Below are 144,179 nucleotides of genomic sequence, written 5' to 3'. Positions count from 1 at the left end.
ATAAGCCTTCAGGAACGTAGCGAAATAGGCACAAGGTATGGCTAACGATAACGTCCGATCTCTAGCGCGGTCCGATCAAGAAGAAGGAAGCCAGTTCCAGCGGCGGAGCCAACTGCTCCCGCCTCCAATTCAAGTTGGCAAACCTGCCTGACCAGTCTACCAACATAACGACAAAAATGCCAGCTCGTGCCTACGTTCACTCAAGATACAACTCTTGACGTTCCAAAGCCTTCTACCTGTCATCTTAGTTCAATAATACGCCAATAGATGGTGGCGTTACTCACTACGCAGCTTCATTATTTCGTTACAAGCAAATAATACGTAGCCAAACATTGCTAATCGACTTTATACGGGCGTCTAACTATGAACTGTAACGCTGCAATATGTCGTTCTGGTGTCTCGCTCCGACATATATATAAAGGGTGTTTTTTTAAAGGTATACAAAATCAAAATTAAATAAAACACGTAAAAAAAAATGTTATTATAATGGTATTGGTTTTATTTAAAAGATATTCTTATGCCATTAGTTCTTAAAAATGATTTCGGGCATATGGGCGCGGCGCCACGGCTGGCTCGAATGAAGCGTAATCGGGAAGTCCAATTTTCGACCACTTTTTCGAGCAACTGCAACTGGGGCTGTATATTGGCAATAACTCGGCGAATGTTGGCTTCCAAGTTGTCCAAAGTTATCTGCATAGACGTATGATTTCACATATCCCCAAAGAAAGTAATCCATAGGTGTGAGATCACACGATCGTGGAGGCCAGTTCACAGGTCCATTACGTGAAATTATGCGCTCATCGAATGTTTCCCGCAATAAATTGATGGTGATTTTGATTTTCAAAATAAATTTGCACAATTTGCAATCGTTGTTCTGGAGTAAGTCTATTCATTGTGAAAATGGCAAAACGTACTGACCACAAATATCCCGCCAACTGTTAAATTGACAATCACTAGAAAAAGTTATGCCAATTTAAAAACCACACCTCTAAAAAATTTGTGTATGATTATCCAATATTTTTTTAATTTACTTATTAATTTTTTGTTTAGTTTAGTCTCTGGAAGGACATTTTTTTGTCAAGGAAAGCCGAGGAAAACGACGAGGAAGTCGCGGGCATGTCTTATTGTTTTATACCACGTTAACCCTTGTAGGTTAACGTGTCTGTAGGCTAACGCGTCTGAACCGTAGCCAAAGAACGCTTTCTAATACTTATGGAGTATCAAAATTCCCGTAACTATCAATTCAAAAACCAATAGGTAAGTAGTAGGTACCAACATTCCTTTCTTCAAGAACCTCATACTTACTGCAATATCTTAAGAAAGTGGGGTGGTGTGACATTATAAATCATATCGTAACTGTCTATACGCCAATTCCATATGGTTCTAAGGGGTCCCAGGCTCCATGTTGCTATAGTTCGTTTTTTTTTAGCATTAGAAAGAACTTGAAAGAAGGTAAGCGATTTTGACATGTCTTTTAATTGAAAAACACTTTTTAATAATCAATAACTATTACTTATGAAAGCAGACGACTATAAAAGATCGTATTAGATTCATAATTGTTACATATTTACCGTAAATTATTTTTAAAATGTGTTTTTCATTTAAAAGACACATCATTGTTTACCTTATTTCTAATGCAAAAAAAAACGAAGTATAAATGTTCAAATTCCGAAGAAAGCAGGGTAGTAAGTCAAGTACTAATGTATGTATTTACATAAATTCTTTACATACATACAAAATCGTCATAACAGCCAACTAAAGTCTATTTTTTTATTCCGTAGACTGAAATGACAGTTAATTGTATGAACATGAAATGTCATTTCATACTATTAACTGTCATTTCAGTCTACCGAATAAAAAAATAGACTTTAGGTTTCTACAAAACAATGCAACCATGTAATCTTCGATTCGCATATTTCATGCTTTGCGCCAACATAATCCGAAAAAAATATGCATAGCGAAAATTCTCTTTGAATTTTATCGTCGGGCTTAAAAAGATAACTCTGTATCAACATCAACCAGTCTTTAAACGCTTTAGCAGATGTGTGCTCGCGACACCGCGTCTCGTGGGTAGACTTTCCTCTGCTATCTGTATTTATTAAAAAAGTAGTCTATCTCGTCTCGTCTATACGAGTATAGTCGAAATTCACGACTGCGAGAATTTCTGCTCCTGCTCGCATCACGACGGGCGACGACAGATGACGGGACATACCTACCTACTCTACTTTTAACTAGATACTCGTATAGTCACCATCACTATATGTATATCGGAGCAGCCACAAACACAAAAATGTCTGAAATTGTTTTAACGTCTAGAATTTACAGATATGAAAGTTGCGGAAAGTTTCCTAAAAGTTAGAAAAGTTCCTAGTAAATTCAGGAAGATTTCACAGTAAATAAAGGAAACACTCATTTTGGAAATGGGCGTTTTTTTTTGTTGTCCCCTACACTTTTTTTTCAAATTTGGGTTATTTTATGTTATTTCTACTCAGAATCACGAGCTCTTTCTATCCTAATAGGAGAAAAAAACTGTCCTAAGGTTTTTATTTCCATTACGTCACCATTTTTCATAGACTTTGTATGGCAGTCGCGGAATGGAAAGATCGAAAAATGTATGGAAATTTTGGGACACTTTTTTTCTCCTATTAGGATAGAAAGAGCTCGTGATTCTGAGTAGAAATAACATAAAAAATCCCAAATTTGAAAAAAAAAGTGTAGGGGACAACAAAAAAAAACGCCCAAATGGAGAATTCGCATTCTCATACATACCTAAATGTAAGAAGATTCCGAGTTTTTGCCATGTAGAAATTTCGCAATTTTAGAAACTTTCCGACGCCACATCAGTAGTTTTGATAATGGAGGTTTTCTTCAGGGCGGGATAAAAATAGAAAATAATCAACTATAAAGGCGAGTGGCGTTGCCTGGAGGTTAACTCTCGATGAATTTACTACTTTGATGAAGGCTAAAACTCTTCATGAATTGACTTCTCTCTATTCTCCTAAGTTATCTAAGTAATGCACCGGTGTGTTAGAGAGGCCTGCTCTCCTCTCGCGTCACGTTTCATTAGCCTGCACTGTTTAGAATATCAAATAAGCCGCACATCATGCACAGAATTTAGGTATGCTTCTAGCAGACGGTGTTTCGCTGTACAGTCGCCATCATATATATCGGAGCGCCTAAGGCGCTCACAAATATCTGAACACGCCTCTATTGTCAGGGCGTTAGAGTGCGTGTTCAGATATTGTGAATACCTTGGCCGCTCCGATATATCTGATGGCGACTGTACCTGTACCTACTTACTTATTACCATTCTAGGAAAACTAATGTAAACATTGGATTTGATTTACGATTTCAAGCTAATAAGGTCTTTTGCATTCTAAATACTATTTAAAACGGGATATTTATATATATGTATAATTGTTTAGTTTGTGTGTTTGATGGCAAGTGCAATTGTGCCTTGTAATTTGAATTTGAATAAAGGAAACAATCGACAGTATTCGTTGTTTATTTTAGCCTATTTTAATTAATTTTCACCACACCAGCTCGGAAAGGTTTACTTTGCACTTCAAAAACGGATAGCAAAGTTGAACTTTGCTATCAGTAATTCACATGTGAGGCAAAGTAATCAAATGCATATTTTGAGTTGTTTTCTTATGTTTGCTGGTAGAATTGACTTTTAAATGATGATTTTGGATGATAAATATTTAATACCATTCATTTGAATTTGATTTGGTTTGATTTTGTTTGTTATTTTACATTTAATATTATTTGCTTCGGGTTGGTGTGGTGAAAATTTTTGTGTTTCACTCGGGGGCAAATTTTGTTTAACCCTCGTGCTTTGAAACCCTCGCAAAACTCAAGATTCCATTCAATTTTGGAATCTTTCGCTTGCTCGGGTATCAATATTAGCACGAGCGGTTAAACAACAACTTTGCCCCCTTGTAAAACAAATAACTATAGCTACTGTTTAGTAATCAGTGGTCACCTCAAAACTTATAAAATGACAGATTTGTAAGTATTATTTTTAAATGTAACTGCATACATACAGCATGTGGCCTGTAAAACGGGCGAAAAATTAGAACGTAGATTTTACTCCTCAAACTAGACAATGTTTGTTCAACGACTTTTAAAAATAAGTTGTGATTTGGATTTTAAAACACTTTAAAATTTATTCGAACACGCAATGTATTACGAAATTGATTATGCCTGTACGGTGACAAGACTGACAGGCAATGTCAATTAGACGGAATTTAAAGTACTTACATTGAAAATATTATTTAGTTTGTTTGAAAAAGGAACAATCTTAATACTACAAAATTTCAAAAAGTAGTTGAACAAAAGTTTTATTGTTTGAGGAGTAGAATCTACGTTTTAATTATTCGCCCGTGTTACAGGCCACATGCTGTATATATACTTAACCCTTTACCTACGGGTGTCAACCAGAGTTGCCAGTAAGGCAAAACCGCTGCAGTACGGGTGTCAACTATAGTTGATCGAAGTAATGGTTGTGTTAAACATTTTTTTAAATCAAAACGAGACCTTGTGGCTTGGTAATAGCAGTCATATTATTATGCACTGGGATTAGTACAGATACAAAGAAAAAAATATTATAATATTTCGGTAGATGGCTCTGACATAAACATAATTTTAAAATTACCGCTTTTTTGCTGGCAACTATGACACCCGTACTGCAGAGGTGCTAAAAATTTAACTCAATATGGCGGACAATAATGTTGTTTTAAATTTCATCGACTTGTTGTCGACATGAGATTACGGCGTGGCAGTGTTTGGAGTGTTATTTTTACCGTTTTTGATTCAAATATTGGAATTTAACATGTTATGAAATCATTATTAGGTACTATTGTACCTACCTAATAATGATTTCACCAAAATCATAAGTTTTACGTTTACTAGGTTATCGATATATCGACAAATGTGACAATAGACGCACATCACTATTTTCCATAAGTGGCAAATTGTTTTTATGCAACGTTTTAAGTGATTGATATTTATTCATTATTTTCATAATTATCGTTATTTAAGTATTTATTTGTGTTAAGTATACTATAAACTAATGTTCTTAAACTTAAACTTGTGAAATCCGCGAGTAGTAACTTAAAAATCTTCAATTTTTTAGTGACTGATATATTGCTTGATAGTAGAAGAAATAGTGAATATAATTACTCCAAGTGATTATTTATTGATTAAACACATTATACTTATTATGTGTGTGAAGTTTCATGTGTGTAGCTGTAATACTTCAAAAGTTACAAGTGAAATTATGCCTAATCGCTGACTCTCGTCAAAACATGCCCGTATTGGGCGGTTACGGAGTGATTCAAGGGCCCGTAGGTAAAGGGTTAAATACTTATACAGCAGGATTTAAGAGGTTTGCAACTTTAGGTACCTATTGTTGGGTACAGTTGCAAAACCTAATTTGCTTGGAATGAATTTACGAGATTTGTGATTTTAGCCGACTTAACTTAATTACATTAGACAGACAGTCGTCAAACCTAGAGGAAAACTTTCCTACAACTACCTAGGTTTAAGTAAGTTAGGAGAAATAAAAAACCGGCCAAGTGCGAGTCGGACTCGCGCACGGAGGGTTCCGCACCATCAACAAAAAATAGAGCAAAACAAGCAAAAAAACGGTCACCCATCCAAGTACAGACCCCGCCCGACGTTGCTTAACTTCGGTCAAAAATCACGTTTGTTGTATGGGATCCCCATTTAAATCTTTATTTTATTCTGTTTTTAGTATTTGTTGTTATAGCGGCAACAGAAATACAGCATCTGTGAAAATTTCAACTGTCTAGCTATCACGATTCGTGAGATACAGCCTGGTGACAGACGGACGGACGGACGGACGGACAGCGGAGTTTTAGTAATACGGAAGGAGGGTACGGAACCCTAAAAAGGTATATAAAAATAAAGAAAGAAATTCGTATGTATGTCAATCTGTACAGTACAGCAAATATTTTTTTTAAATCTGCATCTACGAGAATTTGCGAGTTAGCATAAAAAGACGGTTCAAATGCACCTACTCGTAAATCAATTGTAAACTTTTAACAGCCGGTAATCAGATGGAATGCGGTGAGATCATTGACCTTTGGTCAATAGGCTGGACAAGGGACACGTATCGGAGCAAATAGAATTATCTATTGTAACATTAATTTATAATGAAGGTAACCACCCACTAACATTTTAGTTGTAGGTAGACGGACCTAATAAGTTGACAGTTGATTATTCGTTTTTGAGGGTGGATTGGAGATTTGACGGGCATCGGATTGAAACGAGTTCAGTCGTATGACGGTTTGGAATCCTAACGGTTGATTGTAAAGAATACTTTATTGTCAATATAATGGTGAAGTGTTGAACATCGTTTTATTGTTTTAATTCCGTTGAATACATATCAACACAAGTGCGGTATCGTTTCAACTTCAGAAGACGGGATAAAAACGCAGGCCCACGAAAAGGTAAATTACCGTTAATTCGGTTAGATTTTTTTTTCTTTTTCGCTTGGATAACGAATGGTCATAATCAAAGGTATTTATTGGTTTCACGACAATAAATACGAAAATATTAGTCCATAAAGATGATTTGACAATAATTGATAGGTACCTTTGTTCGTTCAAATGAAATGAATTTCGTAATTTATAACTACTATACAAAAACAACTTCACTGGGAGGTTGGATTCGTTAAACTTAGAGTTGCTTGTAAGGAATTGTTGTAGAGACTTATAAAGTATGGTCTATCTGTTGTGTCTAGAATAGAACGTCATTACTGCACGATTACCGACAATTTTCAAATGTTGTAGTGTGATAACCATATATTATTAAAACAAAAGTGAATATAGTTAATTGCAATTATACTGTATGCGGGGTTAATTTATATTTCATATTTGTTTGTTGACTTAGTTTTAAATTTGACTTGGTCTACTCTTATTTGAATTTAAACCTGTCAAATCATTTTGTATGGCTATAAATGGATTGGTAATAGAACAATGTCAACTTAATGCACAGCCAAATCGTAAAAATACCGAATTATGCCATCGTAGTTTATCAGTAAGGGTACATGTCACTTCCTACCTTATTTTTGAAGACGTATACTTGCATTGCAACCGAAGTATACCAAATTATAAAAAAAAAACACTCATATATTATTGTTGGAGTACCTACATAAGATTTGACACTTTATTTTGCCTAATTCTCATTGAAACGCAGTAGTATTATGCTACTTATTACAATAGTTTATAGTTTCTTAATAAAATGTTATATTCCATGGTGCCACCAGCGTTCTGTTCTTACTGTAACAAAGATGAAGGCATTGACATGGCATGATCTAAGAAATAATTTTAAATGGTTGATCTTTATCTATAGGTATACTGTGTTAAAACTAAACACAGTCATTACTTAGAATTTTCAGTTACATGTTTCTAGGTCACTGCTTCAATCTTACATCTATGGCATTTTAACCACGAAAAATGCATGGCTTCAAGCTTTAGTAAGTAAATGGTTCACAAGCGCTTTTAGCAAATATGCTACAATTGACCCTTCAGTTGACGAGACACGTACATGATTGCATTAAAATGATTGACAAAAAAAAAAAGTTGTTCGAGTTGTGCTGGTTATAATGTTGAATAATCCCAGGTTAAGCGAACATTTACATGTTTGACCGTCCAGTAATAGTAAAGATTATGCATTGTACTTTTATGAATCTATGAACATTGAGGCATTAAATTATTACTTATTTTTCTAAACTATTCTAGTTTTGTTAGTTTTAATAGGGCTATGATAACATATTATACAAGTGTGGTTATTGCAAGTTTCAGACAAAAGCAAATAATGGAGGATGATGATGACAATGGCCAGCCAGCTCCAAGCAGCCCTGTGCTACAAAGACCAAGGACTACTATTGCCGCACACCGACCGCCGAACGAGACTGCTGGTCACCGTGAAGAGAGAATCTTATCCACTCCTAGGCAGAGTCGTCACCGTAGCCGTACTGGTAGTGTTCGAACGGCTAGGAGTCGCAGTCGTACTAGAAACCCTAGTGTTGGCTCAATCGTTAGAAGGCACAGTCGGAGTCGAAGTCGTTTGATTAACGACGAACAAAATTACGATCACAATGGGAGACATGATCGCACTCGAAGTCGTACTCGTAGTCGTAGTTCTCTGCGCAACGAGAGGCTACGGGAGGAGCTGGATCTCGAAAGACAGCGCTTACGTGTTTTAGAAAGTCAATTGAGGAACGAGCGTGATCGACAGGAACTTCAGGAACGCGCACGTCATAGAGATTCGGAGCTACGCAGTTCTAGACGGAGCCCTGAAGAAGGTGAGAGGACCAGGAGGTTCACAGAGCTTGCTATTCGGAGACGAACTCCGGGCAGGGACAGCGTGGAGACCGGGAGGTCCATGGAGCTCCGAAATCGGAGACGGAGCCCTGCAAGGGACAATGAGACTACCGGGAGGTACTTGGAGCTTCGTGATCGAAGACTGAGCCCTGGAAGGGACGACGAGGTCAGGTATGATTCAACATCTCGTTTCTTTGAAGAGTTTTTAAAGGTTATGAAGAAACAGAATAATGAGCAAAATAACAGTTTTCCGGTCTTAAACAATGTTATTCCGGACTTTGACCCATTGAGTAGGGAGCAACCAATTACTGTTTGGCTAAGCAAAGTGGATGAATGTGCCGAAATGTATAAATGGAACGACAGGCAAACTATCCACTATGCTTTGCCTAAGCTTACTGGTCATGCTAAGTTATGGTACCAGGGGTTACCATCCCTGAAACGAACTTGGCCCGAATGGAAAGTTCTTCTAGCGGAATCATTCCCCGCAACCGAGAATTATGCAGATTTATTAACAGAGATGCTAGCTAAGAGGGTTCGTTTCGGCGAATCCTTAGAATTGTACTATTTCTCGAAAATAAATTTATTAAATCGCTGCAAAATTTTCGGTAGGGAAGCTATAGATTGCATTATCCATGGTGTAGACGACAGAGGGGTTAGGGTAGGCGCTCAAGCGGCACATTTTGAGAAAACAGAACAAGTTTTGCAATTCTTTAAAACCATTAAAGTTCAGAATAAAGATAATAGCACAGACTTGAAGAAAGATAGAAAAGTTTCTAATAATAATAACACGTTTAGTAAACCGAGTTACAGAACTAGCAGTAGCGACACAACCCCTCTTAAACAACGACAAAGTTCAGATAGTGTGGTGTGTTTTAATTGCAAAGAGAAGGGACACCCGTGTTCTAAATGCCCAAAACCCATTGTTAAGTGCTCGTATTGCCATTTTATAGGTCATGCTATTAGTGACTGTCCCAAAAAGGCGAATAAACCGGAAGTAAAGGATAAAAGCGTTATGAGAGTTATCCATGTGAACAAAGATGACAAGAATCTGCATGACTCATCAAATGACAATACCAGTAGTAAATACAAGATGGTAATTGAAATTAATGGCAAACCGATAGCCAGTCTTGTAGATTTGGGTTCTGAGACTACTCTTATCCGTAAGTCAGATGCGGAAACGTTAGGACTAGAGTGGACAACAGTTAATGGTACTGTTTTGAAGGGGCTAGGGTTAATACCATACGTTCCTTTGGGGCATACCCAAGCCATCATTGATGTTCAGGGCGTCACTGAAAAGGAAGTAGAGATTTATATAGTTGACGACCATCTTATTAACTGTTCATTGCTTTTAGGACACTCCTATACAGAAAGACCAAATGTTTGCATTATAAAAACATCATCGGAATTGAGATTTGTGAGAGTAGATGAAGACAATGACACGAAACTGTTACTTAAAGCGGAAAAAGACGTAACAATCGCCGAAGGCTCAATGAGTGCAGTTCGTGTCATTGCGGATAAACAATTCAGCGGAATTGTCTACGTTAGTGGCTCGGTTAGAGGGGGTGTTGGTAGTGAATACTACCTTTTGCCGGGTGAGTATGAAATCAATTTAGGGACTTGTTTGCTACTCGTACAGAATTTAGGTGCAAAGCCTTTAACCATTCTTAAGGGTTCACTCGTTACTCGCGCCAGATATTTGAATGCGGTAAAGCATGTACAGAATGTGTCAGTTACAGCTGAACAGAAGGACATTTCAGATGAATCGATTAGATGTGGGGACAATTTGCCTTCCGATGTAAAGCATAAACTGAATGGATTACTAGATAAATATGAAACCTGTTTCTCAAGTGGTTTACGTGATTTAGGGTTCACAACCGAAGCTGAAATGGTTATCCAGCTTAAAGACTCAGACCCTGTTGTTTACAGACCATATAGGATGTCACATTCAGAGCGGCGACTTGTACAGGGTATGGTAGATGACATGGTTGAGTGCGGGATAGTTCGGGAGTCTAAATCACCCTATGCCAGTCCAATTGTTTTGGTACACAAGAAATCTGGTGAAAAGAGACTCTGCGTCGACTATCGCGCACTCAACAATAAAACTAAACGCGACCACTACCCCCTGCCTCGGATTGAAGATTTGCTGGACCAGTTGTCCGGACAGACGGTGTTCACAACGCTCGATCTCGCGTCAGGGTACCACCAAATACCCATTGCAGAAGAATCCATAGAGAAGACTGCGTTTGTCACGCCGGATGGGCAGTACGAGTATACCCGGATGCCATTCGGCCTGGCAAACGCACCAGCAGTATTTCAGAGGGTAATGCATAAGGTCCTGGCCAAGATCAAATACGTCGTTATCTACATGGACGATATTTTGATCCCAGCGGCCTCATTTGAGGAGGGGTTGACTCGGCTGGAAGAAGTACTTAGTGTACTGCAACAAAGTGGTCTTACTCTTAAGAAGCAAAAATGTAACTTCTTCCAACAGAGTATTGAATTTTTGGGATTTGAAATAAGTAAAGAGGGTGTCAAGCCTGGGTTGCAAAAGGTGCAAGCTGTTTCAAAATTCTCTGTCCCGACAAACCAGCATGACGTTCGAAGGTTTCTGGGTTTGGCAAGCTTCTTTAGAAGATTCGTCAAGGATTTTGCATTAATAGCTAGGCCGTTGACGAGTCTTTTGAAGAAGGACACCCCTTGGAGATGGACTTCAGATGAGGCTAATGCATTTGAGAGCCTACAAAAACGTCTCATCGAAAGGCCTGTACTTGCTTTGTATGATCATACTGCTGAAACGCAGCTCCATACAGACGCAAGCAAAATGGGCTTAGCTGGCATCTTGCTGCAGCGTTCAGGTTCCGACCCTTGGCGCCCCGTAGCATACTATAGTCGACAAACGACTATCGACGAACAAAAGCTACATTCCTTTGAGCTTGAAACATTAGCTGTCGTAAGCTCACTTATGAAATTTAGGGTATACCTGCTCGGGGTCAAGTTCACAATCGTCACCGACTGTAATGCCCTACGGTCAACATTCACAAAGAGGGACCTTGTTCCTCGTATCTCAAGATGGTGGATACAGTTTTTAGAGTACGATTGTGAAGTTGAATATCGAGCAGGAGAGAAAATGGCGCACGTTGATGCGCTTAGCCGTAGTCCCATCAACGAAAATGAGGAACCACCACACGTACTCGATGTCCTTTCAGTGAACCTTGAAGACTGGATCACGACTGTCCAATCTAGTGATTCGGAAATAAAACATATCAAAGATATTTTACAAGACCCTTTAACTACAAAAATTGTAAATATACATAAAGAATATAAATTGAAAAATGGTCGAGTATATCGTATCATTGACGAGAACACGATGCGTTGGGTGGTTCCTAGAGGCGTCCGTTGGCAAATATTGAAAGCCAACCACGATGACGTGGGTCATTTTGGCTTCGAAAAAACCTTGCAGCGGCTAAAATCACACTATTGGTTCCCCAAAATGCGTCGGTTTACCAAAAAGTATGTGTCGGCTTGTTTAGAATGCGCCCACCACAAAATTCCGGCTGGGGCCAAGGAAGGAGAACTTCACCCGATTCCAAAAGTCGAGGTGCCATTTCACACGGTGCATGCCGATCATTTAGGACCGTTCGTACGAAGTAAGCGCAAAAATTCGTACCTACTTGTGATTGTGGACGCGTTTACCAAATACGTCAATCTAACTGCTGTCCGTAGCACTAAGTCGAAGGAAAGTATAAAGGTCTTCAAAAATTACTTTAGCTATTTCAAACCCCCTACGCGATTAGTGACTGACCGGGGTACAAGTTTTACGAGTAAAAAGTTCAAAACGTTTACCCAAAAGTTAGGAATCAAGCATATATTAAACGCAGTAGCTACGCCACGTGCAAATGGCCAGGTGGAGCGCTATAATCGCACCATCTTGTCTGCCCTTAGCACAATGTCTCACGGCCAAAGCCCTGATAAATGGGATGAATATGTCCAAGACGTTCAAATTGGAATTAATTCTACGGTGCATGAGGTAACGAAAAAGGCACCGAATGAGTTACTTTTTGGCATGAAAGCGACCAACGCTTCTCAGGGAATTTTAAACGATGTGATAGAGGAAATAGATAGAGATGTAGTAGAACCAAACTTAGAAGAAATTAGGGAACAGGCAAGAGATTCAATAGAGAAAAACCAAGAAAAGAATAAGGAAAGATTTGATAGGAGTAGGAAGAAGGGTACACAGTATAAAGAAGGAGATCTAGTTAGGGTAGTTAGAGCTATAGTTGGAGGAACAGGTCAGTCGAAGAAACTTGAGTCCAAGTGTCAAGGCCCCTATAGAATAAAAAAAGTCTTGCCCCATGACCGCTTTGTAATTGAAGACACACCCCTTACGAAGAAAGGTAGACGTTATGAAGGTATAGTCTCGCTTGATAAGATATTCCCGTGGATGAGTTATGATAATGATCCTACTAGCAAATCTTCTACTGATGATAGTTCTTCGGAAGAGTAGATTCCATACGTTAAACAGATTTAAGGTTTATTACCTTTAGGATGAGATGTTGAATCAATACCCGTAATCGTTTGGAGCATGATTAAGGTTATCATGACTGAACATGGCTCATAATGAGTTATGTCTGAATGTTAAAGACGGATCTTTGACATCTTAGCTTTAAGGCTGATTTATATTATGAATGTTAAATGTTTCCTTTTGATATTTAACTTAGATTAAAATCATGTACCTAGATTTAATGTAATATCGTAAATAAAAAAATAATATGATCTGTATTTGCTCAAATATTATCTCATGAAAAAATATATACAGTTGTATGTGAAGTTTCTAAATTATGTATAATTGAGTGATTTCTGTTTCAATGAGTTGTCTCTAAAACGAAGGGACTCGTTTTAAAATCGGATGGCCGACTGTAACATTAATTTATAATGAAGGTAACCACCCACTAACATTTTAGTTGTAGGTAGACGGACCTAATAAGTTGACAGTTGATTATTCGTTTTTGAGGGTGGATTGGAGATTTGACGGGCATCGGATTGAAACGAGTTCAGTCGTATGACGGTTTGGAATCCTAACGGTTGATTGTAAAGAATACTTTATTGTCAATATAATGGTGAAGTGTTGAACATCGTTTTATTGTTTTAATTCCGTTGAATACATATCAACACAAGTGCGGTATCGTTTCACTATGTGCATTGTGAAGCCGATGATTTGATCAAGGGGGCAATGGTCAGGAACGGACGCAACACACATTGAGTTGGGCAGTGCTATATTTTGTAGATACTCCTCACTTGTACACTTTCTATCCGAATCGGTAGTGACCCTTCCTATTACGAAGCTGGAGGTCAGTAGGGTAGTTATTAGTGTGTAATAATAATGCGCAATAATATTCTTGAGTTATTGATGTGTTATTTGTGATAAATATAACACAAGTGGGATTCCCGGTTTTAACACAAGTCTTTAGCTTTGATTACGGATAACATCAATACGCAACGTTCAGTTTTTCACTCTTGGTATGTAATATTTATTACATACCTACTGAGAAGGTAATTCAGGTTTCATTTTGTTAATCGGGGTCATTAAATGTCGACATCACGGGCTCCGTGTCGGTGGCCTTAATGGCCTTTTAAACGAACGCATTTCCCTAACGAATGGCCCGGCTGGCTGCTCCGTCGCATCTCGCGGCTAATTATTTCACGTTCTAAGTGAAATAACGGACTAAATTCTGCTGCTAATGCACTTGTAATAAGAATATTCGCTCAGTGAAGGCTAACGTCTGTTTGCTTTGGTACGACTACAAGTGTAAGTTACATGTTTTGAATGTGTGTTATTCAATCACGCAAATTATCTTATGCCTTTAAACGAGCAATTCTTCTATATATTTCGGGGATCTCGGAAACGGCTCTAACGATTTCGATGAAATTTGCTATATGGGGGTTATCAGGGGTGAAAAACAGATCTACGAGTAGCTTGGTCTTATCTCTGGGAAAATGCGCATTTTTGCGGCGCTGCTGTGCACTTTTTGTGATGGGGAAAAAATGTTAAACTCGTAACGTGTCACGTGACCGTAAGACGGTCACGTGACCTGCGGGCTCAGCACGGTTCCATTTTTATCGACTATCACTATGCCCGTCACTTTCGCACTTACATACTTGTTAGAACGTGACAGGCATGGTGATAAACGATAAAAATGCGACCGTGCTACTAGGGCTGATCGAAAAACTGTTACTTCAATGTCATTGAGTTTTTCTTTATTGATTTAAATGCCATCTAGTGAGTTTCCATCTAACTGGTATTATAACTCGAGTACTAACAGTGATGTGCTTAGGGGTTTCAAGTAATGCGACGAAATAACGCTAGATGGCGTTAACCTCAATTATACATAGTGCTGCAGACATTTTGCAATAGTGATTGAGTTTTCACTTCTGCCGGCACTCCCTGAGTGCAACCCGATGTTTTTTTTTTTTCTTAATAAACGCATTGTTACGAGTACATACCGTGCGCATCAGCAGAGCGGCATGCAGGAACAGCCAGATATCTGTACTGGACCGCCGGACACGCTGCTAGAACAGTAGGAAACGTTGCTATTCATTTTTCATACCCACTGTAATAAGTCTCAGTTAGTTTGATGCAACTGCAGTCGTAAAATGCAACGACCTCCACGTGTGCTTGTCTCTAACCAACACACCGTAGAGCAAAGCCAGTGAACAATAAAACGCTCGCTTTTTAGTTTCTGTAGATATGTACTACTAGCGAAACTTTTACAAACTTTCAATGTAGAAATATTATGCTTCCCTATATACCTATCGAATCTATACATACTATTTATGTTAGATTTTTTATGTCATCATCATCTTGTTTGCGTTTTCCCGGCTTTTTGCCACGGCTCGTGAGCGTGGGGTTCGCTTTGGCAACTAATCCCAAGAGTTGGCATAAGCACTAGTTTTGTGAAAGCAACTGCCATCTGACCTTTCAATCCAGAGGGGAACTAAGCCGTATTGGGATTAGTCCGGTTTTCTCACAATGTTTTCTTACATCCAAAAGTGATGGATAAATACGTAATGACATTTCGAACATGATTAAGTTCCGAAAAACTAATTGTGCTACCAAGATGAAAGGGTTTGAACCCGAGACCTCTGGATTGTGAAAGCTTAATTATTAGGCCCGGAGGTTAAAATGACAATTCAATTAGCATTGTAATTTCCTTACTGTTTGTCAGCAGCAAAGTATGCTTGTTCAGACTACTATTAGATATAACTGAAACTTTAATTATATCATAATACGTACATCATATTCAAATAAACAATATTCTATTAAATTTAATAAGCATGCGAAGAAATTCCAGGTTTTGAAGAATTACGTGTTCTCTTATTAGCGGTATAAATGATTATCTCTGATATTGCTAGCAATTTCTGACTCCCATCGGTCGCCATTGGTCAGCAATATCTCTTTATTATATAATAATTCTTCATGAGTTTCTTTGCTATATTCAAAGTTGGGCCCTTCTACGATTGCGTCCACCGGACAGGCCTCCTGGCAATATCCACAGAAGATGCACTTTGTCAAGTCGATGTCGTAGCGAGTAGCGCGCCGTGAGCCATCGGCGCGCTCTTCCGCGTCTATTGTGATGGCCAGCGCCGGACAAACGGCTTCACATAGCTTACACGCTATGCATCGCTCTTCCCCACTTGGATATCTACGTAAAACATGCTCACCTCTGAACCGGGGGGAGAGCGGACCCTTCTCGAAAGGGTAATTTATCGTGGCTGGCTCTTTAAATACGTGCCCCAAGGTGACAGCAAAACCTGTAAGTCGAAATTTGCTTTCAGACGACTAATGTTAAGGAACAATTTAAATTAAGTTTATAATAACATTTGTTTTTAGCGATACTACGTGCTCGTGACTTATTTAACTGGATTACTGATATAATCCGTTCTGAACTGTTGACTCATAGCAGCGTCTCGACGAGACACAAACCCTCGTTAAAACCAAAGTAATAAACCTCTCTTCGAAATAGTGTTTTCTGCAATGAGAAAACGTGATAAAATTACAAGGAAAGAATAATCTGCAATAGTGCTGCCTGGGGACTCCGCATGCCCACACTCGTTAATCGCGCGACCCATTTCAGAGAGTTTCACTTCTTTGTCGCCGAGGCCATTCGATAAATTTTGATCAAATGGTTTACCGCCCATTTCTTGGTAAAATTTGGTTCTATAAAATATTGGTACAGTTTAAAATATATAGGTAACAAGCGGGTATCTTCAGGGTAATACATCGTCACAAAACGAATTATAAGTAAGTTAAATACCTTTTCTCCAATATGCTCGGAAATGTTCACCTTATTGTAGAAAAAATAGTACGGGAAGTTCTTCGTTATTGTCAAACTCTAATTAAAAAAATCAAACTATCGCTGTCCTGTTCTAGCGGACGGGAATGAAAAAAACACTACAGTAATAACTTATTACTGTAGTGTTTTTTACTTTTTAAAAATAAATAACGCAAACATCCAATTATTATAGCCGCGAGCCGCGTCTACACGACCCGATCAGCTATCATTTCAAGCTATAGGATAGAGTGAGATAGTAAAATAAACGACCTTACTTGTCTCGTTCTTACAAGACCATTGTGCTCGTGTATGATCGTGCGAATACTGCTTAATAAAATCAAAGATTATTTTTATATTTTTTTAAGGATCTCATCCGTGTTCATAAAGCTTATATAGTTTGTCAAAGGACTTTCTCATTTCAAACATAGACAGAGAGAATCATACTATTTTTGTCTTAGTCTAGTACTAGCACCCAAAAGAAAAGGATGGGTATAGTTTTCCTGGTTCTTACTGACTGACAAATTGGTTTGACCAACTATATTGCACAATTATATTGAATGAACGAATATTGAATGGTACTGACTGGCAGAATAAGTTTGTACCCTTAACTTTTAAAAATTAATTAAAGAGGGAAATTGTTTTTGACATTTTTGATGTGAAGGTTCGATTTCAGTGATGCTTGATGCTTAAATTATTATTATTTTACCTTATTTCCTCGCATGTTTGGAGAAAAGCACTATATATATGCCTCGGCAGGAATAGCAATTCGTGGATTCGTCTTCTTTGTCGGACGACGCGAAGCGAAATCGAAACTCATCCACGAATTGCCCTTTCCCGGCCTCTGCAATAATGTACTATTACATTTTATCAAAGTTTTACATTAACTGGCAATAGTTATTTACGATACAAGTGCGGAAAAGAGGAAATTAGAAACGAGTGGCGATAAATTAAAACACGACCGAAGGGAGTGTTTTTAAATCGACACGAGTTGCGAATTACCTATTCGCACGTGTATCGTACAACGTTTTACAGTACATATGGCACTGTAAAATTTCGACACGCACGGAAAGTGCTATTTCCCACACTAGTTCGGGAAAGTAGCAGTTTGATGCATTTAAAACAGGACATTCTTTAATAAAAACGATGGCATAATTGTGACATTTATTCCAGTTACGGGCGACTGCAGAAACGGAATCCCAATTTAATGGAACGAGTGTTGCGTCTGTGTAATCTGGATCTGTTAATTTGGCGACGAACAATACCAATTCTTTGGCATTGTCCGTGGCCAAATTGAAGGCAGATTCGTGAAGCGAATGGGGCATTCGAACAACCTGCACCCAGTGAATCAACATATTCCTACCTAACTAACGGATACTGTAAGTATGTATGTATTTTATAATGATTAAGACTTTAAATATTTGAAATGTTTTACCGTGTAACAAATATAGACACGTGATGCTATATGTTACTTATACCTAACTTTAGAAAAGGCACTGACTTAAGTATATGAATTATATGATTTTTAAAAATTAGAAAACCATTTCTACTGAATATTAAAAAAGCCAAATGTCGCAAAATTGTATTGAATTGACATATATCATCGTACCCTTCCAGTTTGAAAAATATTATAGTTGTCTGTGGAAAGAAAAGTACAGTCAGTGACAAAAGCTTGTACCTATTAAAAATGATCATTTGTCAAAATAAAAATTTTCGAATCCCCGAAGTCCCTCGAGAAAGGCCTCAAGATTGCTACTTAATTAAATTTATGGCAGCCGTATTGTGATCCAAAAAAGCGCTACGTCTTAATGTAAGTACTTAGCCATACCCCGAAGTTAACGGACTTTAAAAAAAAAACACCGTGTTGTACCTACGTATGTACCTACTAAAATATAACTTTTACCTTTTAACCGCCATAGAATACGTCATCGAGCGTGCTCGTGTCGCCGGGGGGTACGAAGTTACACGAAGTTTTGTCTTATTTATCAGACAGCAGCAAAATGAGTCCTATTTTGTATGTCTTATATATCAGTCTCATCTTCCTCGCGTTGTCCCGGCATTTTGCCACGGCTCATGGGAGCCTGGGGTCCGCTTGGCAACTAATCCCAGTAATTGGCGTGGGCACTAGTTTTACGAAAGCGACTGCCATCTGACCTTCCAACCTAGAGGGTAAACTAGGCCCGTATTGGGATTAGTCCGGTTTCCTCACGATGTTTTCCTTCACCGAAAAGCGACTGGTAAATATCAAATGATATTTCGTACATAAGTTCCGAAAAACTCATTGGTACGAGCCGGGGTTCGAACCCGCGACCTCCGGATTGCAAGTCGCACGCTCTTACCGCTAGGCCACCAGCGCTTATATATCAGTCTACGGCGGTTAAAAGGTTGACACATATTTAAAACCGGGTCTATCGTTAATTTTTGTTATAAAATATATGAGTAAGTACCTAGGTAGGTACATATCGCTTACCGTCGGCGGCGGTGGGGCAGCAGCCAAAGGGTAACATTCCATTTCTAACCGCAGCTGCACTACTGGTAAATTCCATAATAAAATGAACAGTAGTGCAGCTGCGGTTGGAAATGGACTGTCACCTTAAGTAAAGCTGGAACGGAGCGAACCTCCTACAAGCTCGAGGAGCCCTTCTTGGCGTCAGCCCTATTAAACTGATTTTGACAAATGAGCTGTCGAACGATTCATCCTTATCGAACCGTTAAAATGTTAATACCGTCATTATAGCCAACTTTGCCACCAGGGGAAACTTTGCCCAAAATGACAATTTTAAACAGATTCGTTAATGTAGAAATATTTAAAATACTTATGGCCACCCTGCTATTTTTAGTAGAAAATTGATTATATTTGTGACAAATCTATATACCAAACATATGCACAACTTGACTTGAGAATTTTCAGCGAGTTGTCAAATATAGGGTATATTTCGGTGGGCCAAAAATTGTTGAAAAATTAATGCAAGTAGAAAAAAATTGAGACAAATATTTCCGGGTTTCAGTTATAAAGCGTGAAGCATAGATTATGTCTATTGAGGTTTAATCTAAAAAGGCCTAAAGACACTAAAGTTATGGCGGTGGGCAATGTAATCCGGTAATTTACAGACCTCTGGATGCCAACATTGCCCACCACCAAAAACGGCTTAGCATTGTCACTTTTGACAAATTTACCCAACTTCGCAAGTAAAAGAAGGTTATGTTTGTACACTAAAGTAAGTTTATAAATATATACTGTATTTAATTGGTCTTATTATTCTTTATTTAGATGTTTTATCTCTTTAACGCGTGAAATATACAGCAAAACTCATGTTTTTGGCCATTAAACTATTGTGACAGATTTTCTCTAAAGTGCCAACCCTAGCCTTTGTAAAATGCTTAGGTGAGTTTTGTATGGAGATGGTCAAAAACGGGTAGGCAACATTGCCCACCCAATTTATTTAAAAGTTCTTACACTTATCGCTAAGTTATTAACAGGGAATGGTAGGATTGCCCAAAACCTTTAAGTGATCCTTAGACATTATCATCATACGAGCTGTATTTGAACACCAAATTGACGTGGGCAATGTTGTCCCAAACCCCGGATATCTTTGCCCGCCCTCTAAAACGCCAAAAAAGTGGGTAAAAACACGATTTAAAAAATTTCTTCAATGAAACTGATGCGTTTGATCACTATGGTATGGACGTGCTGAGCAAAAAAAAGTTATATGATGTCATATATTTTTTGGAGAAATTTGTGGTTTTTCGAAAAAAGCGGGCAAAGTTGGCTACAATGACGTATACCTACCTTTTTCACATGTTAATCCTAAGAAACACGTCCTTTTTTTGATAAATATTGTTTATTATCGTAGGTACAAACTTATAAGACGTGAGAAGAAAATATTTTGATATAGCGCGAGGATTTTGCTAAGTCGGACACATTTTTAACAGCACGTGCCAATAAAAATGTGGCCGGCTCCGCAAAAAGTGGTATTGAATATATGTACTTACTCAGAAAAACTTATGACAATATCGAAACTTTTTATTAAAACAAGTTTTCCTATTTGGGCTTTTATTTCTTATTCCGGAATGTTTTGTTCGAAACAAAGTGAGTTTTATTATTATTTGGCGTAATATATTTACATATACAAAGGAGTCTGCCTTAACGGACGTCTTCCACAGGAACTCATTCAAAATTCACTAGAGACATGATAGCTTGACGGTTACATTTCCGTGCAACGATTTCTATTATTATATTCAGCCAAAATGAGAATGGGATTCGGAAGTATCGTAGCCACAAAATTTTGTATGACATTTTCATCAATAAAATATATCCATTTCAGTAATAAATCCGTGATATCTTGCCAAATATGAATGTATACTCGTATTTAATATTATATTTTCACCTCAGCAGCTCGAACAAGGGTACTTTGATACTTAAAAACAGTGAGTAAAATGCGATTTTGCTCACTGAGTGAGACAAAATGACATTCAAGTGACCTTTATAGTCAAATGTCATTTCAACATGCGGGGTCTAATAAAAGTTCGAAATACTTGGGTTCCATTATCTCTGTCCCTTTCACACTGTTAGCAAAAAGAAACAGACAAAAAAAAAGGTAAAACGACATTCAACGGTATATTCACGGTTTATAATAGACCCCCGAAAAACTTCAGACCGCATCGTTCCAAACCACGTACGAGTATGAATTCTTAATAATTAATTAATAAAAATAAAGTTTAAGATTTGATAAAAACTGATAAAATACTATATATTAGGTATTTTATTGTACAATTAAAATAATGAACTCAAAAAATACACAGATCATCACGCAAAATTAATTATTTTACTTTTAAGAATTTCTACCATAGTTGACAAATAGTACGTATCCGCAATTCGGACCGTACCTTACAAAGATTTTTTTTTACAAAAAAAGTTGTCGATTGAAGTGTCAGTTAATGTTTGTTATTTCTATATTATTTTACTGGAATTTATAATTACGTTTTGTTTTTGTGTTCCATTGCGGTAATTAAACTTAATTGTTTGTATATCTTAAGAAAACATGAGTGCAGGTATTAAGTGATGATTTGATGAAGAAGGATTACATTTTTCAAGTTGTCTAATAGGTATGTTCTCACTGCTCAGGTGAAAAATGTTGTGTACTACACGAGATCAAAGTTATTTATATCTCGTGCGCTTTTGAGTCCCTTACTACGCTCAAGATTCTAAATTAGATTATAGAATCTTTCGCTTGCACGGGACTCAAAATAAGCACTCGAAGAAATATCAAACTTTGATCACTTGTTGTACAAATAACTATTAATTTATTTTGTTTTTACCGCGCAAACGATGGTGTTACATTTTTTTCGGTTTCGTTTTGAAAAGATTTGAATATCTCCATCTATGTATGTCTCTCCAATAGAGCACAAACGATGGAGATATCGATAACAAAATTTCAATGATTGTGGTGCCTTCGTCTTGTTATGCTTTTTGTAGACGCACACAATGTTATTTCAAATAAAAACAACCAAATATTTGAACAACCTTTTTGTGATAATATAGTTTTAGGCTGGTCAGTAGAAACCATAGGGTACCTACAGGCATATGCATTAGCTTGCATAATATATTACTTTCTTTCTCCCTGATTACAAGTTCAACCAATTGCGTTTCTTTCCACCTGATAGAAGTATTTTTGATCTTCTATACATATTTGTTATTTGATACATTTTTTGAAGTATATTTCTAAAATTAATGTATGTAATTAAAAGGTTCCTAGCTAACTGTTTAACAATAATCGTGACCCGCTGTCTGAACGCTTGTACAGTCAGGTATTTAAAAATGTCGGCACGGAACATATGCATACTGCCCAATACATTGTACCTTGAATATACCATGTAATGACATATGCCATTTTAAACATCCGAGCCACGGCCTCACCATAATGTCTAGCTCTGGAACTTGGCATGTAAAATGATCTTAAAAACGAAAATTATAATAAGTTTTGATGTGTGAGCCTAGCGTACCGTAAGTGATCTGGAAGACGTATTTTATAACATGATTTCTCTAATGGATTCCTATAAATGGTTACTTTCTAGAAACGGCCACGCGATTAAGTTTTTAAAATAATAGTTCACCGCAATCACCTGGAAAATTAATCGTCTAAATATAAGTACTTAAAATACATTCTAAAAGCCGCTGTACACATTGGCCGATGGCGGGCCAGCTGTTGGATGATTAAGGGGCTAATGTCGATATCTAACGCTCGCCGTTTATACACATTGCCACGCTGACTATTTTGCATTGGTGGCAATTTGTTTTTACAGTTCGTTTTATTTAAATTTAAAAATGCTGCGACCGAAGTTTTAATAATAGGTACATATTATCTATGGTGATGAATTATGTAACAACGACCTGAATGTATGGCCAAAATGTGAACACTGCTCGCAGAGCGCCCGTAAAATCGTCCCCAATCATTGACTAGCCAAAGTCGGCCGTTAACAACAAACACACTCCAAGTAACCCACCACTTATGGGGCCAGCATGCTAGCCCAGCCCCTTGGACCAATGTGTACAGGACCTATAAAACAACAGCCCTTTGTCGGCAGTCGGGTAAAGCTAGTATAACAATTCAAACCTCTGAACAGTTCCGTAAAAAAGCATATCTGAGATGCTCGGTCCACGAAATCCCTCAGGGTGGTTGTGGGTATTTGATCGTTTACGTATATAAATTTGACATTGTAAGCGGTTCTGGGGTAATGATGGAAGGGAGGAAGCGGCGGCGGGCACGGTGGGCATGGCGCACACGGAGGGCACGGGGGAGGCGGAATAGATTGGCATGGGTCGCAACCATCAGCATCACTGCTTCTTCGTAACTGTGTCACTATACCACTTCCTAATTTACGATATAAACTCCTTCTTGTCAACATTGTTAGTTCGAAAGATTTTTGGAATGTATGCCGAGTGCAAACGTCAAGAGCGACAATGTTTGACGTTTCTTATTGATCTAATTGAGCCAGATGCTTAATACAAATGTCGCGCGCCTAAAATAGGTTGTATGTTACAAGTAGGCCAATCAAACCGCTGAGCTAGACGGTCTTGGCCAAAGAATACAATACTCACTTGGCACTTCTATTTTCATATACTCTCTTTGATGCGTTTATAGTGAAGACTTAAGTTTGTCTATCATACAATATTATAGTTATGCTTTGAATTAAATAGCCGATGAGGGTAGAAACTCATTATAACGCAATAGTATATAATAGTACCGCTATTCTCGCTATTATACTATCTGTGCTACTGGCTGTTAATAACTATTTAAATGCCAAAAGTGACTTCTTTGGGCTGCCATTTCTGCAATAACTACTAACATTAATACATAGAATTAGAATAGACAAGAACAACTGTCAATCTTCAAAAGTGCGACCAAAAATGAAATGCAAGTGTGTGCGTAAATTGTCTATGTGAGATCAAAAAATAGTGATGTCATGTTACAACATATTAATAATCTGTCGGTGTTTGATTGCTTTATCGACTACTTTTTCAAATGTGTTATTTTAAACGTTAAAATTCTACGACATTATGATGTATAAACAACACCTGCAGTGCGTGTGCTATCAAAATCGTTACAGCCTTATCTTAGTCTAACTCTTACTGTGTTGGAAAGTGAAGTTTAAATTTACTGCTAAACATCTGCACCTTCAAAATAGTATTTTATGCAACCGTTGTTTAAGAGAGGTCAAAAAAGGCGAGTGGCGTGAGTAACAATTTGAGGCGAAGCCGAAAATTGTTAATAAAGACGCCACGAGTATTTTTTGACTCAGTTAAACAACGTTGCATATAATACTTTTTCTACGACCAAGCACTTACTTTGAAATAAAATTGAAAATTTAACAAATCTTTTTAATTCATGAAGTAGCAAAAATGGAGGGTACGGGCGGGAAAGAATGAATGAAATTAAAAAAAAACATGTCTATGGTTCACTTAATTGTCAGAGATGACATTTAAAATAAGGTTGGCAACACTGTATTTCATTTAATATTTTATAAGTGGTCATTACACGAAGTATTGTAAAATCGCCAAAAAGATACTGCGTGTATGCACAAATTCTTTTTTGGGGAATAGACTAAAGACTTGTCTTGACAACTATAAGATAGGGGTTTAAAGGTGTGTGCACGACCCTTTAAATGACAAATAAATGTACGGGAGTAGAAAAAGGGTATAACAATCGTTATTATTTGAAGTCGGTTATAAAGGTCTTCTTCTTAATCTTAAGGTCTTAAGATCTTAATTATGTCTTGTGAAGAAATGATTACATAGTTATTAATATACCGACAAGTTATCGATACTGTCATCTGAACATTTTGTCAAGCCCTAGCGTAAAGTAACAGTTTATGTTTTTACACAAAATATTTTAAATTATTGAGTAATATGATAAAATATTAGCACACGAAGGAAGAAAAACTTACAATCAACTGTATAAACCGGCTTCTTACACTTTTTATGCTGTTAATTTGACGAAATATCGTTAAGAAAATTTCGCTCGGAATATCATTATTCCTCTGAAATGAGTATTTGCTAGGTTTATTTGGCCCCGTGACACTGAAATCCGGCACACTACAAGACACTATCTTCATTGTATTACTTTGTCAAATAGTTTTCTTCCGAATTTGTGTATATTTTTCAAATTGAAAATTACGGTGATACGCTCTTGGCCGTCCGCGGCCGTCGTCAAACTCAAAAATGGTCACGTTTTCTCATTTGTAGTCTGACTCTTTCGCACTCATGCGATGTTCATATACGTGATAGCTTCCCTTTCGCACACTTCAGCTGTCTGTCAAGCGCGAGCGCGAGAATGACAAGTCTGTGCATTAATAAGTTATTAACATTTATAACGGCTTTGAGTCGACGGCTTTAATTTAAGTGACTTGTGATTGGTATGTAGCATGATTTTTATCGTGTTTTAAATTTAGTCGTTTCCTCGTAAGTATTTAACTCTTAATTATTTAACTCCTTTTCATTTTCAGTGATATGCAAGTATGGCGTCGAAGATGATCAAATTTTTTGGGGCAACAAAATTAACCGTTGTTGAAAATCCGATGACTTTCTGACAAGTGTAGGAGCTATTTCCTCGTGCCAAATGTACTAGACTAGAGGTAAGTATTTTGAACATATTTTGACATACATTTTGCTATTATTATAGTCTAAGTTACAGGAACGATCGGTAAAGTCGTTCCTTCTCAAAAAAAACTTACGAGACACGGTTGAGAATGCGATAGGTACCTACAATATGTAGTGTAGTGGAGAATAGCAGGACATGCCTACGAAAGTATTTTTGCCAAAGAATCGAAAGCGCTCGCGTGGTCAATAAGGAAACGTAGACAAATTTTGGAGATTGAGGTTCCATTATTCATACCAAAACTTCGCTAGTTGTGTTCATATTGCCATACTGTATGTTATGTTTTAATCGTGGCTTGGTGCTTAGGTATAACGAAATCCAAAAATAAATGAACAGTTTTCAAAGGCTTAAAGAACTAATCAGGCAACATCGTATTCGCGACAAATGCAAAGAGACATCTGATATTATAGGTCTACCTATATCAGTTTGGTGAACATAAATATCTATGGTTACTGATCCAATCCATAACGATGGCTTTTGACGACCGCTGTGTTTTACTGGATACGGGTAGTAAAGCGTAATTCCTAATCGATGTAAATATGTTTATGCTTCATAATAAAATTCTTCCAAGTGCGAATACTAAAGTAAACGACCGTTTTCACCTCTATAGCTAATGACGTATGTACCTAAGTTTAAAGATGGCATATACCGGGATGACATGACTCACATGACGGTAATGAGCACTGATGGGACGTCTATCATAATGACCTACTATTAAGTATAATCAAAGAAAATGATATTTTACTCGAAACTATAGGTATAAGGTGAACAGTCGTTTGACTCAGAAACATGTGGTACAGTCAGCAGCAGAAGTTGCTAAGCGGGCGAGGTGTTCAAAATTACCTTGACGCGCTTTTATTCTCTTAACAATAAAGTCGCGTAGCAACTTCTGCAGCTGACTGTATGTGAAAGTCCGCAGTGCCTAATTCTTCGGCTCTAGTGGGAAGTTTGAGCTGCGTGTTAGTGAGGTGTGGTGTGGTGTGGTGCAATATGTGTATAAACATTTCCTTGAAATATCCTGATTCCTTGAAATTCCTATCTGCCACCCCCGACTGGCGCCGCCTGAGACACACATTTACGTTGTTGGGTTTTATTATGTGATTTAAAAATGTTATACGTAATGAGATCTTAAAATTTTCGGTTGATATTACAACACCCGACTCAAATACATCTTGTTTTTTGTAATTTCAAACCTCAATTTTGAGCAACCCATTTGATACCGCGCGGTAGCGGGGCCTCCATATATCTTGATTCTTACCGGTTTGCCTAAATTTCAGGCACTTCAGAAGAATGAAAAACCAAATCTGCTCCGGCTTAATTACGAACAATTTTGACACACGGCCACTTTTAGGTATCCGATGCATAAAATGATAATTAACTACCTACAGATAAATACATATTTTTAATACTTAGTTACAACCACTGCGAAACATACAAGGACCTTTTAATATTTTTAGTCTGGCCCATCAAAGTAAGTAAAAAAAATGTGGTTCCCCACCATTTTCCAGTTTTCATTGATAAGATAAACTGTTGAAGTTTCAAAAAACACTGCCAATAAACAATAAGTATATTCTTCATTAAGTTAGTCTAGTATTATTATAGTTTAAAACTTTATTTTTTTTGTTTACTGAAATAACGTGAAAAAATGACAAGTGACAAAACAGTTGCAGCTGCTTTTACGCTGACCGTATAAAGTTATTGTGGCGTTCGGGATTCAGATTTATAGAGAAGCATCAAAAATTTAAAAATATTATATTGTGTAAATCAGGAATACCAATATTTTTGAGTAGGTATTTGTTTGTACATTCTTCCACGGTAATATAATAAAAAAACTGAATATAGTTCGTATTTATATTACTTTACAATATTCTCAGACTATTATAAAAGGTTGTCCCTCTGTGTAAATCGCCAAACAATACAGCCACAACCGCAGGTGTAAGACACGATCCAAAGAGCTAATAAACGACCACTCAACCTATGATAGTTTTCACATAGGTATTAAATTCACAGTCAATTATTTACTACCTCACGGTATAGGATGATGGTTTACCTACATTAAGATCCCCTGTAGCGCGCCCCAAATTGTTAACGTTGAGTGTCAGCGTCGTAACGTTTATATCACTCGAATACCTATACGCGGCGTCACGCACGTATCACCGCCGTCGTTAGCTGGTCGTTATGCTAATAACCGCCTGACAAGACTCATCGCCCTTTCCCGAGGGGAGCTACGTGCTACTGAAATCCATATGACATCCGCGTAGAGTTTCTAAACATTGCAACCACTCTCATCATGTGATGTAAAAGAAATATTAGACTTCAAGGGCTACATAGAGCGTCTCTACACGGTACTCCGGTAACTTCGCGGTATGGCTAAGTACATTTAGGGAAATTGAATGACATAGTTACTATTGTTTTTGTCATTATAGCGGTGTTGTAAAAACTAAAATCAATATACTTTCAATTTACCCCTATGCCTACATGGACTCATGAAATGATCAACTCTACGATCTGGCTACGGCACACACAAGCCTCTACGAAGAGTTTTGCAATACAATGTGGACACGCAGTCTTAACGGGGTACACACACATGACCGTTACACATTTTTTGCGACAATTAGATGTAAGTTTTTATTACTTTCTTTTGTTATAAAAATACGAGGGGCGTTCAAAATATTCTCGGTATTGATATCTTACAACCTCTTCTAAAATTTCTTTCGTTACTGGCCGCTAAGGTTTATTCATTGACATTAAAAAAAAGTATAATTCGAACCGAGATGTTCTTTTGTTTTTCTGCAATTGCTGAACAAACATGAACATCATGTGGGAATTGACAATGTTAACTAAATTAGAACATCGATGCGTGATAAAATTCTTGACAAAACAGGGTAAAAATCAAAAAACCATAAAAGAGGAAATGGATTGTGTTTACCGTGAGTCTGCTCCTTCTTTATCTACCATTCAAAAGTGGTCAAGCGAGTTTAAACGTGGAAGGGAGAGTGTTGAAGACGACCCTAGACCTGGCCGGCCTGTAGTAGCTACTTCACAAGAAAATATTGATAAAGTGGAAAAACTTATATTGGAAGATGGTCGAGTAAAGGTAAAATCTATAGCACAAGTAACCAATCTCTCTATTGGTACCGTACATGATATTATCCATGACCATCTTAATATGTCAAAAGTAAGTGCAAGATGGGTTCCGCGAATGCTGACTCGGCTTCAAAAAGACATGCGTGTAGCTTGTTGTTCCGATTTTATTGACCTGTGCGGTGAAAATCCTGATGAGGTGCTGCAAAGAATAGTTACTAGAGATGAAACCTGGGTTCATCATTATGACCCAGAGAGTAAACAAGAGTCCATGCAGTGGCACATTAAGGGTTCAGCTCATCCCAAGAAGTTCAAGGTCATCCCTTCAGCTGGCAAGGTCATGGCCACGATATTTTGGGATTGTGAAGGAGTATTACTGATCGATTATAAAGAAAAAGGTGTAAATATCACAGGACAGTACTACGCTAACATTCTACGTCAATTAAAGGATGCAATTAAAGAAAAGAGGCGAGGAAAGTTAACCAAAGGTGTTATGCTTCTGCATGACAACGCCCCCGTCCATACTGCTCATATTGCCAAGGCAGCTATTGTTGAATGTGGGTTTGAAACTGTTACTCACCCACCGTATAGTCCGGACTTAGCCCCCAGCGACTTCTTTTTGTTCCCCAATCTTAAAAAGGATCTGCGTGGAAATAAATTTTCCGATGATGAAGCATTGAAGGCGGCAGTGGAGGAGCATTTTTACACCAAAGATAAAAAATATTTTTATGCAGGATTAAAAAAAATAATTGATCGATCTTTTAAGTGTATGAACATAGGGGGGGAGTATATTGAAAAATAAAAATATCAAACTTTTCGTACTTGTTTGTTTTCATTCTCATACCGAGAATATTTTGAACACCCCTCGTATATATTTTTTAGAATCACTCTAAATTTGCTTTTAATATGCTAAGGTTCTCTGATTATTTATTTATTTTGCCTTATTGTTAAGTATTTAAATAGGCTATCCGTCAAAACGATGTATATTATATGAAAATTTAAACTCCCTGTTCTTAGTGCTTACCTATCTATTACGATTACCATACTACGTTGTTATTATGCAGGTGTAGTTATTGCTTTCGGGTACGGAACTCTACAAAATGTACTGAGGCATCTGGGTCATAAACGTTAGGGAAAACTGGCATCTCTTCTGTAAACATTACAAAAGCTAACGATTTGGGTACATTTATCTAAATTCTAAGACTTTTATCTTTATCATAAAGCAAGGGCAATTTAATATATAGGGCAAGGGATTGAAAGAAGAAAAAAAGAACTTTCGTCCTATATCATTAGTATCGGCACTATCGAAAGTTGCTGAGCTAGTCCTTTGTAATAGGTTAATGGAATACTTTGAAAGAAACAAATTACTTCACCATCACCAGTATGCGTACCGCCACGGTAGGTCTACGGTAGATGCTGCTCGTGCGGTCCATCAGCGTGTCCTTCAGTATATTGACCAAAAGAAAATGGTGGCAACGGTTTTTTGTGACTTGTCCCGTGCGTTTGATTTGGTTGATCACAAATTGTTATTACATAAGTTGCAAAGATACGGTGTACAAGGTAGTCTTTTAGATTTTATTAAGTCCTTTTTGAAAGGCAGGGAACAGGTAGTGTCGGTTGATGGGGACACCACTAAGTCTCAGATTAGGACCTTTGATGACTGTTCTGTCCCCCAGGGTTCAGCGGTTGGGAATTTCCTCTTTTTGGTGACCTCATTAGTTTGTTTTCCACTTTATGATGTTTGCTGATGATGGATGTGCCATTGTTACTGGTGATTCTTTTGAGGAGCTAAAAGAGAACGTTTTGAATATTTTACTAAAATTGACATCTTGGTTTCAAGTAAATGGCTTTTTGGTTAATCTTAATAAGACATCGATAATGCATTTCTGGCTAAGAGGACTGTACCCCACTCCCCTGGACATAACAATAAATAATATTACCTACGCTTACACAGGTGCAGACTGTGCGTTTTCTTGGGTTTGATTTTGATTGCGGCTTAAAATGGGATAAACATGTTGAGTCACTTACTAGTAAACTAGCCAAGGCCTCGTTTGCGCTGTCTCGGCTTGCTCCTGCACTTTCTCGTGAGAACCTCCGAATGGCATATTACGCGTATGTGAACTCTATCCTTGTGTACGGTATTGACCTTTGGGGGTTGGCAGCCGACAGGGATAGAGTTTTCATACTGCAGAAGAGAGCTGTTAGGATGTTGGCTGGGGTGCCGCCGTTCACTCCAACTAAAGAGTATTTTCGTGAATTTAAAATTCTAACAGTGCCCTGTTTATACATTCTTGAGGTAGCGAAATATATGAATAAGCACAAGGGTGATTTTGTTAGGCGTCGACCTGATCAAAGGCAAACTGATCGTGACATTAAATCTGTCTTTGTCAGGCTCGTAAAATCGTCCAACTCGTTGGGGGTAGTTGGTATCAAAATTTATAACAGCCTGAGCCGTGAAATAAAAAAGGCGGCTTCTTACGAGCTATTTGTTAAAATGTTAAAGGATTTTTTGATTGACCAGGCGTTTTACACGGTGAAAGAATTTTATAGTAAATTTAATGTAAAATGATTTCCTTTATATTATAATAGACATTTGTATTTTTTGTTTGATGGTTTTAATTGAGATTTGTATATATTATATATTAGGTAGGTACTGTTTTGACATTTTGTATATATTACATTTTAATTTAGTGTAAGTCATGTATTTTTTAATTTTAATTTTATTTTTAATTTGTATTGTATATTTTGACATGTGTTTTTGACATTAAAGATATTGAATTGAATTGAATAAAACCTTATAATTTTTACCATCCTTTAATATCGGTTTAATTTATGATGGTCAAAAGACGCATAACTTTAACTCATACAAAAAAGTTTTAGACCCACCTGTCCTACCGCCGAAGACAAATCGACTAGACATAGTCATCAAAGACGTGAAGACATAGTCATCACGCTCAAGAAACCTATCTGAAATATAGTTGATCCTGTCTGAATGCATAGGTAGGTATTAATCGTCGATCGCTGATTAACCCCACTGCCGATGCCGGCAAGATAATTATCTAAGACCTGCCTCCACCGTAATGTTAATTCAGAAACAAAAGTGGTATAATAATAAGAGTGAGACCACGCTAAGTCGCCCGTAAAGTTATTTCGGGTACGTGGAGTATGGTGCGACCAATGCGGCCATAAAATGCCAAGAACGGCAAAATCGGTGCAAACTTTGCTTGGGCGGAGTTTACAATCGCTATTCCTAATCGTTTCAGATTTGTAGGTAGGCAGAATGAAAAAGAAAGTGTGCCAATAAGTAGTTTTTTATTATTTTAATCCAAATGTGACTTTATGGTATGTGCGCCAGATAAATAATATAGGTAACTCTTTAAAATAAACAGTAATTTATTCAATTGTTGCCAAAGATCTGTCAAGTTCTGAAATTTACATAACATAAGTCAAGCAAGACAAGACAGTCATGCTAATTACGAGTAAAATAAATATTTCTGATACAATAATTTCTATGTATATGTACTATAAAATAGAGTACTTATAATGAAAAAATAAAGGTCATTCTGGCCATTGATTAAAGTTGTAGGTATTATTAAACTGAATGACACAGAAGTACATTTATTCCAAGTGTACAATTACCACAATTATTTATATTAGTATTTTTTTACTGGCACGTCTTGTGACGAGCGAAAATGTCTTATATACCTGAAAATATTTAAACCGGGGCTCCGACAATGGAGATAAACTTATTTGTGGCGCGTAGACAACTTATGGACCCAGTAATTATAACATCATACAAATATGCTATTATGAAACGTATTTTACGTCACCCTAGGCCCGTAAGTGGAATTTTCTCCCCGCTACGCGAGGAGAAAATCTCACTTTCTGGCCAAGGCAAGACGTAAAACTTTAGACAAACCACGGGCGGTAATTCGTAAAGCCCCAGATCGCATATTTATGACCCTCATCTTCGGTTCGGGCTACAAACACCTGCGATCTGGAGCATTCCCAAATTCACCTTCCTAGGTATGTAATGTATTATAAACTATATTTTTCGTGAGCCTTGAAAAAAAAAATTAAGTGCATAACCCCGCGGCAGGTTTTATATTTGTTCCACATAACTCACAAAGTGTAAAGGAATACACTGCATAGATTTATAGGTACTAGTACAATAAAAATACCGTGAATGAGACAGGTAGGATTTTATATTGTTAGACGTACCTAAGAACACATTAATAATTAAACGATACTATACATTTGGCTCAAGAGTAGTCAGACATTAAAGATTTAAGTGCTTTCCGAATAATGCAATAAAATTTAATTTTACAATACTTACTACACTGATGTCTGACTTCATTTTCAATTCTTCTCTTTTAACAATTGAACAAGATTGAAATTTACCTAACAATATTACCCTCTCCATCATCCAACCAAATATATCAGATTCTTAAAGGATCGCAGTTTTTTTTTTCAACACATTTTCTATATACTCAAAATTTCCAACGTCTTCTCGATATATATTATTAGGTATACGTTAATATAAGTATGCTTATTATTAAGTAAATGCTTAAATAACCTTATTCTCAGTCCAATGAAGGTGCCTATCTACTTAATACTTAGACATAATTTTACGACGTAGGTAATTAATTCTTATTTTTTAAACATTGTAGCAATTAAATAAATACAGCCAAATAATACTAAATATACCATACGCCATATCTACTCTTAGCAGCAGGCAAAATGTATCTCGTTTACAACATGTTACCAAAATCCCTTACTTTCCATTTAACTGAAAGTAAAAGTGGATATGTAAATATATCACATAATAAATAGATTACATGTTTTAAGACACAATCTATACCTACTTTGACTTATTGATAATTAAAGAAACATACATTTTTTTGCCGTTTTTTCCACTGTCACACCGAAGAAGGTACATTTTTTATTGTAACTATTTAGAGGTATGAAATACTTGTCGCGTTTTGCTGAATCAGACATGTATAATAGGTACATATACCTGCAAAACTACCTACTGGCTCTGGTATTTATTAATATATACACACACACAAGTATACGAGTACAAATAAATAATGTTATAAAGACACAAATTAGGTAATTATTCATGTCAGCGTAGCTACTTCAGGTTAACTTAAAGCTTAGGTATATTACATTGTTATATATAGGTATTTATACATGGTTGACATATATCATATATGTTACATAACTAAATATTTAATTGGCCGAGCATTTTGTAATACAAATTATAATAAAATTATATGTAAGATACAAATTATATTCCAACATCAGTGTATCGTACAGTCTTACTAACATTTGGATCTTGTATAGTTTACAAATCGGAATACCGAGATCTGCTCTTATTTAAACCGACTTCGAAAAGTAAGTAGGTAATTTGAAAAACTCCATTGAAAACTTTGATTTTCACACACTTTTATTTTACTTCACTGCGTAGCTATATATTTACCTAAATGAATAAATTATATTTCGGTATCTGATTCAGTTGATATTTGGTGTTTTACCGTTTTTTTTTATTCCTATTATGACCATCAATAATGTGCTAACATGGAGCTGATCTAATGATGCAGTCGGAAGGTAGCCAAAGGAACTCCTCGATGGAAAAACACAAACACATCGAACTTAGGCTCCTTAGAAAGGTCTCGAGAAGTAAGTACCTGACAGATATGCAAATAAGAGGAGAGGAGAACATTCAGCAAAAAAAAATGTGTCACATTTTTTTTATTGGCAGTAACTTGATTCGAAACAAATATAGGTGCACTATTACTACTATACGTATCATAGTTAGTACTATTATACGTATCATAGTTAGTACATAAAATAGCATTTATCAGTTTGAACATAAATTTTACAAGGTTTTGTTAATACATACGTACATAACATAACACTCAGACAGCTGTAGATAGCCACATTAAGGTGTCTACAAACTTCAGTAACAGAAAAACTCCTACAAATTTCAACAATATAATACGGCTTGAATGCGCAGACAAATCCTTATATATCATACGAAATAGAAAGTTTGACATTCCTCAGTACAATACTATGTAATAGGTACATTCATTATAGGACTTACTGTGCTATTGGGAAGTGATTTCATGAATGTTGCATTTCGAAATTAGATTTATAAAGTGCCTATTATACAGTGTGTGGCATATAACGCGGGCGAAAAATTAAAACGTAGATTCTACTCCTCAAACAATAAAACTTTTGTTCAACAACTTTATGAAATTATGTAGTTTTAAAATTGTCCCTTTTTCAAACAAACTAAATAATATTTTCAATACACTTTAAATTCCGTCTAATTGACATTGCCCGTCAGTCTTGTCACCGTACAGGCATAATCAATTTCGTAATACATTGCGTGTTCGATTAAATTTTAAAGTGTTTTAAAATACAAACCACAAGTTATTTTTAAAAGTCGCTGAACAAAAATTGTCTAGTTTGAGGAGTAGAATCTACGTTTTAATTTTTCGCCCGCGTTATAGGCCACACACTGTATATAATGTTTTGTTAGGTGTAGGTGTAGAAAGTGTATTTACATTTCGCATTAGATGCTCAACGAACCTTAGTAGCTAGGAATATATACGTGCAAATGAGTCGGAAATCTGACAGACTCATCTGTACTTATATATGTATGTAGCTTATGTTTTGTATCATATATGTAGGTAGGTATATTACTTACACAGTTTACATTATTATTTTTTTCGACAGATATGTTATTTATTACTTTTACGAAACAATTCAATCAATAACTACCCTATTCGGGGTTTTCCATACCGTTGATATTTTAATAATCAATAAACAAAATCATAATTATTTTTGTTGTTATTTATGAAATAATTATACAAAATAGGTCGGGGAGGAAAACCTTCTAAGCCTTCACCAACTTCAAGGACCTTTATACCATCAAATGAACTTATTAATATAGAATAATTTTCTTGAAAATGTGACATTAAATTGCTTACAAAATACTGAGTGTTTTTATTACGAGTGTACCGTATCAAATACACTGTGTGCTCTTCTAACGGTAGTGTAATAGTGTTGTTTTTGTTTTAAGGTGCAGTAGGCTCAGAGAACGGAGTTTTTGAAAAGTCGTAGCACTTTATTAGATCAAAATACGATCGCAAAAAATTGAATTAATAAACTTGAGGCATTTCTCTAGGAACTTTAGCTATTTAACATTCAAATCCTGAGTTTTTGAGTTGCGCTCGATAGAAAGAAATCACGAAGATAGGTGTAAATTAATTGCAAAAATTATTATAAATTTTGCGGAACAACTGAACATTATTTCTAATAAATAGAGTATTATGATTTAGGGTACTCAGCGAATACCTTTTTTTTAAAACAGGCAACACTTTTAAATTGAAAAACATCCGTGGTCCCTAGCACGCACACATCTCGCTCACGCTTACGCTCAGTGAGAGTTAAAGAAGAACATGAACCTACTGGGCCTTAATGCCATTTATAATGCCATTCAATGTTTTTTTCAAGAAAGAAATAATGTACTAGCCTCTGCCCGCGATATCATCTGCGTAGTAGTTGCTAAACTTCAGTTTAAATCCAGCATGCTGTACCCACACCTTTTTCGTTACATAATCTTACCCTTAACATACCTAAAAACAACTGTATTGTAAAAAGTAATGAAAGAAACGCATTTGTATTTGTAAAAGTATCCAGGCATTGAAGCTGATGAAAGTATTAAGCGTTTTCAATACAAATGCTTACCTACTACAGTCCAGTAGCGCACGAACTGCAAAGTACTCAGGGCATGAGAAACCAGCAGGATGTTCGCTCTGAGCACCTGGTGCAATTATGATTCCTTGGGGAATCCCAATGCGAATGCACAAATACTGTAGTATTCATACTAAATGTAAATTGTTGTTAGTCGTCTGGTCCTTCTCCTCGATATCTAACATTAAATACAGAAGTCGACATCAAATTAACGCCCAAATATATCCTTATCTTTATTTAGACAGGTATACTATTATTTGGTTATTTCATTTGTATTTGGTTACGCTTACCTGTGCTATTAATTATATTATTTGCCTAATTAATTGGTGTTCCATCTTACAGTTCCATAATGATTTAAATAAATAAATAATCAACTGATTCCATTGTACAAGTGTTCTTATAGTATACGATGTACATTGTGTTTAATCTAAGCGTTGGATTATTATGGCCTTAATATTATTGATAGAACTTATGAGTATTATTTTTTATAATTTCAAAACCGCAGTGAACGTACATGACGTACAAGGCGGTGCTCACACTGGTGCCGCATTAATTTGCAGCGCCAGTGTGATAATCGTCTTATAAAATATTAATACATGTACCTAATGTCTATTTTTTTATTCGGTAGACTGAAATGACAGTTAATAGTATGAAATTACATTTCATGTCCATACTATTAACTGTCATTTCAGTCTAAGGAATAAAAAAATAGACTTTATATTGTACTTATGCATTAAAGAAAACAAATAAAAAACTGAATAAAAGTATTGATATTTTTTCCATCTGTACTAATTTCCAGATAACTTCCTGTGATTAAACAAAAACCGAGAGAAATTGAGTTTCTCCTACTTTGTATTTTTCCTGCAGAACGCGGAACTAGTACCTTCTATAGTAGCTTGTGATATCGAGTTTACAATTAATTATAAATCTCATTTTAAAATAAGTACCTGTTGTAATTGTTTGAAGTTTTTTTTGTGTAGTTTTTTTTTAGTTTTTGTGTTCGCGTCCATACCCTTGAGTTAACAGATTAAATAAATAAATAAAATTACACCTGTATTTAAGCGTTTCATAATTTTAGGATAACATACGCCAGCAAATGTTATCAAAGTGAAACAATAGTAGTTTATGCAACAGTGATATAAGAACCAATTATGAGCTGTTGCATACATTACTTTTTCTATGACAGCTGCAGCAAAAAAAAAAAAAAAAAAAGAGAGAGTTATTATTAAAAAAAAAGAGTTATTATTAAAAAAAAAGAGTTATTATTTAAAAAAAATTGAGTTATTATTAAAAAAAAAAAGTTATTATTTAAAAAAAAAAGAGTTATTATTGTAAATGAAAACATACCTCTTTCAATCAAGATGATCGGAACTTGTATCTTTAAAAAAAATAAAGCAGTTGTATTATACTCATAAGATGACTGCTAGCAGTCATCTTATGAGCCTATAGACAAAGCATTCAAATGACATTGCTTTAGATATCACTGTCAGTCATTTAATTGACACATTTAAGTGCTGGAGTAGAAAAATATTTAAATGTACATTGAACCCTGGACAGTTTTGTTAGTAGTGTCCCAGACAGAAGATAAGAAGACTTAATTCTCGTTTTCTGCCTATATGCGATTTATCATCAACCCAATTACGCTTTTTAATGCGCGAATCTTTTTCGTGTTGAGTCTCTATTTATGTACGTATCCATAATATAATTAGATGTACACTGACGTTCCTTTTTTGTTTTAGTAATGTTTTTTATTTACTTACCTATGCAAGGAAACACCAATAAAAGCGATAAGTAATAAATACTATTAGTGCTTAATAGAAATTCTAAACGAAAATACTACAAATCATCCAGGGATCACTCCTTAATAAGTACTTAGAATCTTAATAATTATTCAAAATCACCTCACTACCCCCTGACCATCATCACGGGAGGAACTGGTGCTACGAGAGATTCAGAATAAATATTTAAAGAGAGCCAGTACCTAACATCAAGAAACGAACTGCTGTTATTATTGTGGATTTGTAGTTATTGGGTACCAAAAGCTGCTGTATTTAATTACATTATTGCATGTTTGCTTTAATCGATCGCGGGACGGTAACCGAGAAGGAGGATTGTAGTTTATTGTTAGGGCTATTTGTATTACTTACTTACTCTATTATAGGTCACTGATATATTCTGAAAATTTGAATATGATACTTCCTATGATCTCCACTTTTATAATCATTTACCTTATTTATTTGAGCGGTTGCTACTTGTTAGAACGTTCAAATTATCCGCGCAGGCTTCCGGCTACACCTTCCTGTGAGCCACTTGCTTGTTTCATAAACAGGGGTCGGACAAAAAGTGCGGATGACGTCAAACCACTTATAGGATGATTTAAAATAGTATTTTTGATTTTCATAAACAATTATCACTTATCATTTATCAACCTCTTTATTAAACGATATCGCCACTTGAAATGAGTAAGTACGTTTTTGACTGACACATTGGCAATCAGATGAACAATAAATTGACTTCGTTATTGTTTAGCTATTGTATCTTCACGATTATATTTAGCTAAAATGTATATTTACTAATGTATAAGAAAACGCTCTAAAATGTCATCTGTACTCGAATATTGTGGCAATTTTCCGTTTTTGGAGGTACGTGACAAACACGTATACTGCTCTTGCTGTAATCAAGATATACCAACGAAGAAATTTATTTTATTCACTACATCACCCTACCACCTGTATTATTAATTCCATGGATTTATTTACGATTATTTTGTTACTTCATTAATACTACTTTGTTACTACATGTCACACGGAAGTTTAAATACAAACTCAAACATCATCCTGTGTGCAAGATTACGTCATTTTTACGTCATCGGCACTTTTTGTCCGACCCCTGTTCATAAATAATTATTATAAGGCTTTAGATAGGTACCTACTAACATAATGCTTATGTAAATTGTAAAAAGACAAATGCCATTTATCTCTTTGTCATTACGTGATGTCTGACAGACTTTAAATATGCCGCAATTTCGTTTGTGCTAACTTTTTATGAACCATTTGAAGCAATTGACTTAAAACGGTTCTCAAGAACAACTTTTATTTTCTAAAAGTCAACCCCCTTGAGTAGGGAACTCCAGACACGCTAAAATTTATTTAAACATAGAGAGAGTATTATACAATGTTTTGCCTGTTTCTTTAAAACTTCAACTCCGTTTTATCGGGGATGTTTTATGTGCAAAATTTGACGCATAATGTGTCAAATTTTGTAACGTCACTATTTTTTGCAGATGAATTATTTCTTAGTGTAAGGCCTGAGTGGACGCTCGAAACGGAGCGTTCGCTCGAAACGGAGCGTTCGGCGGGGCGTGCAGCGTGGCGTCGGGGTCACAAGTGATGTGAGCAGCGTGCACTAAGGCCGCTCCTATACTTTTGCATTTGTTTAACATGCACGCCGCACGCCCCGCCCCGCTGCACGCCCAACTCGAGCGTCCGCTCCGGCCTTACACTTATGCCAAAAGCTGGGGTTTGCTGGGGTTGACTTACGTATATTGTGTTTGATTACTTATACAGTGTGTAAATCCAATACGGGCGAATATTTAAACGGTGGTTAGCATAGGACCTAAAAAGTATATTGAGATAGATTTTACTTAGAAATGCATTGAAAATTTTAACCATACAAAATAATTCGGCCCGCAATGTAATACACCACACAAGTTACGGGATACGAGCTTTTTAAAGTAACTGTCAACGCTTGTTGGCAGTTACTATAAAAAGCTCGTATCTAGTAATGTCATGTCATCTTCTGTTTCTTAATGTTTGCAGTACATTGCTGCTCGGTACATGTGGAAAAAATTAATCAGAGGGTCATAATTAAGTGTAACTTAAAAAAACATTTTAATTAATGATAAGACGGGTAAATTCTATATCTGGTTTAATTTATTGCCCGTATTAGACTTACACGCTGTATAGTGTTTTTGCCACGTGGCACAAGATACTAATCTTGTAGTAATTGAAATCGACACGAAAATACCACAAGTGATCATATTTCGTCTTAAAGCCTACTAATACGTGTAGTGTTAGATGCATTGCCTGTAGGGATGTAAATTTGCTTATTGTCAAAAAAGTAATTGTGTCCCGCAATTATATTACCCGCAGTTGGTGATTCTGAGAGTACCTATCCAAATTAAAATATCAAAACGTATTTATTTAATTACCAAATGTGTAAAGAATATCAAGGTTAGATACGAGCAGTGTATAATGCAGATATCGAATTTTTGTGGCAATGAATAAGACTATCGCAAATATCGCAATATTGCCAATCTTCATAGTTCTGAACTAGATTTATTTAACAATATCGACGATATTTGATTTAGAAGATTTTTGGCAATAATTATGCTGGCGATACTAATTGTTGATAAGAATATGAACTAAAGCAGTAAATTAAGTACGAGACCGTAATCTTCGACATCAAGTGAAGTTGAACGTGAACCATTTCGGTCACAATAACGTCTTATTAGTGAAAGATTAATGGTAATGTATATGTATTACTATTCCTATTACTATTACAAACAATAAAAAACTTCAAGTGCGACTGCAGGACTGCTTAAAAAAAAGGTATTCGAAGAAAACAACTTGAACATACTTAATAATCTAGGTACACAAGATGTATCATTATTTAAGTCATGTTTTATTGCCGATCTACTATATAAGTATCCAACATATCGATAAAAAAATCTTCAAATCGAAATACTTATAGAAATTGCCCTTTCGGCCGTCATTGCAACCATGTTTCGCAACCAGGTGCGACGGAAGAATTTTCCTGCTTTGTTTGTAACTAGTTGCAGTAGGCGAATGTTTTGTCTTGATACGCAACCAGTTACCAACGCGTAAACCATTTTACGCATTGGCAACTAAGTTTCGTAACCAGTTGCCAATAAATATTTATCTTTTCTTGCTATGCAACCTATATGAACGTGGTAGTACGAGTATAGTATACCCTGCATATTCTTCAGAGTACTAATTTATAAAACTAGGTAATTTTTATTTGGGTGGGCAATGTTATCTCCGTGGGTTAACCCACGGAGTAGATGGTGTTTTGTGTTTGTTTGTTTGTTTAAAATATAAATATATTTATTTATTTATTTATTTAAACTTTATTGCACAAAAGAAAACTTATCGTACAAAAGGCGGACTTAATGCCAAAAGCATTCTCTACCAGTCAACCTTAAGGCAAAGCAGAGAGATTGTGGGCGGTGCAACTGCTACTACTACTAACAAAATTTAATATAAACCGCAAAGCTAATTTAAAAAATTTTACACACATAATATACACGATACATATAATATAAATACATATACCTAACAATTATGTTTACTTCATTTGTTACCTTTTTTATTTGACAGAGACAGTGCCCAAAAGTTAAAGGAGGAACAAAGTACACATAGGATTATAGTGCAATAGTGCGTATAATATTGCTAACATAATAAATTTACTACAAACTGTACTAAATTCAATGGCAACCTCATAATTCGCACTATATCGGCTGCATGGTCAACCAAATTGTCCTCTGCTTCCACAATTTCACTCTAGTCTTGGCCATGGCGAAGATGGTATTCGCAGGCTGTTGTCCCTGGCGAAATATATAAATTATATTTATAAAGCAATGCTGCTTTTAACATATCTGTAAACTTGTTCAAATGAATTCTACAGTTTAGTTGCGTATAAAGAATAAACGGTATTTTGGCACAACTATACGACAAAAAAAAATCTTTGCTGGCAACTGGTTGTGTATTACGTTAATTATTCCTCATTTACAACTAGTTGCAAACAAAGCAGGAAAATTCTTCCGTCGCACCTGGTTGCGAAACATGGTTGCGATGACGGCCGAAAGGGAAATTGCAAGAGTCTGTATGTTTTGCAACAAAAAATTCCACATCAATAGCATTTCTCTTTTTTCCAAATTTTAAATAAAATGTATTGCTTTAACACTACCGGGTACGATACGTTGAAAGTTTGTATTTATTTATAATGATTAGATTGGCACACTCATTGGTAATACCTGCCTAATTGTCTAATAGGTACATTATCAAAAAACAGCAGCACAGTTTTTAGTAATGTTTAACAGAAAATAGAAAATATTTTATTGGTAATAAAGAGTATTTAGGTATGCATTGTATCACTTTATATTTTATGTGCTTACTTATTTGTGCGTAGAGCATAAAATTTGCTTCTAATTGTAAAAAAAGATAGCTCAATTAGTTTTTCTTGCCCTAGAAAACCTTTAAGAAAAGTCCTAACTCGTAGAAAACAAATATACTCAATTCTGTTAGACTCTATTGGTTATACATATATAGGTAGCTGATATAATCAAATATTTACACTCAAAAGTAATGTGTGTGTGTACTTTGTACTTTTAGTGTCTTTAATCTGTTATTTCTATTTTATTGTTACCATTGCGAATTACTGTTAATGAACCACTTCAAAATATGATTTTAATTATTTAATTACATTCCGTAAAACTCAGTTCTTGTCCCGTCCCACATTTAACATAATTTAATTTAAACAGATACTAACTTGATCTGACGTATTAAGAATTGTTAACAAACACTATTTTTATTATATTATTTGTATCAAAATTAGAGGAGTAGATTTAATGCTGCAATGCTTTTAAAGTTTCAAATATTTTTTATGAGTAGGTAATGCGGTTTATTAGTATCATCGCACTTCGATAAAAGAATAAAAGAATTACACTGCTTGTAATTTAAGATATACTTAACCGGGATTCTTACTAGAAACAAAAGTTGACGTTACTTTTTAACGTAAACGTAATTCTACGATAAATAATTTGCTTAATCTATTAAATACTCAAACTAATTTTTAATATTTTTATTTTAATATAATTATCGTCCTGTTTCAGGAAATCTTTGATAAATCGCTTATAAAATACTATATAGCTGTAGAAAAATATTTTTCGATATTTTTTATGTCGATGTCTAACTATAGTCACTATCAACAATGTCCAATCTAGAACCTATAGTTACTTTTAGTGAAAGTCATAGAACGTTCATAATCTTTGGCTTTACACAAGATCATCTTGGTACTCATATCACATATCATTCGAAAGAGCGGGTTCTAGAAGTGGCGCTGGCGGAGGAGGGAAGAAGTGCAGCGGGTGAGAATCCAGCGCTGGTGTTGAGACTGAAGCCAGAGGCTCGCGGCGGGGTGGCAGCTGCAAGAGGTGCGCGCGGGGCGGCCGCGCCGGCGCCGGCGTTGGAGCTCGCCGTTAGCTGCCCTTCGACACCAGGTGGTACGGCGCGTGGATCGTAGCCACGCTGCCCAGCTCGGTCCGTCCCAACAGCTCTTCGGGGTGGTCGTGTTCGTGTTCACGCCGCTTCTCCTCGTTAGTGTAGTATTGAGCGGCGCGACGCCGCGAGTAGCACAACGCTGCCGCTACAGCCGCTAAAACTGCGACACATAACAACATCAGCCCTGCTATGACACTCATCTGGGCTTCGTGCGTACTGGGACACGGATCCAACCGATCGAAACTCAAGCTCGCAAAACTGGTTCCCCGTAACCGCATCGGAGAATAACATTTAAGATTTCTAATGGTAGAATTAAGAACTGTAGTAGACATATACACCAGCATGGTTCCAGCCGAACACTGATCACAATGCCATGAGTTTTTAGCCAAATGAACTTGCGCTATGGCTTCCAGTCTTTGCAAGTCCTGTTCACTCAACGCTTGTAACTTATTGTGTGAAATGTCTAGTCTTTGTAAAAATTTGGTTTTTGCCAGAAGTTTAAACGGAAACTTTGTTATTTTATTCCAGGACATATCTAAGGCAATTAGATGCTCATTATACGTAAAAAAATTTGGTGGTATAATTTCCAGGGAAAGGTTAGCAAGCCCAACACCATGAATTTCTGGTAGTATCTGAAGAGCTATCGCAATCTCGTTCAATGGCAGGTTGTTTCCGCTGAAATTGATAGTCTTCAATGATTCAACAAGAGGCGCAAAAGTCTGCAGATGGAACCTGTCTATTTTGTTGTGACTGATGTCCAGATGTAGAAGGGAGGTTAGGTTCGTGAGCGCAGCGGGCGCGAGCAGCGCCAGGCGGTTGCGGGCCAAGGACAGCACTTTCAACTCCCGGTTGCGCCCGAACATGTTGTCCACCACCACCGACAACTGGTTTCCATCCAGTTTCAGCTTTTTTAATTTCTTAAGACTTATAAATTCATCAGAGGTGAGATATTTGAATTGGTTTTCTCCTAAATCTAACTCTTCTAAATGAGGAATCAAATGATAAATCTGTGTATTCACTCTTCGTAAAATACATTTTCTGCACTTGAATATTCTTAAGTGTTGTATGTCTTTGAACACTTCGGGGTTCAAATCAGCTAAAGGATTATAACTCAAGTCCAGTTGATATAGTTTAGCTAGCATTCGAAAAAGTCTAGGCACTAGAGAAGAAATTTGATTGTTTGCCAGAATTAATATTCTCAAAGATGTGAGGTGTCTGAAAGTGTCGCTGGGCATTGTCGCTATACGGTTATGGTCGAGATGTAGTTCGGTAAGATTAATGAGTCCCCGGAAATTATCGGTCCCTATTGCGGTTAAATTGTTATATGTCAAGTTGATAAGTTGTAGATTTTGAAGCCCCCAGAAGGAGTACTGGCCTATCGAGGGTACGTTTGAATTGACGATGTGGAGTTGTCGGAGATTGGAGAACGGTGTTGGTTGTGTGAAGATGGGCCCGATGGTGAGGAAGTTGGGTCGTTCCTGCGGTGCCGAAATGACCAGAACCTGCGCGTTGCGGTCCAGGAAGTCGACGGGCACAGCGCGCATGCCGCCGCGCGTGCAGCTGACGCGCAACTCGTGCCCCTCGTCTGCGTCGTAGTGCGAGTGACACCGGCACTCCTCGGGACAGATACTCTCAGCGCCAGAGCTGCGATCTACCACCATTACCATCACCCACACCATCATCCAAAGATGTCTCCATCTCCTGTAACAAAATATTTATTTATTACTTTGTGCTCACTCATTAGCGTCTCGTTTCGTTTAATTTGTATTTGAATTCAGTAAAACGTAAAAAAATGGTCGTGTTAAAACCTGTATAAGTACCTTTTAAAAAAACATAAATATATGAAGGGCCTAATTAATGCAAATTTAACCCTGTCAACCATAGGGTTCAACAGAGAAAGGGTGCAAAAAGAGGAGTAATTATTATTTTTATACATGTTTACACATATTTAAGGGACTGAACGATTTAAGGACATTCGATTATCAACTACATCTACATACATAAGAATATAATAAGTTGAATTAAAATTGCTCACTTATTCATCTTATACAGAGCGGTATATAGGATTTTACAATAGGTAGGAACCGGTAAAATATTAGGTACCTATGCGTTAACAGCACCTAATTGCCGCTAAAATATCTGCTGAACCGAGCCAAATAAATCAACAGAAAAAACGCGCGAAAGTGTAAAAACTTGCTTAAACTCTGTGAGCTACTAACGAGATTAGAGCCTAGTGAAATATGCGGCCCGCTTTGTCCGCGGAATCCAAAACCCCTGAAAAATAACGCGCAGATAACAAAAGCCTTCTGACACGACGACTGAGCGTCATCCATTTTGTGAAATTCCAAAATATTCATTCGCACCTTAATGGAAAGCCTTCTTGTTTAGTTTTGTCACGTCTATGTAGGTATTGTAGCGGCGCTATTTGCGTTATGAAAAATATTTCTAGCAAATCCCTTTTTTGTATAAAACTTGGGTATTACAAAATTACAATTTCAGAAAATATTTTTGCAGACTGTGATTATAATTATAATGTCGTGACTTGTGAACTCGTGATGGCGTATGATATTTTTATTCATCACACGTACCTACTTCATACATTTGTACCGTTACACATGCATGTCAGGAATCACAAGTTATCAACATGTAGGTATGAATAATATTAAATACAATACTCGAATCTACTCCTCATTAGATATACTAGTTTAAAGTAAGGTATTATAGTTGGAATATTTTAAGGTGTCGGAATGTTACTTTTTAAGAGTTTTTCCTACAATTCAGACAATAGCCAGAATGATAATTATTTGCGTTTACGACGATTATCACTTGTACATTATACATGCGGATAATGATAATTGTAAAAAAAAAACAACGGGTTGCACTCCGGGAGTGCCGACAGAAGTGAAAACTCAATGACTAGTCCAAAATGTCTGCAGCACTGTATAATTGATCCATCCTTCATTCTATTGAAAAACTTTAGTTCCGAAATTGCTGGTCGCTGGTTGCTGGTGAGCTTGTTTAAAATTCGAAATTCAAATTTGTAGCGTTAATTGTTTAAAATTCGAATAGAAATTGTAAAGTTACCTTGCTGACCTCGCATCTAAATATAATGGTCATGAATCATGATATTTTGAGTTTTATTCACCAGTACTAGAGTTCACTTTTATTAGCGAATATCTGGGAGACCGAGCTTTGCTCGGAAAACATGTAAAAACTCAAAAATGCGCGTTTTCCCAGAGATAAGACCCAGCTAGATCGATTTTTCGCCCCCGAAAACCCCCATATAGTAAATTTCATTGAAATCGTTAGAGCCGTTTCCGAGATCCCCGGAATATATATATAAATGAATAAATAAATAAACAAGAATTGCTCGTTTAAAGGTATAAGATAAGATAAGATAGATATTAGATAGATAGATAGATTTCATCAAGGTGTTAGCTATATTGAATTATGTCATTGAGTTTTTCTTTGCCATGCCATCTAATTGAGTGGCCATCTAAACCTTACGGTCACGTGATCGCCTTACGCTGTCTCGAGTTTATAATTTTTTACTCACCTCAAAAAGTGCCCAGCGCCACTAAAGAAGTTTTCACTTCAAAAATATTCTTCCTGCCAAAACACATTCCCCCTAAGAATTCACTTAGTTAAATGTTGTTTAGAGGACAGTGTATAAAGAATACCAGTCATGTGCAACGTCTGAGTCCTTTAGATATTCGCTTGTTACTATTTACCTCTGCTACTTTAAGCCCTATGCTCCTCTAATATAAATGTCACCTGCTGGCAAATATATCAACTAGACATCCCACCGGCTGAAACTTAGCCCGCTTCTAAAGACATTGCAACTAGGCACTTTAGACATTATCGTTTAAACTTGAATTTTCCGTTATTATTTTTAACACCTCTACTTTTCAGGAAAAAATAGAATGTGTGTACCGTCAGCATCAATAGTAGCGGATGAAACAACCGGCAAAAAACATCTGCCACCCTGGAATACTCTCCCAACTAGAGATAAATATCTGCAGTTCGCATTCAAAAGTACCTATCCCTTACAGTCTAATTGTTCTACATATAGAGACATCTCTTTTTGTATAATGTTAGAGAAAGGCGTAATCAGATCTGAACAACTACTTTTGACTCTGACTGTACCAATGGCGTTTATTAATAATTTATTGGAATTGTTACTTATTTCTTAAGCTAACCTAACCTAAAATACTCGTACATAAATATGGAACTACACATTCTTCTTACTATAATGTAATAATGCCGTATAAATGTAGTAAAACCAAAGGTTATGATAAGACATGATATAAGTACAACGGCATACAAAAAAAAACGTGCTTTACAGTCTCTACGGAATCCTAACTAGAACTATTAAGAATAAACGGCTACTAGTTAAAATCCCGCTCAACCAATTTTACTTTCTTATCTTAGTTGGGATGAGGCTACCTCGTAACAATCTACTTACACGTAAAGCTCGAGGGTACCTCGAATCCGTTGTAAACCTCTTAAAGTCTGCCGTTCTCATTTGAATAAACGGCTTTGCTTTCATTTATAAATTAAAAGCTTTAAATAGGCCAATCTCCAGAGCACACAAATCTTATAGGTACCTCTTGGCTGCGAAACGCGGTGTGGTTCTGGCGATACAAACCATGAATCATGGAACTGAGAAATTACAGAAATTACAAGCTTAACACTTATAACTTATTCAATTTAACGTTAATATCTGGGAGACCGAGCTTTGCTCGGAAAACATATAAAAACTCAAAAATGCGCGTTTTTCCAGAGATATAACCTAGCTAGATCGACTTTTCGCCCCCGAAAACCCCCATATAGCAAATTTCATCGAAATCGTTAGAGCCGATTCCGAGATCCTCAAAATATATATATAAATAAATAAATAAATATACAAGAATTGCTCGTTTAAAGGTATTAGATAGATAGATAGATATACAGGTACACCATGGTTCTATGTTCATTGTATAGGTACCCCAAACTAGCAATGATTCGACCAAATTTGACCGACTTGGTTTGACTTAACATACGTGTTAACGTGTAATATCGTCTAACGTAATTACTATAAACATTCCATTATAAGCCCCACGTCTGTATACAGCAGGATGTTTTAATCATTGTTTTAACTTGGCGTCGTCTGAATGCTAATTAAATTCCATCAAACTACCAATGTTATGTCCCTGGCACTGGCATAAGGGAAAATTAACGTGACCTTTGTCACTGTCGGTATCATAAGAGGCATGATTTTATCCTGAAAAACACTTATAATTAGTTATTTATTTCTTAATAGGAAACAGCATGTAGAAGTTGGTACCTACCTAGGTTAAAGTATTTTATGCAATCGTTGTTTAAGAGAGGTCAAAAAAAGGCGAGTGGCGTGAGTAACAATTTGAGGCGAAGCCGAAAATTGTTAATAAAGACGCCGCGAGTATTTTTTGACTCAGTTAAACAACGTTGCATACAATACTTTTTCTACGACCAAGCACTTACTTTGAAATAAAATTGTAAATTTAACAAATATTTTTCATTCAAGAAGTAATACAGTAATTTTATACATTTAGCGTTTACGTCAAATCCGTTAGTTATGAATTATGATTTTTTGCAGACTTATTAGAGCCATGTTAGAATATTCTATAATTTTACTGGATTAAAGTAGCAAAGAATAAAAGGTACGGGCGGGAAAAGAATGAATTAAATAAAAAAAAAACATGTCTATGGTTCACTCATCTGTCAGAGATGACAATTAAAATTAGGTTGGCAATAATGTATTTCATATAATATTTTTTAAGTGATGATTACACGAAGTATCGTAAAAGTGCCAAAAAGATACTGCGTGTATGCACAAATACTTTTTAGGGGAATAGACTAAAAACTTGTCTTGGCAACTATAAGATAGGGATTTAAAGATGTGTGCACGACCCTTTAAATGATAAATAAAAGTACGGGAGTAGAAAACGTTTATAATATGTACTTCAGTTTACACTTTGACACCTTACTCCTTTATAATAAGGCGTAACATATCTTTTCACTACACCAGCTCGGAAAGGCTTACACTCACACTTCAAAAACTGATAGCAAAGTTGCATTTTATTCACATGTGAGGCAAAGTAATCAAATGCAAATTTTGAGTTGTTTTCTTATGTTTTACGGTAGAATTGACTTTTAAATGATGATTTTGGATGATAAATATTCAATAACATTCATTTGGATTTGATTTGGTTTGATTTTGTTTGATATTTTACATTTAATATTTGCTTCGGGTTGGTGTGGTGAAAAATTTTGTGTTTCACTCGGGAGCAAATTTTGTTTAACCCTCGTGCTTTGAAACCCTCGCAACGCTCAAGATTCCATTTTTCGAACCACTCGCTACACTCGTGGTTCTATTTTGGAATCTTTCGCTTGCTCAGGTATCAATATTAGCACGAGCGGTTAAACAACAACTTTGCCCCCTTGTAAAACAAATAACTATTGACGTCGACTGTTTAGCGCATTCGAATGAATACATTCAATAAGTGGTCATGTAATTTTGCAGCTGGGTGTATATAACTACGTTTCGTAAAGACAGGGGATCTCGCCGCCGACTTCTGGGTTGACAGTGTTAATTGTATGTAAATGTATGTAAGGGTTACCCGCTCACATAATATATAATCCGATATTGTTTGCGCCCTTTTGGCGCTATTTAAATAAAACAAATGTTAAATTAAATTACCATTTTTAATGGTATTCAATGAGTACAATATATAAGGTTCTTTGTCTAGGACACGCGCGATGGGTACGGTGGTTAGAATGCAAGAGAGTGTGCTTGCGGCGCGCTGCCTGGAGATGCGTTGCATAGGCGAAACTCTGGCGCCAGCATCGCGCTTTCTGGTTGGCCGCTGACCTCGCCGTGCATGTTGGCATCCTGGAGATGCAGGGCTGCGTTCTAACACATCATTGGTTGGCTCGAAGGTGGCGGTGCTGCCAACAGCGCTAACATACTCCGGGACGCTGAAAGCCGAGGGTCTTTCAGGACTCTCTCTGTTGTACAGGCAGCGGACATATTCGGTTGAGTGCTCGCTTGACTATCCCTCTAGCGGTATTGATGTCAGCTACGCGCGGCACGCCATCCTTTCCGTTATATAGTTTGACGACTCTGCCCATGCGCCATAGCAAAGGCGGCAAGCCTTCCTCCTTAATGAGTACGAGCTCTCCGAGCTGTAGATCGCGTTGCCTCTCGCGCCACTTGTAGCGTTGTTGCAGTAGGGACACGAACTCGGTCGACCAGCGTTTCCAGAAGTGTTGCCGCAGCTGTTCTAGCCTCAGGAAGCGGTCCAGGCGGTTCGGGTTCCGGTCTTGCAGTGGCGGAGCCGGCAGCGACGTGAGCGGCCTAAAAATGAGAAAGTGCCCGGGAGTAAGGGGGTAAAAGTCATTAGGGGAGGAGGAGAGTGGGCAGAGAGGCCTACTGTTCAAAATTGCCTCCACTTGGCTAAAAAGAGACGAAAGTTCCTCAAAGGTAAGGTGTGTATTGCCCAAAACTCGTTTGAGGTGAAATTTGGCGCTTTTAATGCCGGCCTCCGCGTAGCCATTAAAGTTAGGAGCATAAGCTGGCGCAAATTTAAATTTTATACCTTGACCAGCTGCAAAATCAGATATATCGTTTTCATATAACTTAAAAAAATCATTTATCTCTTTGGCTGCAGCTACAAAGTTTCTACCATTATCACAAAACAGCTCCGCAGGTCTGCCGCGCCTGGCGATAAATCTGCGGAGTGCCAGCACAAATGCATCTTTAGACAGGTCGCTAACAGCTTCTAAATGAACACATTTATATCTTAAGCATATAAATAGACACAGATAACATTTAGTGATTTTACATCCACGTCCACGGCGATCTGTTATTAAATAAGGACCTGCAAAGTCAACAGCTGTTGACGTGAATGGAAAATCAGCATTTATGCGCTGCGCTGGTAAATTGCCCATTATATTTTTTAAAGTTTGGCCAGCGATTCTTTTACAAGTGACACAATTGTGGGCCGTGCTCCTTGCGACGTTTCTGCCCCCGACTGGCCATATCAAGTCCCGTACTGAGCATAGCAATAGCTGTGGTCCTGCATGTAAGAGACGTATGTGTTCATGTGTAAAAATGAGTTTGGTTAGTGTGTGTTTAGCACGTAATAACATGGGATGCTTCTGTTCGTAACTACAATCTGAAGCATCTAGCCTTCCCCCGACTCTCAAGAGACCTTGTGAGTCCAAAAATGGGTTCAGAGTTATAATGTGTGATCTAGGACTCAACCTATGACCTTTGCGCATCGTTTCAAGTTCAGAAGCAAATGACTGCTGTTGTGCAATTTTAACTAAAGTATGCAAAGAGTCTGTAAGCTCTTGTGGCGATAGCGAGCCAGTTAATTTAGGCAGGCTGGGCTTACAGTTATTTATGAAACGGCGCACATAAGCCATAGTATGTTGTAGCCTTTTATATTTAGAAAATCTATTAAAATCAATGACAGATGGTCCATCGTCTGTGCTTGTAAGCATAGACATTACTTTGATTTCTGGCAAGACCTCCGGCTCGACAGAATTTAGCTCTGGCCATTCATTTTCAGGCTTTAATAGAAACTCGGGGCCCTTCCACCACAGAGCGTTTCCAGAGACATGCTGTGGATCAACACCACGCGTTGCAAGATCACTTGGATTTTCTTTTGTAGGTACATGTCTCCAGGTGGCTCCGGGAGTGAGACTGGCTATAGCGGCTACTCTGTTTGCTACAAAAGTTTTAAGTTTGGATCTGTCTGTCTTTAGCCAAGCCAGGCAGCAGCTAGAGTCAGTCCAGAATATTGTGCGAGAGACAGGACGTCTCCAGGCTCCTACTACGGCTGCATATGTTTGTGCTGCTAACAAGCACCCAGCTAATTCTAATCGTGGTATAGTTGTGCGCCGGATTGGAGCTATTCTGTCTTTCGCACACAGCAGGTGGACTTGTTGTTCACCCGAGTCAGAAATAGTTTTTACATAAATGCAGGCTGCATATGCAGTCTCTGCAGCGTCAGAAAAGCAATGTAGTTCTATTGTGGAGGGCGCCTCGCACAATACATATCTAGGTATACTGAGTCCTTTAATGTGATGCAATTTTTTTATAAATCGCGACCAGATTCGCTGTATTTCAGGCGAAACTGGCTCGTCCCAAGATTTGCCTTCTTTCCACAAAGTTTGTATTAATATCTTAGGTTTGACTGTGCACAGGCTTAAAAGACCTAAGGGATCAAATACTTGGAACGTTTTAGACAAAATTGTTCGTTTTGTAATTGTTTCATCAGAGTGATCATTTTTAATTGAAAAGTTTAATATATCTTGGCTGGGTTGCCACCCCAGTCCAAGTGTTTGACAAGCTTGACTCAAAGCTAGATGATCATCTTGATTAATGAAATCTGACTTTAGTAACGCGTTTGAATTCGAACGGTATTTACGCAAATTGAAACAACCAGAGGCTAAAGACTGTGAGACGCCGGCCTGTATATGAAGCAGCTCTGATTCAGAGTCTGCGCCTGTTAATAAGTCATCACAGTAAAAATCATTTTGTATAATGGTCCTAATCAAAGGATCCTTGCTCTCAGCCCCTAACTGCCACAAACAGCGAGCCGCTAGCCAGCTCGCCGACGCAAAGCCATACGTTACTGTATTTAAAGTGAGAGAGCGTATAGGTAGGTGCTCGTCTTCGCGCCATAGAATCACTTGTAGGTTTCTGTCCATTTCATTCATTAAAATTTGCCTGTATTGTTTTTCTATGTCACCCGAGAGCACATACCTGTACTGACGGAATCTAAGCAATATTTCAAACAGTGAGTTTTGGATATTTGGTCCTACCAACTGGATATCATTGATAGAATAACCAGAGGAGGTTGGGCAACTAGCGTTGAACACAGTTCTTAAGCGAGTAGATTCACTCTCCTTCATCACAGGGTGATGAGGGAGGTGGTTGGCTGTATAACATTGCTTAGACTCCGACAGATGCCCTAAATCCCTATATTCATTTATGAAATCAACATACATTGATTTAAGCTCAGGCTGTTTACTAAAACGCTTTTCTAAGTTAAATAAGCGCTTTTTAGCTATGTTGAATGTGTTGCCTAGGCAGTCTGGTGTATCTTTTAAAGGTAAACGCACTACAAACCTGCCGTCAGATTGGCGATAGGTATTTTCAACAAAGTGTTTTTCTATGGGGTGAGAGTCGAACTCACTCCCATTTTTGATGGAGTCCGCCTCTGACGGCAGCTCCTCTGTCTCCCAAAACTTTGTCATTTGGGCCGACAGATCAGCTAAGCAAAGATGGCTACGTGTGGTTACCGAATTTACATGTGTAGTGGCTCCCTCTACCGGGCCAGCTACTAGCCACCCAAGTTTAGATGGGATTAGGAAGGTGCGCTTGCTCGTTGGCATTGTTTTTGCAGCACCTGTTACAATTGACCAAAACATTTCCACTCCCAACAGCATATCAATTTGGGATGGCACATTAAAGGTTGGGTCTGCAAGCTGCATAGTAGCAGGTAAATTAAGTTGACTAACGTCAACATATTTTAGTGGGAAGCGATCAGTTATTTGGTCTAAAACTAGAAAGTCAAGATTGGCATTGAAATCGCTTAATTTAGATTTAATATGAGCTGCACAACGTACAGGCTTATAGGTCAGAGGCGTATTTCCTATTCCTGTAACATTTGAGGCAGTTAGAGGCTGAAGATCAAGTTGCAAGCGTTGTCTTAATGCTTCAGTAAGATAATTAGACTGTGAGCAGCTATCTAACAGACACTTCACAGTTTCTTTTTTATTGTTGAAAGGGTTAACTATTTCAATTAGAGCAGTTGAGAGCAATGCTTCGCTATTGGTAAGCAAAGTATTAGCAGTGAAGGTGTGATGCACCTCTGCACTGTCAGAAGTTAGCATAGTGGAGGCGCAGGCTACATTAACCCTAGCACTATCGGTAGACTGAACTGTCTGTTCCATGTTAGCTCCACTATTAGAAGTGTTAGTTGGTGAGGTGTGTAGGTATGTATTGTGTCGTCTCTTACATACGCGACAGCCGTTTAACTTGCAAGCGCGGGTCTCGTGGTCCGGTCGGAGGCAGACATGGCACAGCTTCAGGGTGGACGCCCGCGCCCAGCGCTCGTCGACTGACATTTTTCTAAAGACTGGGCAGTCGTACACCCTGTGATCGCCATGGCACACGACGCACGGCCGACCCTTGTTGTCACTTTGTTTCTCTGAAATCATGAAGGTTTTTATGTTTTTATCATGTTTAAATGAAGTTTTATTAGCCACAGGCTCTGGCTTGTGGTTAGCTTGTTTGTCCCGCTTTGAGCGGTATAGGTTTTCTAAAATATCTGCACGATTCTTTAAAAATTCCCTAAAATCTTCAAGTGTGGGCCACTCCTTAAGAGTGTTTCTATGCTCTTCCCATTTTGAATTAGTATTAGTGTCCAATTTAGCCGCTAACAAATGTACTAACATTGTATCCCAGTGCTCCGTTGGTTGCCCCAATGTTTTAAGGGCACGGAGGTTTTTAGTAACATGGTCGCTTAAAAATCTTAATGATTTATCAGATTCTCGCTGTATGGGCTCTAAATTAAATAAAGCATTTAAGTGGTTAGTAATCAGTTGCCTTTTGTTACTGAACCTGTCACATAAAAGTTTCCAGGCTTCAGTGTAGTTGGCAGCGGAAACTTCTAAATTTGCTATGACTCTCGAAGCCTCTCCCTCAAGATAGGAACTCAGATAATGAAACTTATGGATAGGCTTAATGTGTTCATTATTATGAATTAAAGATTCATAAAGGTCTTTGAATTCCATCCATTTATAATAAGATCCGTCAAATTTAGAGATTTTAATTTGAGGGAGCTTGAAGCCGAGATGCTCCGAGTGACAGCCTCCTGAAGAACAGGTTTTAACAGAAGTCTCCGGTGACATTTTTTGAGCCTGAGAGCGTTCAAGTATACTCTGAGCTGTAGCTATAGCAGTGTTAATATGAGTCTCATTAGTGTCCCGTTCTAAAAGTTCACTGTCAAGATTGTCAGAGTTAGCTACTTCTATCGAAGTTTGCAGCTCGTCAAGGCGCGTGGATAACTCTATAACTTTATTTAATCTTAAGGTCAGCTCGTTGAATTTAACACCGGTTAGCACTTCATCCTCTGTAATTGTTTTTAAGTAGCCACGGAATTTAGAAACCTGGCCCTTTATGGAGCCACGTTTAACACGTAGTTCTGCCAAAAGAGCTTCCCTTTTTGCTGCTTCAGTCATGTTGAATTATGTTTTTAGCTGAGCTAGCAAGTCTTAACAACAAAATTTTAATTTAAATGCGAGTTTAAAGTTATCCACGTAAGAAAATAAAAATTGGCAAAACAGCTTACGCCCCTTAGTGACTTCAACAGCTACGCAGAGGTGCCCTTGGTGTGTCGCAGCAGCTTGCGGCTTCACACTGGACAACTTGCCACGTGGTGATAGATGTGGGCGTGGCACGATGTATTCGTGGCACGCGGCACGCACTTCGACAGGTTGCCCACTGAAATTGTGCAAACGAATATGTGCATATGCGAACACAAACCAAGATGCAAGCAGCGGTGAAGTTAAAAAGAATCTGATTAGGTCAGCGTAGGTACTCGGAATACAATTAAGAAAGTCAAATTTTAAGAGAACACACGTTTGGGCCTTTAAGTGCAAATGAATTAAGCGTGAATGCGTGATTAAAAAGGTTTCGTCACGAAATAAAAAAAGGCTCATGCAATTTCACTGGTTTTTAGAAAAGTACGTCTTTAAATTTTAAATGGAATGAATAATAGCACTTCACTATAGTTTAAATGAAATTAAGAAAGCCCCGATAGGCATTTAAGCAGAAATAAAGTTTAACAGATGCTTAACACTGTTAACAGTAGGTATATGCCAACGTGGCAGAAAGCGAGCCCGCACACGATTATCACACTTTGAAGAACTATTCTGAAAGTAAAACACAAATGAAGGCAATAATTACACAATAAGCACTCTTTTAAGGTTAGGTTGTAAGGGAATTCAATGGTATTTGAGTTTAAAGTAAGTTGTCAAGTGAGGTTAAGTAAAGGTCAAAGTCAATGTAGGTACTAAATTATTATTGGGAATGTTGAATTTACGTTACAATTTACGCAAAGAAATTTAAGTTGAGTTTTAATTACCAAAAGGATTTTAAGTTTAAAGTTAAGGCAAAAGGTATTTAAGGTAAGAATGGCAAAGGTAAGGTAAGTGGTTAGGTGGTAAGGGGTAAGGTAAAAAACGGGTTATGTTGGGCACCCCTCACGGCACTTTCCTCGATTCGCCAGCCGCCACGCGCTGCCGCCTTGTTGCTATGCGCCGACGCTCCTCGTAGTTTTGAACCGGACCCAGTCGCCGCTGCCTTCCCTCTTGTGTCTTCGGGTTTATCTTGAGCTGGCGGCGATGGCACGCGGTGTTGTTGGTTGGTAGCTTGCGTCGACGCCGGCTCCAGGCCCACAGCGTCCCAAGATGGCGGCCTTTGCTCAGGCACTGTAAAAAGGCTCAAAATATTCCGCGCGTGTCCTGTCACGGTCGCCAATTTATGTTTGCGCCCTTTTGGCGCTATTTAAATAAAACAAATGTTAAATTAAATTACCATTTTTAATGGTATTCAATGAGTACAATATATAAGGTTCTTTGTCTAGGACACGCGCGCGATGGGTACGGTGGTTAGAATGCAAGAGAGTGTGCTTGCGGCGCGCTGCCTGGAGATGCGTTGCATAGGCGAAACTCTGGCGCCAGCATCGCGCTTTCTGGTTGGCCGCTGACCTCGCCGTGCATGTTGGCATCCTGGAGATGCAGGGCTGCGTTCTAACACATCATTGGTTGGCTCGAAGGTGGCGGTGCTGCCAACAGCGCTAACAGATATTATTATAATTACTAATTATCATCTTACTTAGGCATGCAAATTATTCATGACATAGATATTGTCTCTACTATATTGCAGGATAAATATACAAATATATATATATATATATATATATATATACTTAATGATTTATTAATATAAATTACTAAGTAACTGCATTGTTGTATGTCAATTCGTTCTTTGTTCAGAATAAATGTTAGGCTTTAGCACATACATATTTAAGAGCCATGTTAAGAATAAAAGTTATTTTAGATTGCATCCTACAGAGGTTCACCCAAGTAGGCATCTGTCCCAGCTGATCTGCTTGCATTAAATACCATGTTATCCTAATAGTTATTTGAATGAATATCCCTAGGTATGTCTATTTTTAGCCTCAATACAGACTCATTAAATTTAGGCTTACCATTGATATTTATATCAAAATAAGCTGCATCAAAATCATAAGTATAGGACCTACGTTTTTCTATTTCATTTTATTTTTGCAAGTTAAAAGGTTTCGGTTCGAAAACTTACAGAAGAATTTTGATTTTAATAATAGGTTAAGAGTTAGATCCATATCTAATCCAGATCTAATTTTTAACCTGTTATTAAAATCAGAATACACCTATTGGAAGTGTCATAATAAATATAGTGTATGATACCTAAATCCATAATTTCATGAAAAAAAACGTTTTCTCAGTGAATAAATAAAAACCGGCCAAGTGCGAGTCGGACTCGCGCACGGAGGGTTCCGCACCATCAACAAAAAATAGAGCAAAACAAGCAAAAAAACGGTCACGCATTCAAGTACTGACCCCGCCCGACGTTGCTTAACTTCGGTCAAAAAACCGGCCAAGTGCGAGTCGAGTCGAGCAAGGACTCACGCACGGAGGGTTCCGCACCATCAACAAAAAATAGAGCAAAACAAGCAAAAAAACGGTCACCCATCCAAGTACTGACCCCGCCCGACGTTGCTTAACTTCGGTCAAAAATCACGTTTGTTGTATGGGAGCCCCACTTAAATCTTTATCGAACGAGCGAGCGAAGCGAAGCGAAGTTCTTACATTCGACTTTGAACACGCGGCTGGCTAGCGGCACGTCCCGGCATTTCGATGTTTTTAAGCTGAACTGTCAGAAGATAGTTTGATACTCAATAACTTAAGTAAATTTGTTCTAATTTAAATGAAATTGGGTAATCGTGTAGTCGAGGGCATTATATTTTAGTCATTAAATTATGAGCAAGCCCGATCAAGAGGTTATTGAGCTAGAAGAGCTTAGAAGGCCAAAAAGCTGTTTGTGAGAGGTCTTGCTATTCTGGTAAATTTTTTGCAAGAAACATGGTCGAGTTTAGTATCAAATGAAAGTGCTCGACTTACACTTTTATAATATCGTTTTTAAATTTACCATTTTGAAATAATTAGGAAGATAAAAATAAAATAGAATAAACATAATATATGTATTTGACATTTGACAGGAAATATTTCGGCTTAGCACAGATACAGTTTATTTTAATTTCTATGGTGGTGACTTAAATCCAGGGGAGGGACAGCCGTATACGAAGCCCTTTATTCGAAAAAAATAGCGCCATCTATATTACTTAACGCTAAACTTGTAAATGGTGCTTCAAAATTGATGCAAAAAAGCAAATCTTGTCAGTAGAAAAAGGCGCGAAACTCAAATTTTCTATGAGACCATATCCCTTCGCGCCTACATTTTTTCTACTGACAAGATCTGCTTGGCCAACTATATTATACATACTACTCTTTGCTTAAATCAATCACCTTGCAATAAATCCACGCGATCTTTGATCCATTGCCGCCTATAGAGCGACATAAAATAGTAGAAATTAAATAAAATGGAACTCAAAAATGTCCATACTAAATTGTTGCCATGTGTAAGTTACGTAGAAAGTGGCGCCCTCATTTATTTTCTATTATTTTATGTCGCACTGTACGAGTACCTAAGTAGGTGCAACAAAGTCAATCGCTATATAATTTTTGGTTAACCGCGAGTTCTCAGTTCGGGGCGAACTACTAGTTTTATTCTGTTTTTAGTATTTGTTGTTATAGCGGCAACAGAAATACATCATCTGTGAAAATTTCAACTGTCTAGCTATCACGGTTCGTGAGATACAGCCTGGTGACAGACGGACGGACGGACGGACGGACAGCGGAGTCTTAGTAATAGGGTCCCGTTTTACTCTTTGGGTACGGAACCCTAAAAATCACGTTTGTTGTATGGGAGCCCCACTTAAATCTTTATTTTATTCTGTTTTTAGTATTAGTTGTTATAGCGGCAACAGAAATACATCATCTGTGAAAATTTCAACTGTCTAGCTATCACGGTTCGTGAGATACAGCCTGGTGACAGACGGACGAACGGACGGACAGCGAAGTCTTAGTAATAGGGTCCCGTTTTTACCCTTTGGGTACGGAACCCTAAAAAGAAGCGAAAGTTGGGTAACGATAACCTGTCGAAAATATAGTAGGTTATGTACCAGCAGCAGCTTTAATAAATATAAGGCAGGTTGCCAAAGCAATATATAATAACCGTCGCGGTATCTTGTCGCCTCAAGTTACGGCTGAACTTCGCCGAGCTCGACATTGGGGTTCAACAACTGGGCGAGTTTACACTTCACGGGATGCACCGGGAACATGATCGATTTCTCTTAGACGACTTCGCTTAAATGCTTATAAACAGATTATACTCCTAAGCCTTTCAACTGGTAACGCTGCACTTAACCATAGAGAAATATAGTAAGACAAGAGTGCTCACTCCATACATCAGTTCAGATATTAATTTCAGTGTCTACATCTAGCATCGAGTAGCGGAACTATCAGTACTGCTACTTGACAATAGATGTAGCAGTACTGATAGTTCCGCTACTCGATGCTTACTTTTACGAACTTAACGTAGTAATATTCGATAATCATTTTACCTTGCATTTAGATGTTGCAAAATCTTGCCAATTTTCACGCGTTTGTTCATTTATATCTAGAAACAATTCGCAATTTGCCAAAGTTGAATAGTAATGCCCCAAACTTTTATGTGGGCAACTTTGGACTTTGTTACAACTAAGGAAGTCATGATGAATTTCTAATAAGTATATAGTTATGACTACTGCTTTCAGAAGTCTATGGCGAGGAGGTTCGTCTCTCGGTTCATTTTAAATAAACATGCTTATTTTTTTTTCAAGTGAAAGCTTTGAGGTGGGGAAAAAATGACCGGTGTGAAGTTAGCAGCCCAAAGTTAGCTGACCATGATAACCCGACCAAATTAAATCGTCTTGATAAAAATTGAAAATAATTAACGAAAACGATGTTTCTTAACAAAAATAAGTACTACATAAGTAACACAAATAATAAATCTATCAAATCTGACCCAACAGAGACCAAATAAACTTAAAATTTAAAGAAATGTATTTAGGCTGCTAACTTCACAAATGAATTATTAGTGTGAAATAATCGAGATCACACTAACATACTAAAATTATTAGAAGCGGCATCAGATGTGCTATCGTCTTGCCAACTAACGTTGAAATTGAAAGAACCAGGCTACCTCAAATCTGGGTCGGAAAGATATCTGCCTAAGCCCATACTAGGTTTTGCTCAGATTTATACCAGAAGTTGTAGAGATCACACATTCTTACTAGTATTTTTAGAAGCGGCATTAGATGTGCTATCATCTTGCCAACTAACGTTGAAATTGAAAGAACCAGGCTACCTCAAATCTGGGTCGGAAAGATATCTGCCTAAGCCCATACTAGGTTTTGCTCAGATTTATACCAGAAGTTATAGAGATCACACATTCTTACTAGTATTTTTAGAAGCGGCATTAGATGTGCTATCATCTTGCCAACTAACGTTGAAATTGAAAGAACCAGGCTACCTCAAATCTGGGTCGGAAAGATATCTGCCTAAGCCCATACTAGGTTTTGCTCAGATTTATAACAGAAGTTGTAGAGATCACACATTCTTACTAGTATTTTTAGAAGCGGCATTAGATGTGCTATCATCTTGCCAACTAACGTTAAAATTGAAAGAACCAGGCTACCTCAAATCTGGGTCGGAAAGATATCTGCCTAAGCCCATACTAGGTTTTGCTCAGATTTATACCAGAAGTTGTAGAGATCACACATTCTTACTAGTATTTTTAGAAGCGGCATTAGATATGCTATTATCTTGCCAACTAACGTTGAAATTGAAAGAACCAGGCTACCTCAAATCTAGGTTCCAAAGATATCAGCCTAAGACAATACTAGGTTTTTTCAGATTTATACCAGAAGTTGTAGAGATCACACATTCTTACTAGTATTTTTAGAAGAGGCATTAGATGTGTTATTATCTTGCCAACTAACGTTGAAATTGAAAGAACCACGCTACCTCAAATCTGGGTCTGAAAGAAATCTGCCTAAGCCCATACTAGGTTTTGCTCAGATTTATACCAGAAGTTGTAGAGATCACACATTCTTACTAGTATTTTTAGAAGCGGCATTAGATGTGCTATCATCTTGCAAAATAACGTTGAAATTGAAAGAACCAGGCTACCTCAAATCTAGATTCCAAAGATATCAGCCTAAGCCCATACTAGGTTTTGCTCAGTTTTATACCAGAAGTTGTAGAGATCACACATTCTTACTAGTATTTTTAGAAGCGGCATTAGATGTGCTATTATCTTGCCAACTAACGTTGAAATTGAAAGAACCAGGCTACCTCAAATCTAGGTTCCAAAGATATCAGCCTAAGACAATACTAGGTTTTTTCGGATTTATACCAGAAGTTGTAGAGATCACACATTCTTACTAGTATTTTTAGAAGAGGCATTAGATGTGCTATTATCTTGCCAACTAACGTTGAAATTGAAAGAACCAGGCTACCTCAAATCTGGGTCTGAAAGAAATCTGCCTAAGCCGATACTAGGTTTTGCTCAGATATATACCAGAAGTTGTAGAGATCACACATTCTTACTAGTATTTTTAGAAGCGCCATAAGACATGATATCATCTTGCCAACTAACGTTGACATTGAAAGAACCAGGCTACCTCAAATCTGGGTCTGAAAGATATCTGCCTAAGCCCATACTAGGTTTTGCTCAGATTTATACCAGAAGTTGTAGAGATCACACATTCTTACTAGTATCTTTAGAAGCGGCATTAGATGTGCTATTATCTTGCCAACTAACGTTGAAATTGAAAGAACCAGGCTACCTCAAATCTGGGTCGGAAAGATATCTGCCTAAGCCCATACTAGGTTTTGCTCAGATTTATACCAGAAGTTGTAGAGATTACACATTCTTACTAGTATTTTTAGAAGCGGCATTAGATTTGCTATCATCTTGCCAAATAACGTTGAAATTGAAAGAACCAGGCTACCTCAAATCTAGGTTCCAAAGATATCAGCCTAAGCCCATACTAGGTTTTGCTCAGTTTTATACCAGAAGTTGTAGAGATCACACATTCTTACTAGTATTTTTAGAAGAGGCATTAGATGTGTTATTATCTTGCCAACTAACGTTGAAATTGAAAGAACCACGCTACCTCAAATCTGGGTCTGAAAGAAATCTGCCTAAGCCCATACTAGGTTTTGCTCAGATTTATACCAGAAGTTGTAGAGATCACACATTCTTACTAGTATTTTTAGAAGCGGCATTAGATGTGCTATCATCTTGAAAAATAACGTTGAAATTGAAAGAACCAGGCTACCTCAAATCTAGATTCCAAAGATATCAGCCTAAGCCCATACTAGGTTTTGCTCAGTTTTATACCAGAAGTTGTAGAGATCACACATTCTTACTAGTATTTTTAGAAGCGGCATTAGATGTGCTATTATCTTGCCAACTAACGTTGAAATTGAAAGAACCAGGCTACCTCAAATCTAGGTTCCAAAGATATCAGCCTAAGACAATACTAGGTTTTTTCGGATTTATACCAGAAGTTGTAGAGATCACACATTCTTACTAGTATTTTTAGAAGAGGCATTAGATGTGCTATTATCTTGCCAACTAACGTTGAAATTGAAAGAACCAGGCTACCTCAAATCTGGGTCTGAAAGAAATCTGCCTAAGCCGATACTAGGTTTTGCTCAGATATATACCAGAAGTTGTAGAGATCACACATTCTTACTAGTATTTTTAGAAGCGCCATAAGACATGATATCATCTTGCCAACTAACGTTGACATTGAAAGAACCAGGCTACCTCAAATCTGGGTCTGAAAGATATCTGCCTAAGCCCATACTAGGTTTTGCTCAGATTTATACCAGAAGTTGTAGAGATCACACATTCTTACTAGTATCTTTAGAAGCGGCATTAGATGTGCTATTATCTTGCCAACTAACGTTGAAATTGAAAGAACCAGGCTACCTCAAATCTGGGTCGGAAAGATATCTGCCTAAGCCCATACTAGGTTTTGCTCAGATTTATACCAGAAGTTGTAGAGATCACACATTCTTACTAGTATTTTTCGAAGCGGCATTAGATTTGCTATCATCTTGCCAAATAACGTTGAAATTGAAAGAACCAGGCTACCTCAAATCTAGGTTCCAAAGATATCAGCCTAAGCCCATACTAGGTTTTGCTCAGTTTTATACCAGAAGTTGTAGAGATCACACATTCTTACAAGTATTTTTAGAAGCGGCATTAGATGTGCTATCATCTTGCAAAATAACGTTGAAATTGAAAGAACCAGGCTACCTCAAATCTGGGTCTGAAAGATATCTGCCTAAGCCCATACTAGATTTTGCTCAGATTTATACAAGAAGTTGTAGAGATCACACATTCTTACTAGTATTTTTAGAAGCGGCATTAGATTTTCTATCATCTTGCCAACTAACGTCGAAATTGAAAGAACCAGGCTACCTCAAATCTGGGTCTGAAAGATATCTGCCTAAGTCCATACTAGGTTTTGCTCAGATTTATACCAGAAGTTGTAGAGATCACACATTCTTACTAGTATTTTTAGAAGCGCCATAAGACATGATATCATCTTGCCAAATAACGTTGAAATTGAAAGAACCAGGCTACCTCAAATCTGGGTCTGAAAGATATCTGCCTAAGCCCATACTAGGTTTTGCTCAGATTTATACCAGAAGTTGTAGAGATCACACATTCTTACTAGTATTTTTAGAAGCGCCATAAGACATGCTATCATCATTCCAAGTAACGTTGAAATTGAAAGAACCAGGCTACCTCAAATCTAGGTCTGAAAGATATCAGCCTAAGCCCATACTAAGTTTTGCTCAGATTTATACCAGAAGTTGTAGAGATCACACATTCTTACTAGTATTTTTAGAAGCGGCATTAGATTTGCTATCATCTTGCCAAATAACGTTGAAATTGAAAGAACCAGGCTACCTCAAATCTAGGTTCCAAAGATATCAGCCTAAGCCCATACTAGGTTTTGCTCAGTTTTATACCAGAAGTTGTAGAGTTCACACATTCTTACTAGTATTTTTAGAAGCACCATAAAACATGCTATCATCATGCTAAGTAATGTTGAAATTGAAAGAACGGGGCTACCTTAAATCTAGGTCTGAAAGTTATCAGCCTAAGCCCATACTAGGTTTTGCTCAGATTTATGCCAGAAGTTGTAGAGATCACACATTCTTACTAGTAGTTTTAGAAGCGGCATTAGATGTGCTATTATCTTGCCAACTAACGTTGGAATTGAAAGAACCAGGCTACCTCAAATCTGGGTCTGAAAGATATCTGCCTAAGCCCATACTAGGTTTTGCTCAGTTTTATACCAGAAGTTGTAGAGATCACACATTCTTACTAGTATTTTTAGAAGCGGCATTAGATGTGCTATCATTTTGCTAAATAACGTTTAAATTGAAAGAACCGGGCTACCTCAAATCTGGGTTGAAAGATATCTGCCTAAGCCCATACTAGGTTTTGCTCAGATTTATACCAGAAGTTGTAGAGATCACACATTCTTACTAGTATCTTTAGAAGCGGCATTAGATGTGCTATTATCTTGCCAACTAACGTTGAAATTGAAAGAACCAGGCTACCTCAAATCTGGGTCTGAAAGATATCTGCCTAAGCCCATACTAGGTTTTGCTCAGATTTATACCACAAGTTGTAGAGATCACACATTCTTACTAGTATTTTTAGAAGCGGCATTAGATGTGCTATCATCTTGCTAAATAACGTTGAAATTGAAAGAACCGGGCTACATCAATTCTGGGTCTGAAAGATATCTGCCTAAGCCCATACTAGGTTTTGCTCAGATTTATACCAGAAGTTGTAGAGATCACACATTCTTACTAGTATTTTTAGAAGCGGCATTAGATTTGCTATCATCTTGCCAACTAACGTTAAAATTGAAAGAACCAGGCTACCTCAAATCTAGGTTCGAAAGATATCAGCCTAAGCCCATACTAGGTTTTGCTCAGATTTATACCAGAAGTTGTAGAGATCACACATTCTTACTAGTATTTTTAGAAGCGGCATTAGATTTTCTATCATCTTGCCAACTAACGTCGAAATTGAAAGAACCAGGCTACCTCAAATCTGGGTCTGAAAGATATCTGCCTAAGTCCATACTAGGTTTTGCTCAGATTTATACCAGAAGTTGTAGAGATCACACATTCTTACTAGTATTTTTAGAAGCGGCATTAGATGTGCTATCATCGTGCCAACTAACGTTGAAATTGAAAGAACCAGGCTACCTCAAATCTGGGTCTGAAAGATATCTGCCTAAGCCCATACTAGGTTTTGCTCAGATTTATACCAGAAGTTGTAGAGATCATACATTCATACTAGTATTTTTAAAAGCGGCACTAGATGTGCTATCAGCTTGCCAACTAAAGTTGAAATTTAAAGAACCAGGCTACCTCAAATCTGGGTCTGAAAGATATCTGCCTAAGCCCATACTAGGTTTTGCTCAGATTTATACCAGAAGTTATAGAGATCACACATTCTTACTAGTATTTATAGAAGCAGCATTAGATGTGCTATTATCTTGCCAGCTAACGTTGAAATTGAAAGAACCACGCTACCTCAAATCTAGGTTCCAAAGTTATCAGCCTAAGCCAATACTAGGTTTTTTCAGATTTATACCAGAAGTTGTGGAGATCACACATTCTTACTAGTATTTTTAGAAGCGCCATAAGACATGCTATCATCTTGCCAACTAACGTTCAAATTGAACGAACCAGGCTACCTCAAATCTAGGTTCCAAAGTTATCAGCCTAAGCCAATACTAGGTTTTTTCAGATTTATACCAGAAGTTGTGGAGATCACACATTCTTACTAGTATTTTTAGAAGCGCCGTAAGACATGCTATCATCTTGCCAACTAACGTTGAAATTGAAAGAACCAGGCTACCTCAAATCTAGGTTCCAAAGATATCAGCCTAAGCCCATACTAGGTTTTGCTCAGTTTTATACCAGAAGCTGTAGAGATCACACATTCTTACTAGTATTTTTGGAAGCGGCATTAGATGTGCTATCAAGTTGCTAAATAACGTTGAAATTGAAAGAACCAGGCTACCTCAAATCTGGGTCTGAAAGATATCAGCCTAAGCCCATACTAGGTTTTGCTCAGATTTATGCCAGAAGATGTAGAGATCACACATTCTTACTAGTATTTTTAGAAGCGGCATTAGATGTGCTATCATCTTGCCAACTAACGTTGAAATCGAAAGAACCAGGCTAGCTCAAATCTGGGTCTGAAAGATATCTGCCTAAGCCCATACTAGGTTTTGCTCAGATTTATACCAGAAGTTATAGAGATCACACAATCTTACTAGTATTTTTAGAAGCGGCATTAGATGTGCTATCATCTTGCCAACTAACGTTGAAATTGAAAGAACCAGGCTACCTCAAATCTGGGTCGGAAAGATATCTGCCTAAGCCCATACTAGGTTTTGCTCAGATTTATAACAGAAGTTGTAGAGATCACACATTCTTACTAGTATTTTTAGAAGCGGCATTAGATGTGCTATCATCTTGCTAAATATAGTCTAAATTGAAAGAACCGGGCTACCTCAAATCTGGGTCTGAAAGATATCTGCCTAAGCCCATACTAGGTTTTGCTCAGATTTATACCAGAAGTTATAGAGATCACACAATCTTACTAGTATTTTTAGAAGCGGCATTAGATGTGCTATCATCTTGCTAAATAACGTTTAAATTGAAAGAACCCGGCTACCTCAAATCTGGGTCTGAAAGTTATCAGCCTAAGCCCATACTAGGTTTTGCTCAGATTTATACCAGAAGTTGTAGAGATCACACATTCTTACTAGTATTTTTAGAAGCGGCATTAGATGTGCTATCATCTTGCTAAATAACGTTGAAATTGAAAGAACCGGGCTACCTCAAATCTGGGTCTAAAAGATATCTGCCTAAGCCCATACTAGGTTTTGCTCAGATTTATACCAGAAGTTGTAGAGATCACACATTCTTACTAGTATTTTTAGAAGCGGCATTAGATTTGCTATCATCTTGCCAAATAACGTTGAAATTGAAAGAACCAGGCTACCTCAAATCTAGGTTCCAAAGATATCAGCCTAAGCCCATACTAGGTTTTGCTCAGTTTTATACCAGAAGTTGTAGAGTTCACACATTCTTACTAGTATTTTTAGAAGCACCATAAAACATGCTATCATCATGCTAAGTAATGTTGAAATTGAAAGAACGGGGCTACCTTAAATCTAGGTCTGAAAGTTATCAGCCTAAGCCCATACTAGGTTTTGCTCAGATTTATGCCAGAAGTTGTAGAGATCACACATTCTTACTAGTAGTTTTAGAAGCGGCATTAGATGTGCTATTATCTTGCCAACTAACGTTGGAATTGAAAGAACCAGGCTACCTCAAATCTGGGTCTGAAAGATATCTGCCTAAGCCCATACTAGGTTTTGCTCAGTTTTATACCAGAAGTTGTAGAGATCACACATTCTTACTAGTATTTTTAGAAGCGGCATTAGATGTGCTATCATTTTGCTAAATAACGTTTAAATTGAAAGAACCGGGCTACCTCAAATCTGGGTTGAAAGATATCTGCCTAAGCCCATACTAGGTTTTGCTCAGATTTATACCAGAAGTTGTAGAGATCACACATTCTTACTAGTATCTTTAGAAGCGGCATTAGATGTGCTATTATCTTGCCAACTAACGTTGAAATTGAAAGAACCAGGCTACCTCAAATCTGGGTCTGAAAGATATCTGCCTAAGCCCATACTAGGTTTTGCTCAGATTTATACCAGAAGTTGTAGAGATCACACATTCTTACTAGTATTTTTAGAAGCGGCATTAGATGTGCTATCATCTTGCTAAGTAACGTTGAAATTGAAAGAACCGGGCTACATCAATTCTGGGTCTGAAAGATATCTGCCTAAGCCCATACTAGGTTTTGCTCAGATTTATACCAGAAGTTGTAGAGATCACACATTTTTACTAGTATTTTTAGAAGCGGCATTAGATTTGCTATCATCTTGCCAAATAACGTTGAAATTGAAAGAACCAGGCTACCTCAAATCTAGGTTCGAAAGATATCAGCCTAAGCCCATACTAGGTTTTGCTCAGATTTATACCAGAAGTTGTAGAGATCACACATTCTTACTAGTATTTTTAGAAGCGCCATAAGACATGATATCATCTTGCCAACTAACCTTGAAATTGAAAGAACCAGGGTACCTCAAATCTGGGTCTGAAAGATATCTGCCTAAGCCCATACTAGGTTTTGCTCAGATTTATACCAGAAGTTGTAGAGATCACACATTCTTACTAGTATTTTTAGAAGCGGCATTAGATGTGCTATCATCGTGCCAACTAACGTTGAAATTGAAAGAACCAGGCTACCTCAAATCTGGGTCGGAAAGATATCTGCCTAAGCCCATACTAGGTTTTGCTCAGATTTATACCAGAAGTTATAGAGATCACACAATCTTACTAGTATTTTTAGAAGCGGCATTAGATGTGCTATCATCTTGCCAACTAACGTTGAAATTGGAAGAACGAGGCTACCTCAAATCTGGGTCGGAAAGATATCTGCGTAAGCCCATACTAGGTTTTGCTCAGATTTATAACAGAAGTTGTAGAGATCACACATTCTTACTAGTATTTTTAGAAGCGGCATTAGATGTGCTATCATCTTGCTAAATATAGTCTAAATTGAAAGAACCGGGCTACCTCAAATCTGGGCCTGAATGATATCTGCCTAAGCCCATACTAGGTTTTGCTCAGATTTATACCAGAAGTTGTAGAGATCACACATTCTTACTAGTATTTTTAGAAGCGGCATTAGATTTGCTATTATCTTGCCAACTAACGTTGAAATTGAAAGAACCAGGCTACCTCAAATCTGGGTCGGAAAGATATCTGCCTAAGCCCATACTAGGTTTTGCTCAGATTTATACCAGAAGTTGTAGAGATCACACATTCTTACTAGTATTTTTAGAAGCGGCATTAGATGTGCTATCATCTTGCCAACTAATGTTGAAATTAAAAGAACCAGGCTACCTCAAATCTGGGTCGGAATGATATCTGCCTAAGCTCATACTAGGTTTTCTCAGATTTATACCAGAAGTTGTAGAGATCACACATTCTTACTAGTATTTTTAAAAGCGGCATTAGATGTGCTATCATCTTGCCAACTAACGTTGAAATTGAAAGAACCAGGCCACCTCAAATCTGGGTCTCAAAGATATCTGCCTAAGCCCATACTAGGTTTATTATATAAATAGCCATATTTTTCGAATTATTTTATACTTGAAATGTCGGACTCAGTTGTGTTTTTAGGTTACGACTTCGTATTATTAGATTGCTCAATTAGAAATGAAGTAATTAGCAAAGAACGAAAAAATACCGTTCCCGTTCCCATACAAAAAATACCGGTATCCGATCCCTGGTTTATAGTGCTTTAAATGAAATTAACCTCAAGTTGTTACATGTCCATATTTTGTTGATTACTGCTATTATAATGAGAGGCTTACAGCAGTAAGATACAGCAATCACAGTAGATAGTAACGATAACGGCGCGAATCGGGAAATGAATTAGAGATTCACTAGATATGAAATAGTAAAAATATGTGATGTTCCACGGCAACAGGTACCTTATGGCGGCTGGCGTTTACGCTATTATTAACACCGCTCCAATATTCAGCGGGGACCATGGTAGCTTTTGCCGTGGAACGTCACATATCTTTACTATTTCATATCTAATGAATCTCTAAATCATTTCCCGAATCGCGCCGTAAGTATTCAATATAAATGACTACTTATACTAATAATAACAAAAGGAATTAAAATACTATATTAAAATAATGGAGTGATGTGAATAAACAAATAATAATAAACGAATTTAAACTGTTGTGGGACTCGTGGGTCATAATAACACGAATTTAGGTGTCCAACTGGTGTGACTGAGCGCCACGAACATGTTAAGAGCCCGTTGATGTTTTTTCTGGGATCTCTTTGTTTCCCATATATTTATTGCTTCGAATTTCGATAGTCAGAAATTGATATCCATATGATTTATGGACATAATCATCAATAGTCATAATTTTTGTTAAGTATAACGTTTCATAGTTCTAATATTAAAGATCTATAATATTAAGCACTATAATCACAAAAGTTATAAAATTGATGAATATAACATTCAAAGATGTATCAATAATTATTCAGAAATGTTTTAAGGCATATATTTCATCGTACTAATGGTCGTTAATCATATCCTTTTAATGTCATCCCTTTGTTTCCCATAAACTTACTGTTTCAAATTTCGATTGTCAGAAAATATACATATATGATATGATATGATATCCATATGATTTATTTTATGGACATAAACATCAATAGTCATAATTTTTGTCGAGTATAATGTGTAATATTTATAATATAAAAAATATTAAAGAGACAAACCTAACCTAACCTAACCTATCTATAGGATAACCTAACGAAAATCCTGAAATCTTAACGGTTTCAGTGTTATATCTAATGATAAAATGACAAACAATACATTATGACTTAAAACTTTATAGGAAACAACGGGACCCCTTCAGAAATACTTTGAGGCATATGTTTTAACGGACTAATTGGTCGTTAATCATATCGTTTTAATCACTAAAGTGAATTACGTCTAAGGAACCAAATCAATAACATCCTTCATAATATAAAATTATGTCATTATTACTCTGAAAAATTTAACTTAAAGGTATTTGAAAGTTAATTTCATTATGACTGTCGATAATAATATTATTATTATGTCTTATTAAAGTTATGATGAAAAACGTTATAAAATGATAAAAAACTCCCCATTTTATCCTTCGTAAATTATGTATCAAGCGACCATTATAGAAACGAACTAGAACAAAAGAAACTTATTTTCTCGGGTAGGTTCGTTAGTTACCTTGTGTTCCTCGGAGCGGAAATAGGAGCCCCGTGCAGCGGGGCTCCGTCGATTCGTTGGAGGGACGAAAAAGCTACATGAAAAATAAGAAATGGCGGGAAATCAGTAAACCCAACAAAAAAAACCTGTTTCCTCAGGTAGGTTCGTTAATTACCTTTGTGTCCCTCAGAGCAGAAATAGGAGCCCCACGCAGCGATGCTCCGTCGACTCGTTGGCGGGACGAAATGGCTTAATAAGCTACATGAAAAATAAGAAAATAAGAAATGGCGGGAAATCAGTAAGCCGAACAAAAAAACCTGTTTCCTCAGGTAGGTTCGTCAGTCACCTTGTGTCCCCCAGAGCGGAAATAGGAGCCCCACGCAGCGGGGCTCCGTCGACCCGTTGGCGGGACGAAATGGCTTAATAAGCTACATGAAAAATAAGAAATGGCGGGAAATCAGTAAGCCCAACAAAAAAACCTTTTTCCTCAGGTAGGTTCGTTAGTAACCTTCTGTCCCTCAGAGCGGAAATAGGAGCCCCGCGCAGCGGGGCTCTGTCGACTCGTTGGCGGGACGCAATGGCTTAATAAGCTACATGAAAAATAAGAAATGGCGGGAAACCAGTAAGCCGAACAAAAAAGACTTGTTTCCTCGGGTAGGTTCGTTAGTTACCTTTGGGCCCCCAGAGCGGAAGTAAGAGCCCCGCGCAGCGGGGCTTCGTCAACCCGTTGGCGGGACGAAATGGCTTAATAAGCTACATGAAAAATAAGAAATGGCGGGAAATCAGTAAGCCGGACAAAAAAAACCTGTTTCCTCAGGTAGGTTCGTTAGTTACCTTGTGTCCCTCAGAGCGGAAATAGGAGCCCCGCACAGCAAACAGAACAAACAAAGTCGCTTCCCGCTGTCTATCTGTCTGTATGTATGCTTAGATCTTTAAAACTACGCAATGGATTTTGATGCGGTTTTTTTCAATAGATAGAGCGATTCAAGAGGAAGGTTTATGTATAATTTGTTAACCCGTGCGAAGCCGGGGCGGGTCGCTATTAATAATTATTATAAGCAAGTTTATATGCCTTCATTATTATGTAATGATATGGTAACATATGGACTTTGAATATAATGAGTAAGAAATTTTATGGCTAGCAATAAAGATGACCTACAAAAATCGGAAATGCAATTTATAACGTTTAATTTGGTAACTATGATAATATGATTAATAATATTTATGATGGAAAACGTTATGGACTAAAAAAAATCGGAACATAATATTTATGGAAAGCAACAGAGACCTCCTAGTTATCATTATAACCAGCGATAAAAGACCTTACAACAATTATTATAATCAAGTTTATTGCTTTCAACATTATGTAATGGTACGAGTATACCATCTGGACTTTGAATATTATGAGTAACAAATTTTATGAATAACAATAAAGATGACCTGCAAAAATCGGAACTTCAATTTTTATTGTTAAATTTTATGACTATGTAAAATCTGTATGTGACTATGTAAAAATGTATAAATCTGAGCAAAACCTAGTATGGGCTTAGGCAGATATCTTTCCGACCCAGATTTGAGGTAGCCTAGTTCTTTCAATTTCAACGTTAGTTGGCAAGATAATAGCACATCTAATGCCGCTTCTAAAACTACTAGTAAGAATGTGTGATCTCTACAACTTCTGGTATAAATCTGAGCAAAACTTAGTATGGGCTTAGGCTGATATCTTTCAGACCTAGATTTGAGGTAGCCCGGTTCTTTCAATTTCAACGTTATTTTGCAAGATGATAGCACATCTAATGCCGCTTCTAAAAATACTTGTAAGAATGTGTGATCTCTACAACTTCTGATATAAAACTGAGCAAAACCTAGTATGGGCTTAGGCTGATATATTTGGAACCTAGATTTGAGGTAGCCTGGTTCTTTTAATTTCAACGTTAGTTGGCAAGATAATAGCACATCTAATGCCGCTTCTAAAATTATTAGTAAGAATGTGTGATCTCTACAACTTCTGGTATAAATCTGAGCAAAACCTAGTATGGGCTTAGGCAGATATCTTTGGAACCTAGATTTGAGGTAGCCTGGTTCTTTCAATTTCTTTTATTTTTTTTTATTTTTTTTTTATTTATAAGGCACACTTTACAGACGACATTCAATACATGAATACAATAAAAGTGGTAGGCTTTGTATAGAAATGCCACCCAAAATAAGTGAGCACAGCAAGAACAATAAATAATAACGAGCAAAAACTATCCTAAAATTATAAAATTATAAAAAAAACACTACTACTTAACTACTACTGTTATTCTTTTTGAGAAATAAAAATATCTTTAAACCGACTTAATTATTAAATTACATAAATGATCTTAACATGTTAAATTGCTTACTATTGTTGTTGTGTAGTATGGTGGCCAAGAACCTCAACGACTTGCCTCTTGAAAACCGCTAGCCGTGAGTTGAAAATGTCGATGTCTCTATGTTGTGATGCTAAATCATTGTACTGACGACCAGGGATCGGATACCGGTATTTTTTGTATGGGAACGGAAACGGTATTTTTTCGTTCTTTGCTAATTACTTCATTTCTAATTGGGCCATCTAATAATACGAAGTCGTTACCTAAAAACACAACTGAGTGCTACATTTCAAGTATAAAATAATTCGAAAAATATGGTTATTTCTATGTTTTTGCAAAAAACCGGTTCCGATCCTTGCTGACGACACATTCTAACAATTGGGTTATAAAAAGAAGTATTATTTTTGTAGACTTGAAGGGCGAAAGTCTTAGGAGCACGGGATCTGAATCGAGGGGTATTGAAAGTAACCAGGGATAGTAAGCTAGGTGAGTCAATATTATGATGAAGAAGTTTGTGTAGGAATAAGAAGTCATGTAAGAGACGACGAGATTTAAGGGAGGATATGCAAAGTGTATGTAGTCTCTGTTCATAACTATGACGTATGAGATCAGGTTTGTAGCGATAGGACACGAGTTTAAGGCATTATTTCTGTACTCGCTCAATGTTGTTAGAGTGCACATCGTGGTAACGAAATAAATTTCAACGTTAGTTGGCAAGATGATAGCACATCTAATGCCGCTTTTAAAAATACTAGTAAGAATGTGTGATCTCTACAACTTCTGGTATAAATCTGAGAAAACCTAGTATGAGCTTAGGCAGATATCATTCCGACCCAGATTTGAGGTAGCCTGGTTCTTTTAATTTCAACATTAGTTGGCAAGATGATAGCACAACTAATGCCGCTTTTAAAAATACTAGTAAGAATGTGTGATCTCTACAACTTCTGGTATAAAACTGAGCAAAACCTAGTATGGGCTTAGGCAGATATCTTTCAGAACCAGATTTGAGGTAGCCTGGTTCTTTCAATTCCAACGTTAGTTGGCAAGATAATAGCACATCTAATGCCGCTTCTAAAACTACTAGTAAGAATGTGTGATCTCTACAACTTCTGGTATAAATCTGAGCAAAACCTAGTATGGGCTTAGGCTGATAACTTTCAGACCTAGATTTAAGGTAGCCCCGTTCTTTCAATTTCAACATTACTTAGCATGATGATAGCATGTTTTATGGTGCTTCTAAAAATACTAGTAAGAATGTGTGAACTCTACAACTTCTGGTATAAAACTGAGCAAAACCTAGTATGGGCTTAGGCTGATATCTTTGGAACCTAGATTTTAGGTAGCCTGGTTCTTTCAATTTCAACGTTATTTGGCAAGATGATAGCAAATCTAATGCCGCTTCTAAAAATACTAGTAAGAATGTGTGATCTCCACAACTTCTGGTATAAATCTGAGCAAAACCTAGTATGGGCTTAGGCTGATAACTTTCAGACCTAGACTTAAGGTAGCCCGGTTCTTTCAATTTCAACGTTACTTGGCATGATGATAGCATGTTTTATGGTGCTTCTAAAAATACTAGTAAGAATGTGTGATCTCTACAACTTCTGGTATAAATCTGAGCAAAACCTAGTATGGGCTTAGGCTGATATCTTTGGAACCTAGATTTGAGGTAGCCTGGTTCTTTCAATTTTAACGTTAGTTGGCAACAGGATAGCATGTCTTATGCCGCTTCTAAAAATACTAGTAAGAATGTGTGATTTCTACAACTTCTGGTATAAATCTGAGCAAAATCTAGTATGGGCTTAGGCAGATATCTTTCAGACCCAGATTTGAGGTAGCCTGGTTCTTTCAATTTCAAGGTTAGTTGGCAAGATGATATCATGTCCCAGATTTGAGGTAGGGTAGGTGAGGTAGTGTGAGGTATAAATCATGGGCTTAGGCAGATATCTTTCGGACCCAGATTTGAGATAGCCTGGTTCTTTCAATTTCAACGTTAGTTGGTAAGATGATAGCACATCTAATGCCGCTTTGTACAGTGACAGTGTACAAAATACTAGAAAGAATGTGTGATCTCTACAACTTCTGGTATAAATCATGGGCTTAGGCAGATATATTTCAGACCCAGATTTGAGGTAGCCTGGTTCTTTCAATTTCAACGTTAGTTGGTAAGATGATAGCACATCTAATGCCGCTTTGTACAGTGACAGTGTACAAAATACTAGAAAGAATGTGTGATCTCTACAACTTCTGGTATAAATCATGGGCTTAGGCAGATATCTTTCAGACCCAGATTTGAGGTAGCCTGGTTCTTTCAATTTCAACGTTAGTTGGCAAGATAATAGCACATCTAATGCCGCTTCTAAAGATACTAGTAAGAATGTGTGATCTCTACAACTTCTGGTATAAATCTGAGCAAAACCTAGTATGGGCTTAGGCAGATATCTTACAGACCCAGATTTGAGGTAGCCTGGTTCTTTCAATTTCAACGTTAGTTGGCAACAGGATAGCATGTCTTATGCCGCTTCTAAAAATACTAGTAAGAATGTGTGATCTCTACAACTTCTGGTATAAATCTGAGCAAAATCTAGTATGGGCTTAGGCAGATATCTTTCAGACCCAGATTTGAGGTAGCCCGGTTCTTTCAATTTAGACTATATTTAGCAAGATGATAGCACATCTAATGCCGCTTCTAAAAATACTAGTAAGAATGTGTGACCTCTACAACTTCTGATATAAATCTGAGCAAAACCTAGTATGGGCTTAGGCAGATATCTTTCAGACCCAGATTTGAGGTAGCCTGGTTCTTTCAATTTCATGGTTAGTTGGCAAGATGATATCATGTCTTATGGCGCTTCTAAAAATACTAGTAAGAATGTGTGATCTCTACAACTTCTGGTATAAATCTGAGGAAAACCTAGTATGGGCTTAGGCTGATATCTTTCAGACCCAGATTTGAGGTAGCCTGGTTCTTTCAATTTCAACGTTAGTTGGTAAGATGATAGCACATCTAATGCCGCTTTTAAAAATACTAGAAAGAATGTGTGATCTCTACAACTTCTGGTATAAATCTGAGCAAAACCTAGTATGGACTTAGGCAGATATCTTTCAGACCCAGATTTGAGGTAGCCTGGTTCTTTCAATTTCGACGTTAGTTGGCAAGATGATAGAAACCTAATGCCGCTTCTAAAAATGTGTAAGAATGTGTGATCTCTACAACTACTTGTATAAATCTGAGCAAAATCTAGTATGGGCTTAGGCAGATATCTTTCAGACCCAGATTTGAGGTAGCCTGGTTCTTTCAATTTCAACGTTATTTTGCAAGATGATAGCACATCTAATGCCGCTTCTAAAAATACTTGTAAGAATGTGTGATCTCTACAACTTCTGGTATAAATCTGAGCAAAACCTAGTATGGGCTTAGGCAGATATCTTTCCGACCCAGATTTGAGGTAGCCTGGTTCTTTCAATTTCAACGTTAGTTGGCAAGATAATAGCACATCTAATGCCGCTTCTAAAGATACTAGTAAGAATGTGTGATCTCTACAACTTCTGGTATAAATCTGAGCAAAACCTAGTATGGGCTTAGGCTGATATCTTTGGAACCTAGATTTGAGGTAGCCTGGTTCTTTCAATTTCAACGTTAGTTGGCAAGATAATAGCACATCTAATGCCGCTTCTAAAAATACTAGTAAGAATGTGTGATCTCTACAACTTCTGGTATAAATCTGAAAAAACCTAGTATTGTCTTAGGCTGATATCTTTGGAACCTAGATTTGAGGTAGCCTGGTTCTTTCAATTTCAACGTTAGTTGGCAAGATAATAGCATATCTAATGCCGCTTCTAAAAATACTAGTAAGAATGTGTGATCTCTACAACTTCTGGTATAAATCTGAGCAAAACCTAGTATGGGCTTAGGCTGACATCTTTGGAACCTAGATTTGAGTTAGCCTGGTTCTTTCAATTTCAACGTTATTTGGCAAGATGATAGCAAATCTAATGCCGCTTCTAAAAATACTAGTAAGAATGTGTGATCTCTACAACTTCTGGTATAAATCTGAGCAAAACCTAGTATGGGCTTAGGCAGATATCTTTCCGACCCAGATTTGAGGTAGCCTGGTTCTTTCAATTTCAACGTTAGTTGGCAAGATAATAGCACATCTAATGCCGCTTCTAAAGATACTAGTAAGAATGTGTGATCTCTACAACTTCTGGTATAAATCTGAGCAAAACCTAGTATGGGATTAGGCAGATATCTTTCAGACCCAGATTTGAGGTAGCCTGGTTCTTTCAATGTCAACGTTAGTTGGCAAGATGATATCATGTCTTATGGCGCTTCTAAAAATACTAGTAAGAATGTGTGATTTCTACAACTTCTGGTATATATCTGAGCAAAACCTAGTATCGGCTTAGGCAGATTTCTTTCAGACCCAGATTTGAGGTAGCCTGGTTCTTTCAATTTCAACGTTAGTTGGCAAGATAATAGCACATCTAATGCCTCTTCTAAAAATACTAGTAAGAATGTGTGATCTCTACAACTTCTGGTATAAATCTGAAAAAACCTAGTATTGTCTTAGGCTGATATCTTTGGAACCTAGATTTGAGGTAGCCTGGTTCTTTCAATTTCAACGTTAGTTGGCAAGATAATAGCACATCTAATGCCGCTTCTAAAAATACTAGTAAGAATGTGTGATCTCTACAACTTCTGGTATAAAACTGAGCAAAACCTAGTATGGGCTTAGGCTGATATCTTTGGAATCTAGATTTGAGGTAGCCTGGTTCTTTCAATTTCAACGTTATTTTGCAAGATGATAGCACATCTAATGCCGCTTCTAAAAATACTAGTAAGAATGTGTGATCTCTACAACTTCTGGTATAAATCTGAGCAAAACCTAGTATGGGCTTAGGCAGATTTCTTTCAGACCCAGATTTGAGGTAGCCTGGTTCTTTCAATTTCAACGTTAGTTGGCAAGATAATAGCACATCTAATGCCTCTTCTAAAAATACTAGTAAGAATGTGTGATCTCTACAACTTCTGGTATAAATCTGAAAAAACCTAGTATTGTCTTAGGCTGATATCTTTGGAACCTAAATTTGAGGTAGCCTGGTTCTTTCAATTTCAACGTTAGTTGGCAAGATAATAGCATATCTAATGCCGCTTCTAAAAATACTAGTAAGAATGTGTGATCTCTACAACTTCTGGTATAAATCTGAGCAAAACCTAGTATGGGCTTAGGCAGATATCTTTCCGACCCAGATTTGAGGTAGCCTGGTTCTTTCAATTTTAACGTTAGTTGGCAAGATGATAGCACATCTAATGCCGCTTCTAAAAATACTAGTAAGAATGTGTGATCTCTACAACTTCTGTTATAAATCTGAGCAAAACCTAGTATGGGCTTAGGCAGATATCTTTCCGACCCAGATTTGAGGTAGCCTGGTTCTTTCAATTTCAACGTTAGTTGGCAAGATGATAGCACATCTAATGCCGCTTCTAAAAATACTAGTAAGAATGTGTGATCTCTACAACTTCTGGTATAAATCTGAGCAAAACCTAGTATGGGCTTAGGCAGATATCTTTCCGACCCAGATTTGAGGTAGCCTGGTTCTTTCAATTTCAACGTTAGTTGGCAAGACGATAGCACATCTGATGCCGCTTCTAATAATTTTAGTATGTTAATGTGATCTCGATTATTTCACACTAATAATTCATTTGTGAAGTTAGCAGCCTAAATACATTTCTTTAAATTTTAAGTTTATTTGGTCTCTGTTGGGTCAGATTTGATAGATTTATTATTTGTGTTACTTATGTAGTACTTATTTTTGTTAAGAAACATCGTTTTCGTTAATTATTTTCAATTTTTATCAAGACGATTTAATTTGGTCGGGTTATCATGGTCAGCTAACTTTGGGCTGCTAACTTCACACCGGTGAAAAAATGATAAACTCGAGACAGCGTAAGGCGATCACGTGACCGTAAGGGGCGTAAGGCGATCACGTGACCGTAAGCCCCGTAAGGTGGACACTCATAATTTTAATGGCATTTAAATCTATAAAGAAAAACTCAATGTTATTTGACATTTATGTTGCGGACTCCTTTTCAAGACACTTTACCTATGTTCAAATAATTTGACGTTGTCATGGCACTATGTAAATAAACATGTCAATGAAAAAGTGTGATCTTATTTGAGAATGATAATAATATATAATAAATAAATACAATACCTCCGCTAAACGTATGTATCGTGTTACCGAGCGTCGGTAACATAGTGAGGTGAGTTTTCACTTCTAACGGCACTCCCGGAGTGCAACCGTTGTTGCTTGTTATTTAGCTAATCCAGTCGTGATAGTGTTATTTGACATGAAGAAAGGAAGAGGAACTCCTTATATGGATTTAAAATGGTTTGTACTTGATTTGTAGGAATTATCAACTTTTTTAGTCAACAAACGTCAAACCAAACATTTGCATTCAAGTAATTATCATTAGTATCATGATAGGTATGCTAGCATTGTGATGCGGATGTCTATGGGCGACGGTAATCGCCTTCGGTCATAAAAAAAACTCAACTCCTTTCTACATTTTACATTAAGTAGTAGAATAATCGGTATTCATTTAAGTATCTGTAGCGGAGAATAAGGAGATTATAGTTCATCGACTGGCAAAGGGTGCAGGAGATGGAGCCCCAAGTAGGCCAAGTATACCTACCCGCATATGTACAGTACGTGATGCTGGGAACTAAGATAATATGAGAAGCTTTTTTCCTTTATCGACAGATAAAAACTAAGGTACAGTAAATAATCATATCTGTGTACATACATTACATATTTGTAGTCTATGTATGTAAGTACCTATGCTAGTGTACAGGTATAAGTACATCCGCAAGTAGGTTAAACCTATGTTTAAAAATCTGATATCCTATTAAAGAGTAAATAATAAACATTATAGGAAAAACAATATATTATACTTCCTAAGTACTTATAAGTACTGTTATAATGCACAGCCATCGATCCATTCGGGTGTCATTCTGAATCCCTAACAATGTTTGTCCTAAAGTCACTTGCCCTAACTGGTTTGTCCTAATGGGCACATGCCCTAAAGATCAATTGTCATAACGATTATGTTCCATAATGTAAGGTTCTGAAAAATGGTTAGGTTTTAGAACTTGCTGCCACAAAAGTGGGTTAGGTTAGGGTTAGAACTGCGACCCTCGCAAAAAAGAAAATATGCTTAATAACATTAGGATAAGTAATCAATAATTAGGAAAACCAAAATTAGGGTTTTTAGTGTTAGGACAACTGATCATTATGATAAACAATATTAGGGAATGCAAAGATAGGAGGAAAGACTTTAGGGATTCAGATATAGATCCATCCATTCCTAGTATTTCTAAATCAAAAAGATAAAACGAAGCCCCTGTAGAATCACTTTTGTCGGGCCATCGGTCGGCCGGTCTATCCGTCTGTCAAGACCCTTTTCTCGGCAATGGGCAAAGGTGTCAAGCTGAAATCAAATCCTAAGGCTACAACAATCCTTAAGGAATAAAAAATCAAGTAAAAGAAAGATGAATTTTCTGCAATACCTATTGTAGGTAGTAGACAGACGGACAGGTTCCAATCGGTTATTGTAACCTAAAATTTAGCTGACTATAAAGTGGTGAATTACCTATGCGTCTAATGCTTCGCAGGGCGATTATTGCCGTAACCTTCGAATTTCGTACGTCTGTCGAATCACACTTTTGCTTAAAATGTACCATGTAGGTATATTTCGTCTTAGTTTTTAGCGAGCCGGGGTTCTGTTATTATCTGCTTACACTATCTTTAGCGAACCGGGGTTCTGTTATTATCTGCTTACACTATCTTTAGCGAGCCGGGGTTCTGTTATTATCTGCTTACACATCTTTATGCGAGCGTGTTTCTTGTTCATTTTTTCCATTGATCACAGTCACCACGAACCATTTTAGTTGATTATCAGAATAAACGATATCTACTGCGAAACGTGTTGCAAACCTCGATTCTTATTTTGTAAACGACAAGAACGAAATAAAATATTTTTCATTTCATTTCATTATCATATAGGTTTAAATACATAGGAAGTAAATGTACAATCAGCAACGTTATTAGCTTACCATCTGTGCATACATATATGTAGGTATGCAGGTGCACTAGTTAAGCTAAAGTAGTAATGATAACCCAAAATCATCGTAACGCTTGTATACATTGATATATTAAAAGTTATGTTGATGGGTGTTAGCAATAGTCATATATTATATACGTGTTTATATTTATTTCAATAAATCAAACTTATCTTAACAAATGCGATTTTTTTACCAAACGCCATATTTAAAGGTTTGTAAAATAGGTTCGGCCTAACGACGAGATTAACTATAATTATGAGGAGGTATAGGTATAGGTAGGTGACATCTGGGTGGGTAAGGTGAATCATTTTTTTAGTGTAAGGACCCGTTGCCATGGTTAAAGCGGAAACCTCCCTTGTACAGTACCGTACCTAATCAATGAGCACATTACACGGATCATTTACCTACTAGACGGGCCACACAACTAGCGGTTACCGCACATTGTCGGCCATGTGGCTCATGCCAATTAGGGCACATAGTGTTATTTTTCTTCTACTAGGCCGTAGGTAGTAGGTACATATATTATGATCAAGGCTTCATAAATCGAAGTCGTTGTGAAGTACTCTATGACGCAACGTACCTATCGAAAGGAACGGGACAAATTGACCTTTAACACGCTCTGCGGAATATTTACGGACCACCGCATTTGAATACAATATCTATTTAAACTGTTATTGCGGAAGGGTCTTTTGGTATCAGGTATTATTTATTTATTCCTTTGTTAAGAGGAAAGGGGACGGCTGCTTCTCCGTACCAATACCAACATAGTCCCCATTTTCCTCTGGATATTGACATCATGGAAAATATTTATACATAAATGTACGTATACTAACCATAGCTATTTATGCCCCTACGTTTGACTTTTTTAGATACCTAATGTGATTATTGTAAACTAAATTGAAGTTGAAATTGAAAGGTTAAAGGAATCCCCGGCACTAGACACACCTTTCAACAATTTCATCGTTGCTAAAAAACAGTTCCTGCAAAGTTTTCTCGGACAGACTGATCTCAGACTCCCATTGTTAAAGAACTTCGTAGTAATTGAATCGCCCTGTGTTCGTCTCACTATACGTAGGTATCCAGTGCCCTAGTAAAATTAGCATTATTTCATCAGATTGGGTAAGGCGGCCAACAAAGTAGTATTCAAGTAATGCGAGTTTTACGTAGTTGATGTACCTGCCCCACATGAAATGCAAGATTTTGAGTCAGTCTCTTGTTGTCTCAAGATTGAACCCTAATTGAAATTTCATCCTATAATTTGAAGTGGCTTAAAACTTCCAATGTAATCTTCCAGTCCATAATGTAAAGGGATTGGATAGATGTAGGTAAGTACATATAAAAAAGTATTTTTATAAAGGAGACACTCTGCCGTATTCGAACTTCAAAATATTCACAAGAGACGACACGTAGGTACTAGATCCATTCTAGATACGTTACAGTTTAGATTTTAACTAGTTCTCTTTTGCAGCTCAATTCGGGCAACCAATGTCACTTTTACGTTAGAGTTAGATATCTATTAGATGTGAATTGTATCTCTAAGTCATATCTTGTGGAAATCATTCAAGAGTATCTCCAGAATCGCGGAAATGTCAAATTTGACAGGTTAATAGATCCTAAAAATATCGTTATCGTATCTTGGTGATGTCTAAAAGATATCTTATAGATATCTATTTCAAAATCCGAATCGGGCCCACTGAGTAGCAAATTCGGACAAGAGGGTTTTTGTCTGAAGTTCCTATTTCACATCTCTGTGAAAACATTACTTGACAATTTGAGGATCAACCCTTAATTCGACATCGTTTACAATATTGGACATACGCTTAACCTTTGACCTGCTTTTTGTATATTTTCTGAAGCAAAATCATTGATTTGATACCTACTTACTTTTGAGCGCCGCCGAGGAGGTTTATTCTCGCGACCTTCCGTAGTATGTGTCGATTTAACGGTTATATACATATGTGTAACTACCGCTGCTGCGGAAGCGCTGGTGGCCTAGCGGTAAGAGCGTGCGACTTGCAATCCGGAGGTCGCGGGTTCAAACCCCGGCTCGTACCAATGAGTTTTTCGGAATTTATGTACGAAATATCATTTGATATTTACCAGTCGCTTTTCGGTGAAGGAAAACATCGTGAGGAAACCGGACTAATCCCAATACGGGCCTAGGTTTACCCACTGGGTTGGAAGGTCAGATGGAAGTCGCTTTCGTAAAAACTAGTGCCCACGCCAATGACTGGGATTAGTTGCCAAGCGGACCCCAGGCTCCCATGAGCCGTGGCAAAATGCCGGGACAACGCGAGGAAGATGATGACATATGTGTAACTACGTGTAGCTACTGATATGAATTAAACTTTGATTGTGGGATTATACATATGTAGGTACATACTTAAGCGTCTCTTTTATTATTTGCCATTTTTATATATTGTGACCTTTTTTGCCATTTTGTGTTATTTCTAGTCAGGATCGCGAGCCCTTTTCATCCTTACCTATAGGAGAAAAAAAATATTTGTGAAGTCACGATTGGATTAAAGTTTGGTATATTTCGGAATATTCGCAATATTACGGAACTCTAATAATATGGCTTGAAGAAGAGCGACTGCTTCGATAACGATTACGGTGCCATAAGTTGCGAAGATATAATTGGGCGATCTGAGTTATTCAAATTACTTTCAAAATTCATTGTTAGTTTCAAAGAACAGCCATTATCTAAAAAAAAGTTGGGGTAAATTATTAAATCGTAAACTTTTCTCATCAGCAACGCCTTCAACATTGTTATCTGGATATTTTAATCTTTTTTTGATTTCTATTGCAAATACCTTAACTGACGGCAAGTCATAAAGTATTGAACATCCCTCATTTTCATTTAGGTTCTTTTTACCACAGTTTTATGAGTCAATTTTCCATTCCATATTTCAAGGCTCAAACTAATGTGTTTCGGCCTCAAGTGACCCCTAGGATTCCTGGGAATGACTAGCATGGACCGACAAACCTCGATATTACGCGAGGCGATCAGATTGTATTATAAAATCAGATCTTCTGGTATCAGGAGATTACAATAATTGTCCTACGAATGTGAAAAATCACGACACGGTACAAATGTAAACTCACACATGTCGTCACGAAACATTAATTTATTTTCGATCAAAAGCGAAAGATCCTTAATACTCTCCAAAATATCTATATCTGCCGCAGTCACCCGAGATCCAAAAGTTGGTTCGAATATTAGCATTATATGACCCATCGGTCAATACAAACTTGTACAAATAAACTTGAGCTTTATGCAGTGTGCTTACAGGTTCTAGTGTACCTTCGAAGAAAGATATTCCAGTGATAGCCTCACGAATCGCGTAGTTTTACGCAGCGAGCGACACGGGCCCGACTGTCACGTGTCTGTCATGGAATCCACTGACCGTAAAGGCGGCAAATCGCTGCCCAAATCTCCGGCTGTACCCAGTTTTAGAGACAACGTTGACAGGAAATGTAATTGTAAACGTACGGATGGCTTTACTACTGGCCAACACTTAAGAGTTACGTCTGGTCTCAACTGCCTGCCATTAACGACAGATGCCCTGGCGCACGGTACAGTGTAATCACATTATACTATGTAGACAAAGACTTACCTTTCCTACATTATTTAATATGAATATTCAAAAATTACATTTACTAGAAGTAGTTACAATGAAATTTATTTACTCAAACTGCTAGTAAGAGCGGTACAACTTTATAATGTTATAAATCGTAGGTACAAGCGACAGCATTACACAAGTTCCTCCGCCAAACATTCTTAAAATAAATACATTGCTTAAAAGCTATCTCGGTAGTAGTTTTCTTAGCTTGTTAGCTAAGAAACAAAGAGTTTTCTTTAATTAAAAAGTTGGACTAGGCTTTGGCTGTTAAGCGGCAGTTTACAAATAAGGCACCCTATTCCTTTCCCATAATGCAGCTGAGGATGATGCATTATTCATTTAGTTGCCGGTTAGCTGATAAATATTCCGTGTTTCTACCGTTAGGTTGACTATAAAAAGGAATCCACGCGCAGGTCGTTCGGTTCGGGAGTTTTGATGGCTCCTTAAGTTTTAGGGGAACCGAATAGATAGCGCTACTCTATCATGATAAGCACATAATTACCTATTCTGAACCTCACCACCCTATACAATATTCATGCGGCCGAGAGAATAGTTCGGTGCAAAGTATATACGTACATAAAAATGTTTACTTTTATTTTTAACCAACTACATATTATATACTTGAAGAAAATGAGGGTATCCTCAATTCCGTTACATTTTTTATTTTTGTTTTTGATGCTGGTATGAGTGCTGGTAAGAGCGTGCGTCTTTCAATCCGGAGGTCGCAGGTTTGAACCCCGTTTGGTACGAGCCAATGAGTTTTTTGGAACTTATGTAGGGACGAAATATCATTTGATATTTACTAACCGCTCTTCGGTGAAGGAAAACATCGTGAGGAAATCGGACCAATCCCAATAAGGTCAAGTTTACCCTCTGACCTTCCAGGTCAGATGGCAGTCGCTTTCGTAAAAACTAGTATCTACGCCAATTCTCCGGATTAGTTGCCAAGCGGACCCCAGGCTGTCACAAAAGCCGAGCCGTGCCGTGGCAAAAGCCGGGACAACGTGAGGAAGATATATACTTACGAGTATATAGACAAACGCCAGACAAAATACTAAAAAACCCTATGTATATATAACAACTGTAATCTGACACTATTCACGCAAATAAGTAATTTATGATTTATGATGTCAACTCGTGGGATAAGGCACCCACCCCTATGGTATTGGTGCTCACTCGATCAAAACGAAAGTACGTAAGACAACGCTATAAAATAATCAAAATAATATATAAAAACAAATAAATTAAAACCTTAATAATAGCCAAGGTATTGTGTCATTATTTCACGGTATATAAGATCTTTGACTAATAATATGTAATAAAGACTCTCTCGTCCGTATCGAACGTAATTTTTTATAACACATTTGAAAAAATATTGACTAATGTAAATTTGTACCGATCGTTCCACTGACTACATTTTGGTCTAAAACTAAATCCACTGAGCTCAGTATTTAATTAAACTAAAGTAATTTGTGAACTGATAATAATAATATAGCGCTAAAAGTACCTACATTTTTAGCTGTAAGCTTTAAAAAAGATCCCTGATACAATGGATAGTATGAAAGTAGGTACGAATACTACTGTTGTATTTCTTATATGTATTTATAGTGATGTGACGTGATTGTGTCCTTTTTGCTAGCTTGACCAAACTTGAAAAATGCATTGTAAGATTTACGAGTATTTTATGTTCAGATTCCGAAGCGGGCCACCAAAAATGTAATTTGTCTAGGGGGCTTTCCTGGCTTTGAGAAGCGATCTGCGGAACGGATAGGACACGTCTAGCGCCGCCGACCGCGCCCGCCCGTCCGAACTTCGGCACGCTACTTGCCTGTGTTTGATAGACCACTTAACCCTTAATGTTGGGTTCAAACATTATTAAACAGATATACTTTGCCATGATAAACTGACACAAATCAAACTTTATACCTACTTGATCAATGAACAACTGCTTCAAAAGCTATCAAAGGGTAACAGGATCAGAGGGGCTACCGCGAAAACCGAATTTCGCAAATAAGAGATGAAAAGCGCTATTTTAGTACACTCATATCAATGCAATTTCTCAAATTTCAACGGAGTTTTCATCATGATCCGATTTAGCCTGTGAGCCGATTCGCCTCGGTCTACCCTAATTAGGTATTATGTATCTGTAATTTCGCTGGTACTTACATATAAGTACATAACTGTTACAATGATGTAATCCCATTTAAAAAAAAAAGCTCAAATGGATCTAATCAAATAGAATTAGCCACCCCGCGTTATGAAATCATGCAGCATAATATATAAGTGCTCAAGGAAAATGTTGCAATTTTCCCTTCACATAAACAAGCGAAACTCATCAAAATGTTTATTATACAATCTGCGCCTCTCGTCTACCAGGGCCTTACATTAAGGTCAGGTTTTCGCCAGCAACAGTAATCAGTCTTGATCTGTTTAAATCGCCAGATGGTTTTTAGGGTTCCGTACCAAAAAAGGTACAAATGAAACCCTTATGGTGCGACTCTGTCCGTCCATCCGTCTGTCTGTCACATTGCTAAATATCTCGAGAACTACTGAAGCTATAGATTTGAAATTTGGAATGGTTATCAACAACGCTAACCCAAACACATTGGGATTGGAATTTTTTTATTGTCTTTTTAATTATTAAGCATGGAAAATGGCCAATATAAAGGGGTCGCAAATTTCAGTCGCCGCGAGCCCTCGAGCCTGAGGATGGACCCCCGAAGGGCCCGAAACATGTCGCCAATTGCGACTAAAAATTCAAGTGAGTAAAACCGTTGTCGTATAAACAGTTTAAAATATGTCTCACGAAAGTTTAATATCGAATATAAAGAGGGGCCAAAATTTCAAAGTCTAATTTTCATTTGAGATCTCGAATTGAGCATTACAAAACATTTTTTTTTTATGTTTTTGCCGATAGATGGCGCTGTTCACAATTACGCTTAGTATACTTCTCGTCAAGTCTTGCGTGATTATAGTTAGGTACATTGGAAAATTGAAAGTTTGTACGGAAGCCTCGGTGCGCGAGTGTAACGAACTCGCACTTGACCGGTTTTTTTTAAATAAGAATTAAAATTTCTTTTACTAAGCCCATATGTTATAGTGTTGAGTCGCTCACTCGTGAGGCACCTCATTTGTACCACTCATTTTGTTAAATTGTCGCAGTACTTCGTACCGCAAAAATGTCTTACTTCACTCCTCTATTCATTTTACTCATATACTCGCGCGCATCACAAACACCTCTTGCCACACAAATCATTCACACACTTCAAATTTCAAAAAATCTCTTATCCGTTCAAATTCACTCGCGAGTCTCGCGACCCTCAAAACTCATACATACACTCCTCACAACTCGCAACAGAGTCCCTGGATCGCGCGAGGCGCTAGGTGCTCGCCTGCTCGCCGACACTCAAAACTCAAATGAAGAAACGAGTAATAATCCACACTTGTCAACTGCCGAACTACAAACCTTATTGCAACGACAAAAGGTCCAACGAGAAATGCGTTGAGTTTGTACCACTCACCGCCTCTCTGTGACATGAACCCCTCAAAAATCCTTTCAAAATGAAACAATGAATTATAAATACCCAAAGAGGGAGTGAGACCGACACGCGACGTACTTCAATATTGGAATTAATGGAATAGTTGACGCTGAAAATATGCTAGTAAGTAAGTAAGTAAGTAAATCTTTATTGCAAACCATGGTATTACATAGATGTTACAAATTATGTTAAGTTGCACATGGACCCCGGTGGGGTGTAGCAATTTTTCTTATAACTAGCTTACACATAATTATACAAACTAAACTTAACTACTTTCATAATGAAAGCACTAGGTAGGTACTTTTAATTTGTGAATCTATACAAATAGAGGCTACTCTGTAAAAAAATTATTAATTGTCTTCCATAAACTCTTTAACAGTATAATAGGTTTTCTTTATCAAATGTGTCTTGAGTTTAGTCAAGTACTGAGGTAAGACATTGAAGTAAGACATTGTAACAGCTCATTTTAGAAAATGAGGTACTCATACAAACTCATTTTAAATTGATGTCCTACCCATCACTAATATGTTAGTTGCTTGTTCTTAAAACTCTGTTTGTACGTTTTGTACTTATCTTAACGGAGGCATTTTTTCATAATTATTCAGTCATAATTATTTTGGCACTTTATTAAAAAATTGGAATTTGGAATCTCTCAGTTAGTTATTTGAAACATACAGTAGGTATTTAACAGTACGGATAGAAAATGGTTATATATTACCATTTTCTATCCGTACTGCTAGTCTGGAAGTTTCATTGTAAAGTTCATATCATCAGATACATTTGACATCACCATAAGTACTCTGTTACTGCACAATCTGTGTAAATCTGAACTCAGACATCAATTTTCCTTGGCCCATATTAATAACAATATCTGGGAGACCGAGCTTTGCTCGAAAAACACATAAAAACTCAAAAATGCGCGTTTTCCGAGAGATAAAACCTAGCTAGATCGTTTTTTCGCCCCCGAAAACCCCCATATAGCAAATTTCATCGAAATCGTTATAGCCGTTCCCGAGATCCCCGAAATATATAAATATACATATAAATAAATAAATATACAAGAATTTCTCGTTTAAAGGTATGATACATATAAAAGTACCTACCTACTTGTATAAAGCATTTTACATAGGTATATGCCATGGTTGTACTAAACGAAATTTATCAGCTAGGAACAATTACACTTAATAAATCAATTAGGTAAATATTAGGTGATTCTGTTTTGTGTTGCCTTAAGGTAGTCGACTATATCTCTATACATATTAACATATTATGTACCTACCTACATACATACTTAAATATCAACACTGCGCTACCCGAAAGATTTTCTTATAACAGCTATATGCTGTTTGATAGTAATTCGCGGCGCTGTTAACATAATCGACTATACAAGGCACAAGTGCTTTACCTGCGTGCCTACTTGCCCAGTTGTTCGCCCCCTCTTGCGTCGTGGCGTGACAATTTATAGGCTATACAGTTCGTGCAGAACTTTAAGGTTTTTAAAAGAAAGGTATTCAACGGTTTGCGAATGCAAGAAGCCTGTGATATCACACTATGGGTCCGATTCGGATTTTCTAATAGACATCTATTAGACATCGCCAAGATACGATAACGATATCTTTAAGATCTAACCTGTCAAATTTGACATTTCCGCGATTCTGGAGATACTCTTGAACGATTTCCTCAAGATATTACTTAGAGATCTAATTCACATCTAATAGATATCTAACACGATCTATTGTAAAAGTGACATTGGTTGCCCGAATTGCACTGCGAAAGAGAACTAGTTGAAATCTAAACTATAACGTATCTAGAATGGATCTAGTATACCTACGTGTCGTCTCTTGTGAATATCTTGAAGTTCGAATACGGCAGTATGTCTGCATTTACACTGTGTTTTTTATAAGCTTTTTATTATCTTGCAATGTACCTATGTAACTTATGTATGTTTGTACGATTCAAATCTTGCAAGTTAAATTTGACCCACTTCCCGACTTCCAATAAAGCTGATAATTTGCATACATATGTAAGTCGGGTGACAATGCAATATTATGATACCATCGAGCTGATCTGATGATGCAGACAGGAGGTGGCTATGGGAACTCTGTCATAAAACAACGCAAACTAATTGTGTTTGGGGTTGTTAGAATTGTCTGGATGAGTATTAGTTGCCTGTGGAAAGAAAAGTACAGTCAGCGATACAAGCTTGTACAAAAATTTTTTTTTTGCCAAAAACTTGTTGAATTCCGTTAAAAATAATAAACACCTACTTTCTCCCACTTTGTATTTTTTCGTCAAAGGTAGATATTTATTGACGCAATAAAAAGGAAAGTCAAACAACAAATAAACTGTTAAGAATACACTAAAGATTTATTTCCTTTTTCTGTGACCGAATATCAAACTGATGGGCTTCAACTCAACACGCAAACTTAGTATAATATTATACTTACTTTTTTTTTTTTTACTTTGTTACTTTATTAGGTACTCGTGTGGAAATCGGTCTGTCATTCCCCTCTTAAGCTTTTGCAATTTTCAGCTCAATCGATTCAGTAGTTCAGCCGTGATATTATAAGGTAACAGGTAACAAACATAGTTACTTGATTAGATGCACTTTTAAACCAAAAGCAATGTCAAGAGCGTTATTATTGTGAGGTTCTGGTGTCATTAAATGACCTAATTTTTTGCAATGGTGATAAGCGTGGAATAAGGATGAATTTCATATTCAATTGACCAATTAACGGCCCATATAGCGATGTGATCAACTGACTCCAGACGACCTGACTTAACTGAAAAAATATTGGTAGTTTTAAGTAAGTACCTAATGTAATAAGCGGTAAATACTACAATAATATTCCTTTTTTATGTCTTTGTAACGTTTAAACAACAGATTACTAAATAAACTACCTACTTAGTTTTGGTAATATCAATAATATCACGAGATTCACGAGTATATAAAGTGTTTTCGGGTAATTCCGAATACTTCTGAATTTCAAGTGATTCCGAAAAAATCACGTTTTTCCGTCCGTCATCGCTTTTCGTAATAACTTATGTATACGTTGTATGGAATCAGCTTAAATTGGTAATCTGTTTTTCAAAGGACCTACTCGTGTAGTATAGTTCGCGATCAGCTAAAATTAATTGCATTTTCTATTAGCTATTGGTAAGTGTGTAAAGGGCGCCAACTACTTTCCGTACGCTGTGTAACAAAAGCTTGTCCGATGATTAAGTTTCGAAGAAATCTCTTTGTGTGGATGTGAACAATGAGTTTAACAATATGTACAAATTGTATATGTTTGAAGAAAAGAATATCGTGGGCTAAATTGAGGCGTTTCATCGTTATTATTTATTTCAGTATGTAACAGATTTGCAGAAATGTCTGTTATATTGTTCTTTGTTTCACCCACTTGGTAAAGCCGTTGCGAGAAGGTGTAAATTGATTAGATACATAAAAGGGGCTCCCTCAGGACGGCTGCTATTGGAACCAGCCTGGTTCTTGATGGTTAAAGAATGGCGGAATATGGCGCTCTAAGTGCCTTTACTTATTGTTATTTATTGTTAGGATCTACAATGGGAAAAATATTATTGTCGCCACCCGACTACTTACACTGAAACGCTATACAATACAATGCTTCTCTGCAATCATGTCACTATATCTGTTACCTACTCGACTACTCGTACCATATTTGTATGTAAAAAAAGCTTTAAAAGAGGATGAGCACAATCTATTGTTGAAACTTGTTTCTAGCGTAAATTCAGAACGGGTCCAAGTCTTTGTGCTCAGAACGCAACGTGCAATTTAATATGGAACATAAACGGTGAAGCAATTCAATAGACATGTGTGCACTGAAGGGTACACTTACGCATACTTATAAATTATACAGTGATTTCATTTGCAATTCACGGCTTAAAAAACATCTCTAGAATTTATATCTAACAAATTGTATACAAATACCTATCTGGAATGTTTTGATAACAAACAATAAAGAAAATTCTTTAAAGACGCACACGTATGGTTTAGGGATTGGTTTACTAGAGCAGTTTGTCTTTCCGCACGTTTCAGAGTATTCTCTAAATATTAAATCAGTTGCGGTTTAGGCCTTAATCTGAGTAAGTACGACTCTAAGATTGCCAGTTTCTATTTAATTCGGATTCTAAATAGGTTTGCATATGAATAGGGCATTTTCTAGGCTATCCAAGTTCCTAAGATGTTAGATTATTAAAATCTCAAATTCCTAGCACTTCCGATTCTCATTATGACGAATTCTGAGTAGGTCAGAAAATCACATAGAATCTTCACAGCACGTCTTGATATCAACTGTTTGACTTTAGACTAATATAATTTGATCCCAATTTTCCTCGCAATCATTCGTAATCGATGGCGCAATCATGCGCTCGGTGATAAAAAAACAAGCGTTACGAATTGCTGACATTTGCGTCTTGACGTAGTATGACGTCTTGACGATTATGTCAAGTTTTTTTTAGTTTAAGCAAAAATCATGTCTCGATCTCTAGATAGGGTTTACTACAGCTTTAAAATCAGCCGCCAAAAATGGCCCCACAAAAGTAATGTCAAAACAGATCATGCATTACTTTTTCGTTTAGTCTTGTTTGAAACGCTCAAATGTGAAGTTGTCAACAATTACGAAATGTGCCGTTAAAATATGTAAAAATAACAATGATAAAACAAGGAAAAAGGATGGAATGTATTTCTTTCGGTTAGTTCTTTGGATAGCATTACATAATTTATGTAATCAGGTGGTAATTTTATGGTTTTGAATAAATTAATTTGTTAGTACCAAAGAAGGGATGTCAAGGAACAAAAATCTAATGAGTCGATGTGAGGTCAATATTTTTTTATATTTTTATATGGAATTCATAAGGAATAATATTATGTTTAAATTCAAGATTTTCAAGAAAACCTATGCGACGTGCAAAGTGGACTGCTATTTAATTATAGCAAGAGATAGGGGTGATGAAGTTTTAAACAAGGCAAAACGGCACTTGTGTGTTCGGCCCATTTCCCTGTTTCCGACATATACACCACCAATAAGGGCTTATATCGACTAACTGTAAATGCTAAACCTGTCTGAACACAGTGACAACCACAGGATTTTTTTTATAAAGTATAGGTAGACTTTATAAAAAAAATCCAATCAGTACCTAAATGTCCCCGTGCACCCGTGCTATGAGTAAATGTAGATCTTAAATACACAGTTATTTAATAAGTAGAATTTATTTCAAGGAAATTAGTATTTAAAGACGTATTCTTACGAATTAAAAATTTAATTTGTTTGAATTTGAACCACGAATTAATTTTATTTGAGCTCGCGATTAAATTAAATTTGTTTTATTTATTACTTCAATTGGTTTTCCTGTACAGTAATACACATTAAAGTGTACCAAAGTGACTCCATTCGTTCATTATTCTCGTTTGACGTTGTTTGACGTAAATACGTTACGTTTAGTGCCATCGGACTAAATTTTTTAACAGTGTTGGTACTTATGTTTGCAAATTTGACACTTAATGCTTACGACATTAAGCTCTTTTCTGTACGAAACATTTATCTTGACTCAAAATTTACGTAAACGTTTTTATCATCAATGCAAATAGTGCGAAACGTCATTGGGATCCACATTTCTTGACGTTTTTGTTCTGCTTTGTGTGTCTATTTCTTTTATATTAAGTCAGTGGGAAAAAATATCAAAGAGAACTGGAATAAAAGTTAAATCGTCATGTCTCCCCACGGTAATAGATGGTGGGGCTGAATATGACTGCGTCTTAAATGAGGTTATAGCCTATAGACTTCGTGATTTGAATTACATACCTACGGTACGGACGTGAACGATCGACGCATTTGTAGACAGGCTATTGATATTCAAAAAGAGCTTTAAATGGAATAAAAATTGGCATCGGTGCGTATGAGAAGTTCGGATGAACAGACCGACGCAGGCCGACAAAGGGGTAAGCTCCCCTTAAAACGAATTCGTACCGTTGTGGGTAATAGGGTAGGATTTAGCCCATGAAAAAAAAGATTACGCACTGGGTCAGGCGGACCTTTTCACAGTGCTCCTAAATGAAACAGTCGTCCCGATCCTATTAATACGTGTAATACACGTATACACGGAATCAAGGAAGACTGCCTTTTTATTTACTGAAGTAGGTACCTATAACATAACACAAAGTTACTTTAATGAAGTTATTCTTTTAATAATTCATATTATACCTATGTCACAACTATGTCAAAATATTGTTAAAAAGAAATTGTTAGCAAAATATTATTTGTAATATATCATCGTTCATCGTTATTATCATTAAAATCACCAACAAAATAATATCTCACCTAGTGCAGTGAGGATTGAAGACTTACGTAAATTTGTACGACCCCGAATAACTAAATAAGTATGTAATTTGTAATTTATAAATACCCAAACCTTTGCTCTTAAATAGAGATACCTCTATAGAAATTATAATAATACTTAATATATTTAGATTGTTTCATGTCATCAATAGACTCAATAGTTTATGATTTATGTTATGAACAAAATACGGTCAAAATCTGGAAAGTTTCTACAGGTAGAGCACTTACCCCTACACTTTAATTAAAAGTTTATAATTTTAGCCGTTATTTTATTATATTATCTTCTTTTTGTACCACGATAAATATAATTTCAGTTGGCTAGGTTAGGTAGTAGCTGCGCGCTGCGTTAATATAATAATATGTTATATCTTTGGCATAAAGTGAGAATGTGTGCCTATATACATGTCTATCCCCTTACATATTATACAAACCACGCGGCAAAAAGCATCTCTAAAGAATGTACCTACCTACATATATTGCGAAATCCGACCTTTGCTTACGAACGTTTTGCGAGGCGAGCCTCTAAAACGGTTTTATCTGACATTTGGCGGGTTAGATTCAAATCGATTTTGGGCGTAGGTATTCTTAATCGTTCTTGGGATGCCAGACTTTGGTAAAAATAACTTTTTAAACGGGAAAGGGTAGTAATAATTTTGTATTACAAATTATTTTCTCATTTATGACATAGCTAATTATCATAGACTTGAATTATCTATTTTAATAACTCAGTGTGTGTTAGGTTGTGAACTACCTTCGAGAATTGTCTGTCTATTAATACTCGTACACGCACAGCATGTCGTATTATAAGTATGATGTTGGCGGAAATTATACATTTAAATAGTACGCTCGAAAACAAACGCCATCGCCAGTTAGACGTATTTTGCTGAGAAACACAAGAGAATCAAATTTCTTAGCCACGGACTTAACCGCAATTGAGTTGAGAAACTTGATACAAGCGAGCGTGATTTTTCTATTTCTGTGCTGCTGCGACTGCCTTGGAGTCTGTGTCAAGACCGCTTGCTCTTGTGCATTTATGTAGACAAATAGGTACAATATATACACAGTTAGCTATATAATTTAGAGGCGTAAACCGTAAGACCGTAACCACCGCCTTGCTCGAGATACAGCCACAACACATTAGGCGCGGACGACACGTGTCTTTCTAAGTACCTAATATAGTACCGTGTTCAAAATGGACTGAACCCATCATTACTGTTTAGAGAATAAGAGCATGTGAAGTTCATTGTGAACACCTGACCCGGTCAGCTACTTCTGCTACTGACTTTAGCTAAGATTTGCACCAATTTAAATCATCAATAATTTTCAGCATGCTAACATTGTGTCTTCAATTTTAAGTAGGCCTTTCTTTGATCGTACTGTTTTGGCAATGTGGGGTGACGTTATGACGTTATTCATAAACGTTAGTGAAATCTAGCAAGCCCTTGATAATTATTTATCCTTATCCGTCATTTTGACATTTGTGTTTATTAGAAAGGGAGAAAATTTAAGAGGTTTACTAAGTTTTATGAATAAGGGGGTAGAGTCAGTGCGGAAAGAAAAGAGTCGTGAATTGTTTGGGTTTTCTTACATGCCACGACTCTTTTCTTTCCGCACAGACTCTAAAGCGTTATCTTACTTATCTTATTAATAAGGTATAAGTAAGTAATTGCACACAAAAGAAAAAATGCGATGATACAAATAAGTAAATATTATTATCATAACGGGCTGGAGCAGATGTCGTACACACCCTGCGTATATCACATTTTAATCAGGCAGATTGTGTGAGAAAGTACTTAATTTGACAAGTCAAAAGTAAACGGGTAAATTATTTTCTCAAGTCATCGAAGCTTGTTGACTGCTAAAGCATCGTACTTTGATATACTATAGTATATTGCTCTATCTATCCATGGTGTTATTCTTGTCTAATCTTGCAAGGGTGCATCGTAAAGAAACGTAAGTACATACCTAGTTGATCATAAATTCAAACCATATTTTTCAATTTTTAATCAACAAGAAAATGCCCATGGGTGACATTTGACATCGTCACTATGTGACGAAACCCCATAACAGAAAAGATTAAAAAACAAACTCCAAATCTGAGGTACTTTTTTAAGTATACCTACTCGTAACGTACTATTTATAGGTATATAGCAAACTTTAAATTTGCGATATACCTATGATTGCTTTTATAAATTAAGACTGTATTATTTTATAAATGGGGAAATGACTGAAATCCATGGTTTTATTCTAAAAGTGACATAGAACAGGAATTGTGAAATACTAAATGAAATACGTAATGGGACAGAGAGTAGAAGGGGAAGTTGGATTGGGACTGTGACTTTATATGACTTTATACTAATTATAGGTAATTTCTTAATTTATTAGTGTATTTAGGGGAATTTTCTCTTCATAATGTATTTTTCCCTCTAATATTATGTTTTCACTGCTGAGGTGAAAAGTTGTATGTGCCACAAGAGAGCTAAGTTTTTTGCATCTCGTGCCATACAGTCAGTACTCACAGCAAAAACTAACTTTGCTCTCTTGTTGTACAAATAACTGTTACATTGTATTCCAATCAAATTAACTATTGTAATCGGCTTACGGATGATTCATACCAATATGTAGGTAAACCTAAGACGCCACCGTCAAAGTTGACTTCAACCAAAATAACCTTTTGGTGGTGGTCCGAGGCCTAACCCCTGTTTCAACTTTCTAGGGATAAAATGTCTACCCATTATGAATGTAGGTAAGCCGATTACGAAAATTATTTGAACAAAAATTTCGAGGGTTTCAAAGGACGGGGTTAGTCAGCGGTCATACACACACATATGCACCTTATTCCATGGATATAAAGTTAAAAATGGCATAGGACGGTACACGAAACGCACCAATTATTTGCCAGTTTACATAATTGTAAAGAGCCTAAGCAAACTTCCCGGAAACTATAGCGCCTTTAAACACCCGCTTGGAGTAAGTTGGGTGAGGCTAGTTAAAACGGTTGATGAGCTTGTTCTTTCTATAAAGTGTCATCAAAACGAACAGCCATCCGAGTTATTAGCAGTATTGCTTTAAAAATTTTAGCAGTGAATGTTCAGTCATGTCAGAATCTGAACAAAAGCTTTAGGTTCAATTAGATTCTTACAAAACTTTAGCTTTATTATAATTATATTAGTCTTAGAACTGAATTGACATAATACGGAAACAAATCATTACTTGTCCATACAAACGCAACCCCGTTCATCCCTAGATATTGTTATTATGAATTAACAATTGCCATCTATATACCCTTTGTTCATTGTTTCACTTTAGAGTTTTAGATTCTTATAACTCATATAAGAGTTAGGAGCGGAAAACAAACTCCATATTTTTTTTTAAAAGGTTCTAACCTTTGTAATAATTAAATTAAAAAATAAGCCATTATAACAAGGATATTCACCATCCCATCCGTAGGTCCTGGGGATTTTTCAAGTACACAGTATTTTTAATTGGCCTGTGAAACTGATTTCCAAGAAAAAGTTTTCTCTGCTCGCTGTTTTTCCTACACAAAACATGCACAAAGTATTTTTTATACTAAGTTGATTGGAAGGTAGGCGCAATGTTTGCAATTGTTTTGTAAACAACCATACTCGTACATATAAAATAAATAATTTGCAAGGAAATGCCCAATCTGTAAATCGTATCATGTGTCAGGAAAGGGTTCTCCTTTGTCACACTGCTCTCGATGTGACAATGACGTTCCGACCTGCCAACTTTATTAGCTGCTTCCTTGCTACCAGTCAATAGGTAGGTAGGTATATCAGTTGCCAAAGCCCAGCGCCATACCCTTTGTATGTTGCCGATTGCCGACAATCGATTGTATACGTACCTATAAATCGAATCTAAACTGTCGCGAGTTATAATTTTAATATTATTTAATGACTAAGTAAATATACGCATTGGGTGCGAAATTTTTAAATGTTTATAATTAAGTTTTTTGCTAAGTTATTAATCTTACATTATTATTATAGCTTGTGAGCAAAGTTTTTATTTTGAGATTTAATCATAAAAAGTTAAACTTTTGCTACTAGTCGGGCTAGGAACTATAACACGGGTTATTGGGTCGTTAGATTCGTGCTCTACATCATATTATGTATTACTAGGTACGTTATGTGGTTAGGAATTTCCTAATTTATACTATGAAGGAATAAAATAAAAGATCAAGTAGAGTGCGTTGGGTTAAGATGGAATGTTTTTTTAATGAGATGAGCAGGCTTGCATTGGAACCACCGGAAAACATAATGCAAAGGTTTGTATTAACCTTTTGGACGCCAATGACCGATATATACGCACCGCAGGTCCAACGCCAAAGACGTATTAATCGGTCATAGACCACAGAGCAACATAGACCTAGGTGCATTGCATATGCATAAAGTTCAATTTCAGTTTTGACACTTCGGTGACGTGGCGTCTGAGAGACAGCTTTTGTGTTTGACACGGCGTCGAAAAGGTTAAAAAGATTCATCCGATGAACGACGTAACATGTTACGTTTTCAATCAAAAGGTACCACATAGTTGATTGTCAATAAGGTTGATTCTAAATTGAAGCTAAATAGAAAACGCGCCTTATTGACAACCGAATTGCTTGAAAATGGCACTAAGATTCTTAAGGCCACTTGCACCATTCACTAACCCGGAGTTAACCGGGTAATCCTGGAGTTACCATGGTTGCCAGTACAATTTGACACTGGGTTAACAGTGTAATTTAACCGGTTAACCCCAGGTTAGTGGGATGTAGGAGATAAGAGCAAATAATAGACTTTCCTATTCCATCGACAACACTCTGTGAAACTATACCTTCTAAAAAATCTCTTTTTACAAAAAAGACTGGGATACGTTGTACTGGTGGCAGGGTAATATCGATATAGTTTGCTAAAACCGTTTATATGATTGCTGAACGTTATTGATATTCGGAATTAGATTTTTGAACGTTATAAACTCAACATTGACTCTTCTCTTACTTAGGTAATTCGAGTAGGAGGCGATAATATTTACGACGATTTATGACGATAACAAAATCATTACTAAAGATACATATTCGGGACGCACATCAGTGTGCGCAGAAACCGAGCTAGTCAGAAAGGCAGCGGGTAAGCAGATAAACCCTGTCGAACATCGGACAAATCGCTCCTGGCGCCCATATAGTTTTAGTCTAGGTTTATTAGCATAAATAGTCAATAAACGTTATTAATTTGTGATTTGTAATTTACATTATTTTAGCTCGCTCGACAACATACATATAACAAATGGCTTTGCTGAATATAAAATACATACCTATTCAGCAAACCATATGGCGTAGATTATTGTATGTTCGAGCAACATGTATGTTTGTGACACAAAAGTCCCAACATCAGTTCTTAACCGATTCCACAGCAATCTGTCAAGTGATGAGCGGTCTGATAACTCACAAAAAGGTCTGAATCAACTCAGTCATGCGCTAAATGAATGGAACGTCGTCTGGGATGTAACAACCTGGACCAGGGATCGGAACCGGTTTTTTGCAAAAACTTAGAAGTAACCATATTTTTCGAATTATTTTATACTCGAAATGTTGTGTTTTTAGGTTACGACTTCGTATTATTAGATTGCCCGATTAGAAATGAAGTAATTAGCAAAGAACGAAAAAATATCGTTTTCGTTCCCATACAAAAAATACCGGTATCCGATCCCTGACCTGGACTCTTACCTTAATCCGGTGCAGGACAACCCTAACGACTCGCTGACGTCGTGACGACGGTAATCCAAAAGCGGTACGTTACGTTCCTCGATTAAATGAGAAAAAAAATCAAACCCATTTGGGACCACTCTTGTTCTGTCCTGCATACTTGGCTAGGACATTTATTAACTCCATCCGGATGGAAACCAAAGGTCCTTCCCCGGCTACTACGCGCAGCACGAAGGTACCGTTATAGGTCATAGGTTTTTGATTTGGCTAATTAACACACTGTATTTAGTAGCCCAGTAAATTATACAGTTGCGCAAAACACTAAATTAGTATGGCCAGATTTTTTTAAATATCATTAGGTAATCAGGTATTTACAGATAATATACCTATGAAATAATCCTAAGCTATTAGAGAATGGTAGATACTTTTGACGCTTAGCATGATCCACTACTTTTGATGCTGACTGTACTAACTACTTTTTTTTATTTATTTATTCACTTTAAATTTTAATACAATTTTTGCATGCATGCCACTATTGGAAACCTCTAGGCTTTATGTAATAGTTGGCGAGATCGCGCGGTCCAAGCCGCGTTTGCTTAATACTATTATTACATGCTTAGATGTGTTTTAAGTAGGTAAACTTAAGTTAAATCTATAAACATCAATTATCTGTTCTACATTATTCTAGACTTATGACTGCCTTTGCTCGGTGGCGGAGCCACAGTGCGCCAAATGTAGGACCTAATGACGTCAGAACGAAATGACCCGAGAGCTATCATCAGGTGGTTTAAAAGCAATTTACCGTGTCTACTCGATTACCTCGCCATTTTCTACGTAAATCAAACCACTTTAACATCGAGTACCTATAAGTAAGAAGCAGGTATTATTTGTGTGGGCTTCCGCGACCGACATTAGCAGTGGGTTACGGCCCGGCTCTTTTATTTCCGCTTTTTCTTTACAAATGGGAATCGTTCCCACATTATTAGATGTCTATACTGGCGTGTAGATTCAGAAGTTTCTTATCTAAATAATGCACAATTATTTTATCGAGATTTACTGCAAATATAACGTAATAAAGGTTTAACCAGAAAGAAGTTGTTCCAAAAGTTCAATTTTCTTCACCGCGTATTATTGAAATAAATAAATTACTTATATTAAAATGATATATGTATATAACTTGCCCTAGTTACTAAGAGCAGGAAGAAATATAGCATAGATTGAACCTGTGGAGCGGAGGAATTTAATTCGATAAGTACTCAAGAATCAACTACCTAAGACAAAGCACTCAATAATATATAATGTTCTGTAAGGTAAACTCTTAATATAAAGGTATACGTTTAGCAGGTCTACACAATAGGTACTTTCGCGTTCATATTTCTATTTTACTCCTTTGTTGCAAAGAGATTATTCAATTGACGATTCAATTTGCTTCTGTAACTGTTCGTAATAAGTAATAAGAAAGAAAACGTAGCTACTGCGTCTCTTTTATCCATGTTTATTCATGGCGTAGGTACTCAAATTTTATTTCACAAGAGTGTATCGTATACGGTCGCGGCACGTGTTACATTATGTTATGTTATTGACGTTTATTACACGCCATTTTTCGACACTTCGCATTCAATTAACTACCTAGGCTCTTTGTTTGCGAGTCACGAAAAAAATACAGCTTTTACTTTGTTCATTAGTAATTTATAAACTATCACGCAATATTAATTCTGACAATTCACAACAAGCATTTTGTCATAATGTCTGTTTATAAACTATTAGGTACTATAACAAAAGCTTCAAATGAGCATTCGTTGATAAAATTAACCTAGTCAAAATATTTATTTTCCAATGGACTGTCATCGGTACGATTTAGTCAAAGAGTTGGTCAAATCGTAATAGTTACCACTCGCAGTTAAATAATTAAAAAATATAATATCAATTTAAAACATTTTGCTTGTAAATTGCTAAGGTACCATTGGACCGTCCACGACGACAGCGCCCTATGGCATATAGCGGTTGCAACCATAGGCTACAACTAACTGTCTAGCGATAAATATAGTTGGTCAAACCAATTTGTCAGTCAGTAAGAACCAGGAAAATAAAATACAAAGGTTTGTATTAAAAAGATTCATCCAATGAACGACGTGACATGTGACGTAGTAGCCATAATACATAGTACATAGTCGCTTAAGTGATTATTTTTGTAATCATTTGAGAAATAAATATCTCAAACCTATAACCTAAACCTAATTTGAAATCCCGGCTCCGATCCAACTAAATTGTATCATAGGTACTCCTTAATTTGGTAACAATGTAATAGTAATAAAACAACGCAACTTTTATGAGTTAGGGCTCGTTACAATCCCCTAGATGAATATAGTACCTACAGATATCTGTAAAGTAGCGTCACCTTAGCGTCACCAATAAAAGCTTGAAAAAGAAACATAAATTTTGTCCATGGTCTTTGTCAATAATTTGTTTCATATATGTGGCTCCATTAATTAAGAACAAATCGTTGAATACAAAGTGATTAGTCCGGCTACGTGGGCGGGATAAAGCTGAAGCAGGCAACACTCATCAGTAACGGTGCCGCCCGCGCCCCGGCAAACACACAGCCGCCCGTCGCCCTAGCGACTGCGAATAATTACCCCCGCTGGTAACTTTTGATCGATCATGACCGTGAAACGAGACCAACAACTCTACAACAATAGTATTTAAATTATCAGACAACAGTTTTCCATTAATGGAGCCTCGTGTATACTACAGCTACTTGATACGTCTTGCACATTCGGGAATAATCTAGTTACCTACCTACTATGAGTTCATGCTATTGCTATTGCACATGCTTATGATTATTGGTAAGTTAGTTATTATATATGTAATTATATCTAGTACGTTTTTAGCATTAGAAAGAACATCATAAGGTAAAACTAATAATCTAGAACCTGAAGATATACAGATATACTTGGATAGATATCAGTGGCGGCGCGTCAAACATATCCATAGGCAAGCCGGGACTAATTTGGCTTACATATTTCCTTTACAACTCTGCTCAAACGTCCTAAAACAGGCAAGCCAGTGGGAATCGGCTTTTATGGACGCGCTGCCACTGATAGATATGTATATGGATAATATCATTGTTTTGGTGCATGAAATGGTGCATGAAAAAAACCTGGTTAACCAAATATAAATTTGCTAAGCTTATCAGTCTTTGTAGACGGTTGACCTGCAGTTTACTATTTTTACAGTCACACATTCCCGGCGATATGAAAGTAAACCCGCTGACGCGGCAGTCGGCGGCGACGCTGTCAACAGTTACGCCCGCCAGACTTGCGGCCCCACGGGGTCCTTTCAAGCGCGAGTATAATCACTGCTAATCCTCCAAGATCGATAGTAACCTATACAGGCTGAGATTTGTGTAACACGTACTAAAACTAGTCGGTTAATTATTATTTTCAAGCGGTTTGATATGAGACATCTTAGAAATAATTTTAAATACAATTTACTTGTTTTTATTGTTACATTACCTAGTACCTACTAAAAGAAGTTATTTTTTTGTTTCCAAATTTACACTCACGGACAAAAGAAGAATGCAAAAAAAGTTTGATTACTAATTTGGAAATTACTTTAGGTGCTGTAGTCCAGTAATTAAACCTTTTTTTGTGTTCCTCTAAATTTAACCGTATTGAAGAATTTTGAAATTAATTTTACTGATTTTCTGAGAATCCGTTTAAATATAATTTTCCTGTTACAGGCTCACTCGGTATACCTATTCAATTAAAATCCTATTGTCAAAGGTAGACTACGAGTTTCGTTTATCTTACGACGTTTCTGATTTTTGCACCCGCGGTCCACTCCTCTCGTAATGTAAGCCGATAACAGTTTACAAAATGAATATACAAGAAATTATATATTGACCCAGTTTTAATTACATACCTACAACTTTTAACATTCTCGCCAGAGTCCGACTAAGCTAACGCTGCGCCGCGCGCCGACTTGAATGGTACGATTTTGATAAAATAAGGGGGTGCCATTATAAACGTCATAATTTCATAGTTTGACATTAACGATGAAGTGGCCACACTCTGTCATTGAAAATGCCATGCAGAGTTGCTTGGTCAGACTCTATCCAATTATTATATTAATCTATCTAAAATAGTGTAGTGATGAGTGTAGTGTCACAGGTATTTCAAGAAAAAAAATAAGCACAAAGAATCGAGAATCGCAGACCGAAAAGAAAGTGTTATCCGCAGTCTTCCCTTAGCCAACGAGGTCATAAAATTAATTTTACAAAAAGAAACCTTGCTTTTACGTGCATTTATATAATACACCGTGCTCCAGCCATCACATCGCCCGCGCCTCTAATGCGACACCGGAAAGCGCCTTCACGTAAAAACCGCGAATATATTCGAGGGTGATTTTCCTGCGTCTATCTTTTGTTCTTGTTGGACCCCCATACTCATTTGACTAATTTATATTCTTAATTGCAACCTCTTTGTGATCGCCTGATGTTTTTTTTTCTGTGATTTAGTAGCGAGTGACGAAACTGGTGAGAGTCCGAGATTTTCCGTCCAAGGTTCGAGAATCTCTAATTTACTATGAATATAGCTCTTAGTATAACTAAATTTTCCGCATATCCGTGGTCTACTGGGTCCCTCGAGAACCATTTTTCCCAGTTTGCATGTAAGCGTGTTCCCTAGAGTTATACCCTGTTTACTATAAATTTTGAAATTAATCTCCTCAGTGGGCTTTGTAATGCGTGCTTAAAATGATAGAGCGGTTATCAGAAATTGTTTTGTGTGAGGATATAGTTATTACTTAATACTCGTAAATCATTTAACTGTTAATACTAATTACGTAATTATTGAACGTAATCAAAAAAAGAGACTAAATAAGTGGTCAGAATTGTCACTTTAGCAAAGAATCTGCACAAGTAGCAAACTTGGTGAGCGCGGTGTGTAGGCTAGGTAAAGGGGCACCATCCATCCATTTCATAATTAAGGTTGTACAAATTCATTCCTTTTTCCTCTATTTAGTTACTCGGCCGGGGCCCGAGCGCTCCTGGCGTGCGGTTTTAACGGGTGAGTACCTGCGTACTTTTATTTTTTCTGGAAACTGAAGCGGTGCTTGTGCTACTGAAAAATATTTCCAATACCTTCTTTTTACTTTGAACCGTTAACCGAGTTATGTATTTTGCTTGAAACGATCATTCTGCGGTTTGCGGTAGACGTTACAAATAATTAAAATAAAAAAATGTTAAGGTAAATAATACCGCAAGAACTTATTTTATCATATTGTAAATATCATTGATATATAAATACTGTCCACGCATGTAGGGGTGGACGAGAAGATCTTGGGGTCGTGGATGAGGTGAGTTAAAATGACACTCGTAGTCCAATACATGCACGTATAATTAAGTACTTTGGTGATACATAGGTGGTAGAATATCACTAGTGGTAAGCGGACGGGCACGACCGTCCGTCGCAAGATTGCTGAGAGAATGGCCGCTGCCGGCCCCGCTTCTCCGCGCCCCGCACCATGCGTTGCGTCGGCGACGGCTCCCGAAGATTCCCGAGCAAAGACGAGGCGTTAACATCCTCCGCGGCGTTGAAAGCATACTGCTTTCAAGGGATCAGATGCTGAAGACTGATTTTTAGGGATCGGTCTGATCATCCTTTGACTTATTGTCCTCGTCATCGGGTTCAGGATCAGTTGGCAGAAGACACATCTTGTTTACGGCCCTTTTGATTGGACCTTTCTCCGTCAATATATCGGCGACCCGACAAACACCGTCAGGGCCATTGTAAAGATGAATGACGCGCCCCATGCGCCATTGTAACGGCATCAGATTGTCTTCTTTAAGTAGAACGAGATCTCCGATCTGGATTCCTCTTTGATTGGTTTTCCATTTTACGCGCTGTTGAAGCTCAGCCATAAATTCGCGACGCCATCTTTCCCAAAACTGCTGCCGAAGAAGCTCGATGCGCTTGTATCTCGTAGCTGGAGTGCCCGTGACGGGTAGAGATGGCACAGATGAAGTCAGTGGCCGAGTAATCAAAAAATGCCCTGGGGTAAGGGGACACATGTCGTTGGGGTCTGATGAAAGAGGAGTGATAGGACGAGAATTTAGAATAGCCTCCGTTTGCACAAAAAAAGTAGTAAGCTCCTCAAACGTCAGGTTTGCGTTACCAGCAATGCGTTTTAAATGAAATTTGGCTGCTCGGACGCCAGCCTCCCATATTCCGCCAAAGTTAGGCGCGTACGCGGGAATAAATTTAAAGTTAATCGATTCGTTAGCTGCGTAATCCGAAACTGGATGACGGCTGGACCGTAAAACTCTACCTAGCTCATTGTGCGCGCCTACAAAGTTTTTCCCGTTATCACAGTAAATTACCTCGGGCCTGCCACGACGCGATACGAACCTGCGTAGACACAGTATGAAAGCTTCAGTGGATAAATCGCTAACCACCTCGAGGTGGATCGCCTTAGAGGCAAGGCACACAAAGACACATAGGTAGGCTTTAGTATTACGACTGCCGCGTCCCTTCTTATTAGCTATCATGAAAGGACCGGCGAAGTCAATCCCAGTAGATTGGAAAGCGGAACTTGTTTCTACTCTTACGCTCGGTAGATCACCCATTATAGGCTGAACTGTTTTTCCTCTTTGCCTAACACAGTCGACACACCTTTGAGATATACTCCGAGCTAAATTCCTACCACCCACTGGCCAGAACTCTTCGCGTAGTGACGATAAAATCAACTGAGCACCTGCGTGATACAAACGTAAGTGCTCGTATCTCATAATAAGCTTTGTAAAGTGATGCTTAGCATCTAACAAAATTGGGTGTTTTTTATTAAAATGATAGTTGGAATTACTTATTCTCCCTCCTACACGTAAAACACCACTGGGATCTACGAAAGGGTTGAGAGACAAAAGTCTACTTCGGCTATGAAGTGGTTTACCTTGGCTTAAATTTTGGATGTCTTTTTGAAACGACTGCGCTTGACATTTTTTAACTAAAAACGCCAACGAGTCCTTAAGCTCCTGAACTGTTAAAGGTCCCTTAAGTTTGGCATTTGATTTTCTACAATTATGTATAAACCGGAAGACGTAAGCATACATCCTTTTCAGACGTACGTAACTAGAATGTCGATCGAATGTTACGACGGGATCACCAGAGCTTAAGGTTTCGTCTTTAACAGTTAGTAACACCTTGACCTCAGGTAAGTCTGAAGGCGTTTGAGGCTGTGAGGGCCACTCCGTAAAATCCTTCTTCAGGAACGAAGGACCTTCCCACCAGAAAGACAAAGACGGCAGATGCTGCGGATCAACGCCCCGCGACGCTAGATCTGCCGGATTAAAATCCGTAGGTACGTGTTTCCACTCGTGACCTTGAGTCAACTCATTAATTTTATTTACTCGATTGCGTACGAAAGCTTGCAGAGTTTTAGACTGCGATTTAAGCCAACCGAGAACGACCATACTGTCGGTCCACATTACATGTTTGACAATTTTAGTTTTTATAGACTGAGCTACTTTCGTGCACAATTGAGCGCCCAATAAACTGGCGCACAGTTCAAGCCGTGGGATACTTAAAACTTTAATTGGGGCCACTCTGGCCTTTGCGCAAAGCAATCGAACTGTCACATGATCATTGCTGTCAACCGACCGCAAATACACACATGCTCCGTACGCCTCTTGGGACGCATCAACAAAACAATGACTCTCTGTGCGCTCAGTATTAGGTAAATCACATAGAACATGTCTATTTAAATTGATATTTGTCAAATGATCCAAATTGTTGACAAACTTTAACCATCTTTTTTCAAAATCCAAAGGTACTGGAGTGTCCCAGTCCAATTTGGCAGACCACAAATTCTGCAGAAGAATCTTAGGTTTTACTATACAGCAACATAGAAGCCCCAATGGGTCAAACAATTTGCATGTTGTAGATATGATGGTTCGCTTTGTTATTTTATTAGGCGGTGCAAAGTCTATCGGAAAATGCAAGGTATCCGCCTGAGGGGACCATTTTAGGCCTAAAACTGAAGCATCATTATTAAAGTCAAGGCAATTCGTAGACCCTGACTGGTCTTCTAAAATTTGAGGACAATTCGTGCGAAATTTGCGCAGGGGAAAGCATGCAGAATTTAGAACTTTGACAACATTTTCATATATATACTTTAACTCTTCTACTGTTGACGACCCTGTGTTAAGATCATCAATGTAAAAATCATTTTTAATGACATTAGAAGTCACTTCATCTTGACATTCGAGAGCTAACTGCTTGAGGCACCTTGTTGTGATGAAAGGTGCCGAAGCCATTCCATACGTAACAGTGTTGAGCTGAAAAATCTTGACAGGCTGATCAGTCTGGTCTCTCCACAGAATGAGTTGAAGATGGCGCTGTTGTTCGCTAAGAGAGACCTGCCTATACATCTTTTCGATGTCAGCTGTTAGAACGAACCTATTAGTACGGAAACGCAACAGAATTGAAAGTAGGTCACTTTGCACAACTGGACCTACTGCCTGAATGTCATTCAGAGACTTGCCTGAGCTCGTAGAAGCTGACGCATCATAAACGACTCTAAGCTTAGTAGTTTCCTTTTGCTCACGAATAACACAGTGGTGGGGCAAGTAACACCCGAAACTTGGCCGTTTAACTTCAGTCATGTGTCCTAAATCAGCATACTCCTGCAAAAAATCACGATACTGTTCTTTAACGTTGGGATTTTTATCTAACTTCTTTTCCAAGTTAAGAAAACGTCTCATAGCTATAGGATATGAGTTTCCGAGAGTTTCCTCGGGTTTTTCCTTGAATGGCATCTGTACAGAGAATCGACCATCAGGTAAACGACTAGTATTATCAACATAATGAGTTTCACAAAACTCTTCATCAACAGACAAAGACTTACAATCGGAAGGCAAATCTTCCACCTCCCAAAAACGCTTTAGAGAATTATCGACATCTTGTAGTGACGTCTGGCGCCTTGTAGTGGCTAAATGACAATAAACATTATTAATTTGGTTGTAGCTTTCGCCCGTGCGACCAACTACTAACCATCCTAGCTTAGTATCTTGTAGCATAGGTTTTCCTTCTCCTAGATCTATTTGATCTGGCTTAAGAACTTTAAAAAATCTGTCCCCTGACAACAAAATATCAACCTGATCCGGTTTATAGAACAGCGGATCAGCTAGCTCAACATGCGGCAAATCTAATTTTTCGATATCGATTGCCACATTTGGCACATCATCCGAGATTTCGGGGACCACCCAAAAATTAGCATCTAATTCGTAAGAATTAAAGCGAGACTTAACTTTTAGTTGGATACGTTCAAATATCTCCGTTTTCTGTTTATTGATCCCAGTAATATCAAATGGTTCAATTTTATTTGTAGGTAGTTTTAACTTTTGCTTAAATTTTTCTGAGATTAAACACGATTGACTACCATTGTCTAAGAGTGCACGAGCGACGTAAGTAGTGTTATTCTTAGGACAATATACTTCGACTTGAGCCGTGCACAACATAACCTGACCCGATGCGTCAGCGTCAGTCGACATGTGAACAGAAGTGTTAATATTTTTTACAGAGTCGGTAGGAGCAACATTATTATTATTACTACTGACGCTGTCGCAATGCAAGAGAGAATTGTGTTTTTTCTTGCAACTGCGACAGGAACCTTTCAAAGTGCATTGAGAACCATCATGTCCCGCGCGTAGACAATTTTTACAAAGTTTATGTTTTGAAACCTCAACAAGCCTGTCCTCCAGACTCATAGTCTTAAACTTGGTGCACTGGTAAACATGATGGTTCTGGTCGCATACCAAACACGGTTTAATCCGTGGTCCCTCGCCAGAAGAAACAAGAGACTTGGTATTTTTATTTTCCTTATAAACAGGTTTACTTTCATTTGACTGATTTGACCGACTGCAAAACATCGTTTCTAATACATTAGCACGATTACGTAAAAACTCTTTAAAATGCTCTAAAGTGGGTACTTCAGAAGAATTTTTATTTAAAGCACCTGAGGGTAGGCACGAAAAATTGCCTTTATACTCTTCCCACTTTCCATTTGTTTTGGGATCTAACTTCGCCGAGACCAAAAAAATCACCAACGGGTCCCAACCCTGAGTTGAAATACCTAACGTATCCAATGAACTTAAATTTTTCGAAACAGTATCAATTAAATACCTTAATGCCTTAAAAGACTCCTTTTGTATAGGATTAATATTTACGATCGCACTCAAATGATTATTTATTAATATATTTTTATTATCGTATCTTTCACACAATGTTTTCCACGCAAGCTCGTATCCGCTGGTAGAAAAATCAATTGACCTTATTGCTAAACTAGCACTTCCTTGTAACGAATTCCTTAAATAGTGGAATTTATTTATCGGCGCAATAGACTCGTTGTTATTTATCAATGACTCAAATAAATCATTAAACTCTAACCAACGCGTGTAATTTCCATCAAACGTCGGCAAATTTATTACTGGTAGACGAACTGACGAATGTTTTTCATGACAAGAGCTCGACTTAGTTGAGCCACTGTCCACACTATTTTTTGCCGAAAACGAATCAATTATATCTTGCGCTAACGCAATTTGCGAATAGAAAAGACTTTCGGTTTGAGTTCGTTCCGCTATTTGTTCGTCTAAATTAGGGGAAATATCTTCAAGTTGAACTTGCACGGCGTCATAATCAACCATTAATTTACGAAGTCCATCTAATCGCAAACTCAGCTCCTTTATTAATAATGACGTGTGCTCAGACCCTTGTACTGTTTTTACAAAGTCTTTAAAAACGGTCAACTGACTTTTAAGCCCACCGCGCCTTCTATTTAATTTTCTAATTAATTCCTCACCCATTTTAAACAACAAACAATGAGCTAGGTAAATAAAATGGTGCAATCAAACCGGTAACACGATCCAGCCGTCTAGTCCAGCACAGCTGCCGCCGAGCCCGCCAGCAGCACCGGCCGCGTCCGGCGAACCCGTCTCCACAGCGCTCGTACTCGCGAATAGCCCGGAAACCGCGTAGCAACAGGCTCCCGGTAACAGCGCGCAGCGATGTACACTGGAATTTACCACAACGGACTTTGAACCATAGGAATTCACCTCAATGAACTTTGAACCCTAGTCGTAATTACCTATTAAATGCAAATAAACAACTAAAATGCACCTTTAATGAGTCGAAGCAAATAAAATGTATTAAATCTTTATGCACAATAAAGAATAGAAGTAGCAAGCGTGGCATAGAACAAAATTAGCGGTAGGTATTTATTTATAACGGTACCTACAACGTACACTTTTTAAACATTAACTTACTTTGTCGTACTTTAAAATAATAATTACTAGCGTATTGTTATTGCATAAAACTTAATAGACGAGCAACTTATTGATTTATATAGAAATCATTTACCTATGACGAGGCGATAAGATTGAAATAACGGTGCATAAAAAAAACCGGCAAGCATTATCGAGCTAATTACCGAATGAAACTACTTCTATTTGCAATTTTAAATGCATTGATCTATATGGAAACCAAGCAAAAAAACTTAGCGCTCAAAATAGTGCAAATTGGCTAGTACGCATAAAGCTAGATACATAACCCGACGTTTGCAAGTTGGCTAGCACTAATTTATAGCAAACAGAAGTCTATAAAAATTAGGGAACAAAAGGAACGGGCTTACTTCACATCGGCATTGACTTTTGATGTCTAATTCAACTTGTAGTGTTGTAGAATCCAAAGCGCCACGGCAGCAATTCCAGTTTCTTTGTTCTTGTGCAGTCCGTTATTTCTCGGCAGCCGCCATTACAGTCGCTCGAACTCCAACGGTCGCCTCATGACCGTTTGATTTTGAAGAAATGTCACGGTCGCCACATGTCCACGCATGTAGGGGTGGACGAGAAGATCTTGGGGTCGTGGATGAGGTGAGTTAAAATGACACTCGTAGTCCAATACATGCACGTATAATTAAGTACTTTGGTGATACATAGGTGGTAGAATATCACTAGTGGTAAGCGGACGGGCACGACCGTCCGTCGCAAGATTGCTGAGAGAATGGCCGCTGCCGGCCCCGCTTCTCCGCGCCCCGCACCATGCGTTGCGTCGGCGACGGCTCCCGAAGATTCCCGAGCAAAGACGAGGCGTTAACAAATACCCATGCCAAATTACAGCTCTCTAGTACTCCTGATCACTGAGCTAAGCCGTGGACGGACAAACAGAGAGACTGACATATCAAAACTATAAGAACCTTATTTTTAACGAGCTTTTATTAGGTCGACCTGTATGTAACTATGTAATGGAATCTTGCAAGTTAAATTTGATCCACTTCCCGGTTTCCGTTTGAGCTAAAATTTTGCATACACATGTAAGTCGGGTGACAATGCAATATTATGGTACCATCGAGCTGATCTGATGATGGAGACAGGAGTGACCATAGGAACTCTGTGATGAAACAACGCAACCTAATTGTGTTAGGGGTTTTTAGGATTGTCTCGATGAGTATTAGTTGTCTATCGTAAGAAAAGTACAGTCAGCGATAAAAGCTTGTACCAAAAATAATTTTTTTGCCAAAAACATTAGGATTCACAACGAAACCCTAAAATAGTTCAGTATCTCAATGTACTTTACTATCTACACTCAAAGACAATGAAAACGGATAACTACCTATGTGTTGAAATTTCCAAAGCAAGTGATCCTTTTTTATCGCTCTTGTCTGTAGGTATTAGCCGCATTATTTAGCCGCACTACTAAGATGTTGTCTCAATAACGAACCTTTATTAAGCCCCCCTTTTGTATTCATGTCCCCAGGTGCCCCTTGTAAATTACTTAAAAAACGGGAAGGCTCCTTGAATTACAAGTTATACGTCCTATCGAGACCCATTGCCCGTGCTCGTCATAATATTCGCTATATAATGAAGCAAGCATTTTCTACGCTTAGAATGGCTAGATTCCAAATTCAAATCAAATACCGAACAAATTTCATCAAACATTGTGGGTTTTGATTTCGATTCTCAACTTGTGCGTACAAAACAAACAAACAGATTCTGGGTCGTCACGTAGGTAGTAGTAGGTAGTAGGTATATTTAAAGTATTGATCTCTGAATCAAGCTAAAATTAATTAGTTTTGCTAGAACTATATACTAAAATTACATATGAACTAAACACAACTAAACTAAAACTACCTAAATAGTATATATGTATGCCTATAAATAATATATTGGCCCCAGATTAGTTTTAGTAAAATACCTAAGAAGGTATTAGTTTTTCACCACACCAACTGGTAAAGGCTCTCTTGGTTGTTCAAAAACGGATAGCAAAGTTGCATTTTATTCACATGTGAGGCAAAGTAATCAAATGCAAAGTTTGAGTTGTTTTCTTATGCTTGCTGGTAGAATTGACTTTTAAATGATGATTTTGAATGAGTAATATTTAATAACATTCATTTGGATTTGATTTGGTTTGATTCTTGATATTTTACAGTTAATATTTTGTCGGGTTGTTGTGGTGAAAAACATTGTGTTTCACTCGGGGGCAAATTTTGTTTAACCCTCGTGCTTTGAAACCCTCGCAACGCTCAAGTTTCCATTTATCGAACCACTCGCTATGCTTGTGGTTCAATTTTGGAATCTTTCTCTTACTCGGGTATCAATATTACCACTAGCGGTTAAACAACAACTTTGCCCCCTTGTAAAACAAATAACTATTTCCTTTTTTAGTAAATTTGTAAAAATGCTCCGGAGTATAAATATAGACAACAAACATTTATTATTTGCTAAAAAAATATACTTAATGCCTGTCAGTCCCTATACATTATTCTAAGCGCCTTGTCACACGGCTTAACTTGCCACCTTCCTTATAAATCCACACCTTGTTGTGGATGAAAAAATAAAATAATCAGAAATATAATCTTTTCAGAAACACAAAGCCCTGAAATTAATGCATTAAATATTCAATATTACGTCTCACTTTCCTTCAATAAACGCACTACGCACACAATACATGATAGTTATTATATTTTACTTTCAACACGATATTAGCCTTTCTACTTACGCTAAGTGCCATATAGAGTATCGATAGAATAGATAACATGTTTCGGAAAACAAGTAGGTACGAGTAAAATAAAAATACTCTATGATTGCCTACCTAAAATAATATTCGGTGTAGGTACCAATACGTCAGTTTTATTCGTATATACTTTAATAAATAGAAATTTATGATGGTAATCATTAAATTACACCATTTATTTTACACCATAAATTTACATAGTAAAATTACAGTCTTCCAAAAAATAATTTATCAAAATTTACCTACAATAAAACGATTTTACAAATTCCATCAGACGGGAGCGGTTCTATTCCATAATAATTTATGCAAACAGGTATAAATTATTTACCTTTTATTCATTTTAAGAAGGGGCGTAAAACCAGTAAACTAGAAAGGAACGAAAGATTGGCACGCCGCGCGAATATTGCGATGGAAGATTTATTTAGAGCGATCGCGCCGGATTTTAAGTTTTACCTCAATAACTCTGAAAGTATGTACTTCTATTGGAAATTTTGCTAGTGAAATTCTTCGATTATATCAGTAGCTATTTTATACTTAAATTATATAAAATTGAAATAAAAGAAAATTACTCATGTTTACGAGTTTTATTTTTTTATCGAGTCGACTTTTAAGGTTTTTTTTAGAGTTTACATTCGCAAATACGAGTATAGTCTAGTTTCTGTGTGAAATAGTTCATGGCATTTGCCCTTGATTAAAATAGGTAAAAATTTAATACAAAAACTACAATTTTGCGTTAGCCCCTCTTCAGTAAAACGGAAACACAAAAAATATCGCGGAGTTTTTATTATTTTCATTGCCAAAGTAATAAAATGATCGCTTAAATATTAGACTACTAGGTATATTATTTACGAGACCAACTTAGTTAAACAAGCATGTAAAAAGCATGTAAAGTAAAAAAAAAAAAGTTTAAAGCTAAGATAATCTAAATTGAGACTTTCGTAGATCATTCGCATGGAAGAACAAGAAACGTATCATTTATTTTTCATTCCCTATGTTATTTCCGCAACTGGAATGTAATTCCGCCTATCCAAAAACTTATTTTTAGTTGTAGATGGGAAATCACTTTATATTTTATAATTGAATTGCTCGTTATAATTTGTCGACCAATCGGTAACTTAATCTTACAGACTAATTGTTAATTTTCCACGAATATCGATTCCGAGGGGCGAACATTTTAAGACTAAGTTTCCACCAATCAAACATTAAGCACATTTGATTGATACAAAGCAGAAGCTTTGTTTAAATATTTATCAGTAATCGATGTATGACGTGCATCGCATAGGTACACCTTGCAGCGACTAGGTACTACTAGCTAGGCGATAGGTCACCTACGTATAAAACTTTAATAGCGACCTTAGTTGATATGCTAAGGCACAATTTTATATCAATATCACCTTAATTGACTTAGCATAGACTTAGCATATTGGGTGCTTTAATAGAACAACCATCATCGAGTATTTGAGCTGAGTAAATATATTCTAAACTTCAGCGGCGTGCCGTTAAGTGGTGTTGAGTGCTCAGAGTCGTTTATACTCGGTTTCCATTACAGTAAATTCAGCCAAACAATTTTAAAAGAATCTAATGACCAACGGCGAATAACGTTCATCATAATATTGTTTAAAAATAGGAAATAATTGCTATAGAGTAAGTATAAGTAATAGTAAGTCGACATACCCATACCGTAAAACACTAAAACTTTACCCGCTTTGTTCGATCATTTCCCTTTTTTTTTTCGAGTTTATCGTTCCATTAACATACTTTTCTTTACGTCAGTAAGCAAACTACAGTAAATTTAAGTTTCAGACTCTAGATAATGGACCTTAAACAGGCGGCCCAAAAAATACAAAGTAATAACTGTGCCCAGTTTTGTATATCATCTTATGTTTTGGATTATCAAATTGTATGATCACGAATCTTACAGGACCTACCCTAGGAGGACTCTCGACTACAAATGAAAAATTAAATTTTCAATCCAGAAAAAAATAATATGGTTAATCGCTATCGCTAGCGTAATTTTAACTATTTTACTATAGCCTCCTAAGTCCCAGAAGCTTAAGTTATGTTTTTAAATTTGGAACCTCGTCTTACCTATTTAATCTATCTATCTATCTAATCTATCTATCTAATACCTTTAAACGAGCAATTCTTGTTTATATATATATTTCGGGGATCTCGGAAACGGCTCTAACGATTTCGATGAAATTTGCTATATGGGGGTTTTTGGGGGCGAAAAATCGATCTAGCTAGGTCTTATCTCTGGGAAAACGCGCATTTTCGAGTTTTTTTATGTTTTCCGAGCGAAGCTCGGTCACCCAGATATTAATATTAATACAAGTTAAAATTATGTTTTGGGTATAAAGCCTTTATAAGGTCCTCTGGGACTCAGGAGGATAGAATAAACAAAAGATGCGCCATCGCGACACGAAAAGATTATATTAAACTTTGATGATTCCGGTTTCGGCCATTGCAACTGTCATTCTGGAATTGCCTTTTAATTACGAGTAGGTATATTACCCATACGTAACGTAAAATGGGGTGAGTAGGGTTCGCGGGGAGAGTTGAGAAAACTAAAATACAAACGTCCGGAACACTTATTATATACACCATTCAGTTTGCATAATGTAAAAATAAAATGTTATCGAGGTTTGAATGTCAGTTTTGCGCCTACTCACCCCATTTTACGGCATATAACATGTTTTAGATACATATGTGTATTATCATATGATTGTGTGTGTGTGTATAATTATGTTGCATTTTCTAAGCTCCAATAGACATAAATGGACAAAAAGTTTGTGGTACAAGCGTTATTTTTGTAGGGAGGCAATAAAAAGAGAAAGCAAGACTGATAATGATGCGAGAGTAGCACAAAGAACTACTACGCAGTTTGTCGGGCCACCCTACGTGGGAATCGAGCCGGTGACCCTCCTTTGTAATAGGCATTTTAGGGTCCGGGATAGGGGACTTTGATGTGAGGGTTGTTCGGTGTGCACTCGCGAAACTTTGCATCTGATTTTTAACGAAACTTTCAATCAAAACTTGTTGTCTTGACATATAGATATCCCACCTACTACAATTTTAAGGAAGGCCCATATAACATATTCATATTGGTCATATGGACAACTCAGAAATATTTTAATTGTCCAATAATGTCTTATAAATATTTTAAAAAAATTCCGCCCATTGCCCTTCAAAGTCTTGAAACCACAGCAACGCGCCAAAAGCATTATAATGGTGGTTTTTAGGGTTCCATACCAAAAGGATGACAAACGGAACCCTATTATTATAAACCTCTTCTGTCTGTCAGCGGGCTATATTTCAAGAATCGAAATATGATCCATTATTATTCTAAAAGAAGGCATCTCACGATCACAAAAATGCCTTATTTCGTTAATTTAAATGGCATAAACCAGTGTTTAAAAATTAACCAAGTAGGAGGTAACTATGGCAACGAGTGACAAGGGAAATTTGATTTACCGAAATAATGAATAACAACTAGTCAAGCGTAAGTCAGTCTTAATCCGTCCAATTCAAAGTTCATTAATTAATATCCTGAATCAGTCCTTTATATAACTTATTTTCCTTTATGAATTCTCAATGGCCAAATTTACTCTCAAGTCAAATAAAGACGTTTTCATGGACCTAAGGCAAAAATAAAAGTAAGTACAGAGTTTGATCGATAATTCTGAACATCAAATGATGGCGTAGCGTCTAAGGTATGGCTTTCCGTAGTAACGTGACTTGACGTATTTGGAGCTTGAAAGGATATAAACTAATAACCTTCGGTACCTACGTGCATACAAAAGTAAAGGCAACAAGTGATTAATCAATTAATCAATACGTTATTCTTTCATCACAGGTAAAGAACTATAACAGATTAGAATTTCAATTACAAAAGGCACCATGACATGCCGCGCGCTCGAAATGTGTTAATACCTATGAGGCTATTCTTTTTACATGTACTAACAACTGCTGTTACAATTTAACCGGTGATAGCAAGCGGTAACTAATAGTAGGAAGCAGTGGAATTCGTCAAGTGAAAAACAATATTAACTATAGTTGGTCAAACCAATTTGTCAGTAAATAGGAGCAAAAAAAACTATACTCATCCTTTTTTTTTGGTGCTAGCTAGACAAAGATAGTATGATTCTTTGTCTGTTTGAAATGAGACAGTCCTTTGACAAACTATACTCGTATATTTTTTCAATAATTTCGACATTTGTAAATCAAACGGCTTAGTAACGGGACTCATAGTAGTAATTGTAATTTATAATTGTAACCTTTATTGCAGACAAATAGTCCATATTATACACATAATAACATAATAAATTAACAAACAGTATTTAAACAGTATTAGTTTTTAACAGTATTTTAGTATTTTTGATTTATTAATAATAAATCTAGTTTATTTTGACAGTATAATAGATTGCATAAGGCTTATATTGTTGCAAAAATCAAAAAATTATGTTTAAAAACCTTGTCCAAATCACAGTATATAGCTCCAACAAAAAAATTCAATAGGTACATTGCCAGAGCTGTGCTGCTTTCCCTAGCCCTTTCTCCGAAGTAATTAAAATAAAATAAAAGTTCGTTGTGCAAAACTGGTACATATTTCTTGTATAAAAATTTTTGTTACTAAAATATTTCCATATAAAGTTCAACAACATTAGTATTGGTCTTAAACGTTAATGATTTTTTAAATCTAAAACGTTATTTTTGTACAAATAGAGGAACCACAGACTCCTCAGAGAATGCTCTAACTAGGCGAAAACGTATGCATCGGGGCTAGTATTAAACTTAACGATTTTAGTTTATATTAAACGATATAATCCAATAACTCATTAACTTAGCTTTGCGAATTCATGTCATACTGTATAGGTATAATTCGTATTTTTCTATCGCCATCTTTAATATGTACCGTCATCAGACTTTGTATGCATATAACACACAAAATTAATATTGGTGGTGTTCACAAACAAGTAGGTTCATATATTTTCGATATACCAATTTCCCCGAGCGGACGGAATATATTTTACTTAGGTGCTCACACAATCAGTGTATGATTGGATTCAACCGCGCTTGAGAAACTGATTTATTTTCCAATTGGTACTCTTGTGTTATAAGTACACCTACGTATCGTAAATTTTCCGATAAGTATTCATATGTACGAGTATAAAACGGCTCGTATAGTATAAAACTTCGTATTACCTTGATATTTCAACTACTCTCTCAAGAATCCATTATATTAACAAGTTATTAGTAACTTTTATACCTAGCGATGCATACACTCAGAGAATAGACGTGATCCATCACATTTGCTTTTTAAAGTAATCGCGTTAAGCGTGTTAAAAATAAAAACACCGGCCAAGTGCGAGTCGGACTCGCGCACGGAGGGTTCCGCACCATCAACAAAAAATAGAGCAAAACAAGCAAAAAAAACGGTCACCCATCCAAGTACTGACCCCGCCCGACGTTGCTTAACTTCGGTCAAAAATCACGTTTGTTGTATGGGGGCCTCACTTAAATCTTTATTTTATTCTGTTTTTAGTATTTGTTGTTATAGCGGCAACAGAAATACATCATCTGTGAAAATTTCAACTGTCTAGCTATCACGGTTCGTGAGATACAGCCTGGTGACAGACGGACGGACGGACGGACGGACAGCGGAGTCTTAGTAATAGGGTCCCGTTTTTACCCTTTGGGTACGGAACCCCAAAAAGAAGTAATTTGTTTTAAGCCGTTTCAGCGTATAAGGTCGATATATGTTGCTTTGGGTTTGTATAAGACACATTTGACTGCAATATCTGTCCAATAGGCCAATATTTTTTTAATAAAATAATAAATTTATGTGAGATAAAAAATATTGGATCGACATCCGAGGAAGTCCGTAACCGCGTCACGTAAACTGATTCCGTGGGAACCTTTATTCTATTGTACCCATGGAATAGAATTGTGCAGAAGAGACCCAAGAAATGAATTTCTTGCGAAATTGCGATAGACGTTGGATATATAATCTTGAGAAATGAAGATAAAAACTCACGCTTCTCCTATTTTGATATATGTATGTACCTAAATATTTATGACATGGCATAGCCGACAGCTACCTGATTCGCTCACTATTAATAATAGGAGTGCGAAGGTACTCCCTCATGCTTGTAATGTAGATGATACTTACTAAATAGCCCCCATTTAGCCTGATCTAACAGAATGGTAACTGCCCTGCCCGACATGCTCTTGGGCGATTTTTTTCTGATTGATCTCAATGCGTAATGCAAATTCGACATAAGTATACATACTAGCAATGACTGGCGATATGTGTACACGCGGACCCCGGCCTATTACGCACACGGACGCTCAGACTGACAGCTGAGGCTTAGTGATCGGGCCCCGTTGACACCCTTGGATGCGGAACCCAAAAAAATCGTAATATCGTAATGGGTGCGACACACAACGTCAATTGTTTTTGTTTTTGAGTCTGAGGCAAGCAGGCACACATAGGTAACCTACCTATTAAAGAAGACTAAATAAAATAAATTACACAAATTGACCTAGTCCCACGGTAAACTCAATACCTAATGCTTATGTTATGTTGTTAATACTAGTCAGCATATAATAGATAAATATTACGCGTCCATCAAAGACAAGAGAGTAAGGTCAATGTGGAGAAGACCGGCCTATAAAATGTATAGTTGAGAAGTCCGTCATAAGACTCATAAGAACTGTCGTATTTGTATACCTACCTACTTACACGTGCGTCGCTCAGACACAGTAGGAAAGGAAAAGCTTCACTCCTATTGCTCTACCGACCTTCTGTAAAAGGAGTATGTGTACAAACCCAAGAGTTATAAAAAATTTCAATTCAATTCAATTCAAAAGCGACGAACGTGCTTGTAGATGGTCTTCCCTAATAGACGGTCTTCGGCACATTGACGTTCACGTTATTGGATTATAAGTATTTACTTTGTGACCTAGGTTACAGAAAAGTCTGTGTCCTACGTCTTATTTTATGTTATATATTGTTATCGAGTTAGCTCGGTAGATACATACGTAATTTGAACCAGCATTCGTGGTAACACCTAGCGGTCATTCAAAAGCGTACTTGCCAAGATGACACAACTCATACAAGCGTTTGTCGCAAAACCTTTCTTTCGACCAATAGGTAGATGCACCTAATAATGATATTCGTGTATGTCGAATGTGAAACGCTCTCGTTTAAACTATGTAGGGTCAATGCGGCCAATTCCGTCATACGGAAATTCCGTTGACAAGCGTTTTTTTTAAATCAGTAGGTACACAATTGGTAATTCCCTCGACAAAGCAGCGATTGCTTTTAGTTTCAGCAGTGATTGCTTGTTTTGGAAAAAAACCGTTGTTGACAGAATTTCCCGTATGTCGGAATTGGCCGCATTGACCCTACCTATATTGAGTGACAACAAAATTAACAATAGCTACCGAATACTAACTAATATCATACACACACCCCGTAATAAATGCCTCAAAAACAATCAAAAATCGCAATGCCAAATCTGCTCTGATTACTTAAGTGCAGATTTTGAATTACATAAACAAACAATTCGCAAATTGCTTAGGTACACAGTTAAAGTTAAACCAACGGAGGAACTTAAATAAAGTACTTTATTAATAACGAGAAAATATGACCTACCTTCGAAAACGGCCCGCATGACGCTCACTATTTTCTTTCATTTTGCATTAAGAATTAAAATTATTCGCGTAAAGTTTGTTCGTACACATGGCAGAGTTGCACAGAGCTAGCGCCGAAGCGTGCCGAAAGCGCGCGGTCGCGGTGGTGACTGAGGGTTATGTCGAGGGAAGGGTGTCCGAGGCCGAGCGCCCCTCGCCGCGCGGCCCGTCCAACACTCCCCATTGACCAGTTTTAACCCTGGACCCAACTTTTGTCATGAACTCGCACACTCGCACAACTTGACACATTTGCCATTTCAGTATAACACATTTTGCCTCAAACCAAGACAATTAATCTCTTAAAACTAGCGAACCCCATCTCCGCTTAAACACAATATCGTTGGCTTGCGTAGACATACAAAGAAAAATATTTCGTATTTGTTGAAACACGAAAGATTTTTCTTTGTATGAGCAAAACTCAATAATGGAAGAGGATTACTGTTTTATACATTGGCAACATAAGTTTGACAAACAAGCGCTGGTGGCCTAGCGGTAAGAGCGTTCGAACCCCGGCTCGTACCAATGAGTTTTTGGAACTTATGTGCGAAATAAGTATCATTTGTATAAGTACCTACTGGCACTAGTCAACCTTTGTCGAACCCGACAATAATGGGAACACGCTCATTTTATAACATTCTGCATAAAGTATTGAGTATTGACATGTAGTGGAGACCTGCGCTGCGCTAGCATTAGCCTTTTTTAACTTTATATATTCAGCAACAATTAATTATGTTTGACGTAAATTCGAAAAAAGTGACTGTTTTTTAAGAAAACGCATTTTACTCGGGAAAGTCACAAATTAATTATTAATCGGCATTTGGGGAGGAAAAATTACCGCTAATGGAATATTTTAAATATAAATACAATTACCATCGGTCTTAAAGTTTTGTTACTTACATGATCATTTAACAAAATTATCTTTAAATTAAGTAGTAAGTACCAGATTTCTTCTGTGATACGTTTCATACCACCAGAAACTTTTAGCCCCATGGATATTCTTTGCAAAAACTGGCAGAGTTGCGTAATAAGGTAAGCAAATTCATTATTTTGGTTCCAACTATTCTAAGGAATATGGAACGGGTGCCAGTTCGGGGTACAACCTGTGTACCTGAACACACTAGTCCTTTTTAGGGTTCCGTAGCCAAATGGCAAAAAACGGAACCCTTATGGATTCGTCATGTCTGTCTGTCCGTCTGTCTGTCCGTCCGTTTGTCACAGCCACTTTTTTCCGAAACTATAAGAACTATACTGTTGAAACTTGGTAAGTAGGTGTATTCTGTGAATCGCATTAAGATTTTCACACTAAAATAGAAAAAAATAATAAATTTTGGGGGTTCCCATTAGAATTTCAACTCAAAAAAAATTTTTTCATCAAACCCATACGTGTGGGGTATCTATGGATAGGTCTTCAAAAATGATATTGAGGTTTCTAATATCATTTTTTTCTAAACTGAATAGTTTGCGCGAGAGACACTTCCAAAGTGGTAAAATGTGTCCCCCCCCCCCCCCTGTAACTTCTAAAATAAGAGAATAATAAAACTAAAAATAATATATGATGTACATTACCATGCAAACTTCCACCGAAAATTGGTTTGAACGAGATCTAGTAAGTAGTTTTTTTTTATACGTCATAAATCCCCTAAATACGGAACCCTTCATGGGCGAGTCCGACTCGCACTTGGCCGCTTTTTTACATCTATCTCCCCAGAACCTCTGTAAATGTAGCGGCAGCAGCAGAAGCACAAGCTGCACAAGCGGTTGAAAGAGCAAAAGTGGGAACGGGAACGTACAGTGGTCTCGGCGCCGTAAAAATAAGTACCATTCGGCGTCGAGACCCTTGGACAGGGGTCCTCACGCTGTTTATCTTAAAGATGATTCGATGACACTCAGGGACACCACAGGAGACCGAATATTCCTCGCTCAACACATTAACAGTATCTTAGGTAGGGTGCTACGAGTACAGCGGCTAATTAAGTTTTATTTGTGTTAAATTTATTCATTATTGCACAATAGATGTAAGTACAAATGGCGGAATTAATGCGAGATTGAGATAGTGCAGTTAGATAGGGTCATACAGTTAGAGTAAAATGAAAAAGACATCGTTCTTCTTGACACGGAGATACGTTTAGCACGAAAGTCATTCAGAATAGTATAATTAATCTGTATTACCTTATATTATTTAATACATGCCTCTCTGTCTGTTTGGTACCCCTTCATACCGATTTAAGAAAATATGGTATGGAGTATGATGGTATGAAATGGTTTTATTCCCAAGAACGCATACGTATGTCATAGTTTTTGTCATGGAAATCAGCTCTCTATGCAGATGAAGTTGCGGGTAGAAATAGAAACTAGTGATTTTACACTAGAATGTAGGTTATTATAATTGATGGCATTATAATCATTTAAGGAAATTCCTTAAACATGGACATTAATACAAATTAATTACAAGATAGGTAATACCCAGAATAGTAGACAAGAATTTTTTTTTTAACTTTTTTAAACATTTAATTTTTTAAAATGGAAATCACGATACGGCGTATTGAAATTAAAACAATGTGGTGACTGTGACATTCATAATCTAGGTACATACGTGTGCATGAATGTTTACTCTAGCCAGTCTAGACGAGAGAATAAAAGATAAAGAGATTGCACGGAACGAGCTACTTGGAGAGCAGGCTCCACGACCAGCCCCAATGCATTTATATGGCTTACCTAGCGCAGGCGAGGCAAAGCTCAACAAACCAGAGAGGCTACCGCGAAAACCGAATTTCGCAAATTGCGGGCATTTTTCTCTGTCACTCTAATTACGCCTTCTTTGGAGTAAAAGAGAAAGATCCCCGCAATTTACGAAATTCGGTTTTCGCGGTAGCCCTCAGTGTATAAAACAACTTAACAACTGTGTCAGTTATAGTTCTACAGTTTCATTGAGGCAGTTGGCAGTTGGTAAGAATAAATTATTATGGTCAGCTACGGACGGATTTGTATTATATTAAGTAAGTAAAAATATAATATAATAAAAAGGGTCTTTGGTAGCAAAAGTTTAAGGGGGTGACAGCTCATAGTTGAGGTATTTTTGGACATAGACGAAATTGGATGTTTTTTTCATAAAAATCAAAGAATTTTTAGAATAATGCCCATAATTTGATAGTTAAACTATGAAATAAATTCATAAATAGGTACTTTATAGTGCACTTAGAGAACTTGTACAGTCACCCAAAAAATCACGCAAAAATATGTTACACAACGGAGGCCGCAAAAATATCTCCCACGATTTTATTTGTAGAGCCATAACAGTGTGTCACATATTTTTGCAAGACATACTACTTATTGCAGGTGACTGTACTTACCTATACCTGGCCGTTTAACCCATCTGATTTCTGTAAGCGGTTGGAATTACGCACTGAAAGCGGCATTTGAACTTTATATGCCTGTTTCTGATTTGACATTATTCTCGATGCATGTCGCTTGCACGTATACAGGGTGCTTCCTGTAACAGGAGCAATAAATAATCCAATGCCGCTCCTGATTAGCTATCGCACGGGCACCAGTCAAGCCCAGGCTATCCGCGATTTGCCGGGAATCCTCTTTGACATTGCTTGCAATTTCCTTCAGATTCGTTTTTTTTTACTGGGATATCAAACACGAAGCGATGTAAAACTCTATTACAACCAATTAAGGCTTTTTTCTACTCCCGTACTTTTATTTGTCATTTAAAGGGTCGTGCACACACCTTTAAACCCCTCTCTTATAGTTGTCAAGACAAATCTTTAGTCTATTCCCCAAAAAAGTATTTGTGCATACACGCAGTATCTTTTTGGCACTTTTACGATACTTCGTGTAATCACCACTTAAAAAATATTGTATGGAATACATTGTTGCCAACCTAATTTTAATTATCATTTCTGACAGATGAGTGAACCATAGACATGTTTTGGTTAATCATCATCATCATCATCAGTTTTCATCTTTATAGGACTGTATCTCCTAAACCGTGCGTCGTAGCGCAAAAATAATCAAATTTTCGTTCCCCTTTGAAACCCGTAAGTAATATTTAAAAAACACAAAAAACTAAAAAAAAATTAAAAAAAGAAAGAAAAATGTTTATGGGTTGTATCTCCTAAACCGTGCGTCGTAGCGCAAAAATATTAAAATGTTCATTCCTCTGTAAGAAGCCCCTAATTAATATTAAAAAAAGAACACAAAAGAGAAATAAAAAAAAAACTTTATAATGCTGTATCTCCTAAACCGTGCGTCGTAGCGCAAAAATAATCAAATTTTCGTTCCCCTTTGGAACCCGTAAGTAATATTTAAAAAATACAAAAACAAAAAAAAAATTAAAAAAAAGAAAGAAAAATGTTTATGGGTTGTATCTCCTAAACCGTGCGTCGTAGCGCAAAAATAATAAAATGTTCATTCCTCTGTAAGAAACCCCAAATTAATATTAAAAAAAAATAACAAAAAAGAAATAAAAAAAACAAAAAAAAACTTTATAATGCTGTATCTCCTAAACCGTGCGTCGTAGCGCAAAAATAATCAAATTTTCGTTCCCCTTAAGAATCCCACGCACTGAACAACCTATCATATCAACCTATATATTAGGAAATTAAACAATCATCATCATCCATTTTTATTATTATTTCATTGCATTTCAAAGTAAGTGCTTGGTCGTAGAAAAAGTATTGTATGCAACGTTGTTTAACTGAGTCAAAAAATACTCGTGGCGTCTTTATTAACAATTTTCGGCTTCGCCTCAAATTGTTACCCACGCCACTCGCCTTTTTTGACCCCTCTTAAACAATGGTTGCATAAAATACTATAACGGCCCAATGTTTTAAAACTAGGTATTGTATGAATTGTCATTTAAAGAAGAAAAGGAAAAGGGTTTTGATATTTGGTACAGATGCCATCATATGTAGCGGCCAAGGTGCTCACAAATATCTGAACACGTGTATTGTCAAGGCGTTAGAGTGCGTGATGCGTGTTCAGACATTTTTGAGCACCTCGGCCGCTTCAATATATATATCTGATGGCGTCTGAACACTACAGTAGCCGCAGTCATTAGGTCATTACCTATATTTCTGACTTGCTGAGCCGTTAGGTACCTAGTTATCTCAAAAATAGACTTTATTTTTAATGAAAAATCAGGTTGTCAATAAAAATATAGATTAAGTATTTCATATTTGTAGTGTATAATCTCCAATGTCCCCCATTGTAAGAACTCTCAGTGTTACCAATGTAGGTGTTTTCAGTTCAGAGAAAATTGAAAACCACTCCAATTATCCAAGTTTTGTTAGAAGTAGAAGGAGCGTACATTCCGGGTTTTTACTTACGAACTGGTTTTATCCTTTTAAAACACTGGAAGCGAAAGAAAGCGGTATAAAAACAAGAGAAATCTATTAAGTTTTCCGTTCTGCATTAGCTCTTTATCCTAGCCTCGCCTGCATGAAAAGAGTTTTTGCTTATTCGGCGAAATTGCATTTGTGTGGAATAAAATAATATCTTCTTGCTATATTTTATTAAAAAAGAAATACGTTTATTTACCACATCATAAGTAGGTACTATTTAATATACCGTGTGTGTGTGTGTGTGTGTGTGTGTGTGTGTGTGTGTGACGTGTATATGTCGTAGTCAGATCGTAGAACATTTCCTTCACAACTTAAATAGACGGAGCCCCACAAATGCGGGGCTCCTATCTCTGGGCGGTTTGCCCTTCGGGCATCTGAAGCTACCTAACGAACCTAACCTACTTACCTACCTACGCTTTTTTCCCCAAAGTGTAATGTTTTCACGGACGTCTCACTAAATCAATAGTGTAGGTTAGGTTCGTTAGGTAGCTTCAGATGCCAGAAGGGCAAACTGCTCAGAAATAGTATCCCCGCGAAGTGGGGTTCCGTCTAGTTAAGATGCGAAGGAAATGTTTTTTTGAAAAGAAACAGTCCGACGAACTCCTGTTTTGATGGACACCCCAGCGTTTTTCATAGTTTGTTGTTATGTCAGGCAGCGCCACGAGTGTTAAAAATGGGAACTAAAAACTGTCAAAGCGGCGGCTAATGACTCGCTGTATTACATTACGGCTAGCCGTGTTGAAGAACGTATGGCGCCGAATACATTCCGGCGGATTTTCATTCAGCCGCATTGAATCCGGCTAATCGTCGAACCGCCGCATTTCAAAACGCCCCTGTTTTTTAAAACGGCTAGCCGTAATGTAATACGGCGGATTATACGATCCGACTGCGACATATAGACCACGTTAAATGCCTTGCCAGACTAGCTACATGGCTGCCGACTGTACCGGCGGACCATGCTCGCTATTTCGCATCATAAAACATACCACGCATACCAACACTTATGGTTCCTAAATTGGAAATTGCCAGACCGAATCTGGCTTGCATTCAACCCGTTAGTATCTACGTGAGCAATACAAAACGCTTTTATTTCAATTTCAATGCAGACCGATTTTAATAATTTCTGTTTGCTCATTTCGTCTTTGCCCCGATTAGCAGAATAGCTATAATCGGAAACGACCACGAAAAAAGTAAGTCGTCATGGGTATCGTTTTCTAGATTCTCGGGGGTCCGGATTTCTTATTATATACAGGGTGGATTTTCTTTTTGGGTCAGTGAGGGCAGCTACCAGATCCCGTGCTGCGACGAGAAAACGGTCTTAGAAAACCTTCCCTCGACTTCAAATTAATGAAGATTGGATTTTACAGATTTTGGAAAAAACATACAGGGTGCGAGAAAAAGGTAATTTTTGACAAACGTTATACATATAGGCCAGGTGTTAAGGCCCACTTGCACCATCCCACTAACCCGGGGTTAAGCGGCTAAACCGTCAAATTTTACTGGTAGCCATGGTAACTCCGGGTTTAACCGGTTAACCCCGGGATAGTGGAATGGTGCAATTGGGCCTATTAGAGTGTACATTTAACAAATTAACACGGCTGTTTTATTTTCTCCATTAATAGATAATTCTCATTAGGTACCGAACTCTCCAGAGCCACCAGCGTCGTCTAATTATCTTATTTTTTTCCCATCCATTAATCTTCATTAGAAAATGTTATAGATCTTCCGTAGGTATGTATATAGGCACTTTATTAGATATCAACAGCAACACACTTATACTTCAACCGTTTAGCTGAGACGGTTAGTAATAAGACTAATAAGTTATGATCAGCTACAGACTAATTTTATTTTACCTCGTAATAGTTTAGAAATATCCTATTTTTGTAATTTCATCCTTATTTTTGAATCTCGGGGTACGTTATATATTATTGCACCAAAAAGTATCTTCATTATTATAAGGACACCAATATTCTCGAGATAGAGCGATTCCATATAAATATTTGACACAGTACGGAAGGAAATATTTGTGTATTTTAACAATCGAATCATAATTTAATTCTCTCTATATTAGTACTTACGAGTAGTTATCTAAAAAAACGTAACTATAGTAAACAGAAGTAGGTATATCAAACGATTGTCTAAAAGGTTGGTTTTGATTAAATATAAAAGTAATTTTTATTAGTAAGCGTAGTTATATGTAATTGGCGGTGATAGTTATCCTTACTAATAATTAAATTAGCATAGGTATGTACAGATGTAGTGTATAATTGTATTCCATCGTATTTTCTCGGAAACGTTCGTATTTGTCATGCTACTTCAGACAACATCACCTACTTTTTGTACCGAGACTGACTGAAATAGCAAGAGACGTTCGTAAGTACGTCTCCGTGAAAATACGATGGAAAATAAGTATGCACTAGGTACATATATTATGTTTAACACACGGCTACGATCCCTCAGTGCGAGCGAGATGGACTGCAATCGAGCTTACGCAGTAGCTAACGTAAACGTCAAGTGTCAACTCATCATAATACACATAGATAATACATATATCATCAGCATCACTACACCTTATAAAACAAAGTCCCTTGCCGCGTCTGTCTGTGTGTATGTATGTTCGCGATATACTCAAAAACTACGGAACGGATTTTTATGTGATTTCCACCTATTAATAGAGTGATTCTTGATTATGGTTTAAGTGTATAATTTGTTAAGGTTTTATGTAACCCGTGCGAAACCGGGGCGGGTCGCTAGTCAATTTATGAAAATGTACCTGGGTATCATTGTGTTAGCAAGCCGACAGGCCTAAATACGTTCGTTCGTTCGTTCGTTCGTTCGTTCGTTCGTTCGTTCGTCCCTTGCCGCGTCTGTCTGTGTGTATGTATGTTCACGATATACTCCTACGGAACGGATTTTTATGGTATTTTCACCTATTAATAGAGTGATTCTTGATTATGGTTTAAGTGTATAATTTGTTAAGGTTTTATGTAACCCGTGCGAAGCCGGGGCGGGTCGCTAGTTAGTTTATAAATAAGATGAAAATGTAGCTGGGTATCATTGTGTTAGCAAGCCGACAGGCCTAAATACGTAGTAAAATATTCAATCGCAGCGGACAAAACGGAACAGACGTGTTTCCAATATTATTTATTATTCCAGTATTAACGTACCTATTCCAGACATATTTATTTTGCTCAACATACCATACATAACATTATGATCAGATTTATTTTAAAACAATGTACATGAAATTCAAATGAACACCAACATTAATATGATCAATTTTTTAGTTAGGATATCCACAACGCAGGCTTCGTCAGGTGGCCACAAATGCAAATCCGCAACATGCTTCGTCCCAACCAAACCAATGATGATATCCGCAACAGGCTTCGTCATTTTTAAACAATAATGCAAAGTTAAATATTATTATTCAACGAAAATATGTATTATATTATGAATTATGAATATATTGTAGGTCGGTATTTATAGCATTAACTATAGTTTCGTGGGTAATATAAATATTCGTCCGGTCGGCTGGCTTGTTGTAGTGATTAGTAAATTGAGTACTAATTATTATACTTTGCGTAGGATGACGTCGATTACGAAGTATTGATGACTGATAATAGTTATTTGTTTTACAAGGGGGCAAAGTTGTTGTTTATTAACCACTCGTGCTAATATTGATACTTATCCGAGAAAGAGAAATATTCCAAAATATTCGAAAAATGAATCATGAGCGTTGCGAGGGTTTCAAAGCACGAGGGTTAAACAAAATTTGCCCCCGAGTGAACACAAAAATTTTCACCTTTTTTCTCATGGAATTGATGTACTTTAGCATTCATAATATTAGTATGTACTAGGTACTTACAAAAATACAATAGGTACTTATTTAAGATTAGCATTACTGGTTACATATAAAAATGAGCAGCGCAACTGTAAATTTATTATTATTTGTTGTATAATATTGCCAAATAAATCTAAAATGATCTTTCACTTCATAATTTAATCAGACATAGGAATCCGTGGGGCAAATTTTCTTGACAGGTAGGGACTTCCTATATCGATAAACTCTTATCGATGCTCGTTCTATATACTAGTGATCACTCAAAGGTTTGCTTGTAAAAAATAGTTTTTATTAAAAGTGTAAAAATGGGTGTTTTCTATGTATTTATATATTATAATTATCGTTGTCTGAGCACCCACAACACAAGACTTATTGAGCTTACTGTGGGGCTTAGTCATTTTGTGTGAAGTGTGAAGAATGTCCAGTATTTATATTTATTTATTTAAGACACTTATGAAATGTTCCTTTGGATATTTGTTTTGCATGCATCCAAACACACAAACGCAAACCAATGTTTATCAAAAGCCTTATTTTGATTATCGCCTGCGGAGTACTTTATAAATTCGTAAGTATTTGCTTTCATGCATGTATCTCTCCTTTTCTCCTGACTTTCATTTGTTGGTCTTAAAACCAACGGCGTTCGTGCAATGTAAAATCTAACAAAAAGTTCATGCAATAGGATATATTTCTGATCTTGATCCTTTTTCACGTTCTATCTTCCTATATCGATAAACTTATCGATATACATAGGAAGTCCCTACCTGTCAAGAAAATTTGCCCCACGGATTCCTGTCTGATAATAATCGTGCCGTCAAATTGAAAAAAAATACATATTATGTATATCAAATAATTAAACGTAGGGTAGTACCAAATGTGTTACTTACTTGACGACATTGTAATGATGTTCGTTGTGTTTGACTCAACGAACTAGTTTGTATTTATAAAATTTCCGAATGTTTCCTTATTTGCTCGAAAGTTATTTGAAATCAAACCACGTAGTAACATAAAATAGGTACCTAACGCTAACGAAATCCAATCATCAAAAGGCAGTGGTTCCTAATCCATCCGTTTAGAGTTAAAGCCCACATACGGTGCTAAATTTCTTGTCCGATCGCTCACTGGCGCAGGTGCCCGGCCTATAAATTCTAACACGAAGGTATTTCGCTCCTTCGCCTATGGAATTTCCTCTAGTTCCTAATTTTACCATTATGGTTGGGTACTGGAAGCCATATCGTTAGCTCAAGAAATATTATAACTGTCTTATACGAGTAGGACGTAGGTTATAGGTGGGTTATAGTTTAGCTATAGGTATACGTAGTGTAATTTTTTCGATACGAAGTAAAATAAAACTTATTTTAAAATAAGGGGCGTCGTGTATTTTACTGCACTAGTAAACTGCTTTTTAGGGTTCCGTACCCAAGCAACATGCTGAGGTGAGACCATTTCGTGGCACTTTATCCTTTTATTCTCTGTTATGTATAATTTTCTATTTTGTGTTTGTGCTCATGAATAAAATTATTTCTATTATATTCTATTCTAAAATGGCAAAAACGGAACCCTTATACTTTCGTCATGTCCGTCTGTCCGTACGTCTGTCCATATTATGTCACAGCCATTTTACTCGAAAACTAATGTACATTATTATATACTTTAGTTTTCGAGTAAAATGGCTATTTTAAATTACCGTCGTATTCTAAACACCTTAATACCTACCTAGAGTCACGTCCCTGAAATGAAAGTTAATTCGCTTTTGTACTCGTGTCCTTGTATAAAATAGAAGGCATTTTTTCAGTGTACAAGTATACATTTACGGAAATAAAATTAATATTCCCGATTTGTGATATGCATTGACAATATTATTTAATTATTCCACAAATAAAAGCTGGACGTGCAAAGCTATGTTATGCGAATGATCCGAACGTGCTAATTAATTGTGCTAATTGGTTTTGATCAAAATAATAACAGCTCCATTAGACCACATTTATGATATTGAAATAATATATTCAACATAAGCTTGCAGAAAAAGCTCGTGTAGTGAATTGTCCCTATGACGGATTTGGCCGCATTTACAGGATGGCTACAAAATAACCCATAGTGAAAGTTGCTGAGTATAATCTCAAAATCTCCCTGGCAACGGGAATGCAGTTATTTTTTAGCCATCGTGTGTAGAAAACTGGCTCCTTCATGCCACTCTTCCCTTATTCGGATCGTAGCAGTTCGAATAAACTAGTAAAGTTTTATTACTCGTAAAAAGCTACAAATAATTTATACAAAATATACCTATAAATCCCATCCTTACTTTTCTCCTTAATCAGCGTTACCTTAGAGTGTACCTCTACTCAATGTCAATCTTACCAAGGAGTTACTGACTAACCGTAATTAATAACCCTATGTTTAGAGCCACTTATCCATTAATGTTGTTTTACCGCAGGAAGTACATGGTGTTGTGCGGTCCTTCAAAGGTAGCTAGGTACAGATATCTTGGCAGAAATGCACACTCGCAGCCGTGGCGAGTCCAGGATGAGAAAGAAAATAAATGTTAAAGACGAATTTAGATGTTGCACAGGTTTAATTATTAAACGATAGCAAGATCAGTTGTTTTTTATATAATAGATGCCTTAGGATTATATCTAGATAAACGATAAACGATGCTAACCGTCGGGTGTCCAGAATCAAAGAGAACGGATAATATATCTGTCACATTGAAGATGACAGGTAAAGCTATTTGAGAAATAGTACATTATTTAAGAGACGGTTTACATCGCTTGCGAACTTGTGATCCTATATTATCAACACTTCCCCTTAGGATAACAAGCTAAACAAATGATGCAGCAAACTCTACATGCTCTACATGCTTAGTCTAATGTATAAAAACAAATTCAAGTCTCTACATGCAAATACAAAGAAACATTTAAACATTTTAGTTATTTTAAACACAACTTATCAACAAATTTCTTATGTTTTTCAGCACTTAGAGACTTTGTGAGTACATCGGCTATCATCTCTTCAGTTGGCATATACTTAACACTTAAAAATCCTTTCTGTACTAAGTCTTTGACAAAGTGATAACGCAAATCAATGTGCTTGGTACGCTTGTGACAGAATTCTTTTGATTCTACAATTCTATGAGCACTTTGATTATCGTTATACAGAGTAATATTAAAATTAACATTTAAAAGCTCTGTAAGAAAGTTTTTTATGAAACAAAGTTCTTTACAAACATCTCCAATAGAAAGATACTCAGCCTCGGCCGTGCTAAGGGCTATGCACCGCTGTTTACGTGCCTCCCAACTTATCACGTTACGACCCAGCTTAACCATGAAACCTGTGTATGACTTACGATCGACAGTATCGTTAGCCCAATCTGCGTCTGAGTAAGCAGTTAAGTCTAAACTACCAGACCTATAAAAATATAGACTATAATTTAGTGTCCCTGCCAAGTACCTCAGAACACGCTTAGCTGCCTGCCAATGTGACTTATCGTACGCGTGGCTAAATTGGCTCAGCTGGCTACAACAAAATGCAATGTCCGGTCTAGTGCACACACTTAGATACATAAGACACCCTAATAGCTCTCTATATCTATAAGTATTATCATCTAGACACACATCAGCCTTTTGCAACTTACAATTTGTAGCCATAGGCGTAGAGGCCGGTTTGCAATTTTGCATGCCAAACTTTACTAATAATTTTTTAATATAATCTGACTGGTCAACTTTTATAAAATGCTCAGTTCTGTTTATACATATATTTAAACCTAAACAGCTGGTAAGTGTTCCCAGGTTTTTAACATTAAAATGAGTTTCAAGCAAAGATAATATGTTTTTATTATCACTAGTACTATTGCTGAAAATATAGAAGTCATCAACATACAGTGCTAAAATAGTTATTGATTTACCTGAAATTTTAGTGTAAACGCATGGTTCACAATCACTTTGCTTAAAACCATTTTTACATAACAAATCATGTACTGTTAAGTTCCAAATTCTACTAGCCTGCTTAAGGCCGTATATCCCCTTTAACAGTAGACAGACTTTATTTTTATTACCATCACTAAAACCTGGAGGCTGCTCCATATATACTGACCACTACCCCCTTGTGGTCGAATGTGATTTAAATAAAGTACAAATAAAGTATAAAACCAGTAAATCATCTTCATTGGAAAACGTGATATGGGGTGAAAGGGAGTCTGCTCAGGTAGGTCTGTATCATTCATTATGCGAAGAGAGGCTAAAGCAGCTAGATTTTCCTTCGGAATGTACTAAGTGTGCCGATGGTATCTGTAGAAACTGTAATCACTTCAGTGTACTGGATAAAATGTACTGTACTATAATTAACGTGTTAACTGAAGCGGCTAAAAAGTCATGTAAGAGTAAAGGGAAGAGAAAGCCAATTGTAGGTTGGAATAAGTATGTATCGGATGCTCATAGGGATGCAAGGGAGAAGTTTATGTGCTGGGTGTATGCTGGAAGGCCATCTCATGGAAGTGTGCATCTTGAAATGGTTGAAAGCCGGAGGCTCTTCAAATCTAAGCTGAAATGGTGCAAAGAGAGGCAGGAACAAATTAAATGCGACATTATAGCTACGGCCCATTCAGCTAAGGATTTTAAGGGCTTCTGGAAAAATACCAATAAGCTTAGTATAAGGCCAGGGGTCCCTGTGAGCGTCGGAGGCATAACCGAAGGAAGGAGCATAGCCAACAAATTTAAGGAATTGTTTACTGTGTCGTCCGTACACACGTCCACACAGAGGGAGAGCGATGCTGAGGCCAACGTGGGAGAAAGTACCATATACTTTTCTGCAAAACAGGTAACCAAAGTCATTCAAAGTATGCAGAGGGGAAAATCTCCGGGTCACGATGGCCTTAGCATCGAACACGTAAAGTATGCGGGTGTACATCTGCCTCGCGTTTTGGCTATGTTTTTTACTTTGTGTTTGCGTCATGCTTACCTGCCTGAGCAGCTAATGAAAACAGTAGTTGTCCCGCTAGTGAAAAATAGGACAGGGGACGTGGCGGAGTTTACAAATTATAGGCCTATCTCACTTGCGACTGTAGTTGCTAAAGTGCTTGACAGCTTGCTTAACGATCACCTCAGTAGACACATAAAACTGCATGATGCTCAATTTGGGTTCAGGGCGGGAATGTCTACTGAGAGCGCTATTTTGTGCCTTAAGCAAGCTGTCAGGTACTACAAGGACAGAAACACGCCAGTATCTGCGTGTTTCCTTGACTTGTCTAAGGCATTTGACCTGGTGGTGTATGATCTGTTATGGGAAAAGCTTAATAAAACAACCGTGCCACCAGAATGCGTGTCCCTACTCAAGTTTTGGTATACCCACCAGGTCAATCAGGTTAGATGGGCTGGGGAATGGTCTGACCAGTATAAACTGGAATGCGGGGTAAGACAGGGGGGGTTAACGTCTCCTGTCCTATTTAACTTATATATAAACGAGCTGATTGAGGAGCTGAGCAGCATGCATGTCGGCTGTCATATAGATAATGTGTGTGTTAATAACATAAGTTACGCTGATGACATGGCGCTGCTTGGTCCCTCAATCAACTCGATTAGAAAGCTCCTGGGAAAATGTGAGAGTTACGCGGCCCAGCATGGCCTTAGGTACAATGCGAGTAAAAGTGAGATGGTGGTCTTCAGAGCCCGTAAATACAATCCACAAATGGTACCTTCGGTCATGTTGGGAGGTGTAGCTCTTAAAATTGTAAAACAATTTAAGTACCTAGGGCACGTAATCACGGAGGATTTAGAGGATGACCTCGATATTGAAAGAGAGAGAAGGGCCCTAGCAGTCAGAGGCAATATGCTCATTCGTAGATTTGCACGATGTACGAGGGAAGTCAAACTTACACTATTTAAAGCGTTTTGTACATCCTTCTACTCGTGCAGTCTATGGGTGAAACATACGAAGCGCGTCTATAACGCGCTCCGTATACAATACAATAACATCTTCAGGATGATGTTAAAGCTGCCTCGCCACTGCAGTGCGTCAGGCATGTTTGCCGAGGCGCACACGGATGGCTTCCATGCCATCAGACGCAAGAGGGTAGCCTCTTTGCTGAGACGAGTGCGAGACAGTAATAACAACATCCTGAGGATGGTAGCTGGACGCCTTGACTGCCCAATGTTAAAATATTGGGTCAGTATTGTGACGGGAAGGGCATAAAATGTATATATATTGGGTGACTCCTTTTTCTGTTTTTGTTTTTAATTCTGTTTTTGTTTTTAATTATGTATTTATATGTAGGTACTAACATCTAGTTTCTAAGTTTTCGATGTAAGTAGACTAACACTATGGATGTAAAAGTCTGAAATAAACAAATTTTATTTATTTTATTATTATTATTATATATATGGTTTCTTGCAGCTCACCATGCAAAAATGCCGTAGCGACATCAACATGATTAATATTTAAGTCTAACTCAGCTGCTAATGAAAACAATATTCTTAATGTACTGTGCCTAACAACAGGCGAGAAAGTATCGTTGTAATCAACCCCCAAAACTTGTGTGAAACCTCTGGCAACCAACCTAGCTTTATATTTTTCAAATTTACCAGATGCATCAAATTTTCTTTTAAAAACCCATTTACATTTTATAACATTTTCATTTTTAGGGCGGTCAACTAACTTCCATACCTTGTTGGCAATAAGTGAGTCATATTCACTTTGCATAGCTGTCTGCCAATGGAGACAGTCGGAGCTAGAAAAGGCTTCCTCGTATGTTAGAGGATCCGCATGCAACCCAGCGCCATCTTGTGTTAGGAGAGAAAAGTTAAGATCATAATCTTCATACCTATTTGGCAACTTATTACGAGTGCTACGAACGGGACGGCGTGAAGACACTGGCGACACGGGAACAGAGATTTCCTCTTCCCCTGAATGTGTCACCCCCCTCGACGGTGGCGTAACGCGTTGCGGCGGCGTCTCGACGTCGGATGACGTCACACGCTGCCGCGGCGACTCCTCGTCAGGTGACGACACGGAGCCATCGTGTTCACTCCAGGTGCAGTAGTGCTCGTCATCTCCTGAAATCAAAGGCGAACTGATCACATTTTGCTCACATAAAGATTGACTAGAATCTTTACTACAATTAATTTGACTAGAATTGATTGATTTATCAGATAAATTCAAATTATTGACTTCATTCATTTCAATATCATTATCTAAAAATTCATAATAAAAATAATCATTTCTAAAATCATTGTTAATAAAATTTAATTTATCCATGTCTTTGGTATATTTCTGGGGTCAAGTGGGTCTGCAAGCCTGTAACCTTTTGAAGTTTCACTATATCCCACAAAAATATACATTTTACATTTTGGATCTAATTTAGTCCTTTTATGTTTAGGCAATAAAGCATATGCAATGCAACCAAAAGTATGCAAATGACTGAGATTAGGCTTCAATCCAGTCAGCTTCTCTAATGGTGTATGGCCAGAGAGTGCTGATGTAGGCGACCTATTTTTTAGGTAGACCGCAGTCATCAGTGCCTCAGCCCAAAAACGGTTGTCTAAACCGGATTCAAAAAGCATGCATCTAACTTTATCCAATAAAATGCGATTTAGGCGTTCAGAGACTCCGTTCTGGGAAGGTGAATACGGAACAGTAGTCTGGTGAACAATTCCATGTTTAGTGAGATAATCAGTAAAAGCATGGCTGCAGTATTCCCCACCTCCATCTGAACGCAAGGTTCTTATTGGCAGACCATATTGTTTTTCAACAAGATTTTTATAATTAATAAATGTTGCAAGTACCTCATTTTTCTTCTTCAAAGTGTAGGCATGGGTCATCCTCGTGTGGTCGTCAGTGAATGTGACGACATAGCGCGAGCCGCCCCAACTCTCCACTGGCAGGGGTCCCATGACATCAGAATGAATGAGCTGCAGTGCTTGACTGGCACGGTGTGTGGAGGCTGAAGGGTATGGCTGGCTTGCCATCTTTCCCTTAAGGCAAGTAGCACAGTCCTTCAACTCCTGCAGACCCGTATTCTGAAAACAAACACCGCATGTCATCCCGTTTCTTAAACTTATCATTCCAGACATACCTAAGTGGCCCAATTTCCTGTGCCACTCTGCAGCTGACACCTCAATTGGTTTGGCACTCTGAGCCTTTTGCCTATGCAAGAGAGATGAAGAGTGCACCACGGGGGAGATATTTAGGGGTAATCGATAGATCCCATTTGTACAAGCAACTTTATGAATTGGTTTGCCAGAGATTTTAAGAGAATTAGCATTATAAACTAGACATCCCTCCTTTGAAAACACTAAATTATACCCCTGAGAAACTAGACAACTTACCGAAAGCAAATTGGCAGAGAGATCCGGAACCAACAGTACATTATTTAATTTTAAAGCATTGTCATTGTTGTTAAACTGTAGCTCGACTTCTCCTGATCCAATTCAGTTTAGAGTTGTTCGCAATAATGACCTCACTATTGGTTGGCTTTATGGATTGAAATAACTCGCTGCACTGAACCATAGTCTGACTGCAGCCAGAGTCTATAAGAAAATCACTGCTGGAGGCTGCGAAGGCGGAGGCAAGCAGGCCCTTGGAGGCTGCCTGATCTTCTTTCTTCTTCCTCTTGAGTTTAAAGCAGGATTTTTTTAAATGTCCATTTTTGCCACAATATGTAAGCGTCTTAAGTTTGGAACAAATGAAGGTTTGGACATGAAGGCCGTTCCATTACTGGGCCCATAACCTCTTGGCAGAAATGCACACTCGCAGCCGTGGCGAGTCCAGGATGAGAAAGAAAATAAATGTTAAAGATGAATTTAGATGTTGCACAGGTTTAATTATTAAACGATAGCAAGATCAGTTGTTTTTTATATAATGGATGCCTTAGGATTATATCTAGATAAACGATAAACTATGCTAACCGTCGGGTGTCCAGAATCAAACAGAACGGATAATATATCTGTCACATTGAAGATGACAGGTAAAGCTATTTGAGAAATAGTACATTATTTAAGAGACGGTTTACATCGCTTGCGAACTTGTGATCCTATATTATCAACAAGATATAGTGCATAATTATTTTCCATCGTATTTTCACGGAAACTTTCAACTCTATCCTGAAAATTCTTTGCTGTGCTATGCTGCGTCGCCTGCGTCTCACCATACGCTTATCCTCTATAGTTCGTTTTTTTTAGCATTAGAAAGAAGGTAAGCGATCTTGACATGTCTTTTAATTGAAAAACGCTTTTAAAAAATCATATTATCATAGTAACTATTACTTATGAAAGCAGAAGAATATAAACGATCGCATTCATAATTGTTACATACTTGCCATTATTTATTTTTAAAACGTGTTTTCAATAAAAAGACACGTCAAGATTGTTTACCTTATTTCTAAAAAAACGAACTATAGGCTGCGACACTGCCCGAATCTTCGCGCGGTCCACCCCCGCGGTGCTCGTAATGAGGTCATCTATCGTGGCTTTAGTTTAGTTTAGAGCGTGTGTCATCCCAAACTTCTCTGGCACACTCGCTCTCGGGCTTACTCAATTAACTAAAATAATAATCAAAATATAAAAATTTAGGTTGAAATCATAAAATTATTTGATTTGATTCCTAATAATATGAAAATAAAATTCTAAAGATATGCCTTTAGTTACGGGGCCCACTGATTACCAGTCCGCCGGACGATATCGGCCTGTCAGTTGTTCGGAACTGTCAAATTTTTGTTCTAACTGATAGGCCGATATCGTCCGGCGGACTGTTAATCAGTGGGCCCCTTTAGACACTATCGTATACAAGATATATTCAGTTATAAAAGGCAGACTTGCCACGCGGCATTCTCTACCAGTCAACCGTATTCTGAGATTATTATTTTAGGATAAAACAATTATGGAGGGAATAATATTCTCAAAAGCAGAGACATATCTCTTTGGAATAGGATTATTACTTTGTCAGTGTTCCCTCATTACGTAGTTTGTAAGCTTCTCGAGTACCTCGTTTCACATACGAACAATGTTGCCTACAATGTAGTTAATCTGTACTAGAACAACTCACTTAAATATAAAACTTAAGTATTATAATTAACATTTTTACGCAATGTTAATCCGACCTAATTTATGCAGAGAGCAGGTTGTAAGCGTTAAATTCTGTTGCCATAACAAAAAGCATAACATGACGTGAGTTGGTTAGTACCTATATCAGATAGGTAGCTATTTTAATAGCACACCCATTTCGTGTGAACCAGCAATAAATGAATGCCGCACAAAATAGTCGATACAACCGGCGGTATTCGTAGCTACCTGTATATTATAATATACAGGTACCACTTACCAGGTATAATGGGGCTCGATAATAATTGTAAGTGTTCTCTTTTATACTCAAAGTACTCTTAGACTGGGCTTAGAGTCTTTTATGCTTTTAAACTGGGCACCCACTCCAATCTATTCCTAATGTAAAGGAAGGTATATGAGAATAATGTAGTTTCTGTAACGTGTATTTATACTGTACAGATACACCATGTGTAGACTAAAGACTAAGTACCTACCTACTGACAGAGAAAACAAAATCCCCGAGAGGCTTTGCGGCGACGGGGTGCGAAGCCTGCGAAGCGGGGCTTCATCAAATTAAAGACAACTTTTGGCTTGTCCTGCCTGTCCTAATATACGCAATATTTATATAGGTTAATTTGTTTCCTTGTATTTTTAGAGGCGTACTTGGGAAGACCGTTTGGTGGCTTGGACGCCCGGTGGATCGGCCCAGATACCGCTGGTATGAGGAGACAGTGTGGAAGCGGATGTGCGTCAGCTCCAAACCGATAATTGGTAGGAAATGGCAGCATGGCGCAGGATCGGGAAAAGTGGCGTGTTCTTGTTTGGGAGGCCAAGACCCTCATTGGGCCGCTGAGCCACAATTAATAGTTAATCTAAATTTTAGGCAAAACAACATTTTATTTAGTAGTAACTCTAGCATATTTTTATATAATATCCACGGGTCCAAAAGAATACAAATCTCAACAAAAAGGTCAACAAAAATTATAACAAAATGTAGTTAGTAGAATTTATTGTTTATGTTCTCCTAAACATCGTGGTAATAAAATAATACTTACGAGTAGTTGAGAAACTTGAGAAATAAAATCGAGAGTAGAGCCGGAATCGCAATCTTGCTGATCTTCCGTCTTGTTGCCTTCTGTGTGTGTTCTTCAAAGTTCAAAGATAACTTACTTAGAAGAGCCGTTAAAACTCCGCTGATTCAATAATAATATGTACAAAGAAACGTCTCACGCCTGTAATATTTTATTATTCCGTTTGAGCTTCGTTGCATAGCCTCGGTGGACTGACGTCTAAGGTATGATTCC

At 37.2% G+C, this 144,179-nt stretch overlaps 2 protein-coding genes across 2 annotated transcripts; both read right to left on the bottom strand.

Moving 5' to 3' along the window:
- Positions 1-15,727: 15,727 nt before the first annotated feature.
- Positions 15,728-23,612, bottom strand: LOC134661027 (NADH-ubiquinone oxidoreductase subunit 8-like). The gene is made up of 2 exons (XM_063516928.1): positions 23,296-23,612; positions 15,728-16,163 (listed from the first exon to the last, which is right to left on the bottom strand). The coding sequence occupies exons 1-2, from the start codon at positions 23,585-23,587 to the stop codon at positions 15,730-15,732; spliced, it is 726 nt and encodes a 241-aa protein (XP_063372998.1). The 5' UTR covers positions 23,588-23,612; the 3' UTR covers positions 15,728-15,729.
- Positions 23,613-43,565: 19,953 nt separating this feature from the next.
- LOC134661458 (insulin-like growth factor-binding protein complex acid labile subunit) lies at positions 43,566-123,820 on the bottom strand. The gene is made up of 2 exons (XM_063517556.1): positions 123,627-123,820; positions 43,566-45,686 (listed from the first exon to the last, which is right to left on the bottom strand). The coding sequence occupies exons 1-2, from the start codon at positions 123,665-123,667 to the stop codon at positions 43,964-43,966; spliced, it is 1,764 nt and encodes a 587-aa protein (XP_063373626.1). The 5' UTR covers positions 123,668-123,820; the 3' UTR covers positions 43,566-43,963.
- Between the last annotated feature and the right edge of the window lie 20,359 nt (positions 123,821-144,179).

Source organism: Cydia amplana, chromosome Z (genome assembly GCF_948474715.1).
Source record: "Cydia amplana chromosome Z, ilCydAmpl1.1, whole genome shotgun sequence".
Lineage (NCBI taxonomy): Eukaryota > Metazoa > Arthropoda > Insecta > Lepidoptera > Tortricidae > Cydia > Cydia amplana.
The sequence above is the reverse complement of the archived record's forward strand: the minus strand, read 5'-3'. Positions and strand labels throughout refer to the sequence as shown.

What these genes read in the sequence shown, in the direction of transcription:
- LOC134661027 (XM_063516928.1), bottom strand. Translation starts at nt 23,587, where the DNA reads ATGTTGACAAGAAGGAGTTTATATCGTAAATTAGGAAGTGGTATAGTG. An exon ending in TTTTACGGAACTGTTCAGAG is followed by an intron (nt 16,164 to 23,295) that starts GTTTGAATTGTT and finishes TTCGACTTACAG; the next exon opens with GTTTTGCTGTCACCTTGGGG.
- LOC134661458 (XM_063517556.1), bottom strand. Translation starts at nt 123,667, where the DNA reads ATGAAAGAAAATAGTGAGCGTCATGCGGGCCGTTTTCGAAG. An exon ending in CATGCGGGCCGTTTTCGAAG is followed by an intron (nt 45,687 to 123,626) that starts GTAGGTCATATT and finishes ATTTTGTTACAG; the next exon opens with GAGATGGAGACATCTTTGGA.